At 41.7% G+C, this 144,179-nt stretch overlaps 1 protein-coding gene and 1 pseudogene across 1 annotated transcript; both read left to right on the top strand.

The window, feature by feature from the left end:
- The first annotated feature begins 83,889 nt into the window (after nt 1–83,889).
- Nucleotides 83,890–123,304, top strand: ZNF169 (zinc finger protein 169). Its single transcript, XM_041744496.1, has 6 exons — nt 83,890–83,899; nt 84,810–84,894; nt 89,014–89,084; nt 100,474–100,600; nt 101,064–101,159; nt 118,723–123,304. The coding sequence occupies exons 3-6, from the start codon at nt 89,052–89,054 to the stop codon at nt 120,237–120,239; spliced, it is 1,773 nt and encodes a 590-aa protein (XP_041600430.1). The 5' UTR covers nt 83,890–83,899; nt 84,810–84,894; nt 89,014–89,051; the 3' UTR covers nt 120,240–123,304.
- A 17,102-nt stretch (nt 123,305–140,406) lies between these two features.
- Nucleotides 140,407–140,859, top strand: LOC121485200 (annotated as a pseudogene).
- The last annotated feature ends 3,320 nt before the right edge of the window (nt 140,860–144,179 follow it).

Here is a 144,179-nt window from a genome sequence, read left to right as displayed (position 1 = left end):
GCTGGAACAAGCCTGCAGAACACTCGAGTGGGCAGTTTATCTTCTGTATCAGAGAGGTCAGCAAACTCAGTAAAGGGCTGGGAAGTGAGTGTGTTAGACTCACAGGCCACATGTGGTCTACCTTACATATTGTGTATTCGCATGTCTGTTTCTGACTACGTCTTACACGTAAGACCCACTTGCATCAGGTGAGCTATGCTGCAGGCTGACTGTAATTTGCCCCCCATGCCGGCCAGTGCCCAGGGCGTCTGAGGAACTGACCTTGCGTCTTGTCCCTGGAGAAAGGCCTTCTGCCTCTAGCCCCATGCTGCTGCTCCCTGGTTCCCACAGGCAGGCCTGGGCTGGTCCTGCTGTGCCAGTGGGCAGTTCTGCGGTCCACTGTTTGAAACAGAGAGGCTTGGGGCCCTCTGCCAAGGTGGCAGGTCTCTTTCTGGTCAGTAGGCCTCAGAGTCTGCCCCATGAAGGGCCTGGGGATACCTGGCAAAATGCAGACAGGCGGCCAGAACCCTCCTCCTCCCTCAGGCTGGGGCAAGGAGTGTTCATTAGCACCTGCGGGAGCACCACAGTGGATGGTGGATACGATACAGAACAGAGGGCAGATGCAGGTTGGGAGGGCGTCCCAGGAAGAGAGAGTGGCAGATTCTAGGGCCTGGGGAGGGGCCCACACCTGGAGATGCTGGGCTGGTCTACTGGTGAGAGCTTCCGAGGAGGACGTGGGACATGCCCCCAGCAGGGCAGGTGAGGCCCTATTGAGGGGTACAACAGGTCCTGCAAAGGGCTCTGCACTCTGTCCTGTGGGCAGCAAGGAGCCAGCAGCTGGACCTGGAAATCATAATCCACACCACCCATCCGGGGACCTGATGTTTGTCTGTCCCCCAAGCTGGAGCGCAAGAATCACCATGAGCTGCTGCAGGTCCCTCGGGGATTTGGAGGGGAAGGGAGGAAGAAACGCAGAATGGATCTCAGGAGGGGGAGCTGTGGAACAGAGGGCAGCCCATCACAGGTGGAGGCCAGGCCGGACAGTCATCCGTGGGGCGGACGTGGGGTTGGGGGAGGCAGTTCAAAATGCCAGATGCTTGGATTGACTCATGCTTTTCATTTTTCAACATGGAAGTTTCACTTATTTGTGTGTTTGTTTTAAAGTCCTCTCAAGGTTGCCCATGCCAGGCTGAAGGGTCAGCGGTAGAAACGGCAAGGAGGGGAAGCCACACCCTCTGCATGGTCTCCCCCCGCCCCCCCCCATTCTGGGACAGCCTCTCCCTGTGAACCTGTTCTGGAGCCTTCTTCCTGTGGTGGCCTCACAGCGCAGAGTAACGTGCTCATGCCCTAGCGTTTCTTTATGCCAGCTGTGGACGCGGCCGGTGCTGGCCTCCTCTGCCGCCTGGGCCAGTCCACGCGGTCCCCAGGGTGGTTCTGTCACATGCTAGACAGTAGAGAGGGGGAATTCCCTGGGGAGCAAGGCTCCTTCCACGTCCCCGCCGCCAGACTTGGGAAAATCGAGGATAGGGAACGTGCGGGCGGCCCAGCTGAGCCTGGGTTGGGGGTGTTCCCCAGAGGGGGGCATGCGTGGAGCAGGTGTAGTCCAGATGGACACAGTGCAGTGGAGACTGCCAGCTTGGTGGGGGTGGGGGGACCGGGGGCTGCAGGGATGACAAGCCCACGACCTGATGCCGGCCTTGGAGGGGTCTGGCCAATGTCCTCCCCATGGAGCACTCACACCCCTAATTCAACCCAGCACTGCATCCTTCAGTGAGTGCCAGCGGGGTGCAAACCCAGGTCCTGCCGGGGACAGCGGAGGTACCGCGGCCCAGGCCAATGTCGTCGGGACGATGGGCAACGCTAGTTCTAAATCCAGTCCTCTTTGAACACTGGAATAGGTGCTTTCTTTGAAGAAAGTGACAGAAAATTCACTTTGAGAACATCAGCGCTAGTAACCTGCTGACAGGTACCCTGGAACAGCTGAGGGAGGAGCTGTGGGGGCAGGGTGGGATTTCCAGGTCACCCACACAGGGACCGGCTTCAGGTTCCTGCCACGCTGAGTGTGCACACCACCGCGCGGTGGGGGGAGGGCACGCAGTTGGTCCTTCACCCCCATAAATCACGTACATGTCTCCATGGGATCCCCCAGACCGAGGTGGAGTGTGTTACCTTCTTGCCAGGCAGCCAGCGGCCCCCAGGGCACACGGGACACCCATGACCCCTTCCTCTGGGGCTTGGTTTTGCCACAGTTCTAGAGACAGGATAATACAGCATCCTTGACTCACAACCAGTTTCTTCTACTCAACACAGTTTCTCAAAGAGTTGGTTCTCCGGACCAACTCCCAGCTGCCGTGCCCCACCTACACACGCACACACACCGACCATCCCCTGTCCGGACACGCACTTGGTGCAGCTGGGACTTGGTCCAGAGCTTCCCCTTTGGTCACTGGAGTACCCCACACATCCTCCAAAGAGAAATGGGCACAGTTACTTACCCCACGGGCGGCGCTGGCATGGTGGCTGTGTAGCATGGGTGTCCCCCTCTTATGTCCAGAGCCCCCGAGGGGGCCCAGAGGTGTCTGCCCTATCCACCCTCACATCCCCAGCATAGAGCATGTGGAGTCAAAGTTTGCTGAACAGGTAGATTGTGACGGTGGCACCTGGCCTTGTTTATCCCGCTTGAAAATGTAGGTTTTATTTTTTTTTTTAAGATTTATTTATTTACTTATTTATTCAGAGAGAGAGAGGCAGAGACACAGGCAGAGGGAGAAGCAGGCTCCATGCAGGGAGCCCGACGTGGGACTCCATCCCGAGTCTCCAGGATCACACCCCGGGCTGCAGGCGGCACTAAACCGTTGTGCCACCGGGGCTGCCCGAAAATGTAGGTTTTATTACCACTTGGGTGTGGGAGGCGGCCATCAGATCAGAAGGCAGCTCGTTACCCACAGTCCCCAAGGGGTGGACCTGCTGGGGTTGGGGGGCTCACGGGAGCACCAGGGTCAGCTGGCCAGTTACTGTAACTTCCATGGGAAGGAACAGGTGAGGAAGAGTGTAGCAGGTTTGGGAGTAGTGTGAGTGACCTCAGCAGGTTCTGGGCACAGGGGATGTCTGGCAGCTGGTGCTAGGTGAGCAGGGTGGGTGCAGTGAGGGGACATGAAGGCGGCAGAGGCCGCTATGCAGCTCCACGTGGGCTGGTTTGCTAGTGGAGGCAGCCCCCAGGCGAGCTCCTCACCATCTCCGGGCACGGCCTGTCCCTGTGCAGTCCCCAGATGCCACAGCCTGGAATGCAGCAAAGGAGAGATGCGTGCAGTCAGTACACTTGTGTCCCCAGTCCCCGGTGCAGGTGCCCTCTCCTGTAGGCAGCCCGGGTCTTCGCTCATCCCAGGAGACCTGCTTCCTCCCTGTTGGTACTCTCCTGTGTGTCATAGTAGTCTGTGAGCGTCCTCAGGGACAAGAAACCCAGAAGAGGGCTGGCAGGCGGTAGCCTCCCCTTGGTGACAGAAACCTGCCCCAGGTTTGTGCCTCTGTGTTTTAGGTCATCTCTCTGAGGGGAGGAGGAAGCAGTGGGTTGCAGAGAGCCATCCTGGCTGAATAGGCACTGGATGGGTGTGAGGAGGCACCAGAGGCACCGACGCCCTGGAGCGCAGCTAGCTCGCTCAAACGTGCGGAGAGCATGGGGAGCCGCGGATCTGGTACCCAGTTCTCGCTGGGCTGCCCAATCTGCCAACTTGCTCAGCCTTACAGCTGAAATCAGGTGTTTGCTCAGGAGTATAGCAGACGATTCCTTTCCAAAAACATTCCCACTGCAGCACTGACTGTACTCTTCACTCCCCACACTGGAGCCCAGGGGCATAGCCCACAGCAGGATTTAGGGGACCTCAGAGAGCGGTGCTCAAGCAGTTACAGCATCTTCAGATTTAGGAGGATTTGGCTACTCCTTGCCATCCCCAAAACAAAGACACAGGGTGGGGTAGGGTGGGAGCAGCGAAGCTGAGGTCCTCCTGTTGGTTTTTGCTCATCCATTTGGAGAGCTGAGCACGTTTGTGCTCAGGGGGTACATGAACTCTCACCATGTTCCGTACGAGGCTCCATATGTGGTGCACTCACAGGCCCGTGTGTGCAGCATGACAGTACAAAACCGTGTGTCCTCTGCACCCCACAGCCCAGTCAGGAGACCTTCAAGGGTAATTTGACATGTGGAGTATGCCCCTTTGGTACAGACTTGAGGACGATCCCGTGTCAGATAAAACTCACAGATGAATTGGACAAGAGGCCAGTCAGCTTTAGTTCTAACCCATCTGCTTCCCTCAGCCACCCTGGAAGGCCAGGGGTGCTCCTCGCCTCACAGGTTATGGAGCAGCGCCTACCAGCGTTAGGCTGCTCGGTCCCTGTGACTCCCTGCTTCAGCTGACCTCCTGGGCCACCAGGCGTCTGTTCTGTTCCTTCAGCTGTCCCTCCTCCTGCAAGGACATGAGGACACTCCTGGGCAGGCCGGCCATGCCAGTAGGAGGGCTCCAGAGGAGAGTGTGCTGTTCGGTGTTGCTGTTAGGACTCTGCCTTCGAAAATCAGTTTTGTCTGCCATAAATTCTCAGTGGTTCTGCATTGCGGTCGGTGGTGATCTCCCCAGCAGAAACATGCATGTTCATCCTGAGCCCCCTACTCATGGAGGGAAAGTGAGGGGTCCTCTTCCTTCCCTTCCCCCTATGAGCCCGCAGTGGGCTTGATGTTGTGGAGGCCTTTATGATGTCATCAGTAGCCACCATGTGTAGGATGTGGTGGCAGGCACCACATCAAGTGTGCTATGGACACCCAGCCCATCCTCCTCACAAGCTCCAGGAAGCCGTGGGGTGGCCAAGTGGAAGGGACTTTGCTCTTGGTGCCAGAAGCCGTCTTCTTCCGTGTGGCCCCTTCCTAGCCATGTGTCCATGGGCGATAACCTAGTGTCTTGGGACCTTCCCAGCTTCCTCGCACAGTTACCATCTAAAGCAGTGGTTGTGAGGATTCCCAGTACTCCCATGGAATACCCAGTATGGTATGCTCTTGCCAAATGTCCCTTGATGCCTGTTGAAGAACACATTTCACAGATGTCACTGGCCTGGGGCATGGTAGGTACTGAGTGCATAGAGCCGGGACATGGAAGGAAATTGCATCAACCAGATGTGCCTAAGTTGTGGAGAACCAACATGTGGATGTGCAAGCTCTGTGGGGAACCACGTCTCACCAGGTGGCCGGGATTTCTGATGAGTGTTGTTGAGGATATTTCCCTGGTGCCACAGAAATCCCAGAGTGTGGCGCACACAGTGCAGGGATGGTGCACATGGCTCATGTGTGTTTAACTCATGTTTGCGTTTAATTCACATGGTTTTCCCTTCAGGACACAAGCTGACAGAGGTGACGTAGAAATTATGCACTGTGTTACTCCAGAGCTTGATTCTCCTTAAGCATGTCCAGAAACTTGTCAAGTTTTTAAATCAGTGCCTTGAGAAATGGATGAATTCCAATTGCTTTAAGGGCTTCCAAAAATAGTCATTTAATGATGACATCATAAGACAAACATATATAGTGTGTCCCAGCTTCTATGGCCTATTCCCCTTCTTTCATGACTTTCCCCTGCAATAAAGGTCTTGGGAATTAACCTTTGGATACAGTTTGTCAAGAGAAGAAGACTTTCTAAGTCACACACACACACACACACACACACACACACACATCTACATGCTGAAGACCAGATGGTCTTTTAGAAACAAATTTTAGGGATCCCTGGGTGGCGCAGTGGTTTGGCGCCTGCCTTTGGCCCAGGGCGCGATCCTGGAAACCTGGGATCGAATCCCACGTCGGGCTCCCGGTGCATGGAACCTGCTTCTCCCTCTGCCTGTGTCTCTGCCTCTCTCTCTCTGTCTCTCTCTCTCTCTCTCTCTCTCTGTGTGTGTGTGTGTGTGACTATCATAAATAATAAAATAAAAAAATAGAAACAAATTCTAGTGGTGAGCTTTCAGTTCATGTGGAGAAGAGACCCCTGGGGGCTGATATCTGGCCACATGCACCACCTGAGCATTGGTCCTGCAGGTCGGGTTCTCTGAAAGCAGAAGCTGAGACACAGTTTGGGGTACAAGTCATGGAAGGGGAAGAAGTAGATGAAACAGAGGGAAGGCAGACCACACATCTGATCCAGGTGGGGAGGCTGGAGTCCACACTGCCCTTCAGAATGCCCCACATTGGGCTGAATGGCCAGGCTACTCCAGGTGGCTGGGTATGGGCTGCTCTGGGGGGTCGCAGCAGAGAGTAACGCAAAAAAGCCTGACAGCTAGCTGGAGGCTGGCCCCACCGTGGCAGGCAGCAGATCCTGCCTGGAAGAAGATCTGGGAAGACTATCTACCACATTTTTATAGATCTTCTTCTCAATACAAGGAATGTTTGTTAAAATTGAGTTTATTACTTCCTCATCTGGCCAAGATAGAGTAACAGGGTCTGAATTTATCCTCCGTTCTGAAAAGGTAACAACAAAGTAAACAGAAAAACATAGAAACAATAGTTTTCAAGACTCTGGACCTCAGGCAAGGAAGGATAATAATTCCTGAGGGATGGAGACCTAGAGATCTGCAGAGGGTCCCATGAGGGCCCAACAGAGATCTAGGCAGCACATGTTTGTGGGGAAAACAGATTGGGGAAGGAGCCACAGGAGAGGATTGAGGAAATGGTGTCTGGAGCTCTGACAAGACCGAGAACAACACCTGTTACAGCTGAGGAGACTGGAGAGAGTTTCACACCATGAGGCATTAGGACAGGTGCTCAGCTCCAGCCCCATCCAACAAATGATGAGAGCAGGAGCTGACAGGATCAAACTTAGCTGTATTCAGAACACAGTTTAAGATTTGTGCAAGTTCAACAATATCCAGCATCCTACAGAGTAGAATTCACCCTATATGGCCTCCAATCAAAGAGGATCAAGCAGGCAAAGGAGCAGGAAAATAGGGCATATGTTGAAAATGGTGTCAAAATCAAACTGGAATGGACACAGATGCTGGTATTAGTGAAGACAATAAAAATTGTTTTAACTGCATTCTATGTTTGAAAGTTAGAGCCACTGGAAGACAGGAGAAGCTCTCCAGATGGGATTAACAGCAGATTAGATGTTGGGAATCCAAGCTTTGTGAACATGGGGCACTGAAACGGAAGCTACACAAAGTGAGACACAAAAAGGAATACAAACTTTCTGAGCTATGTGACAATGTCAAGTGTCTCCATATCCAAGGACCTGAGTCCCTGGAGGAAATAATAGGGTGGGGAGGGGCAGGGAAAGTATTTAAAGAAATGGCAGCCAAAAATGTTCCAAACTTGATGGAAGCTATAAGCCCACATCCAAGAGGTTCACCCAGAATCAGACACAGGAAATACGGCTGTAACTGTGCCAAAACACATCAGAGTCAAAGTGATGAAGAGAAAATCTTAAAAGTGACCAGAGGGGGAGAAAATATATTCCATACAGAATAAAAATAGGAGTGACATCAGATTTCTCCCTGGAAACAATCTAAGCAAGAAGACAGTGGAGCAAAATTTTAGAAGTGTGTACTTAAAAAAAAATAAAAGTCAACCTAGAATTCTATACCCATGGAAAATATCTTTCAAAAGTGAAGGCAAAATGATAACCTTTTCAGACACACAAAAGCTGAAAAAAATTCCTCACCAGCAGACCCACACTTCAAGAAATGTTAGAGGGAGCCCCTTCAGGCAGAAGGAAAATCTGGATCTACCCACAGAAGTGAAGAGCACCAGAAATGAAGCCAACATGGAACTTGGAAAGATTTTTCTTGTATTATTTAAATCTCTCTAAAAGAAAATAGCTTTAAACACCACACTATATTGTGGGGTTTACAACATGTAAAAGTGAAATGCATGACAAGAACATCAGGAAGGCCAGGAGGGGCAGGGTGGGAGTGCAGTGTATGTGAAGGGCCGCAACAGCCCTCACAGGCAGACTGGGAAAAGATAAATACTCTTAGCCCTAGAGCAACCACTGAAATGGCAAAGCAGAGTTACAGAGAATGTGTTAGCAATGGAGATAAAATGAGATCACACACACAAAAATACTCAATCCTAAAGAAATAGAGGAGAAAAGGAACAAAAGAGTGGACAAATAGAAACAAATAGCAAGATTATAAAGTTCAAAACTGGGATGCCTGGGTGGCTCAGCGGCTGAGTGTCTGCCTTTGGCTCAGGGCATGATCCTGGGGTCCTGGGATCGAGTCCCACATCAGGCTCCCTGCGTGGAGCCTGCTTCTCCTTCTGCCTATGTCTCTGCCTCTCTCTGTGTGTGTCCCTCATGAATAAGTAAGTAAAAAATCTTTAAAAAAAAAAAAGTTCAAAACTAGCCACCTCAGTAATCACATGCAATGAAAATCACTCTCCTGATTAAAAAGGTGATTGTCAGAATGGATTTAAAAAAATCAAGACCCAGTTATAGGCTGTAAGACACACAAATGGATTAAGAGTAAAAGAATGGGAAGAAAAAAGTCATATTTACATGAATCAAAAGAAGTTAGAGGTGCTTCACCAACATCACAAAAAGCAGATCTCAGACCAAATAATAGAACCAGAGGGAAAGAAGGTCACTTCATTTTTTAAAAAAGATTTTATTTATTTTGGTAGAGAGAGTGAGAGAGCAGGAGAGTAGGGGAGGGGCAGAGGGAGAGAATCTCAAGCAGACTCCCCATGGAGTGCAGAGTCTGACACGGGGCTCGATCTCAGGACTCAAGAGAGTGTCACCTGATCTGAAATCAGAAGTGGGATACTCCACCAACTGAGCCACCCAGGCACCCTGAAAGTCACTTCATTTTGATGAAGGAATCAACCAATTGAGAGAACTTAGTGGTCCTAAGTGTTTATGCACCTAATAAGGGAGATTCAAAGTATATAAAGCAAAACCTGATGGAAAGTCCAGGAGAAATAGACAAAGCCATAATTTTCAATACCATTCTTTCAGTCGCTGGCAGAACAAGTAGGTAGAAACTCAGCAGACACACGGTAGACTCAGTCAACAGCGTTGACCAGACCTGACGTGTGTACAACCCTTCCCACCGCAGCCACAGAGCACACAGTGCACCAGGATGGACCAGGGAGCAATCTCCCAGGACTGAAATCACACAAGGTACGATGTCCAACCACAGTGCAATTAGAAATCAATAACAGAGATCTCTGGGAGGCCTCCAAGTATTTGAAAACTAAATAACCCACAGATCAAAGAATAAACCAAAATGGAAACTACCAGCTATTCTGAATGGCATGGAAATGAAAACACAACATTCACTCTTGAATACATCCCACTTGGCCATGGTGTTGTATTACATTACTGTGGTGGTGTACTTTCTTTCCTAACATTGTATTATTCCCTCTTGCAAATACATTAAATCTTTAAAAAAAAAAAAAAAGTAAAAGTAGTCTTCTATTTTAAAAAATACTCATTTAATTCAATGGTTATTTTTCCCTTCTCATTTCTTACTTCATATATTTTTATTTTCTCTCTTTTTCTTGATTAATTTATTTGGTTGTTTGTTTATTTTGGTGTTATTTTAATAAAGCAAGATTTTATTTTGTTAATTATAGTATTGTTTTCTATTCTCTATTATTTCTTTTTTTTAAGGTTTTATTTATTAAGGTTTTATTTATTAATTTACAGAGCACATGAGAGAGCACAAGCAGGGGGTGCAGCAGAGGGAGAGGCAGAAGCAGACTCCCCACTGAGCAGGGGGACTCGATCCCAGGACCCTGAGGTCATGACCTGAGCTGAAGGAAGACGCTTCACCAACTGAGCCACCTGGGCACCCCTTAAACTCAACAATAAGAAAATAAACAATCAAAGTAGGCAAAATATTTGCACAGACTCTTCACCAGAGAAGGTATACAGATGGCAACCAGCACAGGAAAAGATTCTCAGGGTCACTGGTCACAGTGAGATCCTACTCACACCATTAGAGAGACGAGGTCACGTGGAGTGTTGGTGAGCATGCAGAGGAAGTGGGGCTCTATGCACAGTCACAGGGAATGTAAAATGCTATGAATGCTTTGGAAAACAGCATGGCAGTTTCTTAAAAAAGTTAAACGTAAGATCCAATCATTCCACTCCTGGGTCTCAGTGCTCAGGAGGAAAGGAAATATATATGCATACAAAGACGTGCCCACAAACATTCAGAACAGCTTTATGTAAAATAGACCAGAGCTGGAAACAACCCAAACAACCAGACAAATGCACAAACAAACCGATGCACACAAAAACCTGTAAATGCATCTGAAAATTGCTGTGTGAAGAAAGCCAGACAAAAAAAAAAGAGTATTATCCTCTTTATATAAAATCCTAGAAACTGCCGCATTAAGGCACCTAGGTGGTACAGTTGGTGAAGCACTTGCCTTTGGCTCAGGTCATAATCTCAGGGCTCCACATCAGGCTCCCTGCTTAGTGGGGAGTCTGCTTGTCCCTCTCCCTCTGCCCTTCACCCCATTCATTTTCTCTCTCTCTCTGTCTCTCAAATAAATAAAATCTTGAGAAGAAAGAAAAGAAAAGAAAAGAAAAAGAATAAGAAAAGAAATGAAAAAAAAGAAAAGAAAAGAAAAGAAAAGAAAAGAAAGAAAAGAAAAGAAAAGAAAAGAAAAGAAAAGAAAAGAAAAGAAAAGAAAAGAAAAGAAAAGAAAAGAAAAGAAAAGAAAAGAAAAGAAAAGAAAAGAAAAGAAAAGAAAAGAAAAGAAAAGAAAAGAACTGCCGTGTAGCCCGCAGTTGGAGAACGGAGGGAAGGGATTGCCTTGGGGAGGTTGGCAGGTGGAGAGGGGTGGAAGGCAGGAGACTGCAAAGGGCCACAGGACAGGTGTGCTCACCAACTGGGGGGCGGTGAGGCTTCCACACACCAAATATGCTTTGAAACCTATCGAATCACATACTCTGGGCATGTCAATTATACTCAATAAAGCTGTTTTAAAGACTTAGAGGATGTGTTGAAGAGCTGGGTTTACTGCACTCCTCCGGCCCACGGCAGGATCAGTAAGGAAGGCATCCACCTCCCTGATATGTTCACTTGGATGTTTGTATCTGTTGGGTGCCCGTCGGGTGCTTGACACTGGGCGTCCTGTGGCAAGCGACACAGGGGCCCTGCTCGAGGATCCATGCCCAGTGTCCTGGATGGGCCTGTAGTTGCACATCCGTCATGAGTATCTCAGTTCTGCTAACAGAACAGGGATGCATTAAGCTGAAGTTCAATGGTGCTGGATGCCACGAATGGTCTGGAGCGCTGGTCCCTAGTACCCGCAGAGCGGAAGGGCTACCTCCAGGGCACCAGCTGGTTTCACCCCAGTCCATGGCATGGCTGCCGGGGGAGCCAGTTGTATTTGAAAGGAGATCCAGGGTTAGGGAAACAAGTAGGTCTGTTCTTTTGTGAGCGTCCCCATGCACGTTGCTGCCCATGACAAAATAATTTCACAGCATCACCTATCATAAGAACAGAAATTTGAACGGCTCGCTCAGCATTGCCATCTATGTTAAACTTTTTTGTTGCATTTGTAGCTCCGTTCTCTAGACACATCCTAAAATACTTAGAAAACACATCATTTTATATTTATTTATCACAAAATAGATCATTTTACAGGTGTAAAATAAGTCCACAATTTGTCGTATTCACTCTTTCGTGTATAGCACAGAACCGTGCATTTTCTTGGAAGCTACAGAACAACCACACTAATATTAACGCAAAAGAAAGAGAAAGAAACATTGACCATCTTACCAGACCCAGGTGCGTGAGGGGTACGGATGAGCTTACCTGCTGCTCCCGGTCCCCTCGGGTCTGTGTTGCCTGCGGGAGCCACCATCCCACAAAACCCTAACTTCCACGGCCCTGACGCTTTGTGGACCTGCCCCCCTGCTTCCCCTACATGGGCAGCTCCCCGCTCCTGCCCAGCCTTGCTGCGCCCTGTGATTGCCCTAGTAACGGGTGCCCAGCCCTCCCCGCCCCAGGTCTCTGTTGGGGGGGGCCCTGCAGTGGTTCCCACGCGGCCCCACTAATGGCCCCACTTTAGCTCACGTCCTGCCCTCATTCCACACCCCAATGGGTGGTGAAGGTGCACATCCTGGGAGTGAATCCATGGCTTGCCCCCTGCATCCCCACCGTCGGCACCCCCACTCCCAGTCAGGCAGGGCATCCTTTGTGCCCACGGCCCTTCTGCCTGGACAGCCTTCCCTCAGGTAAGACCAGTGCTTGACCACCCTCCGGGACTCTGCTAGAGGATGGCTTCTTCCAGATGCCGTCCCAGACCAGCCCAAGAGCCCCGGAGCCCTGGGAGCTCTGCCGGGGCCGCCACCCCACCCCTGCAGCATGTCCATCTGTCTGCTAGCGGTCATACCTCTGCGGCTGCCCTCAGGAGGATTGGGCTAGTGGGTTGAACAGGACACCTCCACCCACGCTGGCCTGGCTACAGGCAGCAATAAGGTAAGGCAGGCATATCTATTGATCAACTACACTGGCAACTTGAAAGGTTTTGGAAATGGTGATTCTCAATAAATGTGCAGTGGTGGGGACAGCCCCATCCTTCCCAGGCCAGTGCCATGTTGGGATGTGTTTGTGTCATACTACAGTGACCGGTGATGACATAGGCAAGGCCAGCAGGGACCCACAGGTGGAAGAGCCACCGCTGCCTGGGAGGTGTGCGAAGGCGAGCCCGGTCTGCATAGGGCCTACTGTGCACCTCCTGGCTGTGCACCCTGCAGGGTCCTCTCCAACTCCGTTCACTTGGACACCCTGGTCCCCTTCCCACAAGCAAGAATCTCAGATTCAGGGGTCTCCAACCATCAGAGCCAAGAGGGCACCCTCTGGGGAAGAGCTGCAGGGAGCTCCAGGGGATGGGGACAGGATATGCGCATGGACCACACAAGGAGGAGCTGTGGCTGCAGACAGTCCAGGGCATCCACAGCTTGACTTTTTCTAGAACTATCACAACGGTGGGTCTGAGATTTCGTTCCCCTCAAAATTATTGGGTGATCCTTCCATTTGGCCACTCTTTAACAAGGACCTGCACTGGTCTTAATGAAAACTCATGAGCAGTGTTTGAAAATCTAAGTGTTCTGTTTCCTCACTGAGATACCCAGGGGCAGGGAGCTAGCCCAGGCAGCTCAGTGCCCTCATGCCCTGCCCTCTGTTGGGTGTGCGTGTGCCACATGTAGTCACAGCATGCTGCCCCGCCTTGGCACCAGCCTGGGCACCGGCCTGGGGTCAAGACTTGTCCCAGAGTCCCCCCCATCACTCCGACCTCTGCTCTTGTTGCTTGCCTGGTTGTCCCCAACTGCAAGGGAAGCAGGAAACAAGTGCAGTCCTTTAGTTGCCCACTCCTTGCTGGCACCATTCAGGGTTCTTTGGGTAGGAAAGGTGAAAATAGGTGCTGGGCTGGTGACCCTCTGGGCCAGCCACACCCAAGGAGTCCCCAGCTCGCGGAGGACGGGAGGCCCAGACGCCACCAGGGGCTGCCCCCAGGAGGCCTTTCCTAAGGAAATGTTCACACTGCTTCCACTCACCTGGGAGTTCCCCACGGGCACCGCCGACTTGTGGATCATGATCAAGGCCACCGAGGGCAGCCTGCTCAGTGGCATCAAGTGCCCAGAGCCACTTTGAAAAAGCAGCTGGAGAACCAGCGCTCCTCCAAGTTGGCGAAGCGACAGCCAGTTGCCCAGGAACTTGACGCTCGCCGGCAGCTGGACCAGCCAACAAGGCTCCCGCAGCAACACTCAAACATAGTGCAGTTTCTCCATGAGAATGAGAGGGTCAGGGTAGAGAGACTCGGGGGGGGGGGGGGGGGCACGTGTCCCCAGGTCCCTGCCACGGACGCTATTTCTGTCTGGTGTTATTTTCAAGAGCTCATCACAGGAAGAGACCTTACCACCTCTATCACCCTGAGGCTGACCCAGTGCTGGCCGGCTCCTGGCAGGTGAGCTGCGGCACCCAGGGCCACCCACCCAGCGAGCGGGTCAGGCACGGCGCCAAAAGCAGAGGAAGAGACTTGCCCACCTCGTCTCCTTCTACTCTGCTCCACCTGCACATCCTCGGCACAGGGAAGTGACACCGGCCAGGCCCAGGGAATCAACCACAGGACTCAGTACTTTGGCCTCGAAATGCCGGCAACTTTGATCATTTTGGCTGCAACTTGAAAGTTGCTAGACTTCACTTCTTAAAAAAAAAAAAAAAAGACTCCACATTAGGGTTTCTCTCCTGATTATGGGGGGTACCTCACATTGCTAATTGACCATCCAAAACTTTTTCTTCTCTCTCCTTTTTTTTAAAACAAAATCTGTTGTAACAGCTTGCTGTCTGAGGCTCATACAGGAGGTTCTGGGTTGTGGGGGCCGCAGGCTGGGCCGTGGGGTGAGTGTGCACGAGGGAGTTCTTGGCACAGCAGAACAGAAGGGCTTTGTGCTCTGATAACTTTCATGGCTCGGTTAGGGCTCAGATACTAGAAGTTACAATGGCAGCGATTCTCCAGAAGTGAAGCCAGGCCGGGTCCTGCCCGTGGCCTTTAGACTCCCATCCTAATAACCACAATTTGTCAAATGCTTAGTATAACTACGAGGCACTCTTTCTGCCAGTGAGTTCATTCTGTTCCCCGAGCAACTGAAAGAGATGAGATTTATTATTTCCACTTCAGAGGAGGAAACTCGGGTCCAAGAGCTGAGATAACTACCCAAGATGACGCGGTCCTTGGGGGCCGGGGGGAAACAGGTCGTGCTGCAAATCCCGTCCAGCATCCAGCGGGAGGCCTGGCTGGTTCCAGCCCGCCCCAGAGTCCTGGAAGGCAGCACCGACCTGGAAATGTCCCCTTAAAGGATACTGCTGCGGCTCCTCCGTGGGGACGGAGCTCTTCCTAAAGCCAGCCCATCTGTGTTTAGTTAAACATTTGCCGTAACATCCAGTGCGCTCATGCGGGGTCCTTGCCGTCTCGATTACGCGGGAGCCTTGCATCGAATCCTCCACGTATTGACATAACCCATAACTGGCCTCGGACGGTCAGCAGCGGGGAAACCTAGAGGGAGATGGGAGACTTGTGCCAAACCACAGTTGGCTGTGTGGTTTCCGAGGCCAAGGTTGTTCCCAAGCACCCCACTCCTGCTACCCCCTGTTCAGCCATCCCCCTGGTTGGTCCTGGGGGAGAGAAGGGACATCTGGGCAGGGTGGGGTGGCCTCGGGGGTGATGGGACCTGGAGACTCAGACCTCTCTGCTTTCTCTGTGTTCAATGCCCGTTTTGCTCATTTCCTGCAGAATGACTTCTCCCCTCATTACAGAGTGGGGTGTGAGGCTGTGGGGGGTGAGCGTGTGGGGGGAGGGGCTCTTCTCCCAGTTCCTGTTAATACACTTCCAGGAAGGGATTCTGCGTGGCCTGGACCCACATCTGGCCAGAGCAATGCCTCCAAAGAGAAGGTGGTGAGGACACAAACTCAGCTGACCATGGAGCCAGGCTCATAATACAAATGAAGCAGGCGGGGGGGCCCGTGGCTGGGGGGGGCGGGGGGGGGCGTGATAAATAGCAGAGCCCACGCTGTGCATAAAGAAAAGATTGTCCTGTTGGAATGTAGGCTGAGTGTAGCCAGAGATCCCAGTTTTTTTGAGAAAAGCAAGAAATCCAGATTTTTTATGTTAAATGTCTTGATTCTTTTGAAAGCTGTCAGCTAATTAAAAATAGATTTAAAACACTGTGTGGGCGGAACAAAGCCCTTCTGTGAACCAGATGGGACCTCCCGGCCATCACCAGTTTGCAGACTGGTGGAGACAGACAATATAATAACTGCCCGTCCACCCCGGGGGCTCTGGGTGGCATCTGTCAAGCGTGGGGTCTCCCCACTCTGATCGTGACTTCCCAGGCCAGCACTGTTGCAGGAGGTGTGCAAGGCCCTCCGGAGCCACGGGCAGTCAGAGCGGGGGCCCTCTTCCTTTGGGTGGATGCACACGGGTGCCCTGCAGTGGCCTGGGCCCCCCAAGGCAGGGACCCAGGAGAAAGGGCAAGAAGACGGAGCTCTGAAGAGCACAGAGGCCCAAGGCAAGCTGATCATCTGCCCCTTTGAGGATCCGGCCAGAGGAGCAGAGCCCAAACAGCCCCCAGTGTCACCTGGATGCCCAGGGAGCCCCCGGGACCGCGTCTGCTTTGCTCCATGTTTAGGCCACCAGAGAACAAGGGTGGAGCATGGGTTCTGTCCCAAGGCTGCTGCTGAGAGATGTGCACAGCAGTGGGATCGGCAATAGCGAGGCGGCAGGGGCCCGTGAGTCTTCTCACCACCCCACGTCTCCTGCTTGCTCTGCATTCTCACACTGTTCACTGGTCATGGCCCCACTGTGACCTCTCCACCTTTGGTGTCCGAGCTCAAGTACTACAAACTGCCCTTGTCACTTCCCTTTTGATTCCACATGAGACTGAGCACCTACTGTGTGCATGTGGCCCTGTTCTAGGGGAGGACCCAGCAGGCCTGGCTCAGGGGCACTACGATGACCAGGTCTGATCGAAGTGGAAGTTCAAGCTGCGTGGTCAGGAATGGGCTCTCTGAGCAGGCCAGGCTGGTGCCATCTGAACGGCATGGACCTGCCAGGCAGAGGGGTACAAGCGTGGCAGGCAGGCAGGCTGCGCGGTAGCAGGAGTGAGGCCCCCACCAGCACGCAGAGTGGAGATGGAGGCTGAGGCCAGGCCATGGTGCGAGCTCCCACTGGAACCCAAGGCTTACTGCAGGTGGGCTTGGGTTGCCGCGGGTCCTACGCTCCTGCCAGGGATATGCGCTCCTCCGGCCTCTTCCCACCGTTTACACTTCTGCTGCAGTCAGTGTGAATGCAGCCTCTGTGTCCAAGGTGCCCCCTGGGAAACACGCTGGGGCTCTCAACCATGTTCGCTCTGTTCCAAAGGTTGTGAGGTGTCTCCACCAAGTGCCCTGTCCACCTTTGTAGGCCCACCCGCAGAACGAGGCTCAGTGTGGGCATGCCCTCAGTGTGGGCGTCCCCGCACTTCTGGGGCGGAAACCAGATAGAAGTCACAGGGCTCTGTCACCATGCAAGCTTTTGTGGGGACGCCCTTGATGCCACCAGGCGCCTGGTCTCCCTCCAGGTGGCTCTCTGTGTCCATTTCACCCTGGCTGCTGGGAATCAGAGGGCGGGAAGAGGTAAGCCCTTACCCTGCAGGGCAGACCCAGAAACCTCAGCCCAGAAACCCACTCCCATCACACCAGCCAGAACAGAGCTACGCGGCTCCATCCCTGGACACTCTACTTCTGTTGCCTAAAAACCGGGTTCCTATTTCCTGCAGAAAAAAATGGATATCGAGGAATGGACCATGTCTGGATAACTTTTATCTTTAGGTATATATTTTTCCTGATGATGAAAACAGCACTTACTTACTCAGTGCCAAGAATCCAGAATAGGCAGGGCACCTGGGGGCATGCTGTGGGCTAAGAGTCCAACTCTTGGCCTTGGCTCAGGTTGTGATCTCAGTGTCGTGGGATGGAGAACCTGTGTGGAGCCCTGTGTCAGGCTCCACGCTCAGCTTGGAGTCTGCTTGTTTCTCTCTCCCTCTGCCCCTCCCTCCCCAGCTCTCTTTCTCAGATAAGTAAACCTTAAAAAAAAAAAAAAAAAAAGAATCCATTAACAGGTAACAATAAAGGCCACCAGTAATTCTAGAGCTCACTGATGTTGAAGATGTATGGGGTCATGTCATCTACACAATTTTGTAACCTTGATTCTTGTTCAACAATCTAACCCGAGGGCAGCCCCGGTGGCGCAGCGGTTTAGCGCCGCCTGCCGCCCAGGGCGTGATCCTGGAGTCCCGGGATCGAGTCCCACATCAGGCTCCCTGCATGGAGCCTGCTTCTCCCTCTGCGTGTGTCTCTGCCCCTCTCTCTCTCTCTGCATCTCTATGAATAAATAAATAAATAAAATCTTAAAAAAAAAAATAAAATCTAACCCGAGTAACTTCCCTGTATTGGTGGACCTACACGACCATCACAGTCTTTCATGGCATGATTAAGTGGTACCTGTGATGAATTCAGGGACGGCGGTGATGTGTGTTTATTTGACTGCTAATGAGACTGAGCATCTTTTCACATTTTTTGGTCATTTCTATTGCTTTTGTGAATTGCCAGCTCATATCCTATCCTTTGTCTCTATTTTAACGGACTGTTCGCTTTTCTCCCTTATTGGTTTGAAAAGAAAATCCAAGTGACAGTGAGGATAACAGGCCAGCCTTGGACCAAGCACTGGGTACTGGTGACGTAGACTCACTCAGCCCTCAGGACAGTTGTCCGAGCTAAGCCCTGCTCCAATCCCGTGGCATCCTCGGGGCCCCAGGCTCTGTGGTGGTGCAGGGGTGGGCTGGGGGCGCAGAACCTGGATTTACAGCCAGCGTCTGGTTCAGGTTCCCGCTCTTCACCCAGAGACATTTTAACCAATGTTTTGCCAGTTGTAGGTTTGGCAAAATTGTTTTTCCAATTTGTCATTGGCCTTTTAACCAAAGCAAATTAAAAGTTATTATTTTTTTAATTGGTATCCATTCGTCCTTCCCAGCTGGGACTGTGGAGTCGCTCGGTGGCCCACACTGCAAAGTGCACGGTCGTGTATTTCGCGTGGACTTCCCAAAGTTCCCGAGGGCTGTCGGGTCCGTTAGTGAATGAAACGTCAGCAAGGCTCTCGGCGCCAGGGGCTCCGAGGACGGCCGGCCAGCCCCGCGCCCCGGCCCGCGTGGGTCCCGCCAGCTCGGCGGGCTCGCACTCCTCCTCCCAGGAGCCCTCCGGATGCAGCCCCGCGTCCAGGCCCCAGCTCAGGCGTGCCCTCTCCAGTTTGGGGCTCCCTCCCGCCAGGACGCGAACCGAGCGCTCGCCCCGCGCGGGGACGGAGGCGGGGCCGGCGGCCGGCAGCGTGGGCGCACCGGGCAGACGCGGGGCGGCCGGCACCTGGGCTCCCGCGCGCCCCGGGTGACCGTGCAGACGCACCCGCAGGGGCAGCGGCCCGGGAAAGTCCCAGCGCGCGGGCGCTCCGCCGGGGGCTCACTGAAGGGGGAAGATCAGCGCTCGCTTTGGGAAGCGCCCGAAGGCAAGAATCCGGGGAAGCCGGCACAGCCCGCAAGCACGGCCGCCTCCGCCACTAACGAGTAAACTGAGGCATGGCGGGCAGCCGGGCCTCCGCGCCCAGCGCGCCCTCGGCGCCACGTGACGGCGCCCGTCCATCACCCGCAGGAGGCGGGGCGCCGCCGTCAATCTCCCGCTCGTCCAATGGGCAGCGCGGAGCGGGCAGGGTAGGCGGGCCCTCCGCCGGCCGCCCAGCGCGGGGCGGGCCCAGCCGCCGCCCTCCAGTGAGGTCCCGGCGAGCCCCGTTCAGCCTAGGCGAGAGGCCCAGGCGCACGTCAATCAAGCGGCCCGGCCAATGCCCTCACGCACTGCCCTGGCGCCCGCCCCCGCCCCGGCCTCCCGGTGCCCGCGCTGCCTTCCCTCAGGCCGCCGCGGCCCGCCCGCCCGCGCCTCCATCCGGGTCCTTGCGCGCGGCTCTCGGGCGGCGGCGGGCGGCGGGCGCGAGGGCTGTCCCGTCCCCGCGGCGGGCGGCGGCGGGCGGCGGCCTCCTCCGCTACTTCGAGGTGGGTACGAAGACGGACGGCGAGCGCAGGCCCGTCGCCATTTTCCTTCTCTCAGAACCGTAGTGGCGGCAGGAGAGGGAAGCGCTGCGGGCCGGCCGGCGGAGGCCCGGGGCCGGGCCGGGCTGGCGGCGAGCAGGAACCGCGGGCGGCGGCGGCGGCGGGCGGGCGGGGGATGGGCGCCGCGTGGCGCGGGCGGGCGGCCCCAACCCCCTCCGCTTCCCGCCCAGAGCCTCACGGACCGGGGGGAGGGGTCATTCTTCACATTCTTCACCTCGCCCCTCCCCCCGCCTCAATCAAACTTGGGCGGGGGAAGTCCCGCCCTCGGGCCGCGCCCATTGGCCGGCGCCGCCTCCCGCCGTGGCGTGACTGGCTGTGGGCTCAGCCAGGTCCCCCTGACGTCACTTCCGCTATCAGGTTTGTGGGCCGGGGAGACCTTGGCCTTGGGGGCTGGGATGCAGGAGGGAAGGTAGGAAGTGCGGGGGGAGGGCGGGTGCGGGCGGGCCCTGGGCTGGCTCCCTGCCCTTCGTCCGCGCGGCCGGGCGCAGCCTCCGTCCCGGGGCAACGGTGCTGTGGCTCAGCCGCGGCGGCCGTCCTTGGCGGGCGGCGGCAGGCGGTGGGGTCCCGGGGGTCGGGGGCGGGCGCGGGGACCCGGGGACCCCCGCGGCCGCACCCGGGACCCGCTTCCCGTCCGCGGGCTGGCCGGCACCGGTCCCCGGCCGGCCGCGGGAGAGGCGCATCACCTCTGTCCTTGGCCGCGGTGTCCGCGGGAGTGCCAGGCCCCCTCCTGCGGTGTCGGAGTGGGGGGTGCCCGGGGCTCAGGCCGCCCCTGGGACCGCGCCTCCGTGATCCCCGGCCCTGGCGGCGAGCGCCGTCCTGGAGCCCCGGAGGCCACTGCGAGAGGCCGGTCTAGGTCGCTCTCCGTTCAGGGACGGCTGAAGCGTGTCCTCACGTGTGCCCGGGTACCGGCGGTGTGGCCGGCGTGCGGAAGTGAGCCCTTTTTGGATGCTTTGCGGGGGTAGTTAGAGGGGCTCCTCTCCACGAAGTTGGAACTGTTAACTTTGGAGACTCAGGGATGATGGAGGTGTGATGGAAACAGAACACCTGTTCACAGATACCCGGGAATCGGTGACCGAGATCAGACTTCTGTATTACACAAGTTGGTCTCTAATGTTGACTCCGTCAAGGCGTTTAATTCCTATTAGCACGAACTAGAATTTCTTGGTTTGGAGGACAGCACACAGATGTCTGTGCCTTTTCTTTCAGCAGCTAATAGTCTTAGCGTTCTTAACAGTGAAGTGACTGTACTGAGAGCCCTATGCCATTGTCTCGAACTCCAAGTCTTGACTCACTGGGTCATGAAATCCCTTTAGTGGGTGGTGGCTAGAATTTTTTAAAAACTGGAATAGAAAATACTGGTGTGTTTACACGAAACTTGATTGGGTTGTGTGCACATAAGTTCCTGTAAAATCTTTCTGAGTGTGTCAAAGAAAGTTTGAAAAGCAGTACTTCTGAAGGTATTTTTATTGTTTATAGAACCGGTCTTCTGCAAAGAGTACTAAAAGGCCTGTTAATTTGTATCTGGAGGATGTTCCCCTTGCTTTACTTTAAGGAGTTGGGGGAAATAGATTTGCCATCAGTGTCCTGTATACATTTTAATCACTTAGAATTTTAATATTCCAAGAAGTTTTTTATTTAAGTAAAGGATCCCAGAATAGTAATTCCAGTGTTTTTTTGGTTTTTTTTGTTTTGTTTTGTTTTGGTTTTGGGTTTTTTCTCATGTCTAGATGAGTGTAGAAGAATCTGGATACCCAGTAAGGAGTTGTCAACATTGCCTCATGTGACCTCAGGGCTAGAGTCAAGGAGGCCTGGTCACTCGTGCCCTTTGCCTGTGTGGGTGTTCTGAGCATTGCACAATCACTTAAGAGTGGACTTCATTAAATAACCATATAAAATGAGAACCACTACTCCTTTTTTTGGTGCCAAGTCTTTGAAATCTAGAGTGTATTTTGCAGTAACAGCGCATCTCCTTTTGGGCTAGTTGCATTCCAGTGCTCAGTAGTGACAAGTGGCTAATGGCTACTGAGTGGATAATGCAATTTGAGTGGATCGTCCAGCTGCTTTTTAAATATTAGCTTTCTCTAGCTGTTTGCAGTTTCATATTATCAACAGAACTGTTCCCTCTCTCTACAGCCTCATCTCAAACATGAGGAAATTGTACCAGGTGATTTCTTAGGCCTTTTCTAGGTCTAAGATTTAAGTATTCTTTTTTTTTTTTTTTTTTTTTTAAGATTTAAGTATTCTGAGGCAGTTGACAACTTCACAACTTAAGTGTTACTTTTACTTTTCTAGCAATATTTTAAGATATTTTAGATAATCTGTTTTAAAATGACAGATATTAAGGGTGAATATGACTTGGGAGCAGCATTTTGTTAGGTAACCATCATTTTTTGCTTCATGTCATTCATTATCAGGAAATTATGCCAGCTTTCTCTTCACTTGGGAGGTGTTTTTATTTGATCAATTACTTGATAGCTTAATGTATAGGAGGGAGCATTTTTCTTAGAATTCACTTATACAATGTGTAGACTATGAGTTGTCTACCTAGAATACAGGTAATTAGTAAACTGGAATGTAGATTTAAAAAGCACAAGCCTACCTTTTCTTGGCTTTTGGGGATGTGTAGATGATACAGTGATTTTTCAATCTAGGAATATCACTATAATGAAAGATAGGAACAGAGATTTAAGGATTGAGAAATGGTGTGTATGAGGACTGTTAAGCAGAACAAGTCACCCAAGTGGAACACTCTGCCTCACCTGTAATATTTGCATGCATTGTACTATTAGTAGCAGAATTTTCTTAGTTACACAAGGGTGGCATAAAATACACTTGTGGTAGCAGGGAGATTGGCCCCAAATTAACGTGCAGCATTGGAAAATTTACAAAGGAATACCAGGAATTGAGTTGGCGGTAGTTACCTTTTTAAAAAATTTCAGTTGGATAATCTTACCAAGAGCATCTCAAGGTGCCTGGGTGGCTCAGTCATTTAAGCATATGATTCTGGAGGTCTGTTCAGGTTTTGATGTCAGGGTGGTGAGTTTGAGCCCCTCCATGCTGGCTGTGGAGCCTAGTTTTTTTAGAAATTGCATCTATGTACCTGCTGTATGTTTAAGTGAATGAAAGTAAATTGTCCTTTTGGAAAATATGACCTAGTGCTTTGCTATTTAAAATTTGACGTGGATCCTCAGTGCAATGTTTGGTGGGATAAAAAATTGAGATCTTATATTAAAATTAAGTTAACTTTCATTAGCAAACCTTATATCTAAAAACATGATTTTGTCAGTTTCACATGTTACCTTAGGTTGATGGAGTTGACCCATTGCTAAAAATATTGCATATGCTCTGTCAAAAGAATGAAAATAATGTTTTACTATTCAGCCAACAAATAAAGGATTTCATTAATACTCAGCTGAATATTTGTGAATGAAGGAAATCTTCATAAAGTGGCCAGTATTCTATTTGATTATCAGCAAGTAAAACAATGATAGGACTGAAGGAAATGGTTACTTTACTTATATGGAAGTTTGGCAAAAATGAAATTTATACAGCCTTAGAATGGCATATGAATAAATGTTTTTAAAAATAAACTTTCTAAAAAAATAAAAATAAACTTTCTGAGCTACTTTGTTAGGAGTATGTAAATTAATATAAAATCTAGGAAACTAGACTTCTAGAAAATCATTATTTTAGCCCAGAAGTTCAGACTCTTAATAAGTATGAAGTGTATGGAAGGTGGTAAAGTATGCCTGCTACTGGACTAAGTTGAGTATATTTTTAAGAATTTAGAGCTAGTTTGTTTAAAATACTATCTTATGGGATCCCTGGGTGGCTCAGCGGTTTAGCGCCTGCCTTTGGCCCAGGGTGTGATCCTGGAGTCCCAGGATCGAGTCCCACATCGGGCTCCCTGCATGGAGCCTGCTTCTCCCTCTGCCTGTGTCTCTGCCTCTCCCTCTCTCTGTGTCTCTCATGAATAAATAAATAAAATCTTTTTTTAAAAATTAAAAAATAAAATACTATCTTAGTAAAATTGTCAGATGCAAAGGTGAAAATTACAGTTTTTATTTCATTAACATGTAGCCTTCAGAATGTATATTCAGATGTGTTTTTGAATCATGATACTTAGACTTTTTGTCATAGACTTTCTTATAAATGTGATAGAAGCTATAGATTACTGCAGAAAAATTTTATATACAATTTCTGGGGGTACTGTAGCCCTTTGTAAAGCCTGCTATGAATGTAAGTTAGGAACCCTAAGTTTGACTATAGAAGTAGTATGTTAAATGTTATATGTTACACTATTACTCACTAAAATATAAGTGGATTTTAAAATGTGTTAAGCAGTGAATGTTTTAGTTCTAGAACTTTAATATAAGTACAGATATAGACAAGCTTATTGATAATAACTAGCCTCTTCACAGCACATTTTAAATTGACAGCAAGTTTTACATTGAACATAAGTATTTCTATCACAAGTATTTCTGGGAAAGGAAAATTGCTGTCTGAGGCAGTTTCTCAAGTTGATTTAATTTAGTGAGAAGAATAATTCTCATTTGTTGAGTACTTCTGGATCATTAAGATGCTTTGCACATGTTCCCAGTTCTTAAAACGACCCCATTAGGTGTGCATGTTAGTTCCCTAATCTGAGATGAGAGAACTAAATCTCAGGGAAGTTATGTAATTTGCCCAAGAACACAGCCACTGAGCACCTGCTCAGCCCCAAAGCCATTGGTCTGAGCTCCTTTCCTGTATTGCTATGTTGTGCTGAAATCAGTTTCTTAGGATACATTTTGTTCAAGTTCAGTTGTTAACTTTTAATCACTATAATTTTTAATGGGTGAGGAGTAGTTCAAGCTGCAGATTGAGGTAGTATGTGAATAAGCACTGAAAGTGGTATAAAAGTGTGTTACTTTCTAAAAAATTTACTTGAAAGATCAAATTCAGATAGTTTTAGCTAATAGCATCTTGTCTAAGAGGTTTTTTTTTGTTTGTTTTTTATTTATTTATTTGATACAGCACTAGCAGAGGGGAAACGGGGGAAGGACAAGCAGATTCCCCACTGAGCAGGGAGCCCAACGTGGTGCTCAGGTGCCCAGGACTCTGAGATCATGACCTGAGCCAGAGGCACACACTCAACTGACTGCGCCCCCCAGGTGCCCTTCTAAGTGTTTTAGTTAATTTAGTTAACAGTCTAGTAATTGATGGTTGCAGCTGCCAGATATGGAGCATCCACTATGCACCCAGCATTGTACTTGGTGCTTTTTGTATTTTTCTAATCTTTCTTAACAGCCCTGTAAAATTTGTTAGATTTTTTTTTTTTTAAGATTTTATTTATTCATGAGAGAGACAGAGAGAGAGAGGCAAAGACACAGGCAGAAGGAGAAGCAGGCGCCATGTATTGGAGCCCGATGTGGGACTCGATCCCGGATCTCCAGGATCACACCCTGGGCCAAAGGCAGGCACTAAACACCTGAGCTACTCAAGCTGCCCCTGTCAGATTTTTATAAGTAAAAATAACAAAGGCCCAGAGATTACCTAATGTAAATATGTATGTGGTAAATAAAAAGCCAGGATTCAAATCAGATCTCTATGAAAGGAAAAAATCTCAAGAACTAAAAATATGCTAGCAACTTAATGCTTCTCCTTTCTCTTTCCCAGTAGCCAAGTATTGTATAGTTGTGATTATGTACATGGTAGGGTTTTTACTAACTTTATGTCTTGACAATTATTTCCATGGGTCCTCATAATCCGTAAGTTCTAGTGTATGAATTGTATTCTGTGTTTCTGAAAGCTTGCTTAATTAAACATTACCTTCTTTCAGCTGTCAAATTTTCGTTTCCAAAATTTGCTCTTGTCAGTGCTTTCTAGAAAACAGGCTGAGAACCAGCAGTGGATCATAAAACCAATTTACTGTGTATAACAAAATAGAAAATGTAAGAGTAAGGGATAGTGTTGATTTGTGAATGTTAATATTTTATTGTACTAGTATTAACTATTGATAGACATGTATGAATATGGTTTAGAAGTATGAAATGTTTTTTCTACTGTGGATTGTGGAAAGGTGGAAACCACTGCTCTAATTAATCAGTAGTCATGTTATATAATAGATATCTGTTTCCTCTGCCCCTTGTTCTTAAACATCTTAACTTTGGAGTTATATTTATGTTTCTCCTAAAATTGAGGAGCATTTTAATAGCCCTTGATCTATAAATTGCCAGATTGCTTTTTACCAGTATGGTACTTAGATTGCTGGATCAAGAAAAATAGTACAAGGCAATAAGCATGCCAACTTGCCAAGATTGAAAAATGAATACATTTTAGAGTGTACATTTATTTCATTTTAGATACTTATGTTTGGTGAGGATTCAAACATGTTTTAAGTGAGAAAATTGGCTCTCACTCTTAAAAGAACCATGCTGGTGCTGAGGAAAGAATTTGGCTTATAAGGGCTTGACTTTTTAGGGACAGTCACCTGCATGTTCATGAGCATCTGGCCTTGTAGAATGGGAATGAACTCATATATAGTAGTGTAAGTTTGGAGATCTAGTACTATCTTCTGTAATTTGAGGCAAGTTCTTAAACTTCACACAAGTTCCCACCCATAGGGATAGAAAAGATGACTATTAAATAAGATGGCACACATGACAGAACTCACGTGGGGCCCCTCTGTATGTTGGATGCATGGTAAATCTTTCCCCTTATTCTTACAGATCATTCAGCCCAATGTACTGATATAACAGTGAGTGAGCAGGGCCAGGATTTGAATCTTGGTTTTTGGTGACTCCAAATGAGTATTCCTGCTGTGAAACATTCCTTTACAATTTGTTTGTTTTATTTTCTTGGGAGTATATCTAGGAGTTGGAATTGGTCATGTGGTAACTATGTAACTTTCTAGTGAACTGCTAAACTTTTCCAAAACACCTGGCACCATTTCACATTCCCACCAGCAGTATATGAGGGTCCTATAAGTTTAGTTTCTCTACATTCTCACCATCGCTTGTCTTTTTGATCATAACCATCTTAGTGGATCTGAAAGTGGCATCCCATTGTGGCTTTGGTTTAGATGTCCCTAATGTCTAATTAAGATGTTAAGCGTCTTCTTATGTATTTGACCATTTTTGCTTGTTAATCATTAGAGAAATGTCTGCTTAAATCCTTTGCTCTTCTTTAAAATAGGTTATTTGTTTTAACTTCTATATAGTGTGAGGTAGGGGGTCTAAATCCATTCTTCCACATGTGGATATTCAGTTGTTCCAGCACTATTTGTTGAAAACTCTATTCTTTCCCTACTGAATTGTCTTGGCACTGTTGTTGAAAGTCAATAACTAAAGTGATCATTGCTCAGTTCAAAAGTATTCTACAAAGGTGTTAAGTATCTTGGTCTCTACCTTTGACACCCTCATTGTACCTTTCTAGCTGAAAGAAGGATCTTGGTTCCAAGTCAGATACAGTTAATTTTCTCTTAAAAAGACCACTTCATGTTTGTTGTCATGAAATTACATGCATCAGGTTAATTTTAAAATCAGGTTCTCAAGGTGCTTGAGTGCCTCACTTGGTTAGGTGTCCAACTCTTGATTTCAGCTCAGGTCTTGATCTCAGGATCATGAGTTTGATCCCTGTGGTGGGCTCCACGCTGTTGTGGAGCCTACTTAATAAATACTTAAATAAAAATAAGGTTCTCTTTGCATATTTTTAAAAATACCGTTCTCTATTTAATCATGAATTATGCACGAGAGAAACAGCACTTCTGGGTTTTGAGGGCATTAGATTTTGTTATTGGTTCTTGTTTTCCTTTATAATGGGTTTTTTTTCTTTTAGTTTCTCATGGAAAGATATGTGATTTTATGAATTTTCATTTCTATCAACTGTAAAAAAAATGTCAGAAATTGATGATAGGTAAGATACTGGAAGAAAGTGCTTTCTGGATCTTATAAATACATAGCATTGGGAGCAGATTTAAAATAATATTAACCAAATAATAGGAAATGAAAGGACTGCATAGATCTTTATGATAGCCAGAAGTTAAAATGCTGGTTTTAGAAGGTTCAGTTAAACTTATGTTCAAGTTGAGTGAATGAAATTGTTCTAATACTGTGTTTTCTGCTTTCCTCACACAGGAGACCCAGGATTACTGAGGAGAAAACATTCCTGTGGTGCCGTTCAGCATTACCCTGGACCTTCTCTTCACTGTGGGATGAGGTAGTAGGTTGTATAGTTTTAGGGTCACACCCACCACTGGGAGATAACTATACAATCTACTGTCTTTCCTAACGTGATAGAAAAATCTGCATCCCAGCGGCCTCATAGAAAGTTGATAACTAGTTTTACAATGTTTTTTAAAGTAACTTATGTAAAAATGCTATAGTGCAGCATTTCTTTATGTTGTGAGGTTGCTTGTTTAATGATTAAAATTTTTAACAAGTAGATCAGATGGTAGTGGGGATACTTTCTGTTTCTCTTTTCTGTATATAAGAATAAGTGTATATTTTCATTTGATGCTGATAATTTTGTTGTATTTTTCTTTTGAAAAAGATTACGTTCTCCATTCCAGAAGAAAAGATTGCTCTATCAGAGTGAGGTAGTAGATTGTATAGTTGTGGGGTAGTGATTTTACCCTGTTCAGGAGATAACTATACAATCTATTGCCTTCCCTGAGGAGTAGACTTGCTGCATTTTATCTTTATCTAGATATTAAAACTCAGAAGTTAATTTTGACATTGTTTTGTACTTTGTTTATATCAGTTGCTTATTTTTTCTATTGAAGGATAGTGTACCTATAGTAGATACAATGATCTAATATTTTTTATATTTCACATATGGTTTCAGAAATTTAAAATTAAAAACTTCTGTGTGGAGAGTAAATCTTAATAGGGAACTGAGCCCCTCTGGAATGAAGAATAGGTGCATCGCTCTGCGTCCCGCTGCACGTGTCGGGGGTAGGGTCCTGGGAGGCCGCGGTAAAAACAGTTGGGAGAGGCACTGTGTGAGCTGAACTGCAGTCAAGTGTGGGGTTTGGGGTTGCCTTTGACAATGTTATAAGCTCTGTTTCACTGGTATGTTGATTTGGACAGCTTCACCTCCAGCCTGGGAAATGAGAGGTGGGTTCTGGGTCCTACCTTTGCTCCTGGTAAGTCATGAAGACCTCAGCTTTGCCCCCAAAACCTGTTGGAGCCTGACCTTCACACAGGGGACTGCTCTGAAGCTGTCAGAGGGGGAAATCCATAGTCCATTGTTTTAAAGGAAAACATGAGGATCTTGCTAGAAAGGGCTACTTGAGTTTTAACACCTACTTTGGTGGCCAAACCGTATCCTACATTGGGCCTTTATAATCAAGCAGCACTAAAAGCTCTCTGTACAAAAACTTGCTGTTTATTTTGTTTTGGGAGAAAAAGAGGCAATGTTTGGAGGTGAGGAAGAGGTCACCTCTCCCAAATGTTTCCTCCACCTGTCCCGAATCTTACTAAGATAATTCCAGTGCATTGCCATTGGCAGTAAGAACTTTGCATGAGAGAAAACATCCAATTCTCACGTGATTGCTCTAGGCTGAGTTTATGTTTTTTATTTCATCCCTGGGGTATGGGTGGACACCTGCATGGTCCAGAGTTGGTCTTTGTTATAAACTGGACATAGCAGGGGGAAGACCTTTTACATTCATTGTCTTTTGCTGTGCCAAAGAAAAGTGGGAATGTTTAAGAAATTCTCTTGGGCTTAATTTTTGTGAAACTGATAAGTTGGATGATTCTCTTCATTGTGTGGCTAGTGGAGTCATGGGGTTTTGTGATTTTGTGACATGTGCTGCTCCCAGTGTGGACATCCTGGCCACTCTGCAGTTGGAATGACTAAGGTGTGGAGAAATGCGAATCTGTATCTTTCATTAGTTACACAAGGACCCACTCATAACCTTACTAGCCAAGCCCAGTTAAGTGAATCAAATTGTGGAGAGCTGCTCCGTTCTGTGAAAACACTTAGGAGTGGGAGCTGGCCATAACTAGGAAACAACTGGTGTCCCAGGGGAACTTGGTCATGTGCTCCAGTGAAAGGTGGCAAGCAGCATTTACACATAGTGTCCCCTCATTTCCCAGTGTTGCAAAAGAGGCTGGAGATTTTTGTGAGATTAGATATTTAAATTTTGGTGATACTTTGTTTTGTTTTTAAGTCTTTGGCTCCAATAATATATGGTGGGTTGGGAGGTATTAGGCTTCTAAGATTTCCATCTTCTGATAAAATTGCATTTTTGTTCCTTATTGACAATAGGTTTGATTTTAAGGAAATGCATTTGTGAATTTTACCAAGGTCATGGCCAGTAACTTTTACTGAAAAGCCTCAGTGAAGAAATTCTAATTCATTCAAATTTGAAATAAAACCCAAAGAATATGCCTGATTGAACAGGTTAATTTGAAGTGCATCTGCCAAGTAGAAGACCAGCATGGGAAAGAAATGGGTTCCTAGGAAGAGGTAGTAGGTTGCATAGTTTTAGGGCAGGGATTTTGCCCACAAGGAGGTAACTATACGACCTGCTGCCTTTCTTAGGGCCTTATTACTCCACGGTAACCTGCTCTTTTCACCTTGTTTTGGTGTAAGCATGGTTCTTTCTGCAAGTTTCCTTAGAAATGAAAACATTGCAGGAATACCAGAGGAAGCAATGCTCACATTAATGATTTACAGACAGCAGCATGGCACCAGCATTGGTTACTACAGGTCAGCTAATGAGAATTTAGGACTCTGGAGAATACCTAGTTGCTTATGTGTCACACTTGAGGTCCCTGGAAAGTTTTGGAAAACAGGTTTTTCGGTTTTGGTCAAGTTCTCGTTTCTGATGTAGAACCTGCCAGCTGTTTCTCCCTTTGTAGCCGCTGTTAAACTTGAATGAAGGCATTGAACAAGACTGAGATGCCTGCTCTTTCCTTCACTGGATTTGTAAATATTTCTCTTGCAAAGGTCTGAGTCTGGACTTAAAGCTTGGGGCTGCTCTGGGAGTGCTGTTGCATATTGTGGGAGTCTATCATCACACTGAGCACCAATGTGGTTTGTAACCCTCTGATTGAATCCTAAATGTGTATAAGGGCATTAAGTATCTTTTCAATAAAATACTACTTTAAAACTTGTGGTTTTAAACTCATTCTTTCTGGGTATTTTTTGTTTGTTTTTAAAGATTTCATTCATCCATTCATGAGAGACAAAGGCAGAGGGGAGCCTGTTGTGGGACTTGATCCCAGGACCCAGGATCACAATGAGTTGGAAGGCAGATGCTTAACCGCTGAGCCACCCAAGCATCCCTCATTCTTAACTTTCATCTCCATCCTTGCCAAACTAGATGCATTTCTGTATAAGAATTTAGACTTGTTTTAAGATCTGTTAAAGTTAATTTCACCGTTTTATTCACAAGAACTTGCTGATCATACTATGCACAGATGTACATTAATGAAACTAATGTGAGCCATATCTGACATTTCCATTTTTACAAGTGCTTGTGTCTTTGCAGTTAATTACGTGGGCTCAGGATGCCCCCACTTTCTAGGTGTAATTTTTTTGCATCTATTCAAGCAGACACCACCTTGTAAAAAATCTCTGTCCCTCCTCGATTCCCCAGTCTGGTTCAAACATCTGTTGAGCTTAGGATGTCTGCATTAGTATCCCAGCACTAGATTTAATTTATTCCAAGCTACTTTGAATAATAATTAAAAGGTTCCTGGGTGGAAGGTTGAAGGGGCTCTCTGGAGTTTTTTATCCTGCCCCACTTAGAGGATGTTCAGGGGAGGAAAGGTCAGGAGGTGGATTCTAGGACTAGTCTACACCTCTGACTGGAGCTTTAAACTTCCCGTGTAAATGGAGATAGGTGGACATGGCTTCTAAGATACTTTTTACATTGTCCTTTAAAGTCCAAGATTTTAAAGATTTCAGTTAAAAGGCAAAATGACAAATTTTGTGTACGCTGAAAAGTGCATAGGGAAAGCGAGAGTGGAAATGATAGATGGGTGATTTTTTAATCATTTCAAGATTTTTCTGGTTTTGCTTATAAAGGTTCTAAATTACTTCTAACTGTCCTCATTGGAACATGCAGGCTATACCACATAGACCTCATTTTTTTCCTTCCATTCTACTGAACTAACTTCCAGGTATTCTTGCTCCCCCCATTTTGTGTTTGCTAGTTTGCCTTCCACTGTTGGGGTCTTGGCAGGAGGGGAGCCAGAGGCCCATGAGCACTGGCTAGCAGTCTTTTCAGCAATGTTGGATGATGCAGTGGCCTACCCAAGGAAAGCGTTTGCTGGACGCAGGTGCTGGACTCCAACCTCTTGTTTGAAGCCCAGAACAATTTTAGTTGGACTTCAAGGCTATTTTTCCTTGTGTGGGGGTAAACTAATTGCTGTGAACTGCTGTTAATACCAGAAGAGCGTAGGTTAGAGAAGTAGGTGTGGCTACCCCCAGCCTGTAGGAAGCATCCTGGCCAGCATCCTCAGTTGGAACGTCTGGGCCATCTCTGACCCATGGTCTCCGTCCTCAAGATGTCCCCTGTGTCATGAAGGCTGCTGTGAGCTGGCCATCAGCCTTTTGAAGAGCTTGGCAGTGACCCCTCTATGGGTGGGTCTATTGCCAAGCAGCAGTTGGTTTCCCCAGAAAGGAGAAGGGAGGAGGAGGCTCCCATCCACCCCTGCTGTTAACACCTGGACAGTAGGTTCCCCAGAGGCAGGAGGTCCAGGGGGAAAGGCTGTGGAGCCCACCTCTCCAGGGAGCAGCCGAGCTGCCCAGTAGGCCTGTGGGACTACAGGGCACGTTCCCTCCACCTGGTACAAACCTGGAGCTAATCAGGCCTTCCTCCCCTTAAATTAACATATTTTGTTTAGAACAGTTTCGGTTCACAGCAAATGGAGCAGAAAGTACAGGGTTCACATACACCCTGTGCTCGCTGCCTAAGCCTCCGCCCCCTGACCCTGGTGGGACATCTTTATTTCTCTCTTAGCTGGAAGTGCTCCCAGCCCTGGAATTAGGCCCAGAAGCTTAGCTTGTTGCCCCATGGAAGCAGACACAGCAATGACCAGGGGATGAGTCCTTGGCTCTGAGTGCCAATGTCAACCAGGAAATAAGTGGCAAAAGCAGGTACTTGAAGTGGTCTTTTGACATTTTGTATAAACGTGTGGAGAGGTAAAGCTGGAGGACAGGGTAGTGAGTCGCATTGTAGCCACAGAGCAGTGGGAAAGGTGATGAGCTTCTCCAACAGAAAGGAAATCTACCAGTGAGCAGTGAGGTAGGTGGGGATGGGACTGGTCGGTACTGGGGAAGAGCCCCTGCGCTTAGCTCCCTGGGACAGGCCTGGCGGGAGCCCAGGGGCAGCAGGTGGCAGGTTTGCTGCCCATCCCCAGGGCAGGGCCTGGCAAGAACACAACGGCTTCTGGGGAGCCTGGGTGCAGGGGGGCATTTCAGCCTGGTGCCCACAGAGAGGGGCCATCGCTCTTGGGTCTCGGGAGGGGTTGTGCCTGGATCCCGCCAGTGAGTGTAAGGAGTGTGGAGAGGATGAGGGATCCTTCAGAAGAAGGTTGTCGGAGAAACAGTACCCTGCTGCTTACCTTTGAACACGGTTGTGTGTGACCACGAGAGGGAGGGAGGCCACGCCAACCTAGAGTTCTGATGGCCCTGAGCTTTAGGGATGGAGCCAGTGCTTGCCCACCTCCACACTTGAATTCAGGTGAGGAGAATGAGCCAGGCCACAGTGAGTGGGTGTGCTCCCTCCCGGGATCCCACCTAGCTCAGGGACATTCAAGGCAAGCCCCCAGATGTGCTTCCCTGTCGGGAGGAGTGAAGGTGCTGAGGCCATCAGCGAGGAAGGATGCCCGAAGTAATCTCTGGCATCTGGAGGCTGCGGTAGGACCTGAATGTGAGCACGACTCACGGCGGGGATTGACAATTACATACGAGATGTACAGTTGGTGGGGTGGGAGCATACTTCATGTAATGATGCCACATACCCACCTCCTAGACCCACCATTTGTGTGTTTGTGGAAAACTCTTAAGGTCTACTCTCAGCAAATTTCGAGTATGTAAAACATTATCAACTATAGTCACCATGGGATCCCTGGGTGGCGCAGTGGTTTGGCGCCTGCCTTTGGCCCAGGGCACGATCCTGGAGACCTGGGATCGAATCCCACATCCGGCTCCCGGTGCATGGAGCCTGCTTCTTCCTCTGCCTGTGTCTCTGCCTCTCTCTCTCTGTGACTATCATAAATAAATAAAAATAAATCTTTAAAAAAAAAAAACTATAGTCACCATGTACAGTGGATTTCTAGAACATACTCATTCTATAACTGAAAGTTTAAAGTTAACTGTATGGCTAGTATTTCCCCATTTCCCACAAGTCCCAGCCCCTGGCAACCATCATTCTATATTGTAGTTCTCTGAGTTCAACTTTCTAAAATTCCACATATAAGTGATATCATGCAATATTTGTTTTCCTGCATCTAGCTTATTTCATTTAGCATAGTGTCCTCCAAATTTATTACATTATCCTAAGTGGCAGGATTTCCTCCTTTCATAGGCCTGTAATAGTTGGTGACACATACATACCGCATTGTGTCCATTCATCTGTCAGTGGGCACAGGTGGTTTCGATAACTGGCTACCGTGAGTATTGCTGCAGTGAGCATAGAACAGAAAGCTCATCAAGATACTGATCTTGTTTCTTTAGGATAGATAACCCAGAAGTGGGATTGATGGATCATATGGTAACTTTATTTTAATTTTTTGAGGAACCCTCGTACTGTTTTCATGGTGACTCCACCAGTTTATATCCCTACCAACAATGCAAAGGGTTCTTTTTTCACCACATCCTTGCCAACAGTTTTTATCTATTGCCATTTAATGATGGCCATCCTTACAGGTGTAGGATATTTCATTGTGACTTTCATTTGCATTTCCCTGATAATTAGTGATGTTGAGCACTTTTTAATGTATGTGTTGGCCATTTGTATGCCATCTTTACAGAATATCTATTGAATTCCTTTGTCCATTTTCTTAAAATTCTAATTCCAGCATAGTTAACATACAGTGTTATATTAGTTTCAGATATGCAATATGGTGATTCAACAATTCTACACATCATGATAGTTCATGTTCATCATAAGTGTCCTCTTAATCCCTTTCACCTAGTTTACCCCTCCCTGCACCCACCTCCCCATCAATTATCTATCGATAAGTGTTCTTTGATTTATCCTTTTTTTCTATTTGTCTATTTTGTTTCTTAAATTCCACATATGAGTGAAATCAGATGGTGTTTGTCTTTCTCTGACTTATTTCACTTAGTATTATACCCTCTAGATCCCTTCCTGTTGCAAATGTCAAGATTTAAATTTTTTATGGCTGAATAATATTCTATTGTATAAAGATACCACATCTTCTTTTATCCATTTCATCTATTAGTGGACACCTAGGTTGCTTCCATATCTTGGCTGCTGTAAATAATGCTGCAACAAACAGGTGCATGTATCTCTTCAGACTAGAGCTTTTTTTTAAAAAAAGATTTTACTTATTCATGAGAGACACACACAGAGACAGAGACAAAGAGGAAGAGGCAGAGACACAGGCAGAGAGAGAAGCAGGCTCCATGCAGAAAGCCCAATGTAGGACTCAATACCGGGACTCCAGGAGCATGCTCTGGGCTGAAGGCAGTCGCTAAACCACTGAGCCACCCGGGGATCCCCTGAAATTAGTGCTTTTGTATTCTTTGGATAAATACCCAGTAATGAAATTACTGTATCATATGGTAATTCTATTGTTTAACTTTCTGAGGAACCTCCACACTGTTCTCCAGAGTGGCGGCACCAGTTTGCATTCCCACCCACAGTGTAAGAGGGCTCCCCTTTCTCCACATCCTCACCAATATTTGTTTCTTGTGGTTTCAATTTTAGCCATCCTGACAGGTGTGAGATGATACTGTAGTTTTGATTTGCATTTCCCTGATGATCAGTGATGTTGAGCATCTTTTCATGTGTCTGTTGGCCATCTGGATGTCTTTCTGTGGAGAGATGTTCATGTCTTCTGCCCATTTTTAAATTGGATTATTTGTTTTTTGGGTGTTGAGTTATAGAAGTTCTTTTTATATTTTGGATACTAACCATTTATCAGATATGTCATTTGCACACATCTTCTTTCATTTTGTAAGTTGTCTTTTAGTTTTGTTTATTGTTTCCTTTGCTGTGCAGAAGCTTTTTATTTTGATGTAGTCCTAATTGTTTATTTTTGGTGCAGTTATAAATGGGATTGTTTTCTTAATCTCTCTCTCTACTTTTCATTATTAGTGTATAAAAATGTAAATGATTTCTGTATATTGATTTTGTATTCTGCAACCTTGCCGAATTCAAGTAGTTTATTTGTGTGTGTGTGTGTGTGTGTGTGTGTGTGTATGTGTATAGTCTTTTGGGTTTTCTATATATAGTATCATGTCATCTGCAAATAGTGACAGTTTTACTTCTTCATTACCAATTTGAATACCTTTTATTTATTTTTCTTTTTGTTATCTGATTGCTATGGCTATGACTCCTAGTACTATATTGAATAAAAGTGGTAAGAGTGGACACATTCCTATCTTGTTCCTGACCTTACCTTAGGGGAAGAGCTCTGTTTTTTTTGTTTGTTTGTTTGTTTGTTTGTTTTGTTTTTTACCATTGAAGATGATGTTAAGTGTGGGACCTTTAAACCTACTTTGTTGAGGGTTTCTATCATGAAAGGATGTTGAACTTTGTCAAATGCTTTCTCTGAATCTAAAATGAAATGATAATTTCTTTTTTATCCTTCTTCTTGATGTGATGTATCACACTGATTGATTTGCAAATATTGAACCACACTTGCATCCCAGGAATAAATCCCACTTGATTGTGGTGAATGACTTTTTTTAATGTATTGTTGGATTTAGTTTGCTAATATTTTGTTGAGGATTTTTTTTGCATCGGTGTTCTTTGGAGATATTGGTGAATAGTTCTCTCTTTTTTTTGTAGTCTCTTTTATCTAGTCTTCATTTTGGTATCAGGGTAATCTTGGCCTCAGAATAAATTTGGAAACTCTTTGTCGTTGTCGTCGTCGTCCTCCTCCTCCTCCTCCTCCTTCTTCTTCTTCTTCTTTTTGCATAGTTTGAAAAATTAGATATTAACTGTTAAATATTTTGGTAGAGTGCTTGGTAGAATTTACCTGTGCATCTGCCTGATCCTGGATTTTTGTTTGTTGGGAGTCTTTTTTTTATTACTGATTCGATTTCATTGTTGGTAATTGGTCTGTTCAAATTTTCAATTTCTTTCTGATTCAGTCTTCAGAAGTTATATGTTTCTAGATATGTATACATTTATTCTAGGTTGTTTAATTTGTTGACTTTAATTTTTCATAATATTCTTTTATAATCCTTTGTATTTCTGTGGTGCTAGTTTTTTCTCCTCTTTCATTTATCATATTGTTTGAGTGCTCTCTCCCCTTTTGATGAGTCTGGCTAAAGGTTTATCAGTTTTGATCTTTTCAAGGTATAGGATGCGGATTTCATTAACCTGTTCTATTGTTTTGTTTGTTTGTTTTTTAGTTTCAACATCATTTATTTCGTCTCTACTCTTTATTTTTATTTTTTTTAAGATTTTATTTATTCATGAGAGACACACAGAGAGAGAGAGAGAGAGAGAGGCAGAGACACAGGCAGAGGAAGAAGCAGGCTCCCTACTGGGAGCCTGATGCAAGACTGGATCCGGGGTCTCCAGGATCACACCTGGCCGAAGGTGGCATTAAATCACCCAGCCTGCTGGCTGTACTCTATTATTTCCCTTCTTCTGCTGGCTTTAAGCTTTGTTGTTGTTTTTCTAGCCCCTTGGTTATAAGGGTAAGGTTAGGTTGCAAGATGTAAGGTTAGGTTGTTTATTTGAGATTCTTCTTGCCCCTTGAAGTAGTCTTGTATTGCTATATACGTCCCTCTTGGGACCACTTTTGCCACATCCCAAAGTTTTGGACCATTGTATTTTTATTTTCACTTATTTCCATTTTTTAAAATTTCTTCTTTGATCTTCTGGTTGACCCATTCACTGTTTAGTAGCTTGTTATTTAACCTCTATGCATTTGTAGTCTTTCCAGATTTTTTTCTTGTGGTTGATTTCTAGTTTCATAGCATTGTGGTCAGAAAAGGTGCATATAACTTTGAGCTTCTTAAATTTGCTGAGACTTGTGGCCAAGTATGTGATCTATTCTGGAGAATGTTTTATATGCACTTGAATGTGTGTTCTGCTATGTTAGGATAGAACATTCTGAACATGTCTGTTAGATCCATCTGGTCCAGTGTGTACTTCAAAGCCACTGTTTTCTTGTTGATTTTCTGTTTGGATGATCTGCCCATTGATGTAAGTGGAGTGTTAAGTTTTCTATTATTGTATGAGTATTGATTAATTTCTTTATATTTGTTATTAGCTTCTTTAGGTATTTGGGTGCTCCCATGTTAAATGCATAAATAGTTACAATTGTTATATCTTCTTGTTTGATTGTTCCCTTTGTGATTATGTAGTGTCCTTCTTTCTCTCTTATTCCAAGTATATTTGTTTTAAAGTCTATTTTGTCCAATATAAGTATTGCTTCTCCAGCTTTCTTTTGGCATTCATTTGCATAATAAGTATTTCTCCATCCCCTCACTTTCAATCTGCAGATGTCTTTAGGTCTGAAATGAGTCTTTTGTAGGACAGCATATGGGTCTCATTTTGTTTGTTTTTTTAGCCCACTCTATAAACTTGTGTCTTTTGATGGGAGTGTTTAGTCCATTTACATTCAAAGTAACATTTTAAAAAATTCCAGTATAGTTAGCATACAGTATTATATTAGTTTTAAAATGCTGAAAGGGAAAAATCTACAGAAAAGTCATTATTGATAGGTATGTATTTATTGCTATTTTATTACTTGTTATAGTTGTTTTGAAGTTCTCTGTTCCTTTCTTCTCACTCTCTTTTTTCTTTGGATATCCATTGCTAGTTTTTTTTTTTTTTTTTTTTTTTTTTTTTTTTTTGTGGTTACCATTAGGTTTATATGTAACATCTTCTGCATATAGCAATCTATATTAAGTTGATCATTTAAGTGTGAACATTCTTTACTCATACCTTACATCCCTTTGTTTTGTGACTCTTTTGATTGATTTTCACAGAGATACTTATTTTCAATGCTTTTGTGTCACCTACTTTTCTTACTCCTACTTATGGTCTTTCTTTTCCACTTTCTTTCTTTTCCACTCAGACCCCTTTAACATATTTTATTGTAGGGCTGGTTTAGTAGTCTCTAATTCCTTTAACTTTTATTTGTCTGGGAAGTCTTTATTTGTCCTTCTATTGTGAATGATAGTCTTGCTGGATAGGGCATCCTTGGCTGCATGTTTTTTCCTTCAATACTTTGAATATATCATACTACTATTTTCTGGCCTGCAAAGTCCTGCTGAAAAATCAGCTGATGGTCTAATGTCCTTTCCCTTGTATGTAACTGTTTTCTCTCTTGCTGCTTTCAAATTTTCTTTATTGCCACTTTTTTTCCCCCATTTTCGTTCCTTGCTGTGGACTTCCTTGGGTTGATTTTGTTGGGGGTGCTCTGTGGCTCCTGAATCTGGATTTCTGTTTTCTTACCCAGATTTGGGAAGTTTTAAGTTATTATTTCTTCAAGTAAAATTTCTGCCCCCTTTTCTTTCTCTCCTCCTTCTGAGATTCCTATAATGCAAATGTTACTACTCTTGATGGTGTCATTGAGTCTGTTTTCATTTTTTATTATTATTTTTTCTCTCTCCTGTTCAGCATGATTGCTTTCCATTTCTCTGCCCTCCAGGTCAATGATCCTTTCTTCTGCTTCCTCTAGTCTAATATTTATTCCATTGGGTGTATTTTTAATTTCAGTTATTCAGTTCTTTATTTCTGGTTTGTTCTTTTTTTATGTTTTCTCTTTGTTTAGGGTCTCACTGAGGTCTTCTACACTTCTCAATCGAACATACTACTTATCACTATTTATTTTAGCTCTCTTGCTATGATTTTGTTCTGTTTTTTTTTTTTTTTCCCCATTTGAGATATATCCTTCTCTCTCCTTATTTTGTTTAACTCCCTGTGTCTGTTTCTCTGTGTTAGGAAATTCAGCTGTGTTTCCTGCTCTTGAAAGTTATGGTCTTATGAAGAAGAGAAGGGCCCTCTTGTAGAGCCCTGGAGTGTAGTGTCCTCTGCTCACTGAATCTGGTGCTTCAGAAGTATGTCCTGTGTGTGTTGTGCATGCCCAACTGTTGTGGCTGAGCTGTGCTTGTCTTTAGACCAGTCACCTGCAATGGCTCTCTTTGCCATTGTTGAAGGCAAGGTTTGGTCCCTTGTTGTTAGTGGGTCAGCCTCGAGCTCCCTTGCAGTTGAATTGAGTCAGACTAGGCCTTTGCAAGAGATTTAGTAGCACAAAACTGCAGGGCCTGCAGTCAGAGCCGGTGTCTGATCCTACCTTACTGCCGGGACCTCAGTTGGACTGCTGTGTGTGGTTTTCTTCCCCTCTCTCTAGGGCAGGAGTCACTTGGGAGTGGTGCTGGCCCCTAATGGGGCTGCTTGCACACTGCTAGGTTTATGGCATCACTTTGGATGGGCTTGGCCAAAAGGTGTATTTAAGAATGCAGGTCCACAGGAGAACATGAGGATAGGACCCAGTGCTAGCAAGGTCCACTGGTCTGCTGTGAGAGGATACCTGGAACTGAGGCCTGGCTATGGAGGGCAGGTCCACAGGAGAATATAGGGCAGTGCATGCAGTGTTAACAAAGTTTGTGCTCGTCTGCTGTGGGAATGAGGTCAGCTGGAGGAGCTGTGTCCCCTGGGGATCACAGGGGCATACTGTTAGCAGGTTAGGGGGAGGATGTTGGTGCTTCACTGGTTCCCACAGGTGTCTGTGTGTTAAGGCCGGGGGGGGGGGGGGTGCGGGGACAGGTTTGGGAGGGAAATGGCACTTGCCAGCTCTTTTTTTCTTGGAGAAGTCTCCCAATGATCCCTGTCTCCTCAGCACATGCCCTGAGAGGAGTAAACAAATGTCCCTCCCGTATACCCCAAGTGTTTTTCAAACTGCTACTTTTTTTAGTCTATCTCCACAGGGCTGTAGGTTGTGCTATCTTTTTAAGGCCAGGGACTCAGTTTTCCATCACCCTCTAGCTCTTCCAGAGCTGAGACTATGATTTTTAAAGTCCCAGGTGCTAAAATCCACAGATTGTAAAAACTCATGAAATTCAGCCCCTCTGGTTTTCAAAGCCAACTATTACGGGATTCATCTTCCTCCTGTGGGTTTCCTGTGCCTGGATACCTGGTGTCAGGTCTGTTCCTCTCCTTTCTCTGCACCCACGCCATCTCTCCCTTCTAAGGACAATCCTGTGTGTCTGCCTTTCCTACCCTGCTCCATGTGGCCTCTTCTCTACATTTAGCCGTGGAGAGTCTCTTCTACCAGGCTTCAGGTCATTTTCTGGATTATTTACGCTCATTTGGGTGTAATCTAGTCATATCCATGGAATAGGGTGAGCATAGAGTCCTACTTTGCCATCTTCCCTAAAAAAGCTCCTCTGCCTATTTTTTAATCAGAATATTTTGCAATTGAGTTCCTTCTGTATGTTGGATATTGACCCTTTGTCAGATAGATGGTTTGTAAATATTTTCTCCCATTCTGTAGGTTTCCTTTTCATTTTGTTGATTGTTTCTTTTGCTGTGCAGAAGATTTTAATTTGGTGTGGTCCCATTTGTTGATTTTGGCTTCTGTTACTTGTGCTTCCATGTCATCCAGAAAAACACGGCCAAGACCAATGTTAGGTAATACTCAGATTTGTATGGAACCACAAAAGACTGTGAATAACAACCAAAGCAGTCTCGAAAAGAAGAACAAAGCTGGAGGTGTCACAATCTCAGGTTTCAAGATATACTATAAAGGTACAGTAATCAAGACAGTATGATATTGGCATATTGATAGATCAATGGAACAGAATAGAGAGCCCAGAAAGAAACCATACTTATGTGGCCAATTAATCTATGTAAGAAGAATATATGATGGGAAAAGACAGTCTCTTCAACAGATGGTGCTGGGAAAACTAGACAGCTACATGCAAAAGAATGAAACTGAACCACTCTTACACCATGCACAAAAATAAACTCAAAATGGACTAAAGACCTAAATGTGAGACCTGAAACCATAAAACTCCTAAAATAAAACATAGGCAGTAACTTCTTTGACATCAGCCATAGCAATGTTTTTCTAGATAGTTCTCCCGAGGCAAGGGAAACAAAAACAAAAATAAACTTGGGACTACATCAAAATAAAAAGGGTTTGCTTAGTGAAGGAAATGTAGAAAAAGGCAACCTACTGAATGGGAAAAACAGTTGCAAATGATACATCCTATAAGGGGTTAATACATAAAAATATAGGGGCACCTGGGTGGCAGAGTTGATTGACTCTTGGTTTTGGCTCAAGTCCTGATCTCAGTGTCCTGAGATTAAGCGCTGCATCAGTCTCTAAGCTCAGCATGGAGTCTGCTGCAGATTCTCCCTCTCCGTCTGCCCCTCCCTCTTGTGCTCTCTCTCTCTCTCTCAACTAACTAACTAAATCTTAAAAATCTTAAATCTTAAAATATATATATATATATATTACACAACTCAACACCAAAAAACAACAATAAATAATTCAGTTAAAATGGACAGAAGACCTGAAGACACATTTTCTCCGAAGAAAACATCCACATGGCCAACAGACACATGAAAAGTTGCTCAACATCACTGATCGTCATCAGGGAAATACAAATCAAAACTGCAGTGAAATACCACCTCACATCTGTCAGAATGACTAAAGTCAAAGATAAGAAACAAGTGTTAGCAAGGATGTGGAGAAAAAGGAACCCTTGTGCACTGCTGATGGGGATGTAAATTGGTGCAGTCACTGTGGGAGACAGTATGGAGGTTTCTCAAAAAATTAAAAATAGAAATACCATATGATTCAGTAATTCTACTACTGGGTATAAGGAAAGCAAAAACACTAGTGTGAAAAGATATATGCACTCCTGTGTTTATTGTCTACTGTTATATATCTCACATAATATATATATATATATATATATATATATATATATATATATATAATGGATATATGGAGCCATAAAAAATGATAACATTTTGCTATTTCTGACAACACAGGTGGACCCAGAGGATGTCATACTAAGTGTAATAAGTCAGACTGAAAAAGATAAATACCGTATGATCTTACTTATATGTAGAATCTAAAACACAAATTAATACATACACAAAAAGCAGAAACAGATCCATAAATACAGAGCAAATTCGTGGTTGCCAGAAGGGAGGAGGATGGAGGGATAGGCAAAATGGGTGAAGGAGGTACAGGCTTCTAGTTACAGAATGAATAATTTGGGCACCTGGGTGGCTCAGCGGTTGAGCGTCTGCCTTCGGCTCAGGGTGTGATCTCAGGGTCCTGAGACTGAGCCCCCTATCGGGCTCCCTGCACGGAGCCTCCTTCTCCCTCTGTCTCTGCCTCTCGCTGTGTGTCTCTCATGAATGAATGAATGAATGAATGAATGAATGAATGAATGAATGAATGAAATCTTTTAAAAAGCCACTTGTTTTAAAGACATCGTCTAGTAAGTCCAGAACCTGTGTTTCTTCAAGGATGGCTTCTGGAGATTTTATTTTGTTGTTGTTTTGAACATGCCCTTAGTTTCTGTGTATGCTTTGTGATCTTTTGTTGGAAATTGGGTGGAAGGGAAAACAGCCACCTCTCCTTGTCTTTGCAGACAAACCTGGAAGAATTTGGTAATTAACAAGGCATGTCCTTAGCCTTGAGATCTGTCCGAAATGAAACTAATACCTTCTCAAGGTTTTTTTTCTGACATGCATATTGCTTCAGCCATATGTGTGCAAATTTTCCCTCCAATTTCTCCAGAATAAATGACTGCTCTTAAATATGTTAACTTCCCAAAGGGTCTCACCAAAGCCTCTTAGGGCCTTAAATATTCTTTTGCCCATAATTCTTGCTGCAGTGTCCATTGTTCTGCATTTTCATGTGTTATTGTGTCCTCCACTACCTTCAGTGACTTCTGCCAATTATGAGCTATACTGTTCCCTCTCTGCGCTCTGACTCAGGCATGACAAACCAGTCAGTCAAGTAGCCCACAGGCTAGTCCTTCTGGCTTGAGGGAGGGAATAGAGGATTGGTTTACTTCCTCTAAAACAGGCTATGCACCTGGGAGAAGATGGGGTGAGAATGAGTTTAAAATGCCACAACATTTCCTACCTATTTCAGTGTGTTTTTTTCTTCACTGGGCATTTGCTTGGTTGTGGTAGTTCAGTTTCCAGAGCTCCTATAAAAATTACATTAATCAGTCTCTAATTGTATTTTTAATGTTTCCTTGGGAAGATGAGGGCCTGGAGCTTCCTAGTCTGCCATCTTGCTAACACTGATTTATGTCAGCCATTCTAGCTGATATAGTTATATTTTCTTGTGATTTTAATTTGTATTTCTATAATTAATAATGTTGAACATGTTTTCATGTGTTTATGTATCATCATCATTTCCTATTTAATGAAATCTCTATTCATATATTTTGCCCATTTTCTAGTTGGCTTGTTTTTCTAATTTCAGAATTTTAAAATATATTGTAGATAGGAATCTTTTATTGAGTACATCATTACTAAGTATATTCTCCCATTGGTAGCTTGTCTTCTCTTCCTTTAACAGGGTCTTTCACTAAAGCAAACTTTCTTATTTTGATAAACTCTAATTTATCATTTTTTAAATTATTTTTATCAACATATTTAAGAATTATTTGCCTAGCCCTAGATCTCAAAGATTTTATCCTATATTTTTGGTAACATTTCATAGTTTTATATTTTACATTTTAGTCCATTATCCACTTTGAGTTAATTTTTGTGGGAAGTGTGAGGTTTGGGTTGATTTTATTTTTGTATTTTGCCATTTTTACTTTTCTACATAGTCTATAATGAGTTTGTCTAAGTCTTCAAAACATACAGCTGGGATTTTGATAGGGATTGTATAGATCATTTCGGAAAGAATTGATATCTTCACTATTTTGTGTAACCAGAACATTTAAAAAATCTTATTAAAAAAAATCTTATTTATTTCTCTTAGCAGAATACTCTCTAGCTCCATCCATGTCATTGCAATGGCAAGATTTCATTCTTTTATGACTGAGTATATTCCATTGTTTATGTATACCCCACATCTTCCTTATCCATTCATCAGTCAATGGACATTTGGGCTGTTTCCATAATTTGGCTATTGTAGGTGATGCTGCTATAAATATAAGGGTCATTGTATCCCTCTGAATTAGTATTTTTCTAACCTTTCAGTAAATGCCTAGTGGCACAATTGCTGGATTGTAGGGTAGTTCTATTTTAATTTTTGAGGACGCCCTCCACACTGTTTTCCAGAGAGGCTGCACCGGTTTGCATTCCCACCAACACTGCAAGGGATTTTCCTTTTTTCCTCATCTTTGCCAACACGTTTTGTTTCTTGTGTTGTTGACTTTAGCCATTCTGACAGGTGTGAAGTGGTATCTCATTGGAATTTTTTTCCAGTGGAGTTTTTTTTAAAGATTTTATTTATTTATTCATGAGAAACACAGAGAGAGGCAGAGACACAGGCAGAGGGAGAAGCAGGCTCCATGCATGGAGCTCGACGTGGGACTTGATCCTGGGTCTCCAGGATCACGCCCTGGACTGAAAGCAGCGATAAACCACTGAGCCACCGGGGCTGCCCTCCGTTGGGAGTTTTGACTTGTATTTACCTGATGATGAGTGATGTTAAGCATTTTTTTTCATGTGTCTGTTGGATATCTTTTTTTTTTTTTAAGATTTTATTTTATTGAGAGAGAGAGTGAGTGGGGGGGGGGGGTGGCAAGGGACAGAGGGTGAGGGAGAGAGAGTCCCAAGCAGGCTCCACACTCCACACAGAGTCTGATGAGGTGTTCAATCTCATGACCCTGAGATCATGACCTGGACCAAAATCAAGAGTCAGATCTTTAACCTACTAGCCACCCAAGCACCTCCATCTGGATGTCTTCTTTGGAGAAATGTCTGTTCATGTGTTCTGCCCATTTTTTATTGGAATATTTGTTTTCTGGATGTTGAGTTTTGTAAATTCTTTATATATTTTGGATACTAACCCTTTGTTGCATAGATCTCTTGCCAATATATATCCCCATTCAGTAGACTGCCTTTTAGTTTTGTTGATTGTTTCCTTCACTGTCCAGAAGCTTTTTATTTTTATGAAGTCCTAATAGTTTATTTTTGCTTTTATTTCCCTTGCCTCAGGAGACATATGTATAAAGAAGTTGCTACAGCCAGTGTCAAAGAAGTTACTGCTTGTATTCTCCTCTAAGATTTTTATGGTTTGAAGCCTCTCATTTTGGTCTTTAATCCATTTTGAGTTTATTTTTGTGTATGGTATAAGAAAGTGGCACAGTTTAATTCTTTGCTGCCCAGTTTTCCCAACATCATTTTTTTTTCTAACATCATTTGTTGAAGGGACTGTCTTTCCCATTGGAAATTCTTTCCTGCTTTGCCAAAGATTAGTTGACCATATAGTTGTGGGGCCATTTCTGGGTTTTCTCTTCTCTGTGTTTATTTTTGTGCCAGTGCCATGCTGTCTTTTTTTTTTTTTTTTGAAGATTTATTTATCTATTTGAGAGAGAGAGAGCGCACATGAGTGGGAGGAGGGACAGAGGGAGAAGGAAAGGGAGAATTCCCAAGTAGACTCTCCACTGAGCACAGAGCCTGACATGGGGCTCAATCCCATGACCTGAGATCATGATCTGAACTGAAATTACAAGTCAGACACTTAACAGACTGAGCCACCCAGGCAACCTAATAGCACTCTGTCTTGATTACTAAAGCTTTGTAATATAACTTGAAGTGTGGAGCCATGATTCCTCCAGATTTGCTTTTCATTTTCAATGTTACTTTGGCTATTTGTGGTCTTTTGTGGTTCCATATAAAATTTAGGGGATGCCTGGATGGCTCGGCAGTTGGGCGTCTGCCTTTGGATCTGGGATCGAGTCCTGCATTGGGCTCCCTGCAAGGAGCCTGCTTCTCCCTCTGCTTATGTCTCTGCCTCTGTGCATCTCTCATAAATAAACAAATCTTAAAATAAAATAAAGATGAAATAAAATTTAGGATTGTTTATTCTAGTTATGCGAAAAACGCTGCAGGTCTTTCGGTAGAGATTGCATTAACTCCGTAGATTGTTGTGGGTAGTATAGACATTTTAACAATATTTTTCTTCCAATCCATGAACATGGAATGGCTGTCTTTTTTTTAAAGATGCATTTATTTATTTTAGAGAGAGAGAGAATGTGAGTGGGGGGGAAGGGGGAGACGGAGAGGGGGTAGAGAGAGAGAATCTTAAGCAGGCTCCATGCCCAGCATTGAGTCCAACACAGGGCTTGATCTCACAACCCTGAGATCATGACCTGAGCTGAAATCAAGAATCAGATGCTTAAAAAATCTTAACACTATTTTTTCACTCTTTACCTTTTGTGTTTTGATTTGAATATTTTCTGTTGATTTGCATTGAGTTTTCTATTCTTTCCTCTGCTTGTATAATGCTGGTACGTCCGTTGAAAGATTTTTTTTTCTTCTCTGATGTATATTTTATTTGTAGTGTTTCTTTTTGGCTCTTTTTGAGGAAAAGAAGTTTTCAACTGTATGCTAAAATTCCCCACTGTTCCTGTTGTCTTCTCTTCCCACTAGATTCCTTAAAATAGTCATCGTAGTTATTTTAGTTCCTGTTTGTTCCACTATTGGGGCCAAGAATCTTTCCTGTGTTGAACTTGACAGCTGTAGAGGCCACTGCCTCCCATTTCTTGTAAGACCCTGAGTGTCTCAGAGCCCCTTCAGCCCTCCCATTGTGCCCAGACTTCAGCAAACGCTGCCTGCCCCCTTGGCCAATTTTCTTGGCTCCCTGACCTAACCCCCACTCTGTGGGCCACCACTGCCCCATACCCAGTGTGATGGTCAGAGTTCCTGTGGAGTTCTTCTGGGTTTTTCTTTTTTTCTTTTTTTTTAGGAGTCTGTGAGTGTCTGTGCCTCAGAGGGAGTCTCGTTTGGTTCTGTTGCTCGCCCCCAATCTTTCTCAGGAGCACTCAGTGAAAGCCTATTGAAAACAGCTGTTTGATGGCTGTAGGCTCCCTTTGTATCTGGGCTGCTGAAGATTCTGAACTGTCAAACCAGCCCCATTTGGCCTTTGGAAAGTCTTCCTACCCATGCTTATGGCACCCTTCTCCTCTTCTTGCTGCTCTTCCAATAATAAAATAACTGGAATGCCTTTTCTTTGAAGAGGACTCTGTCACTTTTTGTATTTTAGCTTTAGGTTTCTTGGTGACCTCAGCTTTCTGATGAGCTAAGCCACCATTTTGTTGTTGTTATTGTTTCAAATTTTTGCTTAAATTCTGGTTACTTAACATATAGTGTAATATTGGTTTCAGGAGTAGAATTTAGTGATGCATCACTTAATACAACACCCAGTGCTCATTACATCACATGCCCTCCTTAATGCCCATCTTCCAATTACCCCACCCCCCCACACACCTCCCTCTGTCACTCCTTAGTTTGCTCTCTATGGTTAAGAGTCTCTTATGGTTTGCTTCCCCTCTCACTTTTTTTCCTTCCCATCATTTTTTTTAACCTATAATTTTGTAGAGTATCTGGCTTTTGTTGTTATTGATCTTAAGGGTAGGAGGGATGGTTCTCCATGACTTTATGTCCTAAGCAGGAGTGGGCGCTCCTGATGTCTCCCAGTAGTCTAAGTCCCAGTAGTCCAGGCGCTACTGCCACCCTATCATCCTGTCATCTTTCCCTTTCGCTTAAACTGAGGAGGGTCTGGTTGACCTCACTACAACCCCATGAGCCCTAAGAACAGTGGGAAAGCACTATGGAAGGCTGTGCAGGAGTGGCACTGCACTCCACCACAAATACCTCTGCTTCTCTTCTTGCAAAGCAGGGAATTTAAATTCTGCTTACAGATCTCTTGGGAGATTCTTCTGGAATATAGATGTGAATGAGCTCTATAAAATTTACAGTCCACATATATATGTTACTGATAATGCTAGAGTGCTTTTTTTTTCTGTTGCTGCTTCACTATCCTTGGAGTCCTGGTCTCCTCTCCACTGGTACTTCCATGTTTTGGTTCAGGGCCATCATTTCTCACTTGAAGTTTAGTATCTGATAGATGCCCTGGATGAGCACATTAGGCATCTGTGCTATTCTTATTACGGATGTGGTCTATGGATTCCCACTACCACCTCTTACCAGCTGTGTTAGAGAAATTGTGCAACATCCAAAAGCCCTGATTTCTTTATTTGTAAACTGGGAATAAAAAGTAGCATATAATCCCACAGAGTAATTGTAAGAATTAAATACTATGTTTGCCATACATGTCTGTCACATTGGAAGTGACCTGCCCAAGGCCATGTGGTCAGTTTGCATCAGGACTAGGCTGGAACCCACATCTGGGAAGCCTACAGCATCATTTGGAGTCACTGAGTTCTGTGGTCTCTGATTGGCTTCCCTGGGCTCTCTCTCTGCCTCACCTTTGCCTCGTGTTCCAAAAGACCATGCTTTTTAGGTCTTTCTCCTGCCCCCAAACCTTTGCTGGTTCTTCAATGCAGGAGTCTCTCTAGCTTAATTATCTTAGCTTTCAAGTCCCCTGACAGTCCTGCACAAAACTTACCTGTCCGTTAAGCATGCTTTGTTGTTAGGGTTAGTCCACGCATGCTCTGGCTGTGTCTCGAACAGTCGGCAAGCTAAGGTCAGGCAAAGACAGAGGAGCCTGTTGCGGGTTGTGTGGGAAAGAGCATTTCTAGGGGAGAAATAATGGGAGCAGAGGCCAGGAGGCAGGTAAGCAAGGGGGTGTGTGTGGGAAGCAGGGAGTAGGCTGCGGGGGTGCATGAAAGATGTGTGTCATGGAAGGTGAGGCTAGAGTATCACCCTCAGCTGGACTGTTTGGACCATAAGTGCAGGTCTAGGATACCCAGCTTTTAATAGTAGGTGAAGAGGACGTGGTCTGAAAGGAAGATACGTGGCCCTCTGTATTCTCCTGGTTTTGCTCCAACCTTCTCAGAGGTCACTCAGCCAGAGTAGATTCTAGACGTCCCCCTCCTCCTTTGTTCGCCTCATGGGCTCTGCGAGGCCCAGCCTCACCCACCATCAGAAAGATAATGTCTGTACACTCACATTGCTGAGGTACCGTGGCCTGAAGACTGAAGAATGGCACAGACTATGACCAGAAGGTCTCAGCTTCTCCTGCCTGTCCACATAGATCTCTCTATGCCTCAGTTTCCTCAGTTGTAAATTGGGGCTAGCAGCACCTGCTTTGGAGGGGCCCTATGTGGATTAAATGAGATAATGTAAGAAAAACACACAGCATAGGGTCTGGCATGGAGCCAGCTTCCAGGAAAGTCTTCTGCTCTGGGCTTCCCATGGCCAGTCTCCCCTCCAGCATGTCCCACTCACAGTGTAGCTCAAGTGCACGAACCAGCTGTTCTCCCCTTGTTCAGTGTGTGGGCATCGCCTGAGAGGGAAGCTACTCCATTCCTGCCTTCAAGAAATCACACGTGACCCATGCGCAGAGCAGAACTGAGATAACTGGCTGTCCAGGTTTCTAGCTCAATCAGGAGCGTGTAGAGCCTTCCTTCCTCTGCGGTCTCAATAGATTTGCTAGAATGGCAGTGTGACACAAAGGAAGGCACAGTCTGCATCTAGTGACATCTGTGACAGCTCTGTGAGTCACTGCTGGGGAACTTGGGCAGATCTCTCCACTTCTCCTATTTCTTCACTGAAGTTGGGTTGATGTCAGGGTTCTGTGAGGGAATACAGGAAAAGTGCTGCATGTTGGCTGGCCCAGCATCCAGTGGGGCGGCCTGCTCCCAAGCGGATTCCCCGTGAGCCCGGACTGCGTCAGAGAGGGGTGGTCAGGATGGTCAGAGGCTCTGTGGTGATCTGGGGTCTTGCTGTGACCTGGACCTCTGTGATGGGGAAGGGGTTCTGTGACTTACAGGTGCTATGTGGCTGCCCATCTTGGGGCAGAGGCAGGGGAATGGGCTCCTTGGCTCTGTGTGAGGAGGGTTCTACAGGGCGTCTAGCACAGCACTGTCCAGTAGAAATAGAATGTGAACCACATGTGTAAGTTCACATTTTCTAGTAATCACATTAAAAAGAGTAGTAAGGAAAAGGTGGAAATTTTAATGTATTTTATTTATACCAGTGTATCTAGAATATTGTTTCAATGTGTAACCAATGTAAAAATATTATTAATGAGGTACTTTATGCTCTTTTTTTCATATTCAGTCCAAAATCCCATGAGTGTTTTCCATGTAAATCTTAATTAGGCCTAGCCACATTCCAGTGCTCAATAACCATCACGTGGCTATTGGCTACCTTATTGGAGATCTGGCCTCGGGAACAGAGCCATGCTGCCATCTGGTGGTTATACCATCAAATAGCAGCCCGCGCGCCCCTCCTGGGCCAGGTCCTGCCAGGCACCAAAGACGACAAAAGTTACTGCTTCTTGCCTTGGGGTGCCCTCAACCTAGTGTGACAAAAAAGGTGGCAGAGAGAACCAAACTTCAGAGGCTACCCTAGGATTTTCAAAAACCGAGGATGATACTCAGCAGAGATAGACTCTAGGAGTCACTTCACAGATGAAGTGGATGAAGGGGAATGACCTGCTTGGGGTCTGGATAAATAAGCAGCCGCCCCAAGGGGAGGAATCCCTTCACCAGGATGCCAGCACCTCTCACCTGGACCATGGAAATTGCTAAAAATTCTTTCTTTCTTTCTTTCTTTCTTTCTTTCTTTCTTTCTTTCTTTCTTCTTTCTTCTTTCTTTCTTTCTTTCTTTCTTTCTTTCATCATTTTTTTGTTTTTTTATTTTTTATAATAAATTTATTTTTTGTTGGTGTTCAATTTGCCAACATACAGAATAACACCCAGTGCTCATCCCGTCAAGTGCCCCCCTCAGTGCCCGTCACCCATTCACCCCCACCCCCCGCCTTCCTCCCCTTCCACCACCCCTACTTCATCATTTTTAAAATAAAGGTTTTACTTATTTATTTGAAAGGTGGGTGGGGCGGAGGAGAAGAGGGAGAGGGACAAACAGACTCCATGCTGAGTGCAGAGCTGACGTGGGCCTGGATCTCCTGACCCTGAGATCATGACCTGAGCTGAAATCAAGAGTCAGATGCTCAGCTGATTGAGCCACCCAGACACCCCAATACTGTTTGTTTTTAAACTAATTAAGAATACATTCAATGATTCCAAATACCAAAAGTACAAAAGCAAACAGTCTCCCTCCCATTCCCGCCACTAACTACCCTGCTCCCCTTTAGTGAGTCATCCCCAACAATGCCGTGAGAACCCTGTGCACAAGCTATACCACGTGTGCAAGTATATCTGTAGAATGTTTCCTGAAATGGAATTACTGGGCCCAAAGATATGTGCATCTATAATTTTGATAGCTGAGAAATAGCTTTAAAAAACAGCTTTATTTAGATATAATTTACATACAATAAATTTGTGGTTTTAATTGTATCATTTGATGAGCATTGAAAAATATATATAGTTGTATAGTCACCACCATAATCAGGATATAGAACACTTCTACCTCCCCATAAAGTCACCTCATGGCCCTTTACAGGAAATTTCCTCACACGACCTCAGCCTCAGACAACTACCGATCTGATTTCTGCCCTATAATGTGGCCTTTCCAGAATATCACACAAGTGGGAAAGGATATGGAATGTAACCTTTTCTGTCTGGATTCTTTCACTTAGCATATGGATTGTGTGATTCATCCATGTTCTTAGGCATCGTGTGTCAAAGTCATACTCATTTTTATTGTTGATTTGTATTCTATTCTAGGGGTCCATCACAGTTTATCCACTCACCAGTGGATGCACATTTGGGTTGTTTCCAATTGGGGGCTACGATGAACATGCAAGTATAAAATCTTTCAGTGCTCCTGGATAAATACAGAGGAGTGGAATTGCTGGGTCACATAGTAAGTGAATGTTTAACTTTATATGAGAAACTGGTATACTGTTTTCTAAACTACTTGTATCATTTGGCATGGCCACTAGCAGTGAGAGCTCCAGTTGCACTACATCCTTTCCAACAGTTGGTACAGATGGTCTTTTAAATTTAATTTCAGCTATTCTAGTAGTATCTCATTGTGGTTTGGACTGCCCTTCAACTGATGCTGCACACTGTCCATGTGCTTCTTTGCTGTTTGTATACATTCTTAGGGGAAGTACATTTCCAAATCTTCTGTCCATTTTTTTTTCTGTCCATTTTTTAATGGAGCTTCTTGTCTTCTTGGGTGATAAGATATCTTTGTATGTTCTTAGATACAATCCTTATATATCCTTTGCGAGCATTTTGTGTCTGTGGTCTATTCATAATCTTTTAAGATTTTGCTTATTCATGAGAGATACAGAGGCAGAGACACAGGCAGAGGGAGAAGCAGATTCCCTGCGAGGAGCCCAATGCGGAACTCGATCCCAGGACCCAGGATCATGACCTGAGCTGAAGGCAGATGCTCAACCACTGAGCTACCCAGGAGTCCCTGTCTTTTTTTTGTTTGTTTGTTTGTTTTTTTCTTTTATCTTTTTTTTTTTTTTTTTTTTTTTACCAGGAGTCCCTGTCTATTCATAATTTTATCAGTGTCTTTTGATGAACAAATATTTTCAATTTTGATGGAGTGATTTTCTAGTTTTCCTCTCTGTTGTCCTTGGGTTGCATCATCACTCTGGGGCAAGAAAACCTTTGTTCTGGTTCTCACTGTGCTGGGTGGAATGCTTCTGCATTGGTTCTGGACTGCAGCTGTTGTCTGAGGCCATGGTTTCCATTAACTCCTCCTTCTCAGAGTCCTCTGTTTTCAGAGTTGTCACCTTTTTTGGTCAAGAGATAATATTCTCTTTTTTCAGGTTTCATGTTATAATTTTTAAAATTGATAGCCATTGCCCCAAAACCATCAGGAACACACCTGCAGTCAGAGGCATAATTGTTACTCTGCAAAAGTGGAGAACAGAGATCATATGGAACTGCATGGGGCATCTCAGGGTGGGGCAGGGTGTGGGCTGGGAGGGGAGGCCTGGGGGCTGGAGTTGGTCATAGATGGTATTGGCAGGGATTATTCAGAACTTATAAATTAGAGACTTGACTATAACAAATAGTGTTCTATTTTTTAGAATGCACAAGTCTCTAGGTCACTCTTGGGCTCATTCATCTGTGGTTCTATCTTAGAATACATGTGGGGTCAGAACAACTGGTGTTACAGAGTTGCAGAGTTAGTAATGGACATCGTAGTTTGGGTTTGGTAGTTTCTTTTGTGAGTCAGAGTGTGTTTTGCAAGCTGTGCTTTCTTCATTTTTATCTATTATGGAATTCCTGTGGAGTTTTAAAAAAAGATTTTATTTATTTTTTTGAGAGGGAGCAAGAGAGAGCACATATGAGCAGAGGGAGCAGCAGAGAGGGAGAAGCAGACTCCTCACTGAGCAGGGAACCTGATGCTCCTTGGACCCTGAGATCATGACCTGAGCTGAGGACAGATGCTTCACTGACTGAGCCACCCAGGCGCCCCTCCTGTGGAGTTTTGGTTACTGAAGTGCAGGGCTCAGGAATATAAGATTAAGAAAACAAAAATAAGTGGTAAAGACCCAGAGGTTGGTAGAGGCTACTGGGGCAAGTGGATGGCTATTTGGAAAAAAATATATTCACATCTCTACTATCTGTATTCATGATTCACCCCATATATAATGGTAAGTAAAGTATCTAAATGAATTAGAAGAAAATATGGGAGAATATTTTTAATGTCAATGTGAGGAATGTATGTCTAATAGTCACAAAAGCTAGGATATATTTATACAACAAAAGATTAGAAATAGTAATATATTAAAATATATAAAAATATATAAATATATATGTGTATATATTTCTTGTTGCTAGTGCTTTTGGAATCATACTCATGAAATTGTGGCTAAAACCAATGTCATGAAACTTTCCCCAACATTTTCTTCTAAAAGTTATACCTTTTTAGTTGTTATGTTTAGATAGCTGATCTACTTTGAGTTAATATTTGTATGTGGTATGAGGTAAGGATACAATTTCATTCTTTTGAATGTGGATATTTAGTTTTTCCAGCACCATTTGGAGAAAATATCCTTTATTCATTGAATGGTCTTGGCACCCCTGTCAAAAATCAATTGATTATATATGTGAAGGTCTATCTCTGGACTCTACTCTGTTCCATTCCAGTAATCTCCGCCTGTCCTTCTGCCAGTACCAAATGATTTAGTTACTGTAGCTTTGTAGCAAATTTTGAAGTTGAAGTTGAGAAGTATGCATCCTTCAACTTTATTCTTATTTATTTTAAAGAGTTATTTATTCGTGAGAGACACAGAGAGAGAGGTAGAGACACAGACAGAGAGAAAAGCAGGCTCCCCATGGGACCCTGGGATCATGCCCCAAGCCGAAGGCACATAGATGCTCAACCACTCAGGTGTCCATCCCCTTCCTTTTCAAAGGTCAGTTTTTATGGGTATAGAATTATTGGTTAACAGTTTTTTCTTTTAGCACTTTGAATTTTTGACCCACTGCCTTCTGCCTTCCAATGTTTCTGATGAAAAATTGGTTGATAATCTTACCAGGAATTTATCATATGTGATGAGTTGCTTCCCTTTGTTCTTTCATAATTATTTGTCTTATTCTTTTGACAGTTTAATTATAATGTATCTTATGTGGGTCTTTTTGTGTTTATCCCACTTAGAGTCCATTAAGCTTTATATTTTCTCTTTTATTGATATTTTCATTTTGTTCATACCTTGTTTTCCTGTCCTTGTTCATGTTTTCCTTTAGCTCTTTGAATATCTATCTTCAAGACAATTTTTAACAAGTATTTGTCTAATGAGTTTGATGCCTGTGTTTCTTCAGGGCCACTTTCTGTTGATTAATGTTGTTCTCTAAAATGGGCATATTTTCTTTTTCTTTATGTGCCTTGTGATTTGTTGTTGTTGAAAATCAGACATTTGGCTCTTATAATATGGTAACTCTGAAAATCATATCCTCTTTCTTCCCTAGAGTTTGGTCAAGAAAACCCTGTTCTGCTAGTCAAAGGACTGAAAAAAAATATGGCTTGAGAGGATAGCAAAACAGTTTTAACAATATATACCTTACCCCAGCCAAACACCATTAAGACTCTCCTCCACTATGGAGTTAGTGGTCTGAGCAAGAAGTTGATCTTCCATTCCATGTAGCAGGAGGTGGCATTCTTATCTCACTATTTATCCTTTATTTTTGAAGGATAAATTCACAAGGTAAAGAATTATAGTTTAGTATTTTATTGCTATCAACACTTTATATATATCTTTTTCTTTTTAAGATTTTATTTATTTATTCGTGAGAGACAGAGAGGGGGGGCAGAGACACAGGCAGAGGGAGAAGCAGGCTCCATGCAGGCAGCCTGATGTGGGACTTGATCCCGGGACTCCAGGATCATACCCCAGGCCAAAGTCAGGCTCTAAACCGCTGAGCCAACCAGGGATCCCCAACACTTTATATATTTCAAGTCACTTTCTTCTTGCTTGCATGGTTTCTTGAAGAGAAGTCATATGTAATTCTTGTCTTTTTCCCTCTGGCCTCTTTCAGAATTTTTTCTTCATCTTTGATTTTCTTTAAAATTGAATTACAGTACCTCATGCTTCCACAGGGCAGAGGATGAAATATTAGCTCCTTACTTGGTCACCCTGACACCACTGACAAGAATTTAAAGCAGCGACATAAAAATCCTTCATCAAAAAATTACAAATTCTCTTAAGGCAAATTAAAAAAACAAACAAACAGAAAAATCTAAGCAGAAAAATTCAGAATCACAAAAAAAACCCCAAGAAATTATTGAACTGAAATACAATAACTGAAATTAACAACTCATTGATGGGCAGAACAGTCTGCATGTTAGAAAGAAGAATTAATGAAGTCAATGAAAGATAAATAGGAATTACACAGTCTGAACAACACAGAGAAAATAGAAATGAAATGAAAATATAAATAGAAAAGAATGAGCAAGGTCTCAATTATTTGGGACAATAACAAAAAACCTTGGTGGTAAGCAATTAAGAGGAAGCGGATAGCCATATAAAAGCAAGAAGCTAATTATAGGCTAGATAGTTTACTAGAGAAAACCAGAGGGAAAACCAGCTCTGAAGAAGCTTCCAGGGGTTAGAGCAAATTGCAAATACTGGCCCCAAAAAATAACTCTTCCTGAATTTAATTATATCTGCTGTGCAGCAGTTTTTCCCGCAGGAATTTGTTGAAAACAATAGAGTGACAAATAGCAATTAGTGGAGTTTAATGGATGGGTGTAATGCCAGTCAAGGGGAACAGCATAACAAAGAGATTGGCAAAGCTTTTCCTTTTCAGCAGTTAACTTCCTAAAACTTTTGTTATCCCAGGATAACTGTGTGAATGCCCAGGACTATACCCTCTGAGGAGGGACATCAGAGTCTTCAAAGTTCAGAGGCAATAGAATAATCTACTCATTAAATTTATCTAGCCAAATCACTAAACAAATAAACAAGTAAACAACAATAAAAGAAGCCATAGAGAGGAGGTAGGGTAATTAACATTCACTTATTACAATATATTACTTAAAGTGTTCAGTTTTCAACAAAAAAAAATTATAAAACTTGTAAAAAATATTACTATGACCCATACACAGAAAAAAATAGCAAGGAAAAAAACTGAGAGAAACTAGATGTCAGATTTAGCAAAGACTTCAAAACAGTCATTATAAATATGTTCAAAGAACTAAAGAAAAAAACTGTGCTTAAAGGAAACAATGATGGCTATGTCATCAAATAGAAAATATCTATAAAGAGAAAGAAATTATTAAAAATGACCACATAGAAATTCTGGAGTTGAAAAGTCCAATAGGGAGAATGTAAAATTTATTAGAAGGACTCGACAATACATTTCAACGGGCAGAAGAATCATCAAACTCAGAAATATATTTATAGGGGTTATGCAATCTGAGTAGCAGAGAGAAAAGGATGAAGAAAAGTGAACAAAGCCTTAGAGAAACATTGAACACCATTAAGTGCACAAAAATATGCATAATACAAGTACCAGAAGAGAAGTGAGACAGAAAGAAGCAGAAAACAATTAAGAAATGGCTGAAAACTTTCCACGTTCGATGAAGAACATGTATTCACATAACCAAGAGGCTTAACGAACTCCTAGTAGGAGATTCATACCAACTGCAAAATAGCCAAAATCTTGAATGACAAAGACAAAAATTAGAAAGCAGCAGCCCCCTACCCCAACTCATTACGTGTAAAGGAACAGCAATAAGATCTAACTAGGGGACTTATCAGTAGTAACACTGGAGGTCAGAACAAATTAACACATTCAAAGAAAGTGTCAAAGGAAAAAAACCTGTGGCCAAGGTGAAAGAGGTTGCTGTCTGGGTTCTCTAGGATTCTGATGGATTCCTGTCTCATATTTAGGTCTTTCATTGATTTTTACTTTAGTGTATGGTATAAGAAAGCAGTCCAGTTTCACTCTTCTACATGTGCCTGTTCAGTTTTCCCAACACTATTTATTGAAGAGACTGCCTTTTTTCCAGTGGATATTCTTCCCTATTTTGTTGAAGATGAGTTGACCACATCACTGAGGGGCCGTTTCTGGGTTCCCTATTCTGTTCCATTGATCTATGTGTCTTTGTGGCAGTACCATACTGTCTTGATCACTATAGCTTTGTAATATAACTTAAAATCTGGAATTGTGATACCTCCATATTTGGTTTTCGTTTTTAATATTATTTTGTCTATTTGGGGTCTTTTCTGGTCCCATACAAATTTTAGGATTGTGTGTTCCAGCTCTGTGAAAATGTTCATGGTGTTTTGATAGGAATTGCACTGAATGTGTAGATTGCTCTGGGTAGCATAGACATTATAACAATATTTATTTCCCAATCCATGAACATGGAATGTTTTTTTTTTTTTTGAACATGGAATGTTTTTCCATTTCTTTGAAGGCTTACTTTTATATGGAATGTACAGAATTGGTTAATCCATAGATTAGCTAATAGTCTAATAGCTAATAGACTATCCATAGAGATAGAAAGTAGGCTAACATAGGCCCAGCAGCAGTAAATTTTATTTGTGAATCTGAATGAGCCTCAAGGTGCCTGAATGTTTTGTAAAATATTATTTTGAGTGTTTCTGCAAGGGTGTTTTTGAATGAGATTAATGTTTTCCTTGGAAGAGTAAAGAAGATTGCCGTTCATAATGTGGGTGGGCCTCATCCAGTCAGTTGGAGGCTTACACAGAAACAAAATCCTGATCTTCACCAAGTAGGAGGGAATTCTATGGCAGATTGCCTTCACATTCCATCTACATTACCAGCAATTCTGTCTACTGGACTTCAGACTGGAACTATACCACCGACTCTCCTGGGACTTGAGCCTTCTGGTCCCCACTGCATAGTTTGAACTTTCCAGCCTCCATAATTATGTGAATCAATTTCTTCTGTGCAATGTGTGGGTGTGTATACAGAAACGTACATATACATACATATCCTATTCTGTTTCTCTAGAGAGCTCTAATAATGATTTCTGTAATGAGAATGGTTCTGGAGGAATAGAATATTTTTCTTCCTTTTTAAATTGAGTTAAATATGCATAAAAATTTACCACCTCCACAGTTTTTAAGTGTACAGTTCAGTGTATTAAATATACTCACAGTTTTTTTTTAAAGATTTTATTTATTTATTCATGAGAGACACAGAGAGAGAGAGGCAGAGACACAGGCAGAAGGAGAAGCAGGCTTCATATAGGGAGCCTGACGTGGGACTCGATCCCGGGACTCCAGGATCACGCCCTGGGCCGAAGGTAGGTGCTAAACCACTGAGCCACCTAGGGATCCCCATTCACATTGTTTTACAGCTGTCACCACCATCCAAACCTATGACTTTTATAAATGAGACTCTGTATGTGTAAAACAATGACCCTCTTCTTCTCTCCCCCTAGCCTTTAAAAACCACCATTACGCCTTCTGTCTTTATGATTTTTGACTATTCTAAGTACCTCATATAGGTAGAATCATATAGTATTTGTCTTTCTGTGAATAGCTTATTTCACTTAGCACAATGTCCTCAAGTTTCATCCCTGTTGCAGCACATTGCAGAAGTTCCTTCCTTTTTAAGGCTGAATAATGTTCCATTGTATGTATGGATCATGGTTTGCTTATCAGTTCATCAGTTGATGGAATCTTGGGTTGCTTCCATGTTTTGGCTGTTGTGAATGTTGTTGCTATAAAAATTGGTATGCAAATATCTCTCCAAGACCCTGCTTTCATTTCTTTTGGTTATGTACTTAGAATGGAATTTCTGGGTAATGTGGTAATTCTATTTTTAGTTTTTTGAGGAACTTCCATACCGTTTTCCATAGTGGCTGCACCACATTGCAGTGGGGTGCCAGGGTTTCAATTTACCCATATCCTTGGCAATACTTGTCGTTTTCTGTTAGGTTTTTGTTTGTTTGTTCTGTTTTGTTTTTTTTTAGTAGGCATCCTAAGGATGCAGGGTGGCATTGCATTGTAGTTTTGATTAGCATTTCCCTAATGATTAGAGATATTGAGTATCTTTTCACGTGCTTATTGGTCATTTGTATATCTTCCTTTGAGAAGTGTTTATTCAAGTTCTCCATCAAGTTTTGAGTTGAGATTTGTTGCTGCTGCTGAGTTTTAGGGGTGTATATTGTGAATATTAATCTTTAGGCAGATATATGACTTGCAAATATTTCCTCCCACTAGGCAGCATTTTTACTGTATAGATAGTGTTTCTTGAAACACACAATTAAAAAATTTTCATGAAGCTCAGTTTGTCTATTTTTTCTTTTATTGCCTACACCAAGAAATCATTGCTAAATCTAATGTGGGTTTTTTTTTTTGCTTTATTATTTTAGATTCTTAGGTCCTTTTTGAGCTATTTCCCTGATCTATTTTGATTTACTCTTGTATATGGCGTTAGGTAAATGTGCATATGGCTATCCAGTTTTCGCAGCACTATTTGTTGAAAAGACTGTTCTTTTCCCATTCACTGGTTTTGGCACCCATGTCAAAAATCATCTGATAATATATGAAAGAGTTTATTTCAGGCTTTTACTTTATTTTATTCCAACATAGTTAAAGACAGTGTTAGTTTCAGGTGTAAAATATAGTGATTCAACATTTCCATACAATACCTGGTGCTCATCACAAAAAGTGCATTCCTTAATCCGCATCTTCTATTTTCCCTAGCCCCCCACCCACTTCCCTTCTGCTAACCAACACTGTGTTCTCTATAGTTAAGAGTCTGTTTCTTGGGCAGCCCTGGGTGGCTTAGCCGTTTAGTGCCACCTTCAGCCCAGGGCCTGATCCTGGAGACCTGGGATTGAGTCCCACGTTGGGCTCCCTTCATGGAGCCTGCTTCTCCCTCTGCCTGTGTCTCTGCCTGTGTGTGTGTGTGTGTGTGTGTGTGTGTGTGTCTCATGAATAAATAAATAAAATCTTTAAAAAAAAGAGTCTGTTTCTTGGTTTATCTCTCTCTTTTTTCCTTGCTTATATGTTTTGTTTATTAAATTCCACATATGAATGAGATCATATCGTATTTGTCTTTCTCTGACTGGCTAATTTCACTTAGCATAATACCCTCTAGCTGAATCCAAGAGGTTGCAAATGGCAAGATTTCATTCTTTTTATGGCTAAATAATATGCCATTATATTCTTTATTCATTCATCTATTGATGGGCACTTGGGCTGTTTCCATAATTTAGCTATTGCAAATAATGCTGCTATAAACATAGTGCATATACTCCTTTGAATTAGCGATTTTTAAAAAATTGGGGGGTGGTAAATACCCAGTAGCATGATTACTGGATCATAGAGTAGTTCTCATTTTAACTTTTTGAGGAAACTCCATACTGTTTTCCAGAGTGGCTGCACCAGTTTGCATTCCCACCAACAGTGCAAGAGGGTTGGTTTCTTTTTCTCTACATCCTCACCAACACTTGATGTTTCTTGTGTTTTTGATTTTAGCCATTCTGACAGGTGCAAGGTGATATCTCCTTGCAGTCTTGATTTGCATTTCCCTGATGCTCAGTGATGTTGAGTAACTTTTCATGTGTCTATTGGTTATCTGTATGTCTTCTTTTTAAAAAAATGTCTATTCATGACTTCTGCCCATTTTATAACTGGGTTATTTGTTTTTTGAGTGTTGAGTTTCATAAGTTCTTTATATATTTTGGATACTAACCCTTTATCAGATATGTCATTTACAAATATCTTCTCCCATTCAGTACAGATTGTCTTTCAGTTTTGTTGATTGTTTCCTTCACTGTGTAGAAGCTTTTTATTTGGATGTGGTCCCATTGGTTTATTTTTGCTTTTATTTCCCTTGCTTCAGGAGACATATCTAGAAAAATGTTGCTGCAGCTCATGTCTGAGACCTTATTACCTGTGCTGTCTTCTAGGATTTTTATAGTTATGGGTCTCATATTTAGATCTTTCATCCATTTGTGAATTTCTTTATGTGTATATAAGAGAATGGTCCAGTTTCATTCTTTTGCATGTTACTTTCTAGTTTTCCGAACACCATTTGTTAAAGGGACAGTCTTTTTCCCACTGCATATTTTTTCTTCCTTTCTTCCTTTGTTGATGATTAACTGACCACATAATTGTGGGTTTATATCTGGGCTCTCTATTCTGTTTCATTGATTGCTTTGGCTATTTGGGGTCTCCTGTGGTTCCCTATAAGTTTTAGGGTTTTTGTTCCAGCTCTGTGAAAAATTCTGTTGGTATTGTCAATTTTGTTGATCCTTTCAAAGAATGATATATTGGTTTCATTGATTATCTCTATTGTTTTTTCTATTCTCTATTTTATTTATCTCTGCTCTAATCATTATTATTTCTTCCCTTCTACTAGCTTGGAGTTTGGTTTGTTCTTTTTCTAGTTCCTTAAGTTGTAAGGTTAGGTTGTTGATTTCAGATTTTTCTTTCTTGTTTGTTTGTTTTTAATGGCATGGAAGCGCTTATAGCACTTCTAATCTCTCCTTTAATCCTGCTGTTGCTGTGTCCCATAGATTTTGGTTATGTTGTGTTTTTGTTTTTGTTTATCTCCATGTTCTAATTTCCCTTGTGATTTTTTTTAATCCATTGGTTGTTTCAAAGTTTGTGGTTTGGTTTCTACAGTGTCATGAATTTTTCAACTTTCTTTATGTTATTGATTTCTAATTTATCCTCTTGTGGTTAGAGAAGATACTTTATACAATATGTATCTTTTAAAATATAATAGATTGAATTGTAGCCTAATGTATGCTCTATCCTGGAAAATGTTCCAGGGGCACTTGAGAAGAATGTGGGCGCTGTTGTTGGTTGAGTGTTCCTTATGTGTCTGTTAGATCTATTTGGTATGATATGTTAAGTCCTCCATTTTCTTATCTTCTAATTTTTGTGCCCATTATAATAATTGGGGGGATTGAAGACTCCAATTGTTATTGAAGAACTGTCTATTTCTCCCTTTGATTCTGTCAGTTTTGGCTTCATATATTTTGATGGTCTGTCATTAGGTGTGTAAATGTTTATAATTGTTATATTTTCTTACTGTTTTGAGGCTTTTATTAATATATAATGTCCTTCATTGTCTCTTGTAAACTTTTAAAAAATAATTCAGGGTAGTTAACATATGGTGTATTATTAGTTTCAGGGTAGAGTTTAGTGATTCATTAGTTGCATACAACACCCAGTGCTCATTACATCAAGTGCCCTCCTTAATGCCTATCACCTAGTTACCATATCCCCCTCCATCTCCCATCTAGCAACCCTCAGTTTGTTTCCTATTGTTAAGTGTCTCTTAAGTTAACCCTCTGTCAGGACACTTGGGTATTTCAGTGGTTGAGCATCTGCTTTTGGCTCAGGTCATGATCCTGGGTCCTGGGATCAAGTCCCATGTTGGGCTCCCTGCAAGGAGTCTGCTTTTCCCTCTGTCTATGTCTCTGCCTCTCTCATGATTAAAATAAATAAAATCTCTTTAAAAAGTTAACCCCCTCTCTGTGTCTAACTTTATTTTTTCCTTTCCTTCCCTTATGTTTATTTGTCTTGTTTCTTAAATTCCATGTATGAATAAAATCATATGGTATTTGTCTTTCTCTGACTGACTTATTTTGCTTAGCATAATATCCTCTAGTTCCATCCATATCATTGTAAATGGCAAGATTTCATTCTTTTTCATGGCTGATGAATACTATATATATATATATATATATATCATACCATATACCTACCTATATATATATACTCCATATATATATATATCATACCATATACCTACCATATACACATGTATATATATACCACATACATATGTATATACCATACCATATACCTTACCTATGTGTGTATATATATACACTCCATATATATATATATGTATATATATATGTATATAAAATACCATATACCTACCATATACATACATATATATATACCACATCTTCTTTATCCATTCATCCATCATTGGACATCTGGGATATTTCCATATTTTGGGCTATTGTGGACATTGCTGCTATAAACTTTGGGGCGCAGGTGCCCCTTTGAGTGACTATTTGTGTGTCCTTTGGATAAATACTTGGTAGTGCAATTGTGGTGTCATAAGGTAGTTCTATTTTTAACTTTTTGAGGAACCTCCGTAAATAATCAACAAAACTAAAAGTCAACCTATGGAATGGAAGAAGATATTTGCAAATGACATTTCAGATAAAGGGCTAGTATCAAAAATATATAAAGAACTTATCAAACTCAACACCCAAAACCCCAAAATCCAATGAAGAAATAAGCAGAAGATATTTCTCCAAGACGACATACAAAAACAGACACATGAAAAGATGCTCAACATCACTCAGCATCAGGGAAATACAAATCAAAACCACAATGAGATAGCAACTCCACTGGTCAAAATGGCTAAAATTAATAACTCAGGAAACAACAGATGTTGGTGAGGATGCAGAGAAAATGGAACCCTCCTACATTGTTGGTGGGAATGTAAACCTTTTTTTTTTTTTAATTTAAAATCTATTTTGTCTGATATCAGTATAACCACTTCTTTCTTTTGGGTATTTTTTGCATGAAATATCTTTTCCCACCCTTTCACTTTCAACCTGTTTGTGCTTTTGGATCTCAAGTGAGTCTCTTATAGGCAGTATACGTGTTTTTATCCATTTTGCCAATCTCTGGCTTTTGATTTGAGTTCAATTCATATTTAAAACAATTACTGATAAGGAGGGATTTATTTCTGTTATTGTGTTGTTTTCTATATGCCAGATAGTTTTCTTGTTTCTCATTTCCTACATCCCTGTCTTCTTTTGTGTTTAGTTGATTTTTTTTTGTTGTCGTGAACTGTTTAAATTCCTTAATTTCCTTTTGTGTATATTCTGTTGCTATTATATGTGTGGTTACCATGGGGATTACATTTAATATCCTTAAGTTAAAGCATTCTAATCTGAATTTATGGCAGCTTAACTTCAATAAGACAAAAAACTCTGTTCTTTTACAATTCTGTCCCCATTCTGATGTCACAAAATTACATCTTTATATACTGTGTGTCTGAAACCCTGAACTAATAATTCCTTTAAGTGTATTAGTCTCCTAAATTATGTAAGAAACAAGATTTGGAGTTATAAATCAAGGTTATAGTAATACCAGCTTTACATTTATAATTGTTTTTTCTTTAAATGCATTAATCTCAAATCATGAAGAAAATAAAAAAATATAGTTACAAGTCATTGTTACAATAACATTAGCTTATATAACCATATATGTGCTTACCTTTATGGAAATCCTAATTTCTCCATATGCCTTTAAGTGAGTCTAGTACCCTTTTGTTCATCTTCCAGTACTCCCTTGAGTATTTCTTGCAAGGCAGGTCTAATGTCATAAATTCCCTCAATTTTTTGTTTATCTGGGAATGTCTTGATTTCTCCCTCGTTTTCATGGACATTGGATTCTTAGTTGACAGGTATTCCTTTTAGCACTCTGAATATATTGACCCACTATCTTCTGGCCTCCAAAGCTTCTGATGAGAAATCTGCAAATGTTCTTACAGAGTATTCCTTGTATGTAATGATTCGCTTCCCTTTTACTGTTTCAAGATTCATTCTTTGTCTTTGGGGTGCCTGGGTGGCTCAGTCAAGTTAAGCGTCTGACTCTCGGTTTCAGCTCAGGTCATGATCTCAGGATTGTGGGATTGAGCTGGTGTGAGGTGGCATCTCATTGTGGTTTTGACTTGTGTTTCCATGATGATGACAGATGGTAAGATAAAGAGAACACTGATAGTCTGTTATGTGATTTGACAACAGAGCTATATAAAATATTATCACTGGATACTTCTTATTTTATCTTTTAAAATTCCAGTATAGTTAACATACAGTGTTATATTAATTTCAGGTGTACAATATAGTGATTCAATAATTCTATACATTAGTCAGTGCTCATCATGATACATGTAGTCTTAATCCCCTTCACCCAGTTCTCTTAGCCCCCTTCAGTCGTTCACACACTCACCTCCTCTCTGGTAACCACTGGTTTGTTCTCTATAATTAAGAGTCTGTTTTTTTTTCTTTTTAGTTTCTTTTTTTCCTTGTTTTGTTTCTTAAATTCACACATGAATGAAATCACATCATCACATCAAATCATTCATCACATCTAATCAAAATCAAAATTATAAGAACTAAGAGTCTAAGTGGTAATGTACATATTTTCAAACATTTTTGTCAAACTAATGAGTATAATGAATTCTGCTGGTTGCTCCTAATGTTACTGAAGGAAATGGAGGGAAAAAAGGATGAGCTCAGGGATTTAAATTTCTAGCTCAATTGCCACACAAATGACTGAAAAGTGTCTATGTCTTCCCTGTAGGAATCTCTTATCTCCCGTAGCCATAGGGTTAGGAATGCTGGAAATTGAGCCCAGAATTGCATTTTGCAATTGGCTGACTTAGAGTTCACGTTGCACATTGAACTTCCAGCTTTTCAGGATGTCTATTGTTAAGGTGAGGGCATTGATTAGGAAGAAATGGGATCCTGAAAGTTGGCATGGGGATGTATGGAAAGACCTTGATGAAGCTGGGGACACTGAGCACCTAAATTCTTTTTTTTTTTTTTTAGATTTTATTTATTTATTCAAGAGAGACAGAGAGAGAGAGAGAGAGAGAGAGAGAGAGGCAGAGATACAGGCAAAGGGAGAAGCAGACTTCACGCAGGGAGCCTGATGTGGAACTTGATCCTGGGTCTCCAGGATCACACCCTGGGCTGAAGGCAGCACTCAACTGCTGAGCCACCGGGCTGCCCTTGATGAGTCTATTTGCCAGTAGAAGCAGCCTCTCTACCCAGTCTGGGGGGTTAACTTTGCATTATTTGAGGAAACTTTAATGGTCTGTCTTGGGGCAGTTGCCTTGCAAAACAATGCTGATTCTCTTCAGAATCCACCACCACCACCCTTCTCTGCTTCCAGACCTATGGCTTTGTCTAGTTGATTGCGGTGTCTTTAGAAGTAAAATAAACTGGAAGCCTACTCCATTCTTAGTTGGTCTGTATAAGTGAGAGAAGTTCTAGATCAAGTGAACAAAACTTGAACATTAATCATAAAAACAGAGAATCACAGTCCCTGAATCCACTTCTAGACTGGAGTCAGATCCAGAACTCCTTGAGTGAAGGGGAGGATGGGTTCCCTTGAGGAAGGACATGGATATACTGCCAAAATTTGTTAGTTGTTCTCCCAGCCTTTCCAAAGGAATCTGTAGTGTTTACCAGGGTGACTGCATTGGGGAAAAGGGAATAATAATAATAGGTATTTTGAGGACTACTGGGCACTGGCTCTGAGCTGACACCAATTCTGGGAGACTCAATGTCACTCGTGTCTACCAGTCAAAATAGGGGGCTTATGGAGGTTATATGATAAATGGAGTTTTAGCTCACACCCTTCCTGCAGTGAGCCAGTGGGTCCTCAAAACCATCCCGTGGTTATTTCCCCAGTTCCAGAATGCATAATTGGAATAGATAAACTCAGCAACTGGGGAATTCCCAGATTGATTCCCTGACCTGTGGAGTAAGGGCTACTATGGTGGGAAACAAATCAGAAGCCACTAGAACCACCTCTACTTAGAAAAATAATAAAATAAAAGTAGCATTGCATTCCTGGAGGGATTGCAGAGATTAGTGCTAGTATCAAGGACTGGGAAGATGCAGGGATGGTGATTCACACCTCATTTCCACTCAGGTGGCAATACCCTTCAGGAATGAGACAAGATTCTTCCGAAAGCTGAACATACTCTGAATCAGCATTCAATATATGGTGCTATTGCTCCCATAGCCAGGATTCACAGGTCTGGGGATCAAGGGGTAGAATTGGGAGTGATACCACTCACAACTACTCCTAGTAATGTGCTAACAATAGTTTTGCTTCCTGTACCCATAGTTTTGTGCTCTGCTGGCCTAGAGGTCTTAGTTCCAAAGGCAGGAATGCTTCCACTAGGAGACACAGCAATGAGTGTATTGAACTGAGAGTTAAGACTGTCATCTGGCTATTTTGGACTCCTCATGCCTCTGAATCAACAGGCAGAGAAAGGAATTGCTATGCTGGCTGGGCTGATTGATTTTGATGACCTAGAGAAGCTGAACCACTACTCCACTGTGGAGATAAGAAAGAGTATGTCTGGAACAGAGGAGATTCCTTGGGGTGTCTTAGCATTGCTATGCCCTGTGATTAAGGTCAATGGAAAAATACAACAATGCAAGATAGGCAGGACTGCTGCTGGCTCAAGCCCTTCAGGAATGAAGGTTTGGATCACCCCACCGGGCAAAGAACCATGACCAGCTAAGATGTTCGCTGAGGGCAAAGGGAATATGGAATCAGTAGTGGACAGAGGTAGTTAGCAATACCAGCTACAACCATGTGAGCAATTACAGAAATGAGGACTATAATTACCACGAATATTTCTTCCTTATTTTGTCATGAACACGTGTGTGTTCTGTGCGTGTGTATACATGATACAGCATACTTTGCTTTATCACTCTCTTACCCTTTTATCATGTAATGTAAGCTGCATTGACTTTACATTTTAGCATTTAAATATTTTGTTTACACTATAGTATTTAAGTTATAGGATATAGCATATATATATATACACATATATATTTAAGTTAAGGAGAAGAGTGAACATTATTTAAGGTCTTTGCATCATCTTCTTGAAAAAGTGTCAGTGTCTTCATTTGTATGCAGGATAATTGTATATTTGGGGGAAGTATGGCCATATCATTCCATACTTATGCATGCCTGAGATATAAATTTTCTAAATATTGTCATTTTGATAACTCAAAGCTGTTTTGCTACCTCTGGGCTCTTGTCCTCTCCAAGTTATACAGTGAAACCCATGGAAAATAGGAAGAAATTCAGTATTTGTTCCTCCCTCACAATCCTCACTTCCTCCATTCCTCCTGAACTATAGTTCTCTTCACCATATGGTCCGCCTATGTTCCTACTATCACCAAAATGTCCACTCTTCCTTGGACCATAGTTATAAGGCTGCTAGTTATAATAACCAAAATCATTGTAATTTCCACTGCATAATTTCTTCCTACATCATCGAAACCACATCCTGGTTCCCACAGCCTATATCTCTACCACCATATCCTCATTTTTCTCCTTCATAACCATGCTGCCTCCAAAAATGCCACCTCCAAATCCTCTTCCATACCCATTATAGCCATCCCCAAGTCCACATCTTCTTCCATGCCCATCAAAACCTCCCCCAAACTTACCTCCTGATCCACTGCTTCTGCATTAATCCTTCAAGGCAAAATACCTTCATCTACCACTCCTAGAACTTTTGACTCCCTGCATTTCTTGTCTGCACAAAGCCTTTCTTATTTCTGACTACAGATGGTATGGTATTTTCACAGTACAATTTTATCCACAGGGACATGATCATCAAAAGTAATAAAACCAATGCCTCTCTTCTTTCCAGACTGCCTACCAGTAATGATCTCAAGTGGTATCAACCTTTCTGTACACATTGCATAATCTCTAAGGTGGTGTTCCTTAATATCTTCTTTAATTCCACCACAAGTAGCTTCCTTGTAGTTACATGAGTGCCAGGTCTTCCAGATTCTCTTGCTACAGTACACTTTGACTCAACTGCTCTCCCATCAATTGAATGACATCTTGCAGCCATGACAGCACCAACCTCTGCTGTGTATGAAAGTTACAAAATGCAATACTCTAGCTCTTGCTTGCAGGATTCCTTATTGTCACACAGTCTGTAAATTTTCCCCATGGCTTGTAGTAGTTCTTCAAATTTTCTTCTGTGGTTTCAATACTTAAGTTCCAGAATGTCCCTTCTCTTTCCCCATAACAGACTCAGTCACTTCAGCTGGACTTCAGCCCAGAGCAATGAGAGAGAACTCTGCCCATGAGCACGCTTGTCCTGGTGCTACTGTATTGTAGCCTCCTCCTTTTCTTGTCTCTACTTTGGTGTAATTCATACAAAAACCTTCCATACTACAAGGTAGTTTTCAAAATCATTTATACTCCATCATATAGTATCTTTGATTTCTCTTTTTACATTTGTTTTGTGATCTAGCTTAACTTCCCACAAACAACTATTTTCTCAAGCATTTCAAACCGATTTGAAATCATTCTCACTTTTCTTCTCTCTTTCTACTTCTCCCTTCCTAATTGCTTTACTGACTTTCCCTTTAGTTCCGTTCAGCAGATTTGCACCATCATCACACTGTTTATTATAGTTTTATATTGAAATGCTACTAATACAGGAAGTTAAGCTTTATTGTTTATCACCATTGTATTTGTAAATATAGTAATCAAGATAAATATTAGAATTACTTTGTGGGGTTGAAAAGTATGCAAATGTTATTTTAATTGGATCTTATTAAACGTACAGCTCACTTTGTGGAGACCATGAATTTAGGCTTCTTTAAAATTTTATTTTTATTTATGTGTAATTTTGCATACATAATTCATGCAAAAATGAAAGCGACTTTTAGGATCCCTGGGTGGCTCAGTTGGTTTAAGCGTCTGCCTTCAGTTCAGGTCATGATCCTGGAGTCCAGGGGTCAAGCCCCATGTTGGGCTCCCTGCTCAGTGGGGAGTCTGATTTTCTCTTTCCCTCTGTCCCTCCCCTTGCTTATTCTCTCTTTCTCTCAAATAAATAAAATCTTTTAAAAAATGAAAGCAACTTTTAAGATTTCTGAGACATATGTTTTCTCTCCCCAAATTTAATATAACAATTATCTCTATCAAGCATTCAAGCCTAATTTTGCCCCACTATTGAGGCAAAACCCTTTTGAGTACTTTCCTCCAGGCCCATGTGAATTATGAAGGTTTTTCAGTCTGGGGGGAACAGGCACTATTCCTGGACTATGTGAGCTCACAGTATTTCCTCCTAATCCTGTCCAGGGGTTCTTTCCTAAGTGTTGCACAAGTGTGACTTGCTCAGCACTCAGCTGATACTTGAAGAGGGAGAGCCTTCACTTGGGTTTCCCTTCTCTGGCTTATGACCTGAAATTTCTCTCCATCCAGGGAAGTTCAAATGCTTATGTGATTTATTACTTATTCATTTCTCAAGGTCACTGCTCTTCATTGTCTTATATCAACCATCTTCAAACCTATCTCCTCATATATTTTGTCCTTTTAAAATTTATTATAGGCAGGAGGCTAAATCTGGTTCCTATTACTTCATTTTGATCCAAAGTTAATAGGAAGTAATTTGAAAACATTTGTCAAGCTCCTAGAAAAAGAATGTGTGTTTCTTTATAAACACCTTGATATTTCTGAGCTCTCTGTTCTGTTACAACGAATCAATGATTTTTGTATAAAAATAACTTAAAGGGACACCTGGTGGCTTAGCAGTTGAGCATCTGCCTTTGGCTCAGGGCTTGGTCCCAGGGTCTGGGATCAAGTCTCACATCGGACTCCCTGCAGGGAGCCTGCTTCTCCCTCTGCCTGTGTCTCTGCCTCTCTCTCTCTCTCTCTCTCTCTCTCTGTTTCTCATGAATAAATAAATAAAATCTTTTAAAAATAATTTTAATTATTATAGCTTTAAGTGTTTTCACATTTACTTTGTAAAAATTGAATAAAAGGAAACCTGGTTTAGAATAGAGTCAGAAGGACAGCAGGGAGCACTCTCACACCCTCCTACATTACCACTCATGGTCGTTGGCAGACCCAACAGGAAGAGATGTATCTTGTAAATGGACTCCTTTACTAATCCAGCAGGAGGAAGGAAGGTTTCTTCTTTCTCTGCCACAGCTCAGCCAATGAGAAATCACTACACTGCCAGCTCCCTATTTATTCCAATGGACTTTTAGTTTACAACAATCCCTCCCAAATTCTCCTTTCCTCTATAAAAGGACCTTTCTCTCCTTTGATTTCTGGATTCACTGATGGTTTGCCACAGCTTGTGTGTCCTGGGTTGCAATCCTTTGCTATTCCCAAATAAACCTATATTTTGATGGTAAAATAACTGACAGTTTTATTTCTAAGTTTAACATTACTTTTGATCAGAGGTGAGATTCAGCAATGACCCTCAATCACTCCAAGGCTAGTGAGCAAACAGGTGCTGGTGCCCACACAGCCAACTGGGCTCACTGGGTCCTGCTGACCATTTAGTTTGAGTTTAAATTTTTTCCTGGGTTTTGAGCTCTGCTCTGTGTTCTAGCTCTCTGGGCTTTATTCAGGCTCAGTTGTAAGGTTTTGTTGTACCTATTTAGCCTCCAGTCTGATCCCTTTTTGGAACTGGGCTGTCCTTACTGGAACCATGCTGGCCTTTGGTCTGATTCCTTTTGGAGCCAGACTGTTCCTGTTGAAACTGTGTTGTTTCAGGATTTTTCTTTATACTCTAGATAAAAACCTCTAAGAAATGGGATCTCAGTACTTTGAGGGTACCCACTCAACCCCACAAACATTGGGACTCCAGCTGCTTTTATTTTTAAAAAGACTATGATCCTTCCTCATGTGCACCAACTTAACCCAAAAGTAATTTATTTTACCTTTTTTATTTGAGGATAGCTGACACACTCTGTTATATTGGTTTCAGGTGCACAACATAGTGATTTGAAAAGTTTATACAAAAAAAAAAGTTTATACATTATGCTATATTCACCTTAAGTGTCGCTACCATCTGTCACCATACATCACTATCACAATGTTATTGACTATATTCCTTATGCTGTGTCTTTTATTCCCATGATTTATTCATTCCATAAATGGAAGTCTATATGTCCCACTCTCCTTCACCCATTTTGCCCATCACTTCACCTTCCTCCTTTCTGGCAACCAATAATTTCTTCTCTGTATGTATAGTTCTGATCCTGCTTTTTGTTTATTCATTTGTTTTTTTTTAAAGATTCCATATATGAATGAAATCATATGGTATTTGTCTTTCTCAGTCTAATTTATTTCACTTAGCATAATACTCTTTAGATCCATCCATGTAGTTGTGAATGGCATGATCTTATTTGTGGCTGTGTAATATTCCATTGTATGTATGTATGTATGTATGTACCATATCTTCCTCATCCATTTGTCTATTGATGGACTCTTAGGTTGCTTCCATAACTTGGCTATTGCTGATAATGCTGCAATAAATATAGAGGTGGATGTATCTTTTCAAGTTAGTGTTTTAATTTTCAGTGAGTAAATACCCAATAGTGGAATTACTGGATCTTATAGTATTTCTATTTTTATTTATTTATTTTTTGTAGAACTTCTATACTGTTTTCCACTGTGGCTGTACCAGGTTATACTCCCACCGAGAGTGGATGAGGGCTCCTTTTTCTCCACATCCTCGCCAACGCTTGTTATTTCTTGTCATTTTGGTTTTAGCCATTCTAACAGATGTGAGGTGATATCTCATTATGGTTTTGACTGACATTTCCCTTATGATTGTGATGTTGAGCATCTTTTGTGTGTCTTTTGGCTATATTTATATTTCTTTGGAAAAATATCTATTCAGGACATTTATTTGTTTATTAATATTTATTAAATTGGATTGTTTGGTTTTTTGGTGTTGAATCATACAACCATTTTTTTTTACATATTTTGGATATTAACTCATTATTGGATATATAATTTGCAAATATCTTCTCCCATTCAGTAGGTTACCTTTTTGTTTTGTTAATGGCTTCCATCACTAGACAAAACCTTTTTATTTTGATATAACCCCAATAGTTTATTTTGGCTTTTGTTTTCCTTGCCTTGGGAGACATGTCTAAAAAGTACAGATTTCCCAGAATGGAAGCAGACGGCACCTGACCACATAGATTTCCCACGATGTCTGGACCAGGCCAGGATACCTTCTTCTCACCGTTGTTTCTTCTCTCTTTTGTAGGAAGACAATGCCCCTTTCTGCTTTATCCAGTCCTTGTGAAAGAGGGAAACCTCTTCTTTGTATCTTTTTAAAACGGCCTCATTATGATCCCAGGACAAGTTAATTTTCACTTGCTTTCTTCAAAGGGTTAGAAGATTCAGAATTCACAAAAGCCTTCTTTCTTCTTAACTGTTAACTGACTTCGGATTCTTATCCAAATTCATGGTCTCTGAATTGGCAGGCTTATAAGCTGTATCATCAATAGAAGATTTGATTCCAAACAGTTCTTTTGAGATAACAACACTGTTTTAGAATGTTTTTGAGTTGTGCTGGTTTTGCAAAAAGTTCATCAGCTGTTGTTTCATATTTATATCTGCATGGTATCTTCCCAAATGTACTTGGTTAATTCTTTCTGTTTGCTCCTGCGCTATCCATGAATCAACTTTTGTGGTTGCTTCTGGCAGAAACTTCCAGGAGGTATACATGACCCCACATTTGCCTTTGTGAGAACCACTCTTCCCTAAGTTGGAATAATTGCCGATAGATATATCAGTTGGCTACTTTTAGACCTAGATTCCTGGTTTAGAACCATCATGAATTGTTATCTTACTTCTGTTGTGTATAATTAAGTTTCATATCTTGTTGCCTGTAAAACCTAAAACAAACAAACAAACAAACTTGATGTACTCAAAAAAGCAATGCAGGCTCAACCCTTCAAGGTGAGCTTCAACACTTATGATCTTGAGAAGACATGGACTTCATGTTAGAGTACCTGAGAGTTCTCCCTCCTAAGCTTTCTTGTTACTCAAATGTGGCCTTAAGTGGTCTCCAACTGCTATGCATTTTCCCTCTGATGTAGGCCATGACGACCAGGAAACATTTTTCCTGGCAGAAAGGGACAAAACCACTAAACACAAAAAACCTGACTCTTGATCAGCAGTGCTTTTGAAGAAAGATCTTGATCAAAAGAGGGAAAGGTGGGGCACCTGGGTGGCTCAGGAGTTGAGAAGCTCCCTTTGGCTCAGGGCGTGATCCTGAGGTTCTGAGATCGAGTCCCACACCTGGCTTCCAGTAGGGTCCCTCTGCCTATGTTTCTGCCTCTGTTTCTCATGGATAAATAATCTTTAAAAGAGGGGGGGACATGAAAATAAAAGGAAATCTCATTTAGAATAGGGGGAAAAAAAAGAATGGAGCCAAGAGGCTGGCAGGGGGAGCTCTCAATTCTTAGCTCTCATGGACAATTGGAGATCCAATAGGAAGAGATAAACATTGAGATACTTCTTTACTACTCCAGGAGGAGTTAGTTTTCCTCCCCTCCCCTGCCCCCTGTAGCATCTCTGCCAGTAAGAGATGATCACAGCTCAGCCAATGAGAAGCCGCTACACTTCCGGCTCCTGATTTTCTCCAATGGACTTTTACTTTACAACAGCCCCTCCCAGCCTCCTCTCTTCCATAAAAGAACTTCCTCTACTTTGCTCCTGGACTTGATGGTTTTCCCAAAACCTGCTTGTCTGGGATTGCAATTCTCTATTTCTCAGTGAACCCGTTTTTGCTGGTAAAATAGCACTTTTATTTATGGGCTTGAGCCCATTGTGGGACTTGAACTCACAAGTCAAGATCAAGATCTGAGCTGAAGTCAAGAGTCTTACTTAACCGAGACACCCAAATGCCTCTGGCAGTTTTATTCTTTTTTTTTTTTTAAGGAATGAATGAATTAATTAATTAATTAAATTTGAGAGAGCACGCATGGGTGCGCAGGAGCCAGGGGTAGGGGCAGCGGGAGAGGGAGAGGCAGACCCCCTACCCAACTTGGGGCTCCATCCCAGGACCTCAGGATCATGACCTGAGCTGAAGGCAGATGCTTAACCGTCCCTGGCAGTTTTATTTTTAAAGTTAGAATTTTTATTTCATTTTTGTTCTAATTACTATTTTTTTTATGATCCAGTATCTTCTTTGAAAGAGAACAATGCCAGTATCTTTGGCATTTGTTAGAAGTGCTTTCATTTTTACTGTAATTTAAATGTAAACACAGGGGTGGATCTCTGCAGGATGGACAAGTACACAGTCATGTAGCTATTTTGTTATTCAGCAAAAAATACAAGGGCCCTATAAATCAATAAGATTTTCCAGTCACGTGAACCACCCTTCTCTTGTAGGGGAAAGTCAGGTTGCCTCGACCAGCCTGATAACTTCCCCACGTCCGCAAAAGCCTAGGAGACTAAGGGAGTCCCGGCGTGGAGGGGTCCAGGCGAGTGCTGCCCGCAGCCACCGCATGGGGTCGCCCGCGGCGCGGTGCAGTCGGGAGGCGACGGCGCAGGCGCGCTGCGCACTGAGGCACTGAGGCACTGTGGGTAATGAAGACCCGCGCCCGGGGCGCTGCGGGTAGCACCGCCCCCCGGCCGCCGGCGTCGCTAGTCCCGGGGAGCGCGGCGGGGCTCCGAGGGTGAGCTCGTGAGCCGCGGCCGCGGCCGCGGCCCCGGCCCGGGGGAGGCAGGGGAGCTCGGGGTCCTCGGCGCGGTCGGAGCGGCCCGCCTGGGAGGGGCGGTGGGCGACCTCCCCGCGGGCGGGGGTGGGGGGCTGCCCGGGGCGGTGGAGCCCGTGCGCCCGGGCGTGGGGGAAGGTCGGCCCGGGGCAGCCTGGAGACGCTCGGGTCCGTGTGGCCTCGGGCCGGCGGGGGCCCCCCGAATCACCCGGCGCGGGGCAGCGGAGGCTAAGACCTCGCCCCGAGGTCATTTTTGAATTTCGTTCGGAAAGTGGAAGGCAGGCGTGGGCGCGTGGGGGGGCCGCCCTCGCCGTGCGGAGCGCAGGGCAGGCGGCTGCGGGCTTGCGGGCGTCGCGCGGGGCGGTGGGAGGACGCGTCGGGCGGTGGCGCATCCCCGTCGGGCGGTGGTGCTGCCGCGGGCCCTGCCGTGCCTGGCGCGGAGCCGCAGGCGTCGGCGGCTTCATTCGCGAGCTTTCCAGCATCTCGCAGGTGCCCTCCGCCGTATTCGCGGGGCTGGGGCAGCGAGCGCAGAGCCAACGCGGGAACAGTGCTGTTGGGGGACGGCAGTGTGGTGTTGGCCGTTTTGGGGTTTCCTCGGCCGTCCTGGGTCTTGCTTGGGTCGCGGAGAGCGGTGGTAAATGGTGCGGTAAGGACTGCATAGGCTCTACCTTGGAGCTAGCGGTTCACCTCCAGAGTTGATGAAAAAAATTTAAAAGAGGTGCTCTATTTTAAAAGATTATCTCATACATCTAATGCTGATTTAAACATTGATTTTCTCCTGATCCTTGGTCGCCTCCCCTAATGTTACTGACAGGAACCAGGCCGTCCAGTGTTTGCAGTCTGCATATCCAGCCCTTTATTTATTCATTTTTTAAATGATTTTTTATTAATTTTTTTATTATTTATTTATGATAGTCATACAGAGAGAGAGTGGCAGAGACAAGGCAGAGACAAGGCAGAGACACAGGCAGAGGGAGAAGCAGGCTCCAGGCACCGGGAGCCTGACGTGGGATTCGATCCCGGGTCTCCAGGATCGCGCCCTGGGCCAAAGGCAGGCGCCAAACCGCTGCGCCACCCAGGGATCCCCTATTTATTCATTTTTTAAAAAAGATATTCCCTTATCTTTTTTTTTTTTTTTAAGATTTAATTTATTTATTCATGAGCGACGCAGAGAAAGGCAGAGGGAGAAGCAGGCTCCATGCAGGGAGCCCGACGTGGGACTCCATCCCCGATCCCCAGGATCAGGCCTGGGGCTGCTTTTGGGGGATGTGGAGGGAGATGGGGTTATTACATTTAAAATTTATTGTGAAAATTTTACAAACACAGCCCAAAGTAGCAAGAATATTGAAAGATCGTGTCTCTACCCCTCACCCAGCTTCAGCATTTGTCAACGTTCTCTTTTTTTTCCCCTTCTGGTTTTCTCTGCTCAAGTATTTTGCAGCAGATCCCGCACATCATTTTACCTGTGAATACTTCAGTATGCATCTCTTATGAATAAGGAATTTTTAAAAATGTTTATTAAAATTTGTGTATAATAAACATAGAATGTTATATTTGTGTACAGCATATTGACTCAGCAATTTTCTACATGACTAGATGCTTACCTTGATAAATATAGTTACTGTCACTATACAATGTTATTGCAGTATTATTGGCTATATTCCGTATGCTGTACTTTTCATCTCTGTGACTTATTTTATAACTGGAAGTTTGCACCTCTTAATCCCCTTTATCTATTTTGCCCATACCCCCACCCCCACCATTTTGTTCTCTGTATCTTTGAGTCTGTTTTATGTTTGTTCATTTGTTTTGTTTGTACATCGGTTCATCTATCAGTGGACCCTCAGGTTGCTTCCATATCTTGGCTGCTGTAGATAATGCTGTAATAAACAGGAGTGCGTGTATCTTTTTGAATTAGCATTTTCATTTTCTTTGGGTAAATACCCAGTAGTGAAATTACTGGATCATATGGTAGTTCTATTTTTAAGTTCTCTAGGAAGTTCTTTTTTTCACCACAAGTCTTTTTAATACTAGCCATTCTGACAGGTGTGAGGTGGTATCTCATTGTAGCTTTGATTTGCATTTCCTTGATGAGTGATGTTGAGCATCTTTTCAAGTGTCTGTTGGTCCTCTGGATGTTGTTTTTGGAAAAACATCTATTCAGATCCTCTGCCAATTGGGAAATTGTTTTTTTTTTCTTTTTTCTTTTTTTGGTGTTGAGTTGTGTAAGTTCTTATGTATTTTGGATTATTAACCACTTATTAGATATATCATTTGCAAATATCTCCCATTTAGTAGAGGTTGTCTTTGTTTTGTTGGTCGTTTTTTACTATACAAAAGCTTTTTTATGTTGATGTGGTCAGAATAGTTTATCATTACTTTTGTTTTTCTTGCCTGAAGAGGCATATTTTGTAAAATGTTTCAACAGCTGATGTCAGAGAAATTACTGCCTCTGTTTTTTTGTAGGAATTTTATAATTTCATGTTTCACATTTAGGTATTTATTTTTAAAGATTTTTTTTTTAATTTTTTTTTTTTTTTTTTTTTTTTATGATAGGCACACAGTGAGAGAGAGAGGCAGAGACACAGGCAGAGGGAGAAGCAGGCTCCATGCACCGGGAGCCCGACGTGGGATTTGATCCCGGGTCTCCAGGATCGCGCCCTGGGCCAAAGGCAGGCGCTAAACCGCTGCGCCACCCAGGGATCCCATTTTTAAAGATTTTATGTATTTATTCATGAAAGAAACAGGCAGAGACATAGAGGGAGAAGCAGGCTCTTCACAGTGAGCCTGATGACATTTAGGTGTTTAATCCATTTTGAGGGTTTTTCTCTTTTTAAAATTCCAAGACAGTTAACATCAGTGTTACATTAGTTTCAGATGTACAATATAGTGATTCAGTAATTCTATACATTACTTAGAGCTCATCAGGATAAGTGTATAATAAATCATTTTCACCTATTTCACCCATCTTCCCCTCCCCTTCTTCTCTAGTAATCATCACTTTGTTCTCTATAATTGAGTCTGTTTTTTTGTCTTTTTCCTCCCTTTGTTCACTTGTTTCTTAAATTCCACATATGAGTGAAATCATCTTGTATTTGTCTTTTTCTGACTGGCTTATTTCACTTAGCATTATACCCTCTAGATCCATTCATGTTGTTATGAGATTTCATTCTTTTTTTTTTAATGTCAGATAATTCCATTTTTTTCTGTGTGTGTGTATCAAATCTTCTTTATCCATTCTTCTATCATTGGATAATTAGTTTGCTTCCATATTTCTGCTATTGTAAATAATGCTGCAGTAAACAGGGGTACATATATCAGTTCAAATTAATGTTTTCATATTCTTTGGGTAAATACCTAGTAGTGAAATTACTGTATCATGTGGTAGTTCTATTTTTTTTTTGAGGGACCTCCACACTGTTCCACAGTGGCCACACCATTTGCATTCCCACCAACAGTGGAACCCTGCTTGAGGGTTCATTTTTCGCCACATCCTTTTCAACACTTGTTTCCTGTATTTTTTATTTTAGCCATTCTGACAGGTGTAAGGTGGTGTTTTGTTGTGGTTTTGATTTACATTTCCCTGATGATTAATGATGTTGAACATCTTTCCATGCATCTCTTGGCCATCTGTCTTCTTTGGAGAAATGTGTTCTGCCTATTTGTAATTGGTTTATTTGGGGGCTTTCTGGTGTTGAATTGTACAAGTTCTTCGTTTAGTTTGGATATTAACCCTTTATTGCCTGTATCACTTGCCAATATACCCATCCAGGATGTGTTTTAGGTTTGTTGATTGTTTCCTTTGCTGTGCAGAAGCTTTTTATTTTTTTTAATTTTTATTTTATTTTTTTTATGATAGTCACACAGAGAGAGAGAGAGAGGCAGAGACACAGGCAGAGGGAGAAGCAGGCTCCATGCACCGGGAGCCCGACGTGGGATTCGATCCCGGGTCTCCAGGATCGCGCCCTGGGCCAAAGGCAGGTGCCAAACCGCTGCGCCCCCAGGGATCCCAGAAGCTTTTTATTTTGATGTAGTCCTAATAGTTTGTTTTTGCTTTTGTTTCTCTTGCCTTAAGAGACATATCTAGAAAAACGTTGCTGTGGCTGATATCAGAGAAATTACTACATGTGCTCTTACCGGATTTTTCGGTTTCAAGTCCCACAATTAATCAATTTTGAGTTTATTTTTGTGTATGATGTAAGAAAGAGATCCTGTTACATTCTTCCACATGGAGCTGCCCACTTTTCCCAACACCATTTGTTGAAGAGACTTTTTCCCATTGCATATTCTTTCCTGCTTTGTTGAAGATTAATTGACATTCTAATCATGGGTTTATTTCTGGGTGTTCTTTTCTGTTCTACTGACCTATGTATGAGTCTACTTTTTGTGCCAGTATAATGCTGTTTTGATTACTACAGCTTTGTAATATATCTTGAAATCTAGAATTGTGATACCTCTGTTTTTGTTCTTTCCTAAGATTGCTTTAGCTATTTGTAGCTTTTTTGTGGTTTCATACAAATTTTAGGATTTCTTGTTCTAGATCTGTGAAAAAGGCTAATGATGTTTTCATAGGGATTGTATTTAATGTGTAGATTGCTTTGGTAGTATGGAGATTTTAACAATAATTATTCTGATCCATGAGCATGGGATGTCTTTCCATTTATGTCATTTTCAATTTCTTTCATCAGTGTTTTATAGTTTTCAGAGTATAGGTTTTTTACCTCCTTGGTTTAGTTTTTTCCTGATTTTATTATTTTTCAGGCAACCATAAATAGGATTGTTTTCTTTCTCTTTCTGCTACTTTGTTATTAGTGTGTAGAAATGCAACAGATTTCTGTATATTTACTTTATTTCCTGTGACCATACTGGACTCATTTATCAGTACTAGTAGTTTGTGTATGTGTGTGTGTGTAGTTTGGCTTTTGTTTTGTGGTTTTTTTGTTTGTGTGTGTGTGTGTGTGTGTGTGTGTGTGTGTGTGGAGTCTTTAGGGTTTTCTGTATATAAGTTTCATGTCATCTGCAAGCAGTGCAAGTTTTACATCTTTTTTACCAGTTAGGATGCCTGTTATTTCTTGTCTAATTGGATTGGTATGGCTAGGACTTCCAGTATCATATTGAATAAAAGTGGTGAGAATGGATATCCTTGTCTTGTTTTTGATCTTAGGGGAAAAGCTTTTAGTTTTTCACCATAAGTATGATGTTGGCTGTGGCCTTATTTTGCTGATGTATATTCCTTCTAAACCTGCATTGGGGAAGGTTTTTATCATGAATGGATGTCGTTCTTTGTCAAATGTTTTTTTCCTTTTTGCATCTGCTGAAATGATTATATGGTTTTTGTGCTTTCTCTCATTGATGTGATATATTACATTGGTTGGTTTGTGAATACTGAACCACCCTTGCAGCCCAGGAATAAATCCCACTTAATTGTTGTAAATGATTTTTGTAATGTATTGTTGGGTTTGGTTTACTAATATTTTTTGAGAATTTTTGCATCTATGTTCATTAGAGATGCTGGTCTGTATTTCTTTTTTCTTTTTTTTTTCTCTTTCTTTTTGTGGTGTCTTTATCTGTCTTTGGTATCAGGGTAGTGTTGGCCTCGTAAACGAATTTAGAAGCTTCCTTCTTCTATTTTTTGGAATAGTTTGAGAAGAGTATTTACTCTCTTTTAAATGTTTGGTAGAATTCACTTGTGAAGCTGTCTGATCCTGGACTTTCGTTGGTTGAGAGGTTTACCAGTGATTCAGTTTCACTGCTGGTTAAAGGAATAAGATGCTGGTTTCATTGATCTGTTCTATTGGATTTTGTAACTTCTATTCCATTTACTTCTGCTCTAATCTTTATTATTTCTTTCCTTCTACTGGCTTTGGTTTGTTTTTTTGTTTGTTTGTTTGTTTTTTGCTTCTTTAAGAGGTGTAAGGTTAGGTTGTTTGAGATTTTTCTTGCTTCTTAGAGGTAGGCCTGTATTGCTATATACTTCTCTTTTGGAAGAGCTTTTGGTGCATCTCAGAGATGTTGGACTGTTATGTTTTCATTTTTATTTGTTGCCATGTACTTTATTTTTTTCTTAAAAATTTTAAAGCCTATTTTTAAAAAAAGATTTTATTTATTTATTCATGAGAGACTCAGAGAGAGAGGCAGATACACAGGCAGAGAGAGAAGCAGCCTCCATGCAGGAAGCCTGGTGCAGGATTTGATCCCAGGACTCCGGGATCATGTCCTGAGACAAAAGCAGACACTCAACTGCTGAGCCACCCAGGCGTCCCATCGCCATGTACTTTTTGATTTCTTCTTTGATTTCTTAGTTCACCCATTCATTAGTAGCATGTTATTTAACTTCCATGTATTTGTGCTCTTTCCAGATTTTTTTCTTGTGGTTGATTTCTATTTTCTTAGTGTGTGGTCAGAAAAGATGCATGGTATGATTTTGATCTTATTGAATTTGAGACTTGTTTTGTGTCCTAACATGCGATCTCTTCTGGAGACTGTTCCATATGCACTTGAAAAGAATGCATATTTTGTTTTAGGATGGAATGTTGTGGATAATTCTGTTAGATCCATCTGGCCCAATATGTCAGTCAAAGCTAATGAGTCCTTGTTGACTTTCTGTTTGGACAATCTGTTAATGTAAGTGGGGTGTTAAGTTCCCTTACTATTATTTTATTACTATTAATTTTCTCCTTTATGTTTATTAGTAGCTGTTTTTTTGTATTTGGGTCTTCCCACGTTGGGTCACAAATATTTACAATTGTTACATCTTTTGTTGGATTGTTCCTTCATGATTATGTAGTGTCCTTCTTTGTATCTTGATTTTGTCTGTTTTGTCCTATATATATATGTATATATATATATATATATATATATATAGCCACCTTGGCTCTCTTATCACTTCCATTTGTGTGATAAGTGCTTCTCCATCCCCCCCCCCTTTTTTTTTTTAAGATTTTATTTATTTGACAGAAAGAAAGAGAAAAGGAGAGGGAAGCAGGGAGGGAGGCAGGCATAAGCAGGGGGAACAGCAGGCAAAGGGAGATGAAGAAGCAGGCTTTCTGCTGAATAGGGAGCCCAAGACGGGGCTCCATCCTAGGACCCTGAGATCACCATCTGAGTCAAAGGCCAACACTTAACCAACTGAGCCACCCAGATGCCCCTCCATCCCTTAACTTTCAATCTGTGTGTGTGTCATTAGGTCTGAAATGAAGCTCTTGTGGACAACATGTAGATGGGTCTTGCTTTTTTATCCATAATGCCATCCTGTGTCTTTTGATTGGTGTATTAGTCGATTTACATTCAAGGTGATCATTGTCAGGTATGTATTTATTGCCATTTTGTTACTTCTTTCATGGTTGTTTTTGTGGTTCTTGTCTGTTCCTTTTTTTCTTTTTGTCTCTTAGTTTGCTGGCTTTCTTTAGCAACATACTTCACTTTCTCTTTGTTTTTTGCTTATCTGTTACTGGCTTTTGATTTGTTATTATTAGATTTATAGATCTCATGTATGTAGCAGTTTATGTTAAGTTGATGGTCGCTTAAGTTTGAACCTGTTCTTTATTCCTCTCCCTACCATGTTTTAGGAATATGTATCATACTTTACACTCCTTTATTTTGTGAATCCTTTGACCGATGTTTTTTAAAGATTATATTTTTATTTATTTGAAAGTGAGAGTATGCAAGTTGGGAGAGAAGTAGAGGGAGAGGGACAGGCAAACTCTGTACTATGTGCAGAGTCTGACATGGGGCCTGATGTCTTGACCCTGAGATCAGGACCTGAGCTGAAATCAATAGTTGGACACTCAACTGACTGAGCCACCCAGGAGCTCCTCCCTTGACTGATTTTTATAAATATACCTAGTTTTACTGCTTTTGTGCTTCCTACCTTTTTTACTCCTTCTTATGGTCTTTTGTTTCCACTGATAAAGTCCCGTTTAATGTTTCTTGGAGGGCTGGTTTAGTGGTCATGAATTTTCTGTAACTTGTTTGTCTGTTAAACTCTTTAGTGGTCTTTCTATTCTGAATGATAGTCTTCCCAGACAGAGTATTCTCCATTGCAGACTTTTTCCTTTTAGCACTTTGAATATTTTATGCCACATTCTCTGGCCTACAGAGTTTCTGCTGAAAAATCAGCTGATGGCCTTATGGGGTTTCCTTATTTGTAACTGTTTTCTTTTCTCTTGATGCTTTTAAATTTCTCTCACTGCCTTTTGCCATTTTAATTACTATAGGTCTTGGTGTGGACCTCCTTGGGTTTATTTTGTGGGAGACTCTATGCCTCCTGCATCTGGATTTCTCTTTCCTCCCCTAGATACAGTAAGTTCTCAGCCATTTTTTTCTTCAAATAAATTTTCTGCCTCCTATTCTCTCTCTCCTTCTGGGATCCCCTATAATACAAATGTTACTATTCTTGATAGTGTCTCTTTGTTTCCTAAGTCTGTTTTCATTTTTTGTTATTGTTTTTTCTCTTTCTTGTTCAGCTTGATTACTTTCCATTTCTCTGTCCTCCAGGTTACTGATCCATTATTTTGCTTCCTCTAGTCTACTGTTTATTCCCTCTGATGTATTTTTAATTTCAGTTATTAAGTTTTTCATCTATGATTAGTTCTCTTTTATGTTTTTTATCTCTTTGTCAGGGGGTTTCATTGAGGTCCTCCACTCTTTCTCAAGTCCAGTGAGTATCCTTATGACCATTGTTTTAAATTCTCTATCAGGCATATTATCACCATTTCATTTAGCTCTTTTGCTGTGATTTTGTTCTGCTCTTTCATGTGGGACATATTTCTCTCATTTTGTCTGTCTTTGTGTGTTAGGAAAGTCAGCTATGTCTCCTACTCTTGAAAGTCATGGCCTTTTTTAAAAAAAATTTTTTATTAGAGAGCACAGGATGGTGGGGAAGGGCCAGGAGGAGGAGAACCAGACTGCCCACTGAGCAAGGAGCCTGCTGTGGGATTCGATTCCAGGACCCCAAGATCATGACCTGAGCTGAAGGCAGACGCTTAATGGACTGAGCCACCCAGAGGCCCCTGAAAGTCATGGCCTTATGGAGAATAGGTTTAGTGGTGTCCTGCTGTGTCTCCTGTTCACCAGAACCTCGCACTTCAGGGCTCTCCTGTGTGTTGCATGCACCCTGCTACCGTGGCAGAGCCGCTCTTACCTTTAGATTAGTCATCTGCGGTGGCTCTCTTTGCCTGTTGAAGGCAGGGTTTGGTCCCTGTGTTGTTGGTCAGCCAGTCTCGGCTGCCTTGGGCTTAGTTGAATCAGACCAGGTGTGTGCCAGAGCTGTGGTAGCACCAAACTGCAGGGTGCCTCTCTGTGTTGTCCCCTGAGAAGCTTTTGTTGGTGAATGGGCCCTGCAGTGTGACCAGTTGTCTTACTCCAGCCCTCTGTTGGGGCCGCAGTGGGACTTGTGTGTGTGGTTATCTTTCTTTCTCTCTGGGGCAGGAGTCACTGTGGAGGGGAAGCTTGCCCAGTGCCAGGCTTGTGGCACCAGTTTGGATGGGCTCTGCCAAGAGTGTATTGGAGGGGACAAATTCGCAGGGGAATGTGGATAGAGGCCCTAAGGTCTCAGCAAGGATTGTGCAGGTCCATTGAGGGAAGGGACCTGGAGCTGCTTTAGAAGACTGCTGCCTCACTGCGGGGAGCATGATGCACAGGGCCAGCAGGAGGGGCCAGCATCCCCTGGGCCTGAGGTCAATTGGGTTGGAGGGAATGGATCCTCAGAAGAGTGCAGGGTCAGGCATGGACTGTTAGCAAGGGTTGTGTGGGGCTGTTCTGGGAGAGCTGCAGCAAGGCCCGGCCTCGGGGCAGGGGTGGACAGGTCTGCAGGAGAACACGGTGGGATGGTGCTTTTAGCACATTAGGTGGCTCGTGTTCATGCTGTGCTGGTTCCTGCAGATGCTCATGTGCCATGTGCCTAGGCTGGGGGGTGAGGAAGGAAATGGTTCTAGCCAGCTCCTTTTTCCTGGAGAAGCCCCCAGAGATCCCTGCCCCTCCAGCACCTGCATGAGATTAGTAAACAGATGGCCCTCCCTTATCTCAGGCATTTCTCATAAAGGTGTTTCCATGCCATATCTCCAAAGGGCCATTTGTTGTGCTATCTCTTTTAAGGACAGGGACTCAGTTTCCTATCACCCTCAGCTCTTCCAGAGCTGAGCCCACGGTTTTTAAAGTTCCAGGTATTAAGCTCCACAGGTTGATTGTAAGAACTTGAGAAATTAGGCTCCTCTGGCTTTCAAAGCCCAATGTTACCAGGACTGGTTTTCCCCAGAGGGTCCCCCATGCTTGGGGTGCAGAGTGTGGGGCTGTTTTCCTCTCCTCTCTGTGTATATGTGTCCCTCCCTCCCACAGACCGTCCCGCTGGTCTGTTTAGCGCCTGACTGTGCCTCCAGCCTTCCTACGCTGTTGGATGTGGCCCGTTCTCTACATGGATTTGTTCTGCCGGTCCTTGGATCCTTTTCTGGGTTATTTGCACTGATGTAGGTGTTATCTAGTTGTGTCTGTGGTACGAATGGAGCTTAGGACCCTCCTATTCCTCCATCTTCCCCAGAACTCTTGACTATTACATTTCCCTTTTGCCAACACTGTGCTCTTTTTCATCACTGCAGCTTTATAGTTAGTTGTGGAATCTGGTCACGTTAGGCTCCTGACTTTGTTCTTCAGTATTGTGTTGGCTCTTTGGGGTCTTCGGCTTCTCATATAAACTTTAGAACGGGTTTGTTGATACCTCAAGATAATTTGCTAGGATTCTGATGGAGATTGCCCTGGATATATGGAGCAAGTTGGCCTGTCAACAACATCCTATCTCCCTATCCATAACATGAACCATCTCTCCATTTATTTAGGTATTCTTTGATTTCTTTCAGAAATTTTGTGGTTTTCCTCATAGAGATTTTATACAAATTTGTTTTAGATCTAAGTATTTTATTTTCTGGGTGCTAATATAAATGTTGTAGTGTTTTGAATTTAAAATCCTGTTTGTTCTTGGCTGGAACGTAGGAAAGCAATCGATTTTTGTATAATAACCTTGTATCCTGAAGCTACACTCACTTGTTAGTAGTGCCAGAAATTTCTTGTTAATTCTTTGGTATTTTCTAAATAGTCAATCAGGTCATCTGCAGACAAAGATATTATTGTGTTTCTTCTTTCCCATCTGTGAATCTTTTCTTATTTTATATTGACTCGTACTTGCAGTGTGATGCTCATAGGAGAGGCGAGAGGGAACATCCTTGCTTTGTTCTTGACCTTCAGGGATAGCAGCTACTTTCTCAGCACCCAGCAGGGTATGAGTGGTGGCTTTTCCACTCTTTCTTTAAGCACAACCACAGTTATCTGCAGAGGCTGTCAGCACAGCCTGTTCTTAACTTGAGCCTGACAAAATTAGTATCACTTCTTTACTGTTCTCTAACATCTAGCCAATGTTCATATTTCCTGGATTGCTCAAAACTGCTAACATGGTCTCCACATGTTGCATTTGGTTGCTGGGTCTCTAAAGTCCCCTTTATTCCATCAGAATTCTCTCTTTTCATGTTCTTAACTTGTTGAAAGCTTCACATTTTAAAAAGATTACACGTATGTCAATTTGCCCCTCAGTATTTCAGCACCATTTCTTAGTAACAGCTTGTTTTTCCCATGTGCAGAGTATCATGATCATAGCTCCCAGTGTTCACAGTGGTTCTCTAATACCCGGTTCATCCTGAACTATCCTCTGTAACCCCCCAAATGCTTTCTAGTTCATTTGTGCAAACTAGGACCTGGCCAAAGCAAATAATCATAACCGAAGAATGGTTATTTAATCTTTGCATTCAGGAAAGTCTCTCCTCTTAATAATTTCTTCATGACACTGGCTTGTTGAAGCCCTGGGCCATGTGCTGACTTCTTAAATTTCTTAAATTTCAAATCACATTTAATATCTTGGGAACTCAATCTTGGATATATAAATGGGGGTGGAGGGGCAGCCAAATGCTGGCACCAACCCTTCTTCATGTCCCTGTCCTGGCTCCCCCCTCCCCCCCCAATCTGCATTCTTTGGAGACCTGTAGCACTCTTTCTGGTTGGGTTTCCTGCGACTTGCCCTTTGGCTTTAGGGCAGATGTGGGTGGGGAATTTCTTTTTTCCCTGATGGGTGACTGTCTCTCACCATGAGTGCTCTCCTGTGCCTACTCTGAGGCCCTGTCCTTAATAGAGTCCCCACAGTGAGAAAAATCTCATCTACCTGCAGGGGTCTGGGCTTTAATTCCTAACTTGAGATTGGGACTGAGCTTCCTGCTGATCTGACTCTGGGGGCCCTTTTTAAAAATAGGACACTGGTTACAAATGGGCAGCTCTGATGCCCCCTGCAACCTGCTTGCCTTATCTGTGCTCCCCCGCTGAGCTGGGAGGCTAGTGGAAGGGTACTTCTCCAGAGCACCCCTTCACCTCTGTTCTTTTCCTCAGCTCTGCCATCTAGGAACAGCACTCAGCTGACCAGGAATATGGCCCCAGGGCTCCTGACAACCAGGGATGAGGTGAGTCCTGAAATTTTTTCTTAGTTCTTGCAGGATGGACTGATTGCCTTTCTCGGTCCTGGGGCTGCCCTGATGGTGTTAGGTCCTATCTGGCCGTGATTTTGGGGGTGTGGCCCATCTTGCCTGGAACCTTTTCTCAGACTCCTCTGCCCTATTCATGACTCAGGCATTCACCAAGTAGCAAACCGTAATCACAATTAAGATACAGATACTTACTGGGCACGTAAGCATGGACATACATGCTTACATGCCCAGTGATTCCCAAGGCCTAAAAAAGTGAAGGAAGACTTTTAGGAGACAGCTCTCTTCCAAGCTGTCTGAGCTGCCCCTGATGGACTTGGCAGGTTGAAGAACTTCCAGTGGGAGTATGACAGGAAGTCTGCTGTGTCTCAGAAACCGGGTGACTGGCAGGCCATCCCTCTTCATTTAGAAAGCTTTGAGCAGCCAGTGGCCTTTAGTCACATTAGTTTTCTGTGTGGTGGTGAGGGTGCTGACCTGTTGTCTGTCTGCTTGTGACTCAGGATACATTTAGTTTGGCCAGTCTTGCGTTTTATATATATATACACACACACATACATACATACATACACACACACACACACACACACACACACATATACATAAATTGTGTGTGTGTGTGTGTGTATATTTTTTTAAGATTTTATTTTACTCGAGAGAGAGAACAAGAGAGAACACAGAGGGAAAGGAAGAAGCAAACTCCCCCCTGAGCAGGGAGCCCAATGCGGGGCTCAATCCCAGGACCTGAGATCATGATCTAAGCCAAAGGTGGCCGCTTAAGTGACTGAGCAACCGAGGCGCCCCCAGTAGTTTATATTAAATGAGTTTTCCACACTTAAAAATTGGAAGATTATGTCTGAAAGTGTAGATTGCCAACTTCTCTGAGAATAGGTCGTTCATTCACCACTCTCCAGAGTCCACTCTCTTGGCAGATGACAAATAGCTGAAGCCAGTGTCTCCACAGTGTGGTTGTACTCACTTTCACTCCCAGACCCCAAGGCTGAGGAGACTGCTTCACTCATTCCTTTCCTGTCCCCTGAAGGCTTTGCCTTCACCTGCTCTGAGCCTGGACAGCCAAATCGCCAGAATCTGGAAAGCTAGGCTGAGGATTGTGGGCCTGAACTTGGAGCAAGCTGGATTTTGAAGGATTTTGAGGATTTTGCCATGTCAAAATCAAGGATTAGGAAATAAATAGTAGTTGATCCTTGAACAATATGGGTTTGAACTGTGTGGGTCCATTTGTATGTGGATTTTTTTCAGTACATACAGGACAGCACTTTAAGTGTATTTTCTCTTATGAATTTCTTAATAATACTTTTTTCTCTAGTTTATTGTAAAAATACAGTATATAATATACGTAACATAAAATATATGTTTATTCATTGTATCAGTGAGGCTTCTGGTTAATCATAGGCTATTGGTTAAGTTTTTGGGGAGTCAAAAATTATACGCAGATTTGTGACTGTATGGTGGATTGGCACCCCTGTAGCCCCGTGTTACAAATCAACTGTAACTGAGTGAATATATATCCTAAAGGAAAGATTTTTCTAACCTGTAAGATTAGGCAACAGGTGAACTTGACATAATTGGATAAAATTAACATTTACTAATCACCTAAATAGAGAGCAGGTGGGCTATCTTGTGTTGATTCTATTAGTTACACAAAAATAGTGTCAATTGGATTCAGTTTTTCATTGTCATATCAAATATAGAATTTTTTTGCAAGAAGATCTGAACTTGATCTTAGTACTGGGTTCGTATGGTGGATATTTGTATGTTACTGTACAAATTAAAATTGATTGGTTATCAGAATCATTGAGAGCTGTGTGTCCCTCAGTTGTCAAATGTTTTATACCTTTGAGGGAAAATGTTTATGTAGTGTATTTAATTCAGCGTGTTACTTAAAGTAAGAGAAAACTTTTGTATGTTTTACTTTACCATTTATGATGTTAATAGAGAAGCATTCTTGGCCAAAATGGAATGTGTCACTGGCTCAATTTTTCTGTCCCTACTGTGCCACTTCCTGTGGGATCCTTAGCACACCCTGAATCTTATCATCCTGTTATCCAAGTGGGGAGGGGTTGAGGAGTGGGCAAATAGGTGAAGGGGATTAAGAGGTACAAATTTCTAGTTATAAAATAAGTCATGGGGATGCATTGTATAGCAGGGGAAATACGGTCATAATACTATAGTATCTTTGGTGACAGATGGTAACTAGATATTGGGATATATTTGTAATTTATAAAAATATTAAATCACTATGAAGTACAATTGAAACTAAGAGGATATTGTGTGTCAATTATATTTCAATTTAAAAGGAAAAGTTACAAAAGATTAAGAAGGGGGGCAGCTGGGTGGCTCAGTGGTTGAGTGTCTGCCTTTGGCTTTGAGTGATCTCAGCATCCTGGGATCAAGTCCTGCATCAGGCTCCCCACAGGGAGCCTGCTTCTTCTCTGCCTATGTCTCTGCTTCTCTGTGTGTGTCTCTCATGAATAAATAAATAAAATCTTCTTTTAAAAAAACAACAAAAAAGCCCCACGAAAGACTAAGAAGAATATCATATGTTGATAAAATTTCACTATGGAGAGAAGATATAACAATTATAAATATGTGCATACCTAGCAGTATAGTCTCAGCATATACGGAGTAAAAATGGGCAGAATTAAAGGGAAAAAATGGTTCTACAATAATGGGTGTAGACTTCAATACCCGCCTTTCTATAATGAATAGAACAGCCAGATGGGAGAGCAAAGGAGATACACAATTTGAACTATACTATATATCAGTTGCAACTAATATGCAAACGACACACACCACCACCACCCAACAACAGCAAAGTAAATATTTCACTCAAGTGCACCTAAAACATTTTCCAGCATAGACATCTATTAGGCCACAAGGTAGGTGAATTTGAATTTGAAATGATTGAAATCACACAAAGTAACTTCTGATTGCAGTAGGATGAAACTAGAAACGATCAGCAGAAAGAACTCTGGAGGGCACCCCCCGTGGCGCAGCGGTTTAGCGCCACCTGCGGCCCAGGGTCTGATCCTGGAGACCCAGGATCGAGTCCCGCGTCAGGCTTGCTGCATGGGGCCCGCTTCTCCCTCTGCCCGTGTCTCTGCCTCTCAGTCTCTCTCTCTGAATAAATAAATTTAAAAAAAAAAAGAAAGAACTGTGGAAAATTCACAAATATGTGGAAATTAAGTAGCACACTCAAGCAACCATTCTACCCAAGAAGAAAAATCAAGAGAGGGTAGAAAATACACTGAGACAAATAGACATGAAAACTCGACATTCTAAAACTTATGGGATACAGCAAAAATGATGCTTAGAGGGAATTTTATAGCTATAGATGCATAATGTACAAAGAAGAAAGATCTAAAATCAGCAACCTAATTTTACAATTTAAGAGCAAACTAAACCCAAGCTAGAAGCAGGAAGGAAATAATAAAGATTAAAGATGAGATAAAATAGAAAACAGAAACATGATAGAGAAATCAACAAAACTTAAAGCTGGTTCCTTAAAAAGATCAACAAAATTGACAAACCTTTATCTAGATTGACTAACAAAATAAGTAAAATAAAAAATGAACTTGGAGACATTACTGTCAATTTTTTTTAAGTAAGAAGGGTTATAAGGGAATACTTACATAAGAAAACAGCTGTATGGCAACAACTTGGCTACCCAAGGTGAAATGGATAAATTTTTAGAAATGCACAATCTATCCAAACTGACTCAGGAAAGAATAGAAATTCTGAATAGACCTAGAAATAGTGAAGATATTAAATCAATTTAAAAAAAACCCTCCCAACAGAGAAAACCTCACAACCCGGTGGCTTTGTTAATTCTACCAAACATATAAAAAAAAGTTAACAAAATCTTTCTCCAACTATTCCAAAAGATTTAAGAAGATACTTCCTAATTCATTCTATGAGGACAGCATTACTTTGATACCAGGTCTCAAACAGAGACACTATAAGAAGACTATAGGCTAATATCCCTTTTGAGCACAGATGGAAAAATCTTCACCAAAATATGTCCAAAGCTAATTCAGCAGCATATTAAGAGTTGTACTTCTTGAGCAAATGAGGTTTACTCTCAGAATGCAAGAATGTTTCAACATGTTAAAATTAATTCTATAATATACCACATTAGGAGACAGCAGGGTAAAAATCACTCATCATCTCTTAGTTGAAAAATCATATGACAGGGACACCTGGGTGGCTCAGCTATTGAACATCTGCCTTTGGCTCAGGGTGTGATCCTGGGGTCCTGGGGATTGAGTCCCACATCAGGCTCCCTGCGAGGAGCCTGCTTCTCCATTTCTCTGCCTCAGTCTCTGTCTATCATGAATGAATGAATAACATTTTTTTTTAAAAAAAGAAAAATCATGTGACACAACTAAATACCTTTCATGAAAAAACATTCAGCAAACTAGGAATAGAAGGGAACTTTCTCAATGTGATCAAGGCCATATATGAAAAATCCACACTAACACTGTTAGTGGTGAAACACTGAATGCTTTTTTCTGAAGAACACAAATGAAATAAGGATGCCAGCTTTTGCCACTTCTGTTCAACACAGTACGGCAGTTCTAGCCAGAATAATTGGTGAGAAAAAACAGGGCAGCCCCGGTGGCGCAGTGGTTTAGCGCCACCTGCAGCCCAGGGCGTGATCCTGGAGACCCTGGATCAAGTCCCATGTTGGGCTCTCTGCATGCGGCCTGCTTCTCCCTCTGCCTGTGTCTCTGCCTCTCAATCTCTCTCTGTGTTTCTATGAATAAATAAATAAAATCATTAAAAAAAAAAGAAAAAAAGAAAACACATCCAAATTAGAAAAGAAGTAAAGTGATCTCTTCACTGAAGACATTCTCTCATATTCATAAGGCCTTAAAATCCACACAGGTTAAAAAAAAAGTCAGAGCTAATAAATAGATTTAGCAAAGTGGTGGGATGCAAAATCAACATCAAAAAAGCCAGTTTTATTTCTGTATGTTTTCAACAAACTATCCAAATAGAAAATACATATATTTTTAAGTTCCAATAAAATAAATTCCAAAGAATAGATTGCAATAAAGTTTCAAATTACAATAGCATCTAAAAGAATCAAATACTCAACAATAAATTTAACCAAGGAGGCAAAAGACTTGTTTACTGACAACTACAAAATAGCGTGGAAATTAAAGAAGACCTAGGTATATGGAAACACTTCTCTGCTTATGGACTGGAAGACTTAGTATTGCTAAAATGACAGTACTACCCAAAGTAATCCATAGATTCAGAACAATACCCATCAAAATTCTATTCATGATTTTTTAAAAAAAAACATAAATAGAAGAAGCTATCCTAAAATTCATTTGGAATATCACAGGATCTTGAGTCTTGCAGAAACAAGTCTGGAGGAGTCAACTGCCTGATTTCAGTACTTAGTACCAAGAATACAAACAGTGGCAAAATAGGTTCTCACTGACTTAAAGATAAATATATAGAACAATGGAATACAACTGAGAGCTTGAGCGGGGAAAAAAAAACAACCTTCACATATATGGTCAATTGATTTTTGACAAGAGTGCCAAGATCATTCAATTGGAAAGGGATGGTCCATACAAATAGTGCTTAGACAACCGGGGATCCACACTAAAACACATGTGATTAATGAAAAATTAGCCTCTGAAGAAATAGAGATACAATGAATAAACATGGAGATTTCAGAACGAAAAATACATACTTGAAAGGTAAAGCTCAATAGATGGGCTTACCAGATTAGGGGTTACAGAGAAATCAGTGAACTAGAAGATAGAACAATGGAAATTACCCACTCTGCACAACAGGGAGAAAATATGCTGGGAAAAAATAATGAACAGAGCCTCAAAAACTGGGAACATAACACAATATCTAATATTTGTGTCATTGTAGTTCTAGAAAAAGGAAAGAAAGTAGGCTGGGCTGAAAAAGCATTAGAAGAATTAGTGGCTGAACCCAAATTTGGCAAGAGATGTAAACCTACAGATTCAAAAAATTTGAACATATGTCAAACATGACAAACTCACTGAAATCCATGCCAAGACACTTTATAATGAATCTTCTAAAGCCTAAAAATGAAGAAAACATCTTGAAAGCAGCCAAGAAGAAACAACACATTTCTCATAAAGGAAAAGCTATTGGAATAGTAGTAGATGTCTCATTAGAAACCAAAGAAGTTGGGTGGAAGAAGTTGGGTGTGATGTTCTTTAGGTGCTGAAAGAAAAGAATTACCAACCTCAAATCCTGTGCCAAATGAAAATACCTTTCAGGAATGAAGGGGAAATTGGATATTCTTGGAAAAAAAAAAAAAAAAACCTGAGAATTTGTCTCCAGGAGTGTGGATAGAGGCGATTTTATAGACAAAAAGGAAACCATAAAAGAGGGAATCTTGGAACATCTGTGTGTGGGAAAGTGTTAACATAACAGGCTATTCTTAGGAAATCCTGCTTGCAAGATTATCCGTTGGCTGGCATTGGGATCTTGCATTTCTGGAGGGTTAGCACCATTCCCAGAACTGATAAGGATGTTTCACCGTGCCTAAAACTATGCAAACTGTAGGGTTTATGCTGAAAGTGCCTGTGTGACCAGACCCCACTAAAAAAGTTGGACACTGAGCCTCTAATGAGCATCCTTGTTAGACAATATTTAACACGTCACAAGTCCTTGGTGGAGGAGTTAAGTGGGTCATGTGTTATTCTACTGGGAGGGGATTCTTGGAAGTTTGTTCCTGGTTGCCTTTGGACTTCGTCTCTTGTACAATTTCTCTTTGCTGATTTTGCTTTGTATCCCTTTGTTGTAGCCTTGGGTAAAACTATGTGGATGAATCTTGCATATCCTAGTAAATATCAAACCAGGGATTGGTCTTGGGGACCCCGACACAATCAGAAAGAAAGAAAACATGGAGAAAATATGGGTATATATAGGAAACACTCCTTTACACATGAATTTTCTTTTTTTAAGATTTTATTTATTCGTGGGAGACAGAGAAAGAGAGAGAGAGGAGAGGAGAGACACAGGCAGAAGGAGAAGCAGGCTCTATGCAGGGAGCCCGACATGAGACTCAGTCCTGGGACCCCCGGATCATGTCCCAAGTGAAAGGCAGACGCTCAACCACTGAGCCACCCAGGCGTCCCTACACATGAATTTTCTAAACTAATTTTGATGGTTGAAGCAAAAATTATTACAGTCTGATGTGATTCTAAATAAATAAAGAGGAAATACTTAGAATTATTGGAAGGGCAAAAGATGTAATGGGAGGTAAAGTTTCTATATACTTCATTCCAACTGGAAAATGAAGATACCAGTAGACTGATTAGTTATGTGTACATAAGGTAGCTCCTAGAGTAACCACTAAAAAAACCCTATACAAACAAGTATACAGAAAGCACTGGATAAATAAAAACAATTCTAAAGGAAAAGTCCAAGTAACCCAAAAGAAGTCAATAAAAAGAAAACAAACCAAAAAGAACAAAATTATCTAATATACCAACCAAAAGAGACGGGTAGAATAAGAAAAAAAAGCCACAACAAACCATATATGCTATCTAATGAAACTTCAAATATAGCATAGGCCAGTTAAAAGGATAAAAAGAAACATCATGCAAATATTAAAGGAAAGCAGGAGTAGCTATATTAAATCAGGAATAGCTATATTAAATCAAGTAAGGTAGACTTCAGCACAAGGAGAGTCATCAGACACAGAAGGTGATAAATGGTCAATTTCCAGGAAGATAGTGACCTAATATGTATGCATCACATAACAATTTCACCGTATGTGAAGAGGAAAATGCAAAGAAGAAATAGACAAATCAACAATTGGAGACTTCGACACCCTTCTCTCAATGATGGAAAAACTAGACTCCAAATCAGTAAGAGTTTGTTAGCATCATCAACCAATGAAATCTAATCTTTATAGAATAAGAGCAGGATACATATTCTTTTTAGATACCCACGAAACATACACCAAGATAGACGTATCCTGGGCCATAAAACAACACATAAAACATAAGAATTTGTCTTAACAAATGTAAAGAATTGATACCATACAAGGTGTTTCTCAGACCACAATGGAATGAAACCTGAAGTTAGTTGAGAGAGAGTTGATAGAAATGTCTATAAACACTTACAAAATAAACTACATGCTTCTAAGTAATCCATGCATCAAAATGGAGTTTCAAGGGAAATAAAAACCTACATGAAAGAATGGAGAAGAAAATACAATATATCAAAGGATGTGGAATACAGCTAAAGCAGTCCTCAGAGGAAAGCCTGTAGCACTGAATATGTATGAAAAAAAGTCTCAAGTCAATAAGCTTGACTCAGGAACCTAGAAAAATAAGAGCAAAATAAACTCAGAGGAAACAAATAGAAGGAAATAATAGTGATAAAGGCAGAAATCAGTGAAATTGAAAATAAAACTAGAGAAAATCAGTTAAAGAGCTGCTCTTCTGAAAATAACATTGAAACAACCTCTAGTAAGACTAAGAAAAAGAGTAGACACAAGTGACCATATCAAGAATGAAACAATATCTCTACACACTCTGAAGCCATCAAAAGAATATCCACCCATAACTCTCACAGCTTAGATGAAATGACTGCTTCCTTAAAAAGCCCAAACTACCAAAACCTACCCAATATGGAGTAATTTGAACAGCTCTGTAATTCTCCAGTCCAATTTACAATCTAAAAATTCCTACAGAAGAAATCTATCGGCGCAGATGTTTTTACTGTGGAATTCTCCCAAATCTTTAAAGAAGATGTGACACCAGTGCTATGTGGTTTCTTGCAGAAAATAGACAGGAGGAAACACTTCCCAGCTCACTCTGGAGCAGGTGTTAGGTTGATAGGAAATAATCATATGTGGGCAGCCCGGGTGGCTCAGCGGTTTGGCGCCCCCTTTCGCCCAGGGCATGATCCTGGAGACCCAGGATTGAGTCCCACGTTGGGCTCCCTGCGTGGAGCCTGCTTCTGCCTCTGCCTGTGTCTCTGCCTCCCTCTTTCTGTGTCTCTCATGAGTAAATAAATAAAATCTTTAAAATACTTCATCTTAAAAAAAGAGAAAGAAAATAATCCTATGCTATTACCAAGTACAGTTTACTTTAGAAACGCAAGATTAGTTCCATACTTGAAATTTAGTGTAATCCACCATATTAACAGACTAAAACACCACATGATTGAATCAGCTGATGCAGTAAAAAGCATTTATTTGACAGAATTCAAGAACCACAGTGGGAACAAAAGGCCTGAGAACAGAAGGAAGGGAGGGGAACTCCTCTACTTGCATACGGATATCTACAAAGATATCTATATCTTTTTTTTTCCCCTCAGCAAGGCCTTTCCTGATTACTTATCTAACATTTCTTTTTTTTTTTGCTGACCTATACATAACATAAAATTTACTGTTTTTTTTTTTTTTTTTTAATGATAGTCACAGAGAGAGAGAGAGAGGCAGAGACATAGGCAGAGGGAGAAGCAGGCTCCAAGCACCGGGAGCCCGATGTGGGATTCGATCCCGGGTCTCCAGGATCGCGCCCTGGGCCAAAGGCAGGCGCCAAACTGCTGCGCCACCCAGGGATCCCAAAATTTACTGTTTTTAACTATAAGTGTACAGTTCAATAAGTACATTAGTTCATTAAGTACACTCGCACTGTTGTGAAACCGACCCCATTCTCCATCTCCAGCACTGTTTCATCTTCCCCGACAGAAACTCTGTCCGTTAAACACTGACTCCTCATTCCCCACTCCTCTCAGCTCTTGGTAGCCTCTATTTTACTTTGTCTCTAAGGTTTGCCCATTCTGCATACCTGCTGTACACTTTTTGGCCTGTTGCTGGCATATTTCAGTTAGCGTGTTTTCAAGGCTAATCCTTGATGTCAAATGTATCAGTTTCCTTGCTTTTTTAAGGCTAAATATATGCCAGTGTATGCATATACCACATATTCTTTATTTATCTATTGATAGGTATTTGAGCTGTTGTTGGATAATGCCATTAGTAACTTTGGCATACAAGTATAGAGAGGTAGATAGATAGGAATGGAATTGCTGGGTCATAGGGTCATTTGTACGTTTCATGTTAAAGGACTCTTCCACAGAAACCACACCAGTTTACATTTCCCACCAGAAATGCACAGAAGTTCCAGTGTTTTCTCACACTCTGCCAGAACCTCTTCTTTCCCTTTTCTTTGGTAATAGCTATCCCAGTGGGTATGGCATGGCATCTCACCATGGAGACATAACGCTTTCCTCCTTATGTGAAAAATAAAGCAAAGATGTCTGCTTTTACCACTCATTCTTTATTATGCTAGAAGTTCTGTAATAAAGCAAGAAGAAATAGAATGCATACAGATTGTAAGGGAAGAAGTAAATCTATCCCTATATGCAGATGCCATGCTTGTCAATGTAGAAAATCTCAAGAAATCTAGGAGGAGGAAAAAAAAAGTCATAGAACTAAGTGAGTTCAGCCAGGCTGCAGGATTTAAAATAAACACAGAAACAATTGTATTTCTGTATCGTAGCAGTGAACATAGTGTCACTGAAATTAAAAATATAATACCATTAAATTCACTTAAAGAAATCCTTAGGCCACCTGGGTGGCTCAGTGGTTGAGCGTCTGCCTTTGGCCCAGGTTGTGATCTTGGGGTCCTGGGATTGAGTGCTGCATCGGGCTCTTTGCAGGGCGTCTGCTTCTTCCTCTGCCTGTGTCTCTCTCTATCTCTGTGTCTCTCATGAATATATAAATAAAATCTTTAAAAAAAAAAGTTCTTAGGCATCAGTCTAATAAAACATGGATTTGTCTGCTATAAACCACAAAATGCTGATGAAAGAAATTAACGTCTCAATAAATGGAGAGGCACATCATTTTCATGGATTTGAAGAGTCAAAAGTAAAAATGTTAGGTCTCCACAAATATAAAGGTTTAAATACATTGTCAAAATTCCAACAAGGCTTTTTGGTAGATACAGATTAAGATTATAAAATTTATATGGAAAGGACATGTTTTAGACTAGCTAAAATAACCTTTAAAATTAATAAGCAGGAGAAATCAGTCTCCCTGATTTCAAGACTTAGCGATATAGCTAATCAAAACTGTGTTTCTGACAGCATCACAGACATCCAAGAGAAGAGAGGAGGGGACCCTTAACTAGACCCATGAGCAATGTGAGAAGGGGATTAACAGTCTTGAACACATGGCACTAGAGTTTGAGTTAAAAGCAGGATCTGTGAATTTCCCCCGGGGTGCCCCACACCAGCATTCTTCCTGCCTGGCCCTGGGTAGTGGTTTGGGTTTGGCTGACTAGTGCATGTGGCTGGCTTCTGGGTGAGCAGGAATGTGTTTATGTTACAGGCAGTAATGGCCTTCAGGGATGTGGCTGTGGCCTTCACCCAGAAGGAGTGGAAGCTACTGAGTTCTGCTCAGAGGACCCTGTATCGGGACGTAATGCTGGAGAACTACAGCCACTTGGTGTCGCTGGGTAAGGATGGCTTGTCTTAGATCTCAGACTCCCTGTGAGCACCTTAGGGTTTTATGTAGCACCTGCCATGCTTTTGGCTCAGAAAGAAAAGCAGTATTTTCCCTATACCCCCAGAGAACGTCTGGATTCTGTAAAGTTGAAACAGTAAAGGTGTTTGGGGAGGTGTGGTCTGACCCTGAATTGCCATGCCTCTTCCGAGGCTGGGCCTCTGTCCAAAGTGATCTTTCCTCAAATTTGGGAATACTGGTATTCACTTACCCACAGAGGAGAGTTAATGTACTGCCTTTAGATCGGGATCCCCACCCCCCTTAGTCATCCTTTCTCAGCACTCTGGCAAGCCTTTGGACATCGTCCTGCTGCCCGGCCCCCTTCTGGGTTTTTGCCTTCACCTGCTGACTGAGTTCTGCCATTGCCTCTTAAGCCACTAACCCAGGGTCACCTTGGTTTCTTTCCCTGTGAGCAGGAATTGCCTTTTCCAAACCCAAACTCATCACACAACTGGAGCAAGGCGATGAGCCCTGGAGAGAGGAGAACGAATGTTTTCTGGACCTTTGTCCAGGTGAGTGGGAAGCATGGGCAGAGTAGGAGACCGGGCAGTGAGGCACTTAGCAGATGAGGAAGGAGAGCCCATGAGCTCCTGGGGAGGGCTCTTCTGCTGGCCTCCCTTCCATGCCTTCTCCACTCACCCAGAGAGTGCATCCCTGGCAGCCTCCCCTCTCCCAGCAGCCTCATCCCACTCATGTGGTATCTCTTTTCCAGCACCTTTTCTAGTTCTCTCGTCTCCCCATTCTTGGGCTTTTATTGGTTGGCCTGATACTCTGCATAGCGTTTGCCCTCTGAGACCGAGTCTGCTGCCCCTGGGAGACACTGTCCAATTTCTCTTCTTAACCTGGTAACATCTTAGTGCATCAGTTCTACCCCACACATCCCCATAACCTTGTTTCTTTTATGTTGGATTATTTAAGATTACAACAGGGTGTGTAGAATTATATGATGCCTGTGTGCCTTCCCTGCGGCCTAGAAACAGACATGAAAGACCAGAAAACAGTCCCTGCACCTTCTTTCCAGGTGTGTCCTGCTCCTCTGCACTAGCATTCTCATGTGCCTTTCTTTCCCCACTTGATGAGTCCTTCAGCCAGATAGTGTCATTTTGCATGTTTATAAACTTCTCTGCACATAGTATTGTAATATATACATCCTTCTGGAACACATTTTTTTTTTTAACCACCTTAATGTGAGAATCATGTGAAAATGAGTAGATTTATACTTTTAAAAACTGTTATATTGATTTCATTGTGAATATTTCAGTTCAGTGCAGTTGAATTATCAGTTCCCTTCTTTTGGATATTTCCAATTTTTGGCTTTTAAATAATGCTGCTATATATTCTTGTTATTTCCATGGAAATAAGGGTAAGAGTTTGTCCAGGATGCAGCACAAAATTTGGTAAGTTTTGACATATGAAGCACGGCTGTGAAACCATTGCCACAATCCAAATACCAAGTATATCTATCACCCCAAAGTTTTCTTGTGTGTTATTATAATCCCTATCTCCTGTCCCTCCCTGTCTTACTCCTTCTCCTCCCTCTCCCCAATACCCAGGTAACCACTGATCTACTTTGTATCATTACAGACCAGTTCACATTTTCCAGAATTAATATCAAATAATACAGATTATATATAAATATAAATCTGGTATATAAATATATATAATATATATATATAAATATACCAGATTCTTTCACTCAACATAATTATTTTGAATTCCATCCATGTGTGTATTATAGTTCACTTCTTTTTACTGCTGAATAGTATTCCATTATATAGATACTGCAACTTATTTAACCATTCACCTATTGAAAGACATTTAAATAGGCTCCAGTTTTTTTGTTTTTTTGTTTTTTTATTTTTTTATTTTTTAATTTATTTATTCATGAGAGACACAGAGAGAGGGGCAGAGACACAGGCGAGAGAGAAGCAGGCTCCACGCAGGGATCCCGACACGGGACTCGATCCTGGGACTCCAGGATCATGCCCTGGGCCGAAGGCGCTTAGGCGCTAGGGTGCTAAACCGCTGAGCCACCCAGGGATCCCTCCAGTTTTTTTTTTTTTTAATTTTTTAAAAATTAAAACAATATTTTTAATTGGAGTTCATTTTGTCAACATTTAGCATAACACCCAGTGCTCATCCTGCCAAGTGCCCCCCCTCAGTGAAATAGGCTCCAGTTTTGACGAATACAAGTAAAATAAGTGTGAACCTTCATGACAAGTTTTTTATTTCTTTTGGATAAATATCTGGGACTGGAAAGGCTAGGTTATAAGAGGCTTTTCATGGAACTCAAAAACTGTTTTCCAAAGAAGCTATACCTACCATTCACATTCCCACCAGCAGAGTCTGAGGGTTCAGATGCTCCACATCTTTGTCAAAATTTGGTATTGTTATTTTAATTTTAGGCATTCACATAGCTGTAGAGTGGCATCTGTGTTTTGTTTGACATTTACCTAGTGACTGATGTTGAGAATCTTTTCATGTGCTTATTTGCCATCTGTATATCTTTACATCTGTATGTATGTCTTTGGTGAAATGTCTTCTCAAATCTTTTGCCCACTTAAAAAACTGGTTTCTTATATTTTTGCTATTGAGTTCTGAAAATTCTTCATATGTTCTGTATAGTAGGTCATTATCAGACGTTTGATTTACAGATATTTCCCTATGGCTTTCTTTTCATTCTTTTAATAGTGTCTTTCAAAGAAATTCTCAATTTTGGTGAAGTCTAATATTTAGTTTTTTATCTCAATGAATTTCACTTTTGGTAGTGTATTTAAGAAAACTTTGCCTGATCTAAGGTGAAACAAATTTTCATATATTTTTTCTTCTAAAAGTGTTATAATTTTTATTTTATATTTAGCTCCATATTTTGAGTAAATTTTTATACTTAGTACCAGCTCTGGATTTAAGTACATTTGTTTGTTTTGCATACAAATACCCAGATTTTCCAGCACCATTTACTGTAAAGGCAAGCTGTTCTTTTTTTTTTTTAATTTTTTTTAAAGATTTTATTTATTTATTGAGACAGAGAGAGAGGCAGAGGGAGAAGCAGGCTCCATGCAGGGAGCCCGATGTGGGACTCGATCCCAGGTCCCCAGGATCACACCCCAGGCTGCAGGCGGCGCCAAACTGCTGCACCACCAGGGCTGCCCAAGCTGTTCTTTATTGATTTGCTTATTTACCCTTGTGGTAAACTAGTTGACCAAATGTATAAGGGGTCTATATTTGGACTCTTTTTTTTTTAAGTTGGCTCCATGCCCAGTGTGGAGCCCAGCACAGGTCTTGAATTCATGACCCTGAGATCAGGACCTAAGCCGATATAAAAAATCAGATGCTTAATCGAATCGGTTAACACTGAGCCTCCTAGGTGGCCCTGCACTTTTTTTTTTCCATTCCTTTTTCTTTTTTCTTTTTTTTTTTTTAAGATTTATTTATTTGAGAGACAGAATGGGGTGAGGAGCAGAAGGAGAAGTAGACTCCCCGCTGAACAGGGAGGCCAGTAAGGGGCTCAATCACATAACTCCAGGATCATGATCTGAGCTGAAAGCAGACACTTAACCCACTGAGTCACCAGGCGCCCCTCTTTGTTTTGATGTCTGTACCACATGGTCTTGATTAATGTACCTTTTTAAGTCTGGAACTCAGTATAAATCTCCAACATTTTTTCCTTTTTAGTTTATTTTAATTATTCTAGATACTTCGTATTTCCATATGGATTTTAGAATCAGCAACTTTACAAAGCCTGCTGGGATTTTGATTTGGATTGAGTTAAATCTACCTCATTTTAAATATCATAACATTGTATCACCCAATATGTGAACACTGTTTATCTCTCCATTTTACTTTCTGTCAGCCTTGTTTTATAATTTTTTATTATACAAATCTTTACATCTCTGGTCAGATTTATCCCTCTATATTTCATATTTTTGATACTACTTAAATTAAGCTATTTTCAAGTTTAGTTTGTAACTGTTGAAAGTTTAGAGAAATACATTTAACTTATGGTTAAGGATCTTGTATCTGATAAACTTCCAAAACTTACTTTTTAGTCCTAATAGCTTTTTTCAAAAATTCTATTGCATTTTCTACATAGATGATCGTGTTATTTGTGAATAAGTTTTACTTCTTTACATTCAGTATATTTTTCTTTTTCTTGCCTCATTGCACAGGCGAGAACATCCAGTGCAATGATGAATTTAAATGGTGAGAGTGGACATCCTTTCCTTGTTCCTAATCTTTTGGGGAATGCTTTCTCCTAAGTGTAAGTTTTATAGCTGCCCTTTATCAGCACAACAAATTTCTATTCTTTATTTTCTGAGAGTTTTTATTGGGAATGGATGTTGGATTTTTGCCAAATGTTTTTTGGGCATCTTTTAAGATGATCATATCTGGGGTTTTTTTTAGTCTTTGATTTTTTTTTTTTAAGTTTTAGTTTTAATTTTATTTAACATACAGTGTTATAGCATACAGTTTCCATACATCACCCTGTGCTCACCTCAACAAGTGCAGTCATTTTTTTTAATGTTTCGAGTTTAAAATCTAGCTAGTTAACATATAGTGTTAACATATAGTGTAGTATTGTTTTCATCACTTACATATAACATCCAGTGTTCATCACAACAAGTGCCCTCCTTAATACCCATCACTCATCTAGCCCATCTCCTGCCCACCTCCCCTCCAGCAGCCCTGTTTGTTCTCTGTAGTCAAGCGTGTCTTATGGTTTGCTTCTCTTTTTTCCCCCCTTCCTCCCCTATGTTCATCTATTTTCATTCTTAAATTCCATATATGAGGTAAATGACATTTCTTTTCTTGTTAAACCAGCCCTGTATTTTTGTTAACACAATGCAGTGATCTTACTCAGATTTCACCAGTTTTCCCTTTGCTCTTTTGTGCATGTGATGGGGTGTGTGTTTATCTAGTTCTATGAAATTTTATCCCATCTAAATCCCTGTAACTGCCACTATATTCAAAGATACAGAACAACAGCTGCATCACAGGGATGCCTTGTGCTGCTTTTTTATAGTGACAGCCAACTCCCTCAACCACCCACCCCTTCCCCGCCTCTCCTGCCTTCTTCTGGCAACCACTAATCTGTTCTCTGTCTTTATGATTTCTGTCATTTCAAGAATGTTATATAAAAGAAGTCATATAGTATGTTACATTTGGGATTGCCTTTTCAGTGTAGTTCTCTTGAGATCCATGCAAACCTAGCACGTACCAATACTTCATTCCTTATATTGCTGAGTCATATTCGTATTAATGTACTACAGTTTGTTAAACTATTCACCCACTGAAGGACATTTGGATTGTTTGCAGTTTTTGGCTATTATAGATGAAGGTGCCTTACACATTTCTATATAGGTTTTTGTGTGAACATAGGTCTTATTTCTGGGACAAATGCTCAAGAATGCAGTTGCTGAGTCATATGGTAAATAAATGTTTAGTTTTATAAAAAAAAGTGGAATACTCATGTCTAGAATGGTTATACCATTTAAGTTCCCACTAGCAGTGTTGTTTTTTATTATTTATTTATTTATTTATTTATTTATTTATTTATTTATTTATTTATTTATTTATGATAGTCACACACACACAGAGAGAGAGGCAGAGACATAGGCAGAGGGAGAAGCAGGCCCCATGCACCGGGAGGCTGACGTGGAATTCGATCCCGGGTCTCCAGGATTGCGCCCTGGGCCAAAGGCAGGTGCTAAACCGCTGCGCCACCCAGGGATCCCCCCACTAGCAGTGTTTGAATAATCATTTCTCAATCTTGCCTGCATCTGGTATCAGCACTACTTTTTATTTTGGCCATTCTGACAGTTTTTTAGCAAGATCTCCTTGGTTAGTAAGAGTGATAAGTTTAGTGTAAGCAGTTCCTTTTAGGGAGAGCTGGATAGCTGAGCATATCTGAGTAAGAGCTCTGTGTCAAGACTTTATTCTTCCTGGAAAAGAGACTAGTGTTCTCTCTGTGGGTAGGTAAAGAGCTTATTATGTCCTGGTTATGGGTGGCTATTGCTGTCATTTTGTGAGGTCATTTGGGATGTCCTTGTTCATTTCTCCTTAGATGCTCTCTATCCCTCAAGAGTAATTGACAGATGTAAGTGTGTCTAAAGATCTGATCTGACCACTGAATGGATCTGCCAAAGACAGTCTAACAAGTGAGAGGAAAGAGAGTCTGCTCCTGAGTTGGCTCATATGGGTGGATGGCAAGCAAGGACCCATGGACTCAGGTCTAGTGTGTCCACTTAAGCATCTTCAGACACCACATTTTAAGAGGGCAGTCCCTGGTAGTTCATCTCAGCAAGGGAGTGCCATGAAAGGTGGTGGGTAGATGTGTATAATTACCTAGAGTAGTGTACTTGTTCTTTTTGGGTGGAATTTACTTAGAGAAAATACAAAGTCTTATGTTTGCTGGTGTATGAATCCAAATGATGTATACATCTCTAAAACCCAAACTCTATCAAAAACAGATCATTACCATCCCAGATAGCTCCCTTCTGACCCATTCCAGTAAACCCCCACCCTATTCCTCAGAGGTGCCACTGGTCTTGATTTTATTTCATTGTAGATTAACTTTTCCCACTCTACAATTTTGTGTGAATATAATCATATGTACTCTTTTGTGTAGATTTCTTTTGTTCAGTACAGAGTTTTTGAGCTTCAGCCATGTTGTTGCATCCATCAGTAGTCAGTTCCTTTTTAATGCCGAGTGGCATCCCATCATATAAATATACAACTATTTATCCTTTCTCCTTGGTAGACACCTTGCTGGCTTCTAGTCCATAGTTATTGTGAAAAAGCTGTTATTAGTATTCTTATGCTATGTTTTTGTTTTGTTTTCGTAAACCTATGTTTTCATTTCCTTTGGATAAATACCTAGAGTAAGTTTGGGTGTTTTAGTTTCTTAGCATTCCTATAACAAATTACCACAAACTGAGAGGCTTAAACAAAAGAAATCTATTCTCTCACAGTTCAGAAGCTGGAATTCCTTCTGGGTTGACCAGGGTTGGTTGGTAGGGTTGGTTCCTTCTGGACATTCTGGGGGAGATCTGTTCCTCACCTCTCTCTCCTGGCTTCTGGCAGTTGCTGGCAATCCTTAGCATTCCTTGGCTTGTTGCTGTGTCATTCCAATCCATGTCTTTGTGATCACATAGCCTTCTTCCTTCTATGTATCTCTGTATCCAAGTCTTTTTCTCCTTGTGAGGAAGCCAGTTGTTGAATTAAGGCTCACCCTAGGGCAGCCCTGGTGGCGCAGCGGTTTGGCATCGCCTGCAGCCCAGGGTGTAATCCTGGGGACCTGGGATCGAGTCCTGCGTCCGGCTCCCAGCATGGAGCCTGCTTCTCCCTCTGCCTGTGTCTCTGCCTCTCTCTCTCTCTCTCTGTGTCTCTATGAATAAGTAAATAAAATCTTTAAAAAAAAAAAAGGCTCACCCTAATTTAGTGTGACCTCTTCTTGTGTGACCTCTTCTTAACTTGATCACATCTGCAAAGACTTGATTTCAAAGTAAGTCTACATTCACATGTTCTAGGTAGACATGAATTTTGGTGGATACCATTCAACCTAATACACTGGGTTCTAGGGTTACAATATATGCAGTTTTATGAGAAGTGACCATTGAGAGTTCCTGTGCTTCACATCCTGACAGTTTTCATCGTATCTGTAATGGGTATGTAGTGGTATCTCATAGGGGCTTTAATTTCCATTTCCTTGATGGGTCAGTGTTGAGCACTTTCTATGTACTTTTTAATCATTCATATGTATATATCATATACTTTGTGAAGTATACATTCAAATCTTTCTCCAGTTTCCAGTTTATTGCATATTTAAAATTGTTGAATTTTGGGAGTTCTTTATTAATTCTGGACAGTAGTTCTTGGGCATATGTACATTTTGCAAAAATTTTCTTAGTCTGAAGCTTTTCTGTTCATTTTCTTAACAGTTACCTTTGATGAGCAGATGTTTAATTTTGATGAGGAAGTCTAATTTTTATTTAAAATTTTTATTGTCATGAAAATACATTTTCTAAATGCTGTAAAGTTTTAGCTTTTACATCTAAGTCTGTGACCCATCTTGAAGTAATTTTTTGTGTATGGTGTGAGGCAGGAATCAAGATTTTTCTCATTCATATGGATACCCAGTGGCTCTAGCATTTTTTGTTGAAATGACCTGATTTCCCTTCCTTAAATTGCTTTGTTGAAAACCCAATAACTGGCTGGCTAAGCGTGGATCTGTTTTACATTTTCAGTTCTGTTTCTTTCATTAATAGGCCTGTCCTTAAACCACAGTCTATATTACTGTAGGACCATTGTCTTGACGTAAGATAGTGTAAGTCTCTCCCTCTCTGTCAGGTTTTTGGTTTTGGTTTTTTTAAAGATTGCTTTGGGTAGTGTACATCCTTTGCATTTCCACTTATATTTTAGTGTCAGCTTCTCATTAAAAAAAAAAAAAAGGAAAGCAAGGGGAGAGGAGGCAGGGAGGGAGGGATGGAGGAAAGACAAAGAAAACCTAGATAGTGTTTACTATTGATATTTTGGTGTATCTACAGATAACTCACCTTACCAATATCAAGTCTTATAACCCACTCTCTAGGTCTTTTAAAATTCTTTTCAGCAATGCCCCTCTGTGTTTACAGGGACATTGATAGCCTAAAGTGGTTATGTTAGAAGAGAAGGAAGGTTTGTGATCAGTGATTTAAACTTTTTACCTTAAGAAGTCATGCTAAGCGAAATAAGAGACAGTTTTCATGTGATGTCACTCATGTGGAATTTAAGAAACAAAACAGAGGATCATACGGGAAGACAGGAAAAATAAAACAAGACCAAATCAGAGAGACTCTTAACTCTAGGAAACAAACTGAGGGTCTCTGGAGGGGAGGGAGGTGGGGGATGGGGTAACTGGGTGATGGACATTAAGGAGGGCAGGTGATGTGATGAGCACTGGGTGTTTTATAAGGCTGATACATCATTGACCTCTACCTCTGAAACTAGTAATACATTACATGTTAATTTAAATAAAAAATAAAACCAAAATAATAAGTCATAGAGATGGTATGTTATGAAAGTTGTCTGATTTCCAGGGATTAATTCTGATTAATGTTGAAAACCTATCCCTTTTACCTGTGGACCAAGGCTCAGAATTCTGAAACTTGTTTAAAAGCAGTGAATGCATGGCATGCCTTCTCTCAGGGGCCAATGTCTAAGACCATTCACTTAACACACAACTACACTTTTCATTCCTCAAATGCTGCTGCAGAAAGAAAATTTTCTTTAAGGAACCATTAGGCATTGATCTTTCCTCTTTGCTTTGTAAAGTTTTGAGTTCATGTACAATTACTGAAGTATTTACTGGTCTAAAAAGTCATTTAGCACAAGAGCAGTTGGATATTTTAACAGTTTATATGCTGCTTAATTTTCTTTTTCATCCGGAAAAATTTTATGATTATATTTTGTTGGTAAAAGTTGTTTTTATTTTTTAAAGAGGGAGGTTGGTGGGAAGAACAGAAGGAGAAGGAGAACCGTAAGCAGGCCAGCTATCATTTCCATAAAGGTGACACTTAACTATATTTAAGTCAGCCACCATATGTAATTGGGAAGACACACAAAAGTGCTTCCTCCACTGGAATGCTTTATGACCCAGTAGGGGTATAAGCAAGCCAAGGCAGACAGAACACTCTGGTTAGTTATTTGATCCCTTTCTTGTAGGAAATAAAAAATCACTAAAGAAATTTGTAATAAGTCACAGTTACTTAAATTTTATTTAAATTCCATTTAGTTGGGATCCCTGGGTGGCGCAGCGGTTTGGCGCCTGCCTTTGGCCCAGGGCGCGATCCTGGAGACCTGGGATCGAATCCCACATCGGGCTCCCGGTGCATGGAGCCTGCTTCTCCCTCTGCCTGTGTCTCTGCCTCTCTATCTCTCTGTGACTATCATAAATAAATAAAAATTAAAAAAAAAAAAAAGTAGAACAATGAAAAAAAAATAAATTCCATTTAGTTAATGTACAATATTATATATATATATATTACAGTATTATATTAATTTCAGGCTTACAATGAAATGATTCAGCAATTCCATATGTTACCCTGTGCTCATTACAAGTGCACTCCTTAATCCCTATCACCCATTTAATGCCATTCCCCTACTCCCCTCCCTTCTGGTAACCATCAGTTCTCTATAGTTAAGAGTATGTTTCTTGGTTTGTCTTTTTTTTTCCTTTGAGCATTTGTTAAATTCCACATAGGTGAAATCACATTAGTATTTGTCTTTTTCTCACTGATTTATTTCACTTAGCATTATACTCTAGCTCCATCCATGTCATTGCAAATGGCAAGTTTTAATTCTTTTTTTTTGCTGAATAATATCCCAATTTTGTGTGCGTGTGTGAAAACACAACATCTTTATCCTTTTATTTGTCAATGAACAGGCTGTTTCCATAATTCTGCTGTTGTAAATAATGCTGCAGTAAACATTGAGGCACATGTATCCCTTGAATCAGTATTTTTGTATTCTTTGGGTAAATACCTAGTGGTGCAGTTGCTGGATCAGATGGTAGTTCTAGTTTTCAATTTTGAGGAACCTCCATACTGTTTTCTACAGTGGCAGCACCAGTTTGCATTCCCATCAAACAGTGCAAGAGGGGTGGGTGGTTCCTTTTTCTGCACACCCTTGCCAACACCTGTTGTTTCTTGGGTTTTTGATTTTAGCCATTCTGACAGGTGTAAGGTGATATCTCATGATACTTTTGATTTGCATTTTCCTGATGATTAATGATGTTGAGCATCTTTTCATCTGTCTTTAGGCCATCTTCTTTGGAGAAATGTCTGTTCGTGTCTTCTGCCCATTTTTAATTGGATTATTCATTTTTTGGGTGCTGAGTTTTGTAAGTTCTTTATATATTTTGGATACTCTCCCTTTATTGCATAGGTCACTTGCCAGTATATATCCCCATTCAGTAGGCTGCCTTTTAGCTTGTTTCTTTTACTCTGCAGAAGCTTTTTATTTTGATGTTGTCCTAATAGTTTATCGTTGCTTTTATTTTGCCTCAGGAAACATATCTATAAAAATGTTGCTTTGGCTGATGTCAGACATTACTGCCTATGCTGTCTTCTAGGATTTTTTATGGCTTCAGGTCTCACATTTTGGTCTTTAATCCATTTTATTTTTGTATATGTTCTAAGAAAGTGGTCTAGTTTCATTCTTTTGCATATAGCTGATCAGTTTTCCCAACACCATTTGTTGAAGAGAACATCCCACTGGATATTCTTTAATCCTTTATCAAAGATTAACTGAGCATTTAATTGTGGGGTTATCTCTAGGTCCTGGATTCTTTTCTGTTGATCTATGTGTCTGTTTCTGTGCCAGTGCCATACTGTATTGATTACAACTTTTGTAACATAACTTGAAGTCTGGAATTATGATACCTCCAATTTTGCTTTTCTTTCTCTCTTTATTTTTTTAAAGATTTATTTATTTATGAGAGAGAGAGAGAGGCAGAGACACAGGAGGAGGGAGAAGCAGGCTCCATGCCGGGAGCCCGACACGGGACTCGATCCCAGGACTCCAGGATCGCACCCTGGGCCAAAGGCAGGCACCAAACCGCTGAGCCACCCAGGGATCCCCTGCTTTTCTTTTTTCAAAACTGCTTTGTCAGTTTAAAGTCTTTTATGGTCCCATATAGATTTTAAGATTGTTTGCTCTAGTTCTGTGAAAAATGCTGTTGGCATTTGGTAGGGAGTGCATTAAATGTGTAGGTTGCTTTGGGTAAGTATTGGCATTTTAATATTTGTTCTTCCAATCTATAAGCATGCAAGGTCTTTCATATGTCCTTATGTTGTCTTCAGTATCTTTCATTGGTGTTTTATAGTTTTCACACCACAAGTTTTTCACCTCTTTGATTAGGCTTATTCCTAGGTATCTTATTTGGGGGGCAGATGTAAATTAGGATTTTCTTAATTTCTCTTGCTTTATTATCAGTGTATAGAAATACAAAAGATTTCTTCACATTGATATTGTATCCTACAACTTTACTGAATTTATCTGTCAGTTTTTTGTTTTTATCAGTTTTTTGTTTGTTTTTGTTTTGTTTTTATCAGTTGTTTGTTTTGTTTTGTTTTATCAGTTCTTGTAGCTTTCCGGTAGAGTCCTTATGATTTTCTAAATATAGTCTCATGTCATCTGCAAATAGTGAAATTTTTACTTCCTCCTTACCAGTTTGGGTTCCTTTTGTTTCTATATATTATCTAATTGTTGTGTTTAGTACATCCAGTACTATGGTGAATAAAAGTGAGAGTGGGGTGGGGGGTGCCTGGATGGTTCAGTCAGTGTCTGCCTTCTGCTCAGGTCATGATCCCAGGATCCTGGAATCAAACCCCATGTTGGGTTCCCTGCTCAGCAAGGAGTCTGCTTCTCCCTCTCCCTTTGCCCTTCCTCATGCTCTCTCTTGCCCTTGCTCTCTTCTTCTCAGATAAATAAATCTTAAAAAAAAAAAAAATGGTAAGGGCAGACATCCTTGTCTTGTTCCTGACCTTAGGGGGAAAGCAGTCAGGTTTCTCCCCATTGAGGATGAAGTTAGCTGTGGGTTTTCCATGTATGGCCTTTATTATGTTGAAGTATATTCCCTCTAAACCTACTTTGCTGAGGGTTTTTACTATGAATGGATGCTGTACAAATGCTTTTACTGAGTCTACGGAAATGATCATACAGTTTTTCTTTCTCTTATTGATGTGATTGATGTTTCATGTTGATTTCCAATTATTGAATCACCTTTGCATCCCCAGAAATAAATCCCACTTGATCCTGGTGAATGATTTTTTTTGTGAAGGATTTTTGCATCTATGTTCATCAGAGATATCGACCTGTAGTTCTTTGTGGTGGTGTCTTTATCTGGTTTTGGTATCAGGATAATAGTGGTCTCATAGAAGGAATTTAAGAAGAATATTAACTACTCTTTAAATCTTTGGTAGAGGGATGCCTAGGTGGCTGAGCTGGTAGCATTGCCTTCGTCTCAGGTCATGATCTCGGGTCCTGGAATCAACCCCTGTATCCAGTGGAAGTCTGCTTCTCCCTCTCCCTTTGCCCTTCCTCATGCTCTCTCTTGCCCTTGCTCTCTTCTTCTCAGATAAATAAATCTTAAAAAAAAAAAAATGGTAAGGGCAGACATCCTTGTCTTGTTCCTGACCTTAGGGGGAAAGCAGTCAGGTTTCTCCCCATTGAGGATGAAGTTAGCTGTGGGTTTTCCATGTATGGCCTTTATTATGTTGAAGTATATTCCCTCTAAACCTACTTTGCTGAGGGTTTTTACTATGAATGGATGCTGTACAAATGCTTTTACTGAGTCTACGGAAATGATCATACAGTTTTTCTTTCTCTTATTGATGTGATTGATGTTTCATGTTGATTTCCAATTATTGAATCACCTTTGCATCCCCAGAAATAAATCCCACTTGATCCTGGTGAATGATTTTTTTAAAAAAAATGTATTGTTGGAATCTCTTTGCTAGTATTTTGTGAAGGATTTTTGCATCTATGTTCATCAGAGATATCGACCTGTAGTTCTTTGTGGTGGTGTCTTTATCTGGTTTTGGTATCAGGATAATAGTGGTCTCATAGAAGGAATTTAAGAAGAATATTAACTACTCTTTAAATCTTTGGTAGAGGGATGCCTAGGTGGCTGAGCTGGTTAAGCATCTGCCTTCGTCTCAGGTCATGATCTCGGGGTCCTGGGATCAAGCCCTGTATCAGTGGAAGTCTGCTTCTCCCTCTATGTGCTCTCGTGTACTCTCTAAAATAAATAAATAAATAGATCTTTGTATTTATTTTTTATTTTTTTTTAGATCTTTGTATTAAATAAAAAAATCTTTGGTAGAATTTGCCAGGGAAGCTGTCTGATCCTGGACTTTTGTTTGCTGGAAGTTTTTTTTTTTTTTTTTTTAAGATTTTATTTATTCATGAGACACAGATTAAGAGAGAGGGGCAGAGACATAGGCAGAGGGCGATGTGGGACTTGATCCCAGGACTCCAGGATTACGCCCTGAGCCCAAGGCAGACCCTCAACTGCTGAGCCACCTAGGCGTCCCTGTTGGAAGTTTTTTGATTACTGATTCAATCTCCTTGCTGCTAATTGGTTTCTCCAAATTTTATATTTCTTCTTGCTTCAGTTTTGGTAGGTTATATGTTCCTAGGAATTTATCCATTTCTTCTAGGTTGTATAATTGGTTAGTATATAGTTTTTTGTAATTTCTTAACTGTATTTCTGTGATGTTGGTTGTTATTTCTCTTTCATTTCTGAGTTGGTTTATTTTAACCTGAATAAGGGTTTGTCAATTTTATGTTTTCAAAGAACCAGATCCTGGTTTCATTGTTTTGGGGATTTGGGGGTTTTTAGGGGGGAGGGGTCTCTATATCATTTATTTCTGCTCTAAGCTTTATTATTTCCTTCTCTCTGCTGGTTTTGGGTGTTCCCCCCTTCCCCCCCCCTTTTTTTTTTTAGCTCCTTTAGTATATAGGTTAGATATAAGGTTTAAGGTACAAGGTTAGGTTGTTTGAGAGTTTTCCTGCTTCTTGAGATAGCCCTGTATTGCATATACTTCTCTCTTAAAACGGCTTTTGCTGCATTCCCAAAGGTTTTGGACCATGGTTTTCACTTGTTTCCATGTACTTTTTAATGTATTCTTTGGTTTCTCAGCTGACCAACTCCTTGTTTAGTGGCATGTTATTTAACCTCATATATCTGTAGTCTTTCCAGATTTTTTTTTATGGTTGATTTCTAGTTTCAAGGTGTTTTGGTCTGAGATGCACAGTATGACTTCAGTCTTTAATTTGTTGAGGCTTGTTTTGTGGCCTAATATGTGATCTGTTCTGGAGAATGTTTTCTGAGCCCTTAAAAGGAATGTGTGTATTGTGCTGTTTTAGGATGGAATGTTCTGACTAGATCTTTTCCCCTGTGCCATTCAAAGCCATTGGTGTCCTTGTTTTTGTTTGATCTGTCCATTAATGTGTTAAAGCCCTCTATTATTTATTTCTACCAAACAGTTTCTTCATGTTTGTTCTTAACTGTTTTAAATATTTGGGTGCTGCCATGTTGGGTACACAACTATTTACAATTGTTATATCTTCTCGATTCTATAGTATCCTTCTTTGACTCTTTTTACAGACTTTTATAGTCTGCTTTGTCTGATAGAAGTACTGCTACTCCAGCTTCTTTTGACGTCTATTTGTACGATGTTCTCCATCCCCTCACTTTCAATCTTCATGTGTCTTTAGGTCTGAGAGGAGTCTCTGCAAGGCAGCATATAGATGGGTCTTGGTTTATTTACTGTGTCATGCTATGTCTTTTGAGTGGAGCATGTAGTCCATTTTACATTGAAAGTAATTACTGATACATATGTATTGCCATTTTGTTACTTGTTTTATGGTTGTATTTATAGCTTTTTTTCTGATTCTTCTCTTTCACAGCTTGTTGGTTTTCTTTAGTGATATACCTGGGTTCTTTACTCTTTATGTATTGCTTATCTGTTTCTTGATTTGTGGTTACCACTTGATTATATAGAACATCTGCATATGGCAGTCTCTTTTAAGCTAATGGTCACTCAGTGTTGAACTCATTCCTTACTCCTCCCCTCCCTTCCATGTTTTAGGTGTATGGTATCTTAATTTACATCCTTTATTTTTTTTGTACTTTTTCATACTCTCCCTTATCTTTCCATTGAAAAGTGTTCCCTTTCATCTTTCTTCTACAGTTAGTTTGGTGGTCACAGACTCCTGTAGATTTGATCTGGGAAACTCTTTCTTCCTCCTATCCTGAATGATGGTTTTGCTGGATATAAAGTATTCTTGGCTGCAGGTTTCCCTTTCAGCACTTTGAATATATGATGCCACTCCCATCTGGCCTACAAAATCTAATAGCCTTAATGGGGTTTCTCTGTGTATGCACATTTTCTTGCAGCCTTTAAATTCTTTACTATTTGTCAGTTTGATTCCTATGTGTCTTGGAGTTAATCTCCGTGGGTTGATCTTATTGGGGGTTCTCTGTGCCTCCTGAATCTGAATGTTTCCCTTCCTAGATTTGGGAAACTTGGAGCTATTATTTCTTCAAATACATTTTCTTCCCCTGCCTCTTCTGAGATCCCTATGTAGATGCAAATAGTTACTATGTTTGAGGGAGTCATGGAGGTCCCTAAGTCTGTTCTCTATGTAGTGTTTTTCTCTCATCTGTTCAGCTTGACTGCTTTATATTCCCCTATCCTCCAGATCACTAATACATTCCTCTTTCCTGTAGCCTATTTATTCCATCCATTGTATTCTTAGTTTCATTTGAGTTCTCATCTCTGATGTCATCTCTGTTTTAAGGGTCTCACTAATAACCAGTTTTTTTCCATCCAGTGAGTGTCCTTATGGTCATTACTTTAAATTCTCTATCAGGCTACTCTCCTGCTGTGGTTTTATTATGGTCTTTCACTTGGGACATACTCCTCAGTCTCATTTTGTTTCTGTTTCTACATGTTAGGAAACCCAGCTGCATCTCCTCTTGAAAGTAGTGCTTCTATGAAGAAAAGGTCCTGCAGTGTTCCCTGTTCACCAGGACCTGGCGCTTCAGAGGTGTCTGTGTGTGTTACCTGCACCCTGCTATTAGCGTCTGAATAGCTTTTCCTTTCAGTCCAGACTTCTGCACTGACCCTGCCTGCTGTAGGATGTGCTTGCTATCTGTGGTGTTAGGGAGACCCAGGCAGGCTGGCTTTGAAAGGAAGTGACCATAGGAGGGCTCAGGGGTGGGATGGTGGCAACCTAATTTGCATGGAGTCACTAGTTCTAGGGCAGATTTCCCCACAGTGTGGTAGTGGCCAGGGGTGTGGCATACATTAGCGGCAGTGGCCTGGGGGAAGCTCAAGCAGCTGAGGTACCAACAGAGGGCACCTGGGGACCTGTGGTGGCTGGACATGGGATGCACAAGGTCAGCACAACTTGCACTGGGCCACTAGTTGTAGGTTGATTCCCCCAAAGCAAGGCGACAGCCAGGGGTCCAGTACCTGGGGTGTGCAGCAACTGGGCAAGGCCTATGCAGGAGCTGCCAGTACTAAACCAGACCCCCTGAAGAAGCGCAGTGGCCACAGAAGTTCTGCTCAGCCCAGGCCTGGGGCTAGTGAGCTTGGTGTGGCAGGAAAAGCAGCAAGTGTCTGTACTCCCCCCATCCCCAAAAGGTGGCTGTGTTTCTGCCACGGGGGCCGGAGCAGGAGCAGCGCACCTGCCCACTCCCTTGTTCCCAGAGAGTCCCCCAACATGCTCCAGGATCAGTAGAAGCAGATCTCCCTCCCCTTGTGCAGGCTGTCGCTTCTATGCTGCTTCTCGGGCTGCTGTCACGTTAGGGCAGGCCCTGGCTTACTCACCACCCAGCGCTGAGTGGCTGACATTTAGAGCTCTAAATCCCACTGGTTACACAAACTCATCGAACTCAGCTCCTCTGGTTTTCAAGGCCCAACATGCTGGAGATTTGTTTGCTCTGTGTGGGCTCCGTGGTGCTTTCTCCTCTGTGACCACAGCTCCCCGCTTCGAGCACCTTCCAACTGTGGTTTCCACCCTCCATAACCTCTCTGATGCAGCTTCTCTGCATTCAGTGCTGGAGTCTGTTCTGCCAGTCTTTAGCTCACTCCCTGGGTTACAGACTAAGACGTGAGCAGTACCTGGTTGTAGACCTAGGCCTGGGTGTGATTCAGGTCCTCTTACTCCACTGTCTTGCTCTGCCTCCCCCATGAGTCACGTAGTTTTTCAGCGGAAGCACCTAGCTGTGGATAACACTTGCATCCACTTTGCTGACTCTGGCTTGCACAGCTGTACTAGGGGACGTGTGTAACCAACAGCAGTGATTCATAGGGCCAGGCTGCTCGTGATGCTTTCTTGCTGGGCTGGTGTTTGTTTGGAACTGGCTCATCACATGTGTCTTCTGTGGTGTGATAAGATACGCATGAGTGTCAGTGAGGGAGGAAAGGTGGGACTGTAAAGGAAGTCTGGGTTGCGGGAACAGCTAAGGAATGACCACTGGGCAGGTGGAACCAACCATTCTGACCAACATCTTCTTTCTAGCAGAACCAGGGCCAGAATTGCAGCCACGTGGCCACTCCTGCCCAGTGACCTTTCCTGGTCCACAGTTCCTCCAACAGTATGTGCTGTGTGGTCACCTTCCTCGGATCTTCCCAAGCTCCTACACAGAAAGTCCCATCCCAAGCTGCTCAAGTGAACAAGCAGATGATGGAGAGAGGGAAGGGAGACTCCAGCTGAGTGGGGTTTCCAGGGTGCTCTTCAGACCTGCTCAGGGTCGGCCAGTAGACTGGGTGGAAATTGAGAGAGCTAGGTGTCCTGAGGAGGCATCTGAAGCAGCCATGTGTGGAAAATACCGACTGGCACTTGGTCCCAAATCTAGCCTCTTGAACCTCCAGAAGCATCACGTGTGCCCTGAGTGTGGCAAAGGCTTCTGTCAGAAGTCAGACCTCACCAAGCACCAGAGGACACACTCAGGGGAGAAGCCTTACAGCTGTAGGGAATGTGGGCGAGGCTTTGGCCGAAAGTCCTCCCTCGCCATCCACCAGAGGAAACACTCAGGGGAGAAGCCTTACATGTGCGGGGAGTGTGGGCGCCACTTCAGGTACACGTCCTCACTCACCAACCACAAGAGGATACATTCTGGGGAGAGGCCCTTTGAATGTCAGGAATGTGGGCGAGGCTTTCGCCAAAAGATTGCCCTCATCCTGCACCAGAGGACACACTTGCAGGAGAAGCCCTTTGTGTGTCCTGAGTGCGGGAGAGGCTTTTGCCAGAAGGCATCACTCCTTCAACACCGCAGCTCACATTCGGGGGAAAAGCCCTTCTTGTGCCTTGAGTGTGGACGTGGCTTCAGGCAGCAGGCGCTGCTCCTCAGTCATCAAGTCACACACTCCGGGGAGAAGCCTTACGTCTGTGCTGAGTGTGGGCACAGCTTTCGCCAGAAGGTCACCCTCGTCAGACACCAGAGGACACACACGGGGGAGAAGCCTTACCTCTGTCCAGAGTGTGGGCGTGGCTTTAGCCAGAAGGTCTCCCTCTTGGGACACCAGAGAACACACACAGGGGAGAGGCCTTACCTGTGCCCGGAGTGTGGGCGTGGCTTTGGTCAGAAGGTTACCCTCATCAGACACCAGAGGACACACACAGGGGAGAGGCCTTACCTGTGTCCAGAGTGTGGGCGCACCTTTGGCTTCAAGTCCCTCCTCACCAGACACCAGAGAACACACTTAGAGGAAGGGGCTGATGTGTACGGAGTGTGTGAGCAAGGACTCAGCCAGAAGTCTCACATCACCTCTGACAAGAGATCACACTCAGGGGGCAAGCCATGTGTATGCAGTGAGTGCGGGCGAGGCTTCGGCTTCAGGTCGGCCCTTATCAGACACCAGCGCACCCACTCAGGAGAGAAGCCGTATGTGTGCAGGGAGTGCGGCCGGGGCTTTAGCCAGAAGTCTCACCTTCACAGACACAGGAGGACCAAGTCCAGCCATCGCTTCCCACCTCAAAGCTGTTCTCCTAATCTTTCCTTTCCTCGTGAGTGTGAAGGTGGCAGGAAGCACTAGGAAATGTTTCACTTTCCTCAAATGCAGTAGAGGGAAAAAATGTATTCTTTCAGTGCTTGAAAGATAGTCGATTTATGGTTTATGTTCTGTGCTAGCAATGTGTCTTAATTTGCCAGGGCTGCCATAATGAAACACCAGAAATTTGATGGCTGAAGAACAATTTCTCACAGTTCTTGGGACTAGAAGTCCAAGTGGAAGTCCGAGTCAATGTATGCATGTTGGTTTCTACTGAAGCCTCTGTCCTCGGCTGGCAGATGCCTGCACCCATACTGTGTCCTCACATGGCCTTCGTATATGCACTTTCCTGGTGTCTCCCCCTCCTCCTCCAAGGACACCAGCCTTACTGGATTAGGACCCCGCTCTGTCACCAAATGAGGTCATATGTGGGTTCTTACTTCAACATATGAATTTGGAAAACTCAACCCCTGGGGCCCCCAAATTCATTCTTCAGGGTATATTCTTAACAGCTCCCAAAGTGTTGACCTATCCCAGCACTGACTCTCTCCAAAATGTCAAGTGTGGGTGAGGCTAGGAATAGGTTTCATCCTGAGACAGAGTTCTCTCTAGCTGTGAACTAGACAAGTTACCACAGATGTAGAATTTGCATTCCCTTTCCACAAGGGGGAAGAAGAAAAGATGGGTCCCCTGAACATGTCTATGGCCTAGGAGGCAAATTCTATTAGATTTTAAGGCTTGAGAATAATGTCTCGTTGGATGCTTTGCCCTGTGGTCCCGCTGGGCAGCAGCAGTGTGCAGCCCCCTGAGACCATGGATGCATTCACCTCCCGGGCCCACCATGGGAATGGCCGACCTACTGCTCTATATCCTGTTGGACTCACGACTCTTCTGTGGTGCTACCCACTAAGAGGTCTCACAGCCAGCCTATGCTGTGTCCCATCTGTACCATCCTTAGTTCAGGCTTGTAGTTTCCACTGAGCATCAACTGGTTCCAAACTAATCTATCAAACGAGTGTCCAGCAACACCACTGGTGTTCTCTCCAGAACATACCTTCTCGTCGCAATAGGAATGAGCTAAGAATTCCCTAAATCTTCAAGCTCTGGCTCCTTTTTGCTCAACAGTTCCTTCGATTTACCTCCCTCCTCAAATATTTCTATGAGAAGCAATAAGACACAGGTATACCTTTCAACCCCTTGCTTAGACATCTCAGCTAAGAAGTGGTCACTTGTCACCTCAGACTTCTACCCTCTACTAAACAATGGAGCACAACCCGGCCATGTTTTCACTGCCTCATAATCAGGACAGCCTTTCCTTCAATTTCCAGTAACCTTCCACATTTCTGTCTGAGGTCACAGCAGAATTTCTAATCCTCCTGTTCTTACCATGGCCTCTTTGAGGCAACCTTGGCTTTCTCCAGCAAGTACCTCAAGACTCTTCCACCCTCTACCCATCACCCAGGTCTAAAACCACCTCCACAGTTTGTCATACTTAGTATGTGTTCTTTTGCCAGGGCTGCCATAACAAAACCTGGGACTGCAAGCCCACAATCACCCTGATCTACTGCCACCTTATGTTCCCTTGCACGTGTGCTAGAGAGCAAGTGAACTCTGGTGTCCTTACTCTTGTAAGATCAGGGCTCCACTTTTCTAACATCCTTTACCTTTCAGTACTTCCTTAGGTCCTGTACCCAAATACTGTCACATCAGGAAAGGGCTTCATTATCAACTTTTGGTAGAAAATTTAGTTCATAACACTTGGCCCTACGGACCAGCCCCTCCCCCCCAAATTCCTACTTGCCCTGAACCCCCACCATAAAAGGTCATGACCTTTATGTGAAGTCAGCAGGAAGCAGTGGGCAGTGCTATGCTTTCCTGAAGCAGAAAGCAGGAAGAACACTGTTCCTCTTGGCAGCCAGGGCGGTAGTTGTCAGGGAGAGTTGGACACACCTGATTTCCAAGCCTTCCTCCACACCCAGGTCTGTTTAATAAACTCCCTTATAAAGATGAACACCAACCATACACCCTCATTTATTCAGCTGTCAAGAATCCTGTGGTCCTAACCCTCAGGATACACAGAGGGTCATGGTCTATTTGTTCTGGACTCTGGCCCTGTGTTGGGGAGGGCCTTCATCATCCCCCTTTCTTAGGTCCTCCAGTAATGCTAGTGAGGACATCTTTCTGAACCACCAACCCTGCATCCTATTAGCCACACACCAGTGATTCCACCTGAGGACTCAGGGCCTTTCTTCCACAACCCTCCCTAGTCCTCCAGACAGGGGCTAAGGAGCTAGAGCACCTGTCTTTCCACCCAGCCCAAGGTACTGTCCCTTTAGCTTGCTTTGTGCCCAGCCCAGGGCTGGCCTTGTCCCTTTGCCTTGGGCACAGAATGGTCCCCACAGTCATTTTCCCCAGGCCCTGAGGCAATAAAAAATTAATACCCCCCAAATAAGAAAATAACCAAAATTTTACATGGCAAAAAAATATATATATATCAAAAAATAAATGTCAATGTACTTCACAAATAAAAGGTCATTTAACGGACTTTCAAAAAATCAAAAAACCAGAAATGCCAAAGAAAGTGGACAAAAGACCTGATCAGTTTACCAAAAGAGGTATTTTGGAAAACTGCTGAGCTTCACTCATGATAAGATAAATGCAAACTACAACTACACTCAAATTATTTCACTCAGCTTGATGAAAACTCAAAAGCTGGACAGTACTCTGCCTGGTAGGGCTGCAGGAAAATGCATTTTCATACACTGTTGGCAGGAATGCAAAATGGCATAAGCCTTATATAGGTGAACCTGGCAATACTTAGGGTAACAAGACTATATGTACACCTGCCTATTGCCACAACAAGCACATTTCTGAAAATGTGTCCTGGAGAGTCACTGGCAAGTGTATGAATGAATACACACATGCATAGTTATTTTTATAGCATGCTTTCTAGTTCCAAATTCTGAAAACTGCTTGACTAAGCACAGGAAATTGAATAAACAGGTACATACAATGGAGTAAAATGCGAGAAAAAAAAAGATACCAACGAAATGTCATGGAATGATTTTTAAGAAATGTTTTAAGTAAAAAGAGCAAAGTGCCAAACCATATATAGTTTGTTGCCTTTCGTGTAAGAAGGGGAATAATGCACAGAGGATTTGGGCAGAGTTTACTATCCTAGTTGTCTTAGGATGACAAAAAAACAAACATCCCTCGCCCTTCAGTGTATTTTCTGTAGCATGATGATCGTGAAGCAGTTCTGGAGCAATCTCCTGCATCAGAGGAATGAGCACAGGCATACATGGGGCTATGTTGTAGTGAGACAGGGTTCTCACCAAGGAAGCAAAGTCATACATTGGGGCAAAAAGTTATACATTGGGGCAAAGCAAAAAAATAATCCTGTGAGCCACTGTGATGAAGTATGTATGTGAACATGAGATTCCTAAGTGCATATGTGCTCACAACATGTGTGTGCGTGGACCTGTATGGGCAGATGTATTTGTGTGTATTTTCTAACCTCTGCTACAAGACCAAGAAGCAAGGGCGGCCTCATGGGCATCCACACATCCAGTGTGTGCAGATCTGAGTCTAGCACTGTTTTCTTTTGTGGAAATCCTGGCTTCCTGGGTTAATGGCAGCTTCAAGGTTAGGGCAGGGTAGGTATGAGGGGATCCTGAACGTCTGGTAATACCAGAAAGTGAGGAAGTGTTGAGAAACATGATGGAACATGACACTGGGGCCACAGGAGCCGGTCTGAAGGGTTTCCTACCCACTGTCCAAGTCTGGGGCAGTTTGCTCAAACTAATTCCATACACTCATGACTTAGAAACTGGGGGAAAATACCGTGTCCAGGACAGTAGTAAGTATACAGGTTAGTAGTCTGCTTACAGGAGAATGTCAAGGGCCGACTGGGAACTACATTTTTTCTCCTAATATTAATATCTTATCATAGTGTTATCAGAGCTAAGACATTAACTTTAGGACACTATTAGGAACTGTTCAGATTTTCCATAATTGTCCTTTTTGTGATCTAGGATCCAGGCTAGGATCCTATATTGCATTTGTCCTCATGTGTCTTTAGTCTCCTCCAATCTGTGACAGTTCTCTGTCAGTCTTTGTCATCCATAACCTTGACAGCTCGTCAAATATTTTATAGAACCTCATAATTTGGGATTATCTATTTTCTCATTATTAGATTTGCATTACCAACTTTGTAGAATACAACAGAAGTGAAGTATCCTTACTATATTGTCAAATGGTACTTACTAACCAGATTTATTCATGGTAATGTAACCTTGATCACTTGGTAAAACTGGTATCTGCCAGGACTTTCCGCTGTAAACTTCTCATTTTCACTCTTTCCATACCCTATTTGTTAGAAGTAATCAGTGGGTCCAGTTCATACTCCAGGAGAAGGGAATTAGCTGTATCTCCTGGAGAATGTTCTATGGGGTTGGGGGGGAGGTGTAAGAATCACAAGGTACAAAGTGGCCCAGCGTTTTCTGGCTCCCAAACTAGCAAAAGACAGCCCAGGTAGGTCCATTCCTCCCTGGATGGAACAAAAGTCCTGCTGACAACACTATGTGAGTCCACAGCACCAGCAGGTGGGAATGATTAAGGGAAGTGCTTTTTAGTCTCACAGGGCTGAGACTCCCCACCCTCACCAGACCCAACACAGCCTGGGAGGGTCCTGCCACAGACACACCTGTTCTAGGAACTGTTCTTTATCCTCAGAGACCTGAGACTTTCTATCTAGATGCAAAACACTTAGCAGATGGGTCACACCAGGAAGGCCATCCCTGCTACACTGCCCAGCCCAAGGAGAGACCCATCTCCCTTCTTGCAGACAACAGGTTGCCAGGAGGCACTGGAATATTAGCAGCTCCACCTGCGAAATCTCTGCTCCCGCCTGAGCATCCTTTCCCCTATCTAGAGACACCAAGCAGCCTGTTTTAGGGAAACCCCGTCCACACTCCCACCCCCAGCATGAAAAGGTGGAAAGAACAATGGTACCAAATAAGCCAAGTAAACCTAAATAGCATTGCAAGAGCTCTGAAAACTACACTGTTATTGGGTTAAGAACCACCTGCAAAACGTAGGCTGCCATCTGGGAACTAACCTAAAACCAGGGTGACTGCCTGCTAAAGTCAGTTTTAAGTATGATCCAGAGTCTTAACAGCTAAAGGTACAGAATGCAATAGAAAATTACTAATCATACCAAGAACCAGGAAATCAAAACTTAAATGAGAAAAGACAATCGATACCAACAGTGAGATGAGTAGGATATTGAAACTGACAGGGATATTAAAGCAGCCATCAAAGAAATGCCTCAAGCAATCACAAGTTCTCTTGAAACAAATGAAAAAAGTTACAAGATCTCAAGAATTAAAAAACAAAAAAACAGAAGTTACACCAAAGTTCAAGGGAAGTTACAGAACTAAAAAAATAGATTCAAGAAGCCAAATGAATACCAAATAAAATAAATCCTAAGAAATCCACATTAAAACATCATTAAAATTCTGAAATCTAAAGAAAAAAATCTTAAAAGCAACCCCAGAGAAATGACTCATTACCCCTAGGGAGTGACCAATTCAAATAAGAGATTTCTCATGAAATTATGGAGTTCATCACAAGGAGGTGGCACAACATTTTTCTTCCAATTTGTAAAAGAAGACTTAACTGCAAACTGAGTATCTGCCAAAACTATCCTTCAAAAATGAAGGCAGAATTAACACATTACCAGATGAAAGAAAAACTTTAAGACTTTATTGCTTGCTGACCTGACCTTAAAAAATGGCTAAACTTAGAAAGTTATTCAGACAGAGAAAATAATAAATACTGAGCATCAGGAAGGGGGAAAAAAAAACATGAAAAGAGCACAAATATGACATAAAGCAGGCCACCCTTCTACCTATCATTCAGTTTTTAAAATTACATAAGCAAAAGTTATATCTTATACTCTAGACAATGATGTTTAAAAGTGGGAAAAGTAATGGGACCTAAACAAAAACAGCATTTTCACACTTCATTCCAAATAGTAATATACTGACAGACTGTGATAAAGACACATGTGTATTATAATACCCAGAGCAACCACTAAGAAAACTATACAAAGAGGAGGAGGCAAGATGGCAGAAGGGTAGGGGTCCTTGATTCATCTGGTCCTCCAAACTTACCTAGATAATTTTCAAAACATCCTGAACACCTATGAATCCAACCTGATATGTAAAGAGAACAGCTGGAATGCTACAGAGGGAAAAATTATCACTTCTGACAAGGAAGAATGGTGGCAAAGAGGAAAGGTGAGGGAGGGGAGAGGAGGGGCGGGGCGGGAAGCCAGGGCAGGAAGGCAGCAGAGCTGATAATCAGGAACTTTAGAATCCTGACTGAGAGTGTTCAGTGGGGAAACAGGGCAGAATCGCAGGAAGGGCAGCAAAGTCTCAATATTCCCAGTGACACAATAAGAATAGAGGTGCCAGGGAAAAAGCTCACTGCAAACTACGGTCGGATAACAGTAAAGGGCTGGAACACAGCAACCCTCCTAGAGCATCCGGGAGAAGCCTGCCAGTTACTCATGCCAGCACCTGAGCTCTCTTTACCCTACAGCCTGGCGATGGACAGAGGTGAGATGTCCTCTGCTCCCTTTGGGAGAGGCAGACCCCAGGAGTGCGGATCCAGGGGCACAAGGCCCTCCCTCGAAGGGTCCATTCCCTCCAGGACAGGCAGAACTGGGGAGGGCACATGATGGCAAGAACTCTCCTGCTGCTGGGCACCCTTCAGTTGGTGCAGATCAGTGCCCCAGTGCCTGCCTCCAGGAGGATCTAGGCCAGTGGGCACAGAGACTGTAATTCGGTACATGCGGGGAGCTTTTGGCTCCCAGGCTGGAGATCTGACTGCCACCATTTTTTAGTTTTTTCTTTTCGTTTTTGAGCTGGGAGAGGGTTAGCCTCTAGGGAACAAAGGAATCACAGGACAGACAGCTTTGCGCTTAGCCGACCACCTGGCCAGGAGTAGGGCATCTCTGCCCAGGCACAGACCCTTGAGAATCAGTGCAGCAGGTTCTCCTCCAGAAGAGCTGCTGGAAGAACAAAGGAAGACCAAGTTTATTGACCAAGCAGCACTGGAAAGCTCCAGGGATAAGGGAAAATAGTATATAGATCTCGAAGGTTTTTCCTTATGATTTGTTTATCTCTCAGGTTAAAAATTTCCAGTACTTTTTTCTCTTTTCTTGCCTTAACTACAATATTTTACCAACTCTTTGTTTTTAAGCTTTTTCCTTTTTGACTTTAATATTTCTACAGTTATATGTCTTAGATATATTCTTCATTTTTTGGATTCCTTTCAACGTGTTCAATTTAATTTTGGTAGATACAAGAGTTATAGATTTTTGGTTCTTATTTTTTGTCTTGTTTTATAATGGTGGATGTTAGTGCCTTCTAACTCATGGACCAAGATACACCTAGAACACCAGGTTGGTTCATTCTGTGAGACTATATTCTCTATTCCTTCCCATTCTAACCCTTTAAAAAATTTTATTTATTCATGAGAGGCAGAGACATAGGCAGAGGGAGAAGCAGGTTCCATGCAGAGAGCGCAATGCGGGACTCGATCCCAGGACTCCAGGATCATGCCCTGAGCCAAAGGCAGATGCTCAACCACTGAGCCACCCAGGTGTCCCTTCTGCCCCCCTCTTTTATCTTGTTTCTGTTTTTGTGATCGATGTTGGGTCTCTATATAAAGTTTTGCTGGTTATATAAATTTGGAATTCAGCATCTTCTAACATACAGAACAAAATACACCTACTACCAAGAGGATCACCCTCTACGTCCACTCTTTGAGACTATATTCTCTCTCCACCACCACTTCCTCCCACTGTTTTCTTTTTTTTTTTTTTAATTCTCACTATTTTTTAAAATTTTCACTTTCATGGTCCTTTTGTTTTATTGTGGCCTATTATTTATTTTCTAGTCTCTGACCTCTCTGGAATTGTCTAGGGTATATTAGGTTGTGGCTGATATTTTTGACTCTGCTTGCTCATACAGCCATTCAAAATGACTAGAATGACTAGAAGGAAAAGACAAAATGACTAGAAGGAAGAAGTCACCACAAAAGAAGGAACCATAGTAATACTATCACAAACCTACTTGATATGGATTTAAGTGGGATGTGAGAGATAACAATTCAGAAGTACAATTATAAAATTACTGTGGCTGTGGAAAAAAAGCATAAAGGACAATAGATCTCAATTCTGTAGTAAGAGAATCTCTAATCAGGCTGAAATTAAAAATACTTTAACTGAAATGCAGTCCAAATTGGATGCTCTAACTGCTAGGGTGAATGAGGTGGAAGAGAGAGACATAGAAGACAAGTTGATGGAAAGGAAGGAAGCTGAGGAACAAAGAGAAAATGAGGAAAGGCTTTGGGAAATAAATGATAGCGTAAGAAGGAATAGTATTTGTCTTATTGGGATGCCAGAAGAGGTGTAGAGAGAGAAAACGACAAAGTGTATTTGAACAAATCATAGCTGAGAACTTCCCTAAACTTGGAATCTAGTTCCCTAAATAGGCATTCAGATCCAAGAGATAGAGGGTATCCCCCCAACAAAAAAATATCAAAACCCGATCAAACACCTTGACGTGTAATAGTGAAGTTTGAAAATGTCTAAGATAAAGTTTATATGGAGAGAAATGCCAAATTAACAGCATACCTATCAACAGAGACCTGGCATGCCAGAAAGGGCTGGCATGATATATTCTTCTAAATGAGAAGAACATGCAGCCAAAAATACTTTATCCATCAAGGCTGTCATTCAGAATGGAAGGAGAGATAAAGAGCTTCCAGGATACGTAGAAACAAAGAATATGTGACCATCAAACCGTCTCTGCAAAAAAATATGAAGGGGGACCCTGTAAGAGAAAGAGGGAGCCCAAAGAAACAATCCACAGAAACAGGGGATGTATAGGTAATATGATAACACTAAATTCATATCTTTCAGTAATTACTATGAACCCGAATGGGCTAAATGATCTCATCAAGATGCAGGGTATCAGACTGGATTAAAAAACAAGACTCATCCATATGTTATCTACAAGAGACTCATTTTAGACCTAAGGAACACCTCCAAACTGAAAGTGAGGGGGTAGAGAACCATGTACCATTCAAATGGTCCTCAAAAGAAAGCTGGGGTGGCAATCTTCAGATCAGATAAATTAGATTTTATACCAAAAACTGTAGTAGGAGATGAAGAGGGACTCCATATCATACTTAAAGGGTCTATCCCACAAGAAGACCCAACAATCATGATATTTATACCCCTAATTTGGGAGCAGCCAATTACATCAACCAATTAATAACCAAAGTAAATACATAGATAAAAATACATTAATAGTGGGAGACTTCAGCATGGCACTCTTGGCAAAAGACAGATCTTCCAATCAGAAACATTACCAGAGAGACAAGGGCCTTGAATGGCACACTGGACCAAATGGATTTCACAGAAACATACAGAACTTTCCATCCGAATGCAACTGAATACACATTCTTCTCAACTGCACACGGAACCAGAACCACACAATGGGCCACAAATCAGGTCTCAACCGATACCAAAAGACTGGGATTTCCCCCTGCATATTTTCAGAACACAATGCTTTGAAACTAGAACTCAATCACAAGAAGAAATTTGAAAGGAATTCAAACACTTGGAGGTTAAAGAGTATCCTACTAAAGAATGAATGGGTCAACCTGGAAATTAGAGAAGAATTAAACAGATTCATGCAAACTAATGAAAATGAGTGCACAACTGTTCAAAACCTTTGGGATACAGCGAGGAACTAAGAGGGAAATACACTGCAATGCAAGTCTGTCTCAAAAAATTGGAAAAACAAGCTCACCTTACACCAAAAGGAGCTAGAGAAAGAACAGCAAATAAAGCCTAAACCAAGCAGAAGAGAGATAATAAAGATTAGAGCAGAACTCAATGAAATAGAGACCAGAAGAACAGAACAGATTGGCAAAACTAGGAGCTGCTTCTTTGAAAGAATAAGATCAATAAACTCCTAGCCATACCTATTAAAAAGAAAAAAGACAAATTAATAAAATCAGGAATGAAAGGGGAGCTCACAACCAACACCAAGGAAATAAAATGATTTTAAGAATATATTATTAGCAACTATATGCCAACAAACTAGGCAATCTGGAAGAAATGGATGTATTTCTGGAAACTTACAAACTACCAACACTGAAACAGGAAGAAATAGAAAACCTGAACAGACCCATAACCAGCAAAGAAATTGAAGTGGTCATCAAAAACCTCCCAAGAAACAAGAGTCCAGGACCAGATGGCTTCCCAGAGGAATCTACCAAACATTTAAATAAGAAATAATGCCTATTCTACTGAAGCTGTTCCAAAAGATAGAAATGGAAGGAAAGCTTCCAAACTCATATAAGGCCAGCAGTCCCTGGATCCCAAAACCAAAGATCCCATCAGAAAGGAGAATTATAGACCAATGTCCCTGATGAACAGGGATGCAAAAATTCTCACCAAGATACTAGTCAGTAGGATCCAACAGTACATTAAAAGGATTATTCACTAGGACCAAGTGGGATTTATTTCTGGGATACCAGGGTGATTCAATATTTGAAAAATCAGTGTTAAAGATCACATTAATAAAAGACAAGACTAGAACCATATGATCCTCTCAATTGATGTAGAAAAACCATTTGACAAAATACAGCATCCTTTCTTGATTAAAGCTCCTCAGTGTAGGGATAGAGGGAACATACTTCAGTATCATAATAGCCCACAGCAGATACCATTCTCAGTGGGGAAAACCTGAGAGCTTTTCCCCTAAGGTCAGGAACATTACAGGGATGCCCTTTCTCACCACTGTTGTTCACTACAGTACTAAAAGTCCTAGCCTCAGCAATCAGATGACACAAAGAAATAAAAGGCATTGAAACTGGCAAAGAAGTCAAACTCTCACTCTTCACGGATTACATGATACTACATATGGAGAACCTAACAGACTTCACCCCAAAATTGCTAAAACTCACAGCAAATCAGCTATATGGCAAGACACAAAAATCAATGCACAGAAATCAGTTGCATTTCTAATAATGAGACTGAAGAAAGAGAAATTAAGGAATTGATCCCATTTACAATTGCACCAAAACCCATAAGATACCTAGGAATAAACCTAACCAAGGAATAAATAATAAATAATCCTAAGATTTGTATGGAACCAGAAAAGACCCTGAATAGCCAGAGGAATGTTGAAAAAGAAAACCAATGCTGGGGGCATCACAATACTGGACTTCAAGTTGTACTACAAAGCTGTGATCATCAAGATAGCATGGTACTGGCACAAAAACAGAGACGTAGATCAATGGAACAGAATAGAGAACCCAGGAATGGACCCTCAACTCTATGGTCAACTCATCTTTGACAAAGCAGGAAAGAATATCCAATGGAAAAAAAGTCTCTTCCACAAAATGGTGTTGGGAAATTTGGAAAGCCACATGCAAAAGGATGACCATTCTCTTACACCACATACAAAGATAAACTCAAAATGGATGAAAGATCTAAATGTGAGACAGAAATTCGTCAAAATCCTAGAGAACACAGGCAGCAAACCTTTTGAACCTCGGCCACAGCACTTCTTGCAAGACACATCTCTAACAGCAGGAAACAAAAGAAATGAATTATTGGGACTTCATCAAGATAAAAAGCTTCTGCACAGCAAAAGAAACAAAACTAAAAGGCAACCTACAGAATGGGAGAAGATATCTGCAAATGACATATCAGAGAAAGGGCTAGTATCCAAGATCTATAAAGAACATGTTATGGGCAGCCTGACTCAGCAGTTTAGCACCACCTTCAGCCTAGGGCATGATCCTGGAGATCCGGGATCGAGTCCCACATCAGGCTCCCTGCAAGGAGCCTGCTTCTCCCTCTGCCTATGTTTCTGCCTCTCTGTCTCTGTGTCTCTCATGAACAAATAAATAAAATCTTAAAAAAAAAAGAATGTATCAATCTCCACACCCCCAAAAAACAAACAATCCAGTCATGAAATGAGCAGAAGACATGAACAGAAATTTCTCCAAAAACGACCTACACATGGCCAGTAGGCATATGAAAAAATACTCCATGTCACTTGCCATCAGGGAACTACAAAACCACCATGAGATACCACTTTATACCACTTTAGTGAGAATGAGACTGAAAATTAGTAAGACAGAAAACAAATGTTGGCAAGGATGTGGAGAAAGGGGAACCCTCTTGCACTGCTGGGGGGAATACAAACTGGTGCAGCCACTGTGGAAAACAGTTTCTTCAGAAAGTTGAAAATAGAGCTACCCTACGACTCAACAATTGCACTACTGGGTATTTATCCCAAAGATACAGATGTAGTGAAACAATAAGACACCTGCTCCTCAATGGTCATAGCAGCAGTGTCCAAATAGCCAAACTGTGGAAAGAGCTGTATATCCTCTGACAGAATAATGGATAAAGAAGATGTGGTGTATATATAGAATGGAATATTACTCAGCCATCAGACAGGATGAATACCCACCATTTATATTGACGTGGATGGAACTGGAGGGTATTATGCTGAGTGAAATAAGTCAATCAGAGAAGGACAATCATATGGTTTTACTCATATGCAGAATATAAGAAATAGTGAAAGTGACCATAAGGGAAGGAGGAAAACTGTGTGGGAAAAAAATCATAGAGGAAGACAAACCATGAGAGACTCCTAGCTCTGGGAAACAAACAGGGTTGCTGGAGGGGAGTGATGGGAGGATGCGGTAACTGGGTGACGGGCACTAAGGAGGGTACGTGATGTGATGAGCACTGGGTGTTATACTATATGTTGGCAAAATAAATTTAAGTAGGGAGGAAGGGAGAAGGGAGGAAGGAAGAGACTTATAGAACAACAAAGATAGGATATATACATTCCCAATGCAGTATTATTCAGCTATAAAAAAAAGCTTGAAATCCTGCCATTTGCAATGAAATGGATAGAGCTATAGAGTATTATGCTAAGGAAAACAAGTTGGTCAGAGAAAGACAAATACCACATAATCTCACTTTTCTGTAGAATTTATGAAACTAAAGCAACAAGCGAAGGAAAAAAAAGACAAAAAAAAAAAAAAAGAGAGAGAGAGAGAGAGAGAGAGAGAGAGACTCTTAACTACAGAGAACACACTGCTGGTTCCCAGAGAGGATGTGAGTTGTGGGAATGGGTAAGATGGGTGATGGAGATTAAAGAATACACTTAACATGATTAAAAAGAAAAATGATGGCTGAAAACTACCCTTACCTGGGAAAAGAAACAAATCCAAATGAAGGAAGCCCAAAAACAACACAATGACTCTAAAGAGAGCCATAAAGAGACATTATGATGAAACTGTCAAAAGTTTAAAAAAAATGCAAAGAATCTTAAAAGTAGCAAGAGAAAGTGGCTTGTTCCAAACATGGGACTCTCCATAGAGCTATCAGTAGATTTTTCAGCAGAAATGCTGCAGGCCAGTAGGGAGTAGGATAATGCACATTCAAAGTGGTAGAAGAATAAACTTGCCCTGAGCATACTCTATCCAGCAAAATTCTTCAAAACTTGGAGACAGAGTTTCAAAGAGAAAAGCTGAAGACCCGGGTGGCTCAGCGGTTTAGCACTGCCTTCAGCCCAGGGCCTGATCCTGGAGACCCAGGATCGAGTCCCACGTCAGGCTCCCTATGTGGAGCCTGCTTCTCCCTCTGCCTGTGTCTGCGTGTGCCTCTCTCTCTCTCTTTCTCTCTCTCTCTCTCTCTCTCTGTCTCTCATGAATAAATAAATAAAATCTTTAAAAAAAAAGCTGAAGAACTTCATACAAGAGTTGTTAAAGGGAGACGGGAATTTGCCATTCTAAAATAAAACAACCATGAAAGTATTAAACTAATTGATAAATGTGTAATTCAGAATAATATTGTAAAGGTGATGGGTAAATCCATTATCACTTTAGTACAAAGACTAAAAAACAACAATAACTACAATACCTTTTTAAGGCATATACAATACTAAAAGATGCAAACAAAATGAAAAGAGTATTAAAATGTAGAGCTTTGTATTTGAAATTATCTCAAAATCATCAGTTTTAAGATGTTTTATCTAAATCTCATGATACTTTCAAAACAAAACTCTATAGTAGATACACAAATGAGAGAGAAGAGTATCAAAGAATACCACTATGGAAAAATCATGAACTCACAAAGGAAAACATGAAGAAATGAACAAGGGATTTCCTAAAGAACCAGAAAACAATTAATACAATGCCAATCTGAGTCTTACCTATTAATAATTACTCTATGTGTAAGTAGATTAAAAACTCCAATCAAAAGACAGAGTAGCTAAATGGATTAAGAGAGAGAGAGAGACCCAACTATATGCTACCAAAAGGACTCACGAGCTTCAATGACACATACAGACTAAAGTTGGATAGAAGATATTCCATGCAAATGGAAACCAAAAGAAAGCAAGGATAGCTGTATTTGTATCAGACAAAACAGACTAATTATGTTGAATTAATGTGGCTACAGTGGGCCTATAGAAACAAAGAAGGTGATTATATAATGATGAAGAGGTAAATTCATCACGAGGACATAACAAATATAAATATTTATGCACCCAACACAGGAGCACCTAAATATATAAAGCAAATATTAACAGATTTGAAGGGAGAAACAGCAATAAAATAACAGTAGGGAACTTTAATTCTCCACTTTCAACAATGGATACATACCTCAGAAAGAAAATCAGTAAGAAAACATTTGACTTAAACTATATAGCAGACCAGATGGACCTAATATATATACAGAACATTCCATCCAACAGCAGAATACACATTCTTCTCAAACATACATGGAACATCTCCAGAATAGATCATATATTAGGCCACAAGTCTTAACAAATTTTTAAAAACTTAAATTATTCCAAGTATCTTTTCCAAACATAATGATAGGACACTAGAAATCAACAGAAGGAAAACCACAAAATGCACAAATATGTGGAGATTAAACATGCTCCTGAACAACAAATGGGTCAAAAGAAGAAATCAAAGGGAAAATTTAAAAATATCTTGAAACAAATTAAAATGAAAATACAACATACAAAAATTTGTGAAACGTGACAAAAACAGTTCCAAGAGGGAAGTTTACAGCAATAAATGCCTACATTAAAATATCTCAAATGAACAACCTAACTTTACACCTAAAAGAACATGAAAAAGAAGAACTAAGCCCCAAATCAATGATCCTAGTATAGGCCCACTGTAGCCACATTAATTCAACATAATTCTGGAAGTCCTAGCAAAAGAAATTAAGAAAAAGAATTAAAAGGGAACTAAATTGAAAAGGAAGATTAAATTGTGCTTGCAGATGACATGATGTCATATAGAAAACCATTAAGATTCCACAAAAAAATTTAATAAATTCAGTAGATTTACAGAATGCAAAGTCCATATACAAAAAAATCAGCTGCATTACATACACCAACAGCATAATTATGGAAAGAGAACTTAAAATATTATCTCCAATAGCATGAAAAAAATAAAATACTTAGGAATAAATTTATCCAAGGATGTGAAAGATCTGTATACTCAAACTACAAAACTGATGAAAGAAACTGAGGACACAAATAAATGGAAAGATATTCTGTGTTCATGGGTTGGAAGAGTATTGCGAAAATGTCTATACTATTCAAAATGATCTTCAGATTCAATGCAATCCCCATTAAAATTCCAATAGCACTTTTCCACAGAAATAAGAGTCCTGAAACTTGGATGGAACCACAAAGTCCCTGAGTAGCCAAAGCAACTCTGAGAAAGAACAAAAGTGGAAGCATCACACTTCCTGATTTCAAACCATATTACAAAGCTATAGTAATCAAAGCAGTAGGATATTTGTATAAAAACAGATATATAAATTAATGCAACAGAGAGCCCAGAAATAAATCCATGCATATATATTCAGTTAACTTTCAAAAAGGAATCAAAAAGGCACAATGAGACAAAGATAGTTTCTTCAACAAAAGGTGTTAAGAAAACTGGATAAACATATGCAAAAGAAGGATACTTGGACCCCTATCTTACACCATGGGCAAAAATCAACTAAAAATAGATTAAAGAGTTGAACATAGGAAAAAAAAAAAAAGAGTTGAACATAGGCCCTGAATACTTAAAACCCCCAGCAGAAAATGTAGAGGGTAAGCTCCTTCACAATGTTTTCAAAAATGTTCTTTTTGATGTGACAACAAAACAAAGGCAAGAAAAGCAAAACTAATAGGGAGGAGTCCTGTATCAAACGAAAAAGCTGCTGCATAGTAAAGGTAACTGCACACAAAATGAAGAAGCAACCTATGGAATAGGAGAATACAACTGCAAGCCACATATCAGATAAAGGTTAATATGCAAAATACAAAAACTCATACGATTCAATAGAAAAAAATAACTCAATTAAAACTTAAATATGTAAAATAACTAAGACATTTTCCCCCAGAAAAGACAAATTGTCAACAGATAAATAAAGGTGCTCAACATGATTAATCACCTGGGAAATGCAAATCAAAACCCCAATAAGATATCACCTGTTTGGATGTCTACTATCAAAAATATAAGAAATAACAAATGCTGGTGAGGATACAGAGAAAAGGAAATCTTTGTGCACTGTTGGTGGCATGTAAATTGGTATAGCCAATACTGAAAACAGTATGGAGATGCCCAAGAAATTAAAAATAAGACTATAATACAATCTAGCAGTTCCACTTCTAGGTATATATATTCAAAGGAAATAAAATCATTACCTCCTGATTATCTCATGTTCATCACAGCATTATTCACAATAGTCCAGATATGGAAAGAACCTAACTGTCCCATCACAGATGAAAGGATAAAGAAAATTTTGTATATCTCTCTCTCTCTCAAACACACAGATATTATTCAATCTTAAAAAGAAGTAATTCCTGCCATTTACAATAACATGGATGAACCTGGAGGGCATTATGCTAAATGAAATAAGCCAAATGAGAAAGGCAAACACTACATGGCATCACTTATATGTGGAATCTATTTTAAAAAAAAGAAAAGGTAGAATAATGGTTCCCTGAGATGGGATGGTGGTGGAAATTGGAAGAGGTTTCTAAAAGGGTAAAACTTAAAGCTATAAGATGAATAAAGTCTAAAGATTTAAGTTATAACATGGTAACTATAGTTGATAATACTGTATGTGTCATTAAAATTTGCTAAGAGAGGGCAGCCCCGGTGGCGCAGCGGTTTAGCGTCGCCTGCAGCCCAGGGCATGATCCTGGAGACCCTGGATCGAGTCCCACATCAGGCTCTCTGCATGGAGCCTGCTTCTCCCTCTGCCTGTGTCTCTGCCTCTCTCTCTTTCTCTCTGTCTCTATGAATAAATAAATAAAATCTTTAAAAAAAATTTGCTAAGAGAGTAGAATTTAAGTGTTCCTATACAAAAAGCTATATGAAGTGATGGGTGTGTTATTTAACTTGATTGTAGGAATCCTTTCCCAATATATACATGTATCAAAGCAACATATTGTATACTTTAAATCTATTACAATGAGAACTCAATAAGCCAGAAAAGCCTACAAGACCAACAATAGGAGGAAACTTTAGCTAGATCAACTGTTGTCTTAAAAAAAATTTTTTAAGTAAAATTGGAGTGCATCTATCCCTTTAAATTAATATTTTTGTATTCCAGAAGTGCTGAATCACTATATTGTATACCTGAAACAAATATCTAAATGAAATTTGAATAAAAAGTAAAATTGGAAATGACAAAGGGAACATTACTACCAATTTTATGGAGATAAAAGGCTTAAAACAGTATTATTTACAATTGTACATCAATAAATTTGATAACCTAAAAGAAAGGCACAAACTCTAGAAATTGCATTCTGCCAAATCTTTGAAGAAAGATGTGAAAGTCATAATATTGAATTTATTATCAAAAAAGCCTTGCAACAACTAAATTCTCTGGATTAGATTCCCTCATGTTGAATTCTAATAATCATTCACAGAATTAAGGTCATTCTTCACCAATCCTTCCAAACAACTGAAGAGTAGTGGATGCTTCCTCACTTATTCTAGAGGGTCCCTATTATACTGGTTCCAAAGCCAGACAAAGACACTACAAGAAAAGAACACTATGGACTAAATGTCCCTTATGAATACTGATACAAAAATCGTCTACAAGATAGTAAACAACTCAACAGCACTTTAAAAGGATTATATATCATGGCCAATTAGGGCAATGATTATAAGGTTGATTCAACATGAAAACTTGTCAATGCAATATATATACTACAAAGACCAAATGAAGGAAAAGGAACCCACATGATCACCTTAATGGATGCCAAAAAAAAAAGCACTTGACAAACGTTAGTGATCTTTCTTAATTAAAAAAAAAAAAAAGAAGAAGCCTCAAAAAAAAAAAAATCAGGAATAGAAGTTATTCACTTTAGCATAATAAAGGCTGTATGTGAAAAACCTACAGCTATTATATTTAATGGTGAAAGACCTAAAGCTTTCCTTGTAGATCAAGGACAAGGGAAAGATACCTGCTTTCACTACTTCTATTTAGCATAGTACTGAAAAATCCTACCTAAAGAAGAAATACAAAAGCATAAAGTTGAAAAGAAAAATAACATTCACAAATTACACAATCTCATATGTAGAAAACCTCAAGATTTCACAAAAACTACTACAATTAATATATTTAACAAAGTTGCAGGATATAAAAACACTCAAAAAATACTGTGTTTTTATACAGTAAGAATGAAAAGTTTAAAATGGAAATTAAGAAAACAATATCATTACAGAATTGTGAAAGGGTAAAAATCTAGGAAAACTTTAACCAGGGTGGAGAGGCATAAGACATCAACACCAAAAACTAGAAAATGTTGGTAAAAAATTAATAAAGATATTAATAAATGTAAAGGAATCTTGTGTTCATAAATTGATGTTCTTAATGTCAGTACTACATATAAATGCAATCTCTTTCAACACTGTACAGATTAAATGCAGTCTCTTTCAAAATTTCAATTTTTTTCAGAAAAAGAAAAATCCATCTGAAATTTCATATGCTACAACATGGAGTAACCTTTTAGCATTATGCTAAGTAAAGTGAGCCAGTTGCAAAAGGACATATACTATATGATTCCACTTTATGAATTTAATTACTCTATGTACTTGATATAGAGACAAAAATATAGAATTGTGGATGCTAGGGCTTGAGGGTGGGGGAAATGTCAAATTATTATTTAATAATTATAGATTTTCAGTTTTGCAAGAAAACTGGGTGGTGTGATGTTCATAATAGTTGCACAGTGAAATGAATGTACTTAAGGCCACAGACTTGTGCTTTTTAAAATGGCTAAAATGGTAAATTTTATGTTATGTGTATTTTAGTAGAATTTTTTAAGTGAAGGGAAACATTCACATAAAGAAAAACCAAAGAAGTTCATCACTAATAGATCTGCTCAATAAGAAATGTTACAAAAAATCAAGAGAGTTGGCAATCCTTCAGCTAGATGGACCAAGAAAAAGAGACAAGACTCAAATTAATAAATTCAGAAATCATTGTGGAAACATTACCACTGACCTTCCAGAAAGAAAAAGGATTGTAGGAGAATACAATGAACAGTTTTATGCCAACAAATTGTATAACCTAGATGAAATCAACAACTTCCTAGAAACAGAGTACCAAAATGTACTCAAAGAAATAGAAAATCTCAACAGATCTATATCAAGGGATACAATCTGTAATCAAAAACCCCCAACAAAGAAAAGCTCAGAACTAAAGGGCTTTACTAGTGATTTCTACAAAACATTTAAAGACTTATCACCAATCTTCGAACTCTTCCAAAAAATAAGAGGGAACATTCATGTCAATATTACCCTGGCATCAAAGCCAGATAAAGATATCACAGAAAACATAGACATGATTTCCCTATCCTCCACCCACAGATGTAAAAAATCCTCAAAAAGATCCCCGCTAGCCAAATCTAGGAGCATATTAAGAGGATTATCCATCATGATAAATTGAGACTTATCACATGAATAGAAATATATTTCAAGATATGAAAATTAATCAATACAGAAAATGACATTAATAGAATGAAGGAAAAAATAAACAAGGCTCTTCCCTTTTACTGCCATTGCTGAATTGCCAGTAGCCAAAATGAAATTCAATCCTTTTGTGACTTCCAAACAGAGCAAGAACTATAACAAGCATTTTAATCCAGCTTCCCACATTCGCAGAAAGACTGTGTCTTCCTCTCTTTCCAAAGAGCTGAGACAGAAGTACAACATTTGATCCATGCCCATATGAAAGGATGATGTACAGGTTGTGTGAGGACACTACAAAGGTCAGCAAATTGGCAAAGTAGTCCAGGTTTACAGGAAGAAATACATCATGTATGGTGAACAAGTATGTGAGAGAAGGCTGATGACATAACCGTTCATGTGGGCATTCACCTTTGCAAGGTGGTTACTACTAGACTAAAACCAGACAAAGACTACAAAAAGATCCTTGAAGGTAAAAGCCAAATCTCACCACGTAGGAAAAGAAAAGGGCAAATATAAGGAAGAAACAATTGAGAGGATGCAGGAATAAAGTAATAATATATATGACTTTAGATAAAAACTCTTAAAGTAAAAAAGACATGATTATCTCAGTTAATGCAACAAATTTAAAGAAATCACTATTTTTAATTCAGTTTGCCAACATACAGTATAATACCCAATACTCATCACATGCCCTCCTAAATGCCACTATTTTATGTAAATTAAACATATATATACACATACACACATACGTATAGGAAAAATATAATGTAACTAAGTATGGAAGGTAATGTCCAAAAAATACCTACAGAAAACCCACAGCTAACATTATACTCAGTGGTGAAAGAATGGATGCCAGCTTTTGACTCTTCTATTGAACACTGTACTGGGAGTTCCAGCCAGAATAATGAGGCAAGAAAGAGACATAAAACACATCCAAATTGGAAATGAAGAAGTATAATTATTTGTTTGCAGGTGACATGATCCTATATATAGAAAAGCCTACAGAACTCATGAGACAAGACTATCTGAGCTAATTAACAAATATAGAAAAGTTGCAAGATATTAGATCAGCACAAAAATCAGTTGTTTTCTATACCCTGGCAGTGAACAAAAATGTTTAGAAAAATATCCACTTACAATAGCATCTAAAAGAATAAGATACTTACGAATTAATTTAACCAAGGAGATGCCAGACTTGTACACTGTTAACTATAAGCCACCACTGGCTGAATGGATAAGCAAAATGTTGAATATTTATCCAATCATATGTCATATGTCTTTCAACCATAAAAGAACTAAACAAGGAGTGACAGCAAGACGGCAGACTAGGCAGTCACAACCTCATCCTTACACAAAACAATACTGTAACAACTACCCAAAATGAAAATGGATCTGGGAGAGTGCAGGTAAAATCAAGAAGCTGCAGTCAGTGGAGCACAAACTCCATGGATATATGCACAGGAAAGCCAAGGAAACTTCTACCTGCATCATCACCTGGTCTCCTAGCCCAGGAGCTGGGTGCTCAGTGTGATCCACGTGGCAGCAACCTCCCTCTACAGGCCAATGGACAGTAGGAGGACCCGAGCAGCCCTCGCCATTCACCACCAGGGACCAGTGCAGACCTCACTGATGCTACCCTAGCTGACACAACTGCCCAGAGTTCATGCCACTGCACTCCTTTGGAGCAGAAGCCAAGCTGTGAAGCCAATGCCCACCTCCCTCCTCCCCCTGGCCCTAAAATTACCATGTGTTCCCGCGCCTCCGTCTAATGTGTGTCCATGCCTCGGATCCTGGTGCCAAGAGAGATTCATTAAACTGCGACCTCCTTAGGCAGAGGAAAGGGAAAGCAGGGGAACCCCAGCCACCCTCACTACTCCCACAGAAACCTTTGGGCTTTAATGATGCTGACTGAGCTAAGAAAGCTGAATATGGATTCAACACCACTGTGCCTTCTTAGAGCCAGAGCCACTGCTGGGCCACCCTGGAGCTGGGGCTGCCACACACAACTCAGCCAGTGCCCTCATACCCACCAATGTGTGAAAGTCTTTCCCACCAAAGGCAGTACACAAAGCCTAGAAGAGGTGACTGCTCCTTCAAGTGTGCAGACAGCAACACAAGACTACAGCAAACATTAAAAAAAAAAATCAAGGGAATATGATACCATCAAAAGAACACAAATTTTCAGTAAATAACCTGAAAGAAATTAAGTATCTATGAATTGCCTGCAAATACTTTAATTTTTTAAAAGAATCTCAGCAAGGGAGGGGCCAAGATAGTTATATAGGAAGACCCTGAACTCACCTCCTCCACAGACACACCAAATCTAAAGCTATTTACAGAGTAATTCCTTTGGAAAAACTGAGGACTGAAAGGTTCTTCATAGCAAAAGACAGGAAAACCATAGAGAACGGCAGCCATGAAAGTGCAAACTGCAGTGGGAAAGGATGGTGCTGAGGGACCATGAGCTGATTTGTCTTCCTTGAAGCAAAAGGAAAAAAAATAACAGAATTTAAAAGAGCAACTAGAATATAAAAGACCCAGCCCTAGAACTCCACTAAGTGGTATGAGAGCCACTGGAGCCCTCTCCAGGTTGGAGAAGCTGCCAAGCACCATGCCTTACATTCTCCTTTCTACCTTGATATATGGACAGGAGCAAGGTCTGTGTACCCTAGCTGACCTACTGCCTCAGTGGGCCCTGGGCCCTTAACCCACACAAGCCCCAGCCATCCCAAAAAGGGGGCCCCAGCAGAGCACACAATGGAACATTCCTGGTGAGTCCTCACTACAGCTCCAGCCATCCTGCCAAGGTGACATAGAGAGGAGGCATCCTGGAACATTCCAGGCCCAGACACTTTGGCTTCATCTCTCTTGCAAGGGCACCCCCTGTGCAGAGCTCTCCAGGGCCCCCAAACCCATGCCAGCCACTGTTCCAGCCAGCCAGCTACACACAGTCTACACGCAGGAATACTATACAGTACATTCCTACAATTTCAGGAGAAGTAGATATTCTAATTTATAGAAACAAAGAAAGCCAAGCAAAATGAGCAGATAGAGGAATATGCTACAAATGAAAGAAAAGACAAAACCTCAGAAAAAGAGTTAAATGAAATGATGGGGATAAGTAATCTACCTGATAAAAGTTCAAAGTAAAGTTCATGAAGATGCTCACCAGAGTAGAGCAAATGGTGGATGAATTCAGGGAGAACTTCAAAGGGAGACAGAAAACATAATTGCGTGTTATATGCAACTGATGAATTACTGAACTCTACATCTGAAACTAATGTACTATATGTCACTAATTAAATTTAAATAAATAAATAATCACAGTTGAACACAATAACTGAAATATGACAGAGGGAATCAACAGTAGATTACAGGACACAGAAGAACAGGTCAGCTATCTGGAAGACAGGGAAAGGGAAGCCCCAGCATAACATCAAAAAGAAAAAAAGAATTTTTAAAAAAGATCTTTAGATCTTTTGGACAACATTAAGTGAAAAGACATTAACACTATAGGGATCCCAGAATGAAAAGAGAGAAAGTAGAAAATTATTTGAAAAAAGGATAGCTGCAAACTTCCATAATGTAGGGAAGGAAACAGACATCGAGGTTTAGGATGCAGAATTCAATTCCAAACAAGATGAACCCAAGGATGTCCAAAGCACAACACATAATAATTAACATTAAATAAAGATAAAGAGAGAATTTTTAAAAGAGCAAAAGAAAAGCAACTAGCTATGTGTAAGGGAAACCCCATAAGGCTATATCAGCTGAGTATTCAGTGGAAACCTAAGACAATGCCATGATAGACTCAAAATGCTGAGAGGGAAAAACCTATAACCAAGAATACTTGGCAAGGTTATCATT

The sequence above is a fragment of the Vulpes lagopus genome, chromosome 2, assembly GCF_018345385.1.
Source record: "Vulpes lagopus strain Blue_001 chromosome 2, ASM1834538v1, whole genome shotgun sequence".
Classification (NCBI taxonomy): Eukaryota; Metazoa; Chordata; class Mammalia; order Carnivora; family Canidae; genus Vulpes; species Vulpes lagopus.
Note: the sequence above shows the minus strand (reverse complement) of the source record. Positions and strands in the feature narration are given on the sequence as shown.

Bases quoted from the DNA above. Each gene is read 5' to 3' on its own strand.
- ZNF169 (XM_041744496.1), top strand. From the start codon at position 89,052: ATGGCCCCAGGGCTCCTGACAACCAGGGATGAG. The intron at 89,085-100,473 runs GTGAGTCCTGAA...TTTATGTTACAG, and splicing joins TCCTGACAACCAGGGATGAG to GCAGTAATGGCCTTCAGGGA. The intron at 100,601-101,063 runs GTAAGGATGGCT...CCCTGTGAGCAG, and splicing joins CAGCCACTTGGTGTCGCTGG to GAATTGCCTTTTCCAAACCC.